Source organism: Peromyscus leucopus, chromosome 15 (genome assembly GCF_004664715.2).
Source record: "Peromyscus leucopus breed LL Stock chromosome 15, UCI_PerLeu_2.1, whole genome shotgun sequence".
NCBI classification, from domain to species: domain Eukaryota; kingdom Metazoa; phylum Chordata; class Mammalia; order Rodentia; family Cricetidae; genus Peromyscus; species Peromyscus leucopus.
In genome coordinates, this window is record NC_051076.1 from 1,876,282 (window position 1) to 2,017,600 (window position 141,319).

General features: G+C 44.1%; 2 protein-coding genes and 1 non-coding gene across 4 annotated transcripts; 1 reads left to right on the forward strand and 2 right to left on the reverse strand.

Annotated features, from left to right (window-relative positions):
• Positions 1–350: 350 nt before the first annotated feature.
• On the forward strand, positions 351–53,179 carry Rhobtb3 (Rho related BTB domain containing 3). Its single transcript, XM_028894023.2, is given in 13 exon segments — positions 351–907; positions 1,006–1,231; positions 5,794–5,980; positions 16,308–16,462; positions 20,762–20,873; positions 23,635–24,000; positions 31,443–31,555; positions 34,801–34,921; positions 38,483–38,599; positions 38,602–38,655; positions 42,075–42,241; positions 46,976–47,072; positions 50,246–53,179. Coding segments are annotated over 13 exon segments (1,833 nt in total). The 5' UTR covers positions 351–905; the 3' UTR covers positions 50,362–53,179.
• On the reverse strand, positions 28,995–29,130 carry LOC114709995. The gene has a single exon (XR_003737004.1). It is a non-coding gene; the product is annotated as a small nucleolar RNA SNORA71 (small nucleolar RNA).
• A 12,272-nt stretch (positions 53,180–65,451) lies between the features above and the next one.
• Positions 65,452–75,504, reverse strand: Glrx (glutaredoxin). 2 transcript variants are annotated; one of them, XM_028894001.2, is made up of 3 exons: positions 75,218–75,504; positions 68,406–68,532; positions 65,452–66,255 (listed from the first exon to the last, which is right to left on the reverse strand). In XM_028894001.2, the coding sequence occupies exons 1-2, from the start codon at positions 75,422–75,424 to the stop codon at positions 68,419–68,421; spliced, it is 321 nt and encodes a 106-aa protein (XP_028749834.1). In that variant the 5' UTR covers positions 75,425–75,504; the 3' UTR covers positions 65,452–66,255; positions 68,406–68,418. The 2 variants fall into 2 exon arrangements, with proteins under 2 accessions (XP_028749834.1, XP_028749833.1); XM_028894000.2 differs by having other exon boundaries at positions 65,452–66,258.
• Between the last annotated feature and the right edge of the window lie 65,815 nt (positions 75,505–141,319).

Below are 141,319 nucleotides of genomic sequence, written 5' to 3' on the forward strand. Positions count from 1 at the left end.
CAGTGAGCTATTATTAAATAATGCAACTGGAATGTGTGCTGAAAAGACGAATCCAAGTAAACTGCTAAACTTTCTTTAAAACACACACACACACACACACACACACACACACACACACACACTAAAAATCCCGACACTTCAAATTTCGAAATTTTTGTTAAAGTGTGCCAAATATAGCTTGCAATAGTAAATGACCTTTCTAAAGCGACATCCGCAAATTAATTGGTGCATGAACAAAGAACCTTTTCTGCAGCTTCATGAATGTTGCCTTTATTTATTTTTTCTTCACAAGTAGGATTTTACAAAACAGCTGTAGCGTATGTTGACCACTGACAAAATGATAACACACTTTCGGTGAAGGCCAGCGTGGGCACAGGACCGCGGGATCGGCAAGGGGCTGCCCCCTGGCCCGGCTCTCCCCTGGTCCCCGGCGGGGGCCAGGCTGCCCCTCCCCCGCTCCCGGCTCGGGTTTCAACCTTCCGAGTTCAGCAAACTTGCTGCAGGCGGATTGGCGGCGAGCAGCTCCCGGGCTCCGGCGTCGTCCCCGCGCCCACCGCTCCTTTGTGTCCCGCAGCCGCCGCCCGGGCTCTGGGGGGCCTCGGCGGGCAGCTCGCTCCCCTGCGCGGCGGACTCCCCGGGGGACACGTGCGGGGCCCGGTCACCGCGGGGCGGAGGCGGAGCCGGGGCGGAGGCGCGGCGACCAGGGGCGGCGACCGGGGATCCGCAGCGCTGCCCGCGCCCCCGCCGGCCGATCGCTCCGGGCCCGCTCCGCTCTGCGTCGGCAGCGCCGCGGTGCTGGCGCGCGAGGGCCGCGGCCGGGGGATGAGCCGACTGCGGTGAGAGCGTCGCCCGGGCCCCCGCGAGGCCGCCGCCGCCGTCTCCCCGCCGCGCTGCCAGCCGCGATCATGTACGTACGCGTCGCCGTCCTGCCACGGTCCGGGTCCGGGACGTGCCACGCGCCCTGGCTGCGCCCACCCGCTCACCGCGCCCCTCTCGGCCCCGCAGGTCCATCCACATCGTGGCGCTGGGGAACGAGGGCGACACGTTCCACCAGGACAACCGGCCGTCGGGGCTCATCCGCACCTACCTAGGGAGAAGCCCGCTGGTTTCGGGGGACGAGAGCAGCTTGTTGCTGAACGCGGCCAGCACAGTCGCGCGCCCGGTGTTCACCGAGTACCAGGCCAGTGCGTTCGGGAACGTCAAGCTGGTGGTGCACGACTGTCCCGTCTGGGTAAGGGGCAGCGGCGGCGCGGTGCCCAGGCCAAGGGTGCCTCTTGTTTGGACCCCTCCTCCCCTCGTTTCCCATTTTCCTAACTGCCTGGCGAGAGGTTATTATTATCACTATTTTTAAAAATTTTTGGCAAATCTCGTCCTTTGTTTCAATTTGGAGGTGGTGGGGCAGCCCAGTCACAAAGCACGTCTGTAAGGCAGAAAGCCCCAGGGGAATGTAAAACAGTTACTGTGCTTGACGACTGTGGCTTGTCCATAGTAGACAGCTGAGAGTTGGCTGTGCCATCCCCAAGGGACGAGGTCACAAAGTTCCACTGGCCAAGACTCATGTTTTCATGTCCACCCTGTGGAGCATAGGGAGATGTGTTATATAAATACCGCCCTTTACCGCTCACATAGGCAAAAATACTCTTCTCTGGGACAGAAATAGTATGGGAAAAGGGAGAGGACAGGGTTTGAGAACTAATTTTAAATGGCACATTTGTAGACTGTTAACCTCTGGAAAAAATAGTTTTTAAGTGATGCAAATACTCATGTATTAGCCTTCGTTTTTAGTGATTAATAAATCAGTAATACCACTAACATTACTTAGCACTTTAAAAAAATCTTCATGTTTATGATAGTTGAATGAAAAATATCTATTCTGACTCTTGAGTGTTTGATAACAGGACAAAGGAGTCAGCTCCTTGACTTGCAGATGCCTGTGATTCCTTTGCTAATATTGTAGCTGTATGTGTTTCAGCTACACACACACACACACACACACACACACACACACACACACACACACTGAAACTTTTGAATCTTAAAAAAGGCACAAATTAGGTGAGATTCTTACATTAAAAGATAGTTTTTTTTTTTTTAAAAAAAGTATGCTCCTGAGGGGAAGTAGCATACTTTTGAACAGAAATATGTAGAACGTACTGAGAAATCTTCTTGAGCGTATTACCCTATTATGGAAAGAAGACACTCTTGGACTGGAAATGTATATTAATGTGCTAAAATAAATTTTACGTAGACTTTTCAGTGAAAAGGATGGACTTAACCTTCAGGTATGACAGTGATGTTGGTGTCAAAGGAAGCCACGAGGAGGACTGCGGCTGCCATCTGCAAGCATGGTTACTTTGGGCCCTTTTGTTATGAAAGATCTTATAGCCTGAAAGTATTACTTGCTCAACATACTGTTGAACAAATGTTTAGTGGATTGATGAAATAAATACAGAGAAAATAAAATAAGATGACTTGGGATGGTGGAATTGTTTCTCCTGGTTTTAAGTTGAGCTGTTAACCCTTTCCTACCTGTGTTCATTTAGCAAAGAGCCACACATTTTATAACAATAAAACAGAATCTTCAGAGTGGGCGAAATAAGCTTTGTAGTCTTGCTGGCTGTTACAGCTTGTCAGGGGAAGTCTCGTTTTGTGTGCTCACAGTCTGTGACACCAAATTTGTCACCAGGAACAGTGTCCCAGATTAGGACGAGTCTTCAGACATAGTGAGTTACATATGGAGTTACTCACTCTGAGCTGCTGTTCTTACCCCTTGAACCTAAGTAAATCCTGCCAGAAATAGGAAGGTTGCTTATACCAGTCAGCTGGCATTGGCCTATGTACTGAACCGGAATATTAAACGCAGCGCTTTTGACAACAAAAGGATGTGATTTCAGACCCCCACATTGCCACTATATGTTTTTGGTAACCTTTCACCTTCTCAGGCTTGTTTTTCCTGTCGTCCTGGAGCTGTGCTGAAGGGTAAAGTCCCCAGTGTGGAGGCTGTAGGTGCCCGAAGTGACGGCTGCGGTATAAAGTGCTGTTATCACTGTAGTGTGGTCATATATCACCTACATTAAACATGGGAGAGTTTCTCACGGCAGTCAAGGTTGATGCCAATGCAGGGCCTTCAGTGCACACACTAATCAGACAGGATGAAGTCCTTGTTTCCTTGTAGGAACTCAGATTTTTTTTTAAGATGCATTTGATTCTCCAGTGTGGCTCCAAGTTTGCTGCTGTGTAACACCCCAGTGAGATCCTGGGACTGACTTACACGGGTGGGACTCATGGATTTCCTCTGTATTTCCAGAAACCAGTGAAGCATTTTCTCTGTGACCGCTTAAAAAGAAATGTGTCCCCGCTGCCTTGGGGTTGGAAGGAGCTGGGAGTGCTTCCCTTCCAGAGTTGCTTTCTGTAGATTGCTAACCCTACTCTGGCTCCTTGCTGCCTCTTGTACTTGATGCTTTTTGTGTAAATCTGCTTCTAATTCATTAGATGAAGTTCATAGCTTAGTTCTGCTACCTCTCTTTTTTGCAGAAATATTATTACTTAATTTCATATTTCTAGATTTCTATTTTTCTGTCTGTGAAAAGTATGTTCCAAAACAGGGTTAGCTGAGCCTCCTGGCTCATGTCTATAATTCCAGCACTTGGGTAGAGGATTGTGAGTTTGGGCCAGCCTGGGCTACATGAGAAGAACCTATCTCAAAAAACCTGGAAATGAATGAATGAATAAAAAATTAAACTGAGGTGGTATATTCATATTTTCTTGTACAGGGTTTGAATTTCTGGATTGTATTACAAATAAAAATGTCTATAGTTGTTTTACCACAGAGTAAATCAGTAAGACCCAAATCCTCCTTTCCCCATGTTTTATCTCTCCAGTCACTCTGGAATTCTGAACTATTTGGAAAGTGAAAAAAGTGATTTCTAACTTGTTCTCTGGGCACTAAATGGCTGCTCGGTACTGGTCCAATTTATAATTGGTTTTGAATCCCGCATGCCGGACTCGTCTGTTGTTGCTGCCACCCTTCTGTCCACACTGCGCTGCATTTGCATACTCTGAATCTGAGTATTTACAGATACAGTTGGGACTGATGGGTTTTTGTGATTTGGGACTCCATGTCCTCACTTTCCCCTCCCTTCCCCGCTCCCCTAATACTAGATCACAAACCACTTTCAGCCCTTTGCCTTTGGCACTGACGGGTCAGTTTGCCTCCCTATTTCTATTATTTTGAACTCCTTTCAAATATGCTGTATCCATTCTGTTTTTGACAATGCATCCCTATTTAAAAATTCTGCAATGCGGCGCTCATTCTGAATAAGTTTGCTGAGAGATGGGCAGGGGAGGGTATGGAGATGGGACAGGAGCTTCTCTCCACAAACGGGCATTTCTGTCATGGGCTAGAAGCTGTGTCACATAGATCTTGCTTGATTGGCCAATTTGAACACTTTTAACCTTGTTTTGGACTCATATACCAGAGTGTAAACTTCCATAGCCCAGCAGTTTTCTAGCCATTGTGTGCCCTTTCTAGCTTGATCATATCTTAGAAAAAAGCCACATGAAAGAAATGATTAATCATTAACTAGAATTTAAGAAGAAAACTATTTGTGCATAGTTGGCAGTGAAATTAAGATGGCATTTTCTTTATATACTATTTTCACAAAAACCTTGCAGATATTATCAGAGAACTAAGTTTCATAATAAATTACATATGATTCTAGTTCTAAATATGAATATTAACTACAGTCTTATAGTAAAAATTTCTGAACAGTTTTATCCTGAATTTTTAGTGTATGAGCTAAATACATAAATTGCAAACAGTCCTTTGCAGTTAACAGCTTGTAATGTACGATGTTATAGAGGCATATTTTTCCATGCTCAAATATGCACTATACAAATACAGTATAAAGTTAGAGATTATATGTGAATTTCTTCAAATGTGTATAAAATGAAAGGAATACTACAAACTTCACAGTGTATTGCAGTTCAGAACACGCAAAAATCCTGCAGTGTCTAACTGGGTCACAGAAAAGCTTCTGACATCTAATGCATAATGTTACACCTTTGAAATTGCCAGTGACTAAAATCAGCATCATTTCAAAATAGAATAATTATTTAGGTATAGATGGTGGAAAGAGGTTGTTCATTTCATCAAACTCCAGAATGCTTTAGGTAATGGGACTTACTAGTACATAGTTGTTTAGGGTAAATGAAGAAAAGGTGTTTTGAGTAAATTGTCAAGCATCAGACATATTCATTCATGTAGCTACCCATTTGTCTTAGTTATTTTCCTATTGCTGTGAAGTTTCTTTCCATTGCTTAGTTATTTTCCTATTACCATGACCAAAGCAATTTGTAAAGAAAATATTTCTTGGGGCTCATGGTTCCAGAGGGTGATCATCAGGTGGAGAATGTGGCAGAGTGTGGTGCTGGATCAGTAGCTAAGTGCTTACCTCTCATTCACAAGTATGGGGCAGAGAGAAGGATGCCTGGGAATGGTGTGGGCTTTTGAGACCTCAAAGCCTGTCCCTCCTCCAAAAACTCACCTTCTCCAACAAGGCCACGCCTCTCAATCCTTCCCAAATAGTTCCACCAACTGGGGACGAAGCATTCAATCTCTATGGGGCCATTCTCATTCAAACCACCAGACAATTCAAAAATACATTTTCATAACTTCTCAAAACCAACATACACTAAACATTTAGACTGATATGTTATAACTATCTAGAAATTAGTTTGGGGATTGATTTGAAGATAAACAAACTAAAAGTTGATGTTTGCACTTTTGTTTAGGACATTTTTGACAGTGATTGGTACACCTCCCGAAACCTAATTGGGAGTGCCGACATCATTGTGATCAAATACAATGTAAATGACAAGTTTTCATTCCACGAAGTAAAGGATAATTATATTCCAGTGATTAAAAGAGCATCAAACTCAGTTCCAGTAATCATTGCTGCTGTTGGGACCAGACAAAATGGCAAGTACATGATTTTCTTTCTTATAATGAGCATACAGGTACCATGTTTACAAAGCTAAGTTTATTAATGGTTAATTATTAACACAGTTTTATTTTGAAAGCCAAAAGGCTGTGAGTTCAAATGCCAGCTGTCATCTCATTGTTCTGTGCAGTAATCGGACTTCAGAGGAGAGGCTCACAAACTCCTGCTGTGATTTGGGTATAAATTTTCCTTTAAGTTGCTCTTCTACTGTACATCAGTAATTGTGTTCTTTTGACACAGGCTGACTTTGAGCCATATTAATCTCTTTGAAGGTCCATTTGATGGGCAAGTATAGATTATCTATGAAAAGATGTGGCCATGTGAGCAGGATTGTTAGGCACATAACAAGGAGTGAGCCAGAAACATTTGACCACACTGCCTGAGGAAAGGGCTGTTCATTCCCACGTGCTTGGTGGGTGCCTTTGCTTTTGAGCATATGACCATCCCATATCTCAGGGCCAGCTCAGGACTCCCTTTGACTTGGTAGTATTTATAAATTTACTCAATGGGTGTTATTTCCTTGGTAAGGCGGTCTTTAAATTTTAATTTTAATTCTTTGTTTTTTTTAACAACTTTTTTTTTTAATTAAGGTATAGCAAATTGTCTTAGTTAGGTGTGCATTGCTGTGATGAAACACCATGACCAAAAGCAACTTGGGGACTGTTACACTTCCAGGTAATAGGCCACCGCTGAGGGAAGTCCCCACAGGAACTCAGGCAGGGCAGGAACCTGGAGGTGGGAACTGTGGCAGAGGCTGTGGAGGAGTGCTGTTTACTTGCTTGCTCAGCCTGCATTCTTACAGAACCAGAACCACCCAGAGGTGGCACCACCCACAAGGAACTGTGCCCTCCAACGTCAATTATCAACCAAGAAGATGTACCATAGGCTTGCTCACAGGCCAATCCGGTGGGGTATTTTTTCAATTGAGGTTCCCTCTTCCAAAATGTCTCTAGCTGGTATGAAGTTGACATAAAACTAACCAGCACAGTAGGGAGCATATGATTTGCTAACCTGAGATACAGCTTAATGTGTCTTACTTAGTCATTCAGCCATATCATGGACGAGGGTTAGAATGTTTACAGTGCAGAATACTTCCTTAGGCTGCTCCAACAGGTAGTTACAGCCTCCGTCCAGGGATCTGTTGTTCTGGATTCTGACTTTAGTTGCACCTGTTTTTGAACATCATACAAACAGAGTTGCTTCCTCATTTAATTGCTGTATATTATGCCATTGTATGAATGTGCCATAAACTATGTCTCCACCGTGGTTTTGGTACTTGGATTGTTCCTTGGAGTGGATTGCTGGACCAGAGGGCAAGTTTATGTTTCACACTAGTACTTACAGAGAAAACAAGCCTGACCCACCCTTGACCTCACATTCTCAGGATTTCCCCAACTTTTTTCCCTGTTTATGATTCTTAAAGAGGTAGCCTTAGTTCTTGAGACCAGCCGGCCTCCCGGTACCTCCCCTTCAGCTGTTTTACTTGCTTAAAGTTCTCCAGGAGAGCCCTAATGCTTGCTTGTCAAATTTGTTACACTTTAGTAACAGCTCTCTCTTTGAAATTATACAAACACTTTCCCCTCCACTATGACTACTGTTTCCTAGCTCTTCTAACCTCTGCCCTCTTCTCTGGTCCCCTCCCTATCCTTCAGCTTCCCTTCTTGCTCTCTGCCCAGATCATGAACCCACGAAGTGTGTCTCTGGCTTTCTTTGTACACACTTATATGTACGTGGTGACATCACTCTGCTTCTTTGGTTGTGGCCTCTTTCCGGACCTGCATCCTCGTGGATGTGATCCTCTGACTACTGGATTCCTTCTACCCCTCTGTTCACCCCAAAGAGACTCTGTTAGACTCATCTTTCTCTCACACCAACCACATCCAGTCAGCTATGGACCTTGTTTGATTTTATACTAAGTGAATCTCAAACTCTTTGCATTGTTGCCATCCCTATTGGGTTTAAGTTCTTTGTTGTTTAACCTTTTTTAAAGTTTTGGTGCTTTTTTTTTTTTTTTTAAAATTTATGTGTGTCTGTGTATGCCTACCTGGGTTTATGTCTACCCTGTTCATGCAGTCCTCTCAGAGGCCAGAAGAGATGTTAGATCCCCTCACACTGGAGTTACTGGTGGTTGTGAGCTGCCAGTATGGGTTCTGGGAACCGAACCTGGACCCTCTACAGGAGCAGTAAGTACTCTTAGCTGCCAAGCTGTTTCTCCAGGCCCTCATTTCATCTTTCATGGTGGCGTTTTCTAAAAGGGTAAGCTGCAGATATTTGGAAGTACTCAAATTTGTACAATTTTACAGCCACAAATGCAGGCACATACAAGTAGAAAAGCAAATACTATTTATAATACACAAAGAAAACAACAAATTTCAAGTATGACAAAACTGCCACGTGCTACAAATGTCTGAAAGACGCTTCTGTGTAGCGCTTTAACTCCTTTCTTTATTTCTTTTTTATTCTTTTGTCTTTTGGGTTGTAAAGTCTTTGATCTCTTCATGTGGATTACTTTGTGCTATTTCCTGTAGAGAGAGGAGAGTGATGATTAGTTTTGTTTTTTTCTAATTTCTTCACTCTCTACATCTTTCCGGCCCCAGATACCTGAGTTCATGTTGTGTTCATATTTCAGCTCAGCGTCGTGAGTTCTTATGTCATGTCTGCACTGTGTGGCCAGAGTTTCTGAAAGTCATTCTGGTGCCAGGACCGTCACTACACACTCTCCTGTTCCAGGAGGTGCCGCAGACCACGAGTGATGGCTTTCTGAACCCCAAGTTAAGTCACTTGGTAGCATTCAGAAAACACAGACAGCTCCGGGCTTCTTCCGAGTGGCCTCATTCAGTACAAACTTGAGAGTGGAGAGAGACAGTTTTGGGTTTTTTTTTGGGGGGGGGGTGGAGTTCAAGACAGGGTTCCTCTGTGTAGCCCTGGCTGTCCTGGAACTCTCTCTGTAGACCAGGCCAGCCTCTGCCTTCTGAGTGCTGGGACTAAGGGCGTGCACTGCCCTAGCCACCGCCACCTCCACGGCCTGGCAGAGACAGTGATCTTAATCAAATACGTATTTTACTTTGCTAATTTTACAGCAGCCTGTAGCTGTGTGGGAGAATACATTGTTGCGTTTTCTCCTAGGGATTTGCAAAGAAACTACAGAAAACCTTGAAGCTTAAGCTTCAGAGTGGACTGGCCTCTGGCCTCCTATTTTTGGTTTTCCTCAATAAACTCAGAGTAGTCATGCCAGAACACAAGTCAGATCAGCACAGCTGGGGCTTTGAGTTCTTCAGGAACCTCATTCTTCACTTTTATTTTTCCAAATTTCTAACCTAAGAAAATTGGCAAGAATAAAACATTGAATTGCAGAATTTATAACACACACACACACACACACACACACACACACACACACACTTTCTCTTCTAAATCATTTGAGACTACATTGTAACATGGGATTTTTTTTCACTTCTGATTGCTCAATATTCATCATAAGAACAATGCTATTTATTCACTTCTTGCCCACAGTATGGCCATCCCTCAAAAAAATGACATATTATTATCTACTATACTATTATTTAAAATATCCACATTTACATTCTGTTGGTTATTCCAATAATGTGATTTACAGTTTTTTTTTTCCAATTCAAGACGTAAATACTGCACTATGTTTAGTTTTCCTGTCTCTCTAGTCTTTAATCCACAGTTGATCCCCAGTGTCTTTTTGTCTTGGTGCCATGGACATCTGACAAGAATCTGGCCCGGTATTGTGTGTAATCCCTCCTGGTGCCGTGCACATGCTGGCAGGAGTGTGGGCTGTACGCCCTCCCCTCTGTTGGTTTTCCTCTGTAAGCAGCTTCCACTTTTCTCGGCCTCTCCAGCTCTTGTGATATATAAGGACTTATTTTTAAAGTTCAGCATTTTCTGATCTATTCCTCGGTGTAATATATGATCCATATCTAAGAAGGTGTCTTTTCAGGCCAGCTCCAGTCAGCTCCAGCGCTTTCCCTTGCTTGCTGGAAGACACACAAAGCTTACACATTGCTCTAGCAGTTCAGGTCCCTTTTGGTGGGGATGATGTTCAGAAATGACCACTTGGGTTCTGGGTCCACACCACTGCAGGTGGAGCCAGCGATGACATCTGTCTTAAACCAGCGGTTCCCATTAGTGCTTTCCTTCTCATCCAGCATTTGTTGTCACGTTAGTAACTGTGTGTTGTGAACTCCTGATCTGAAAAACTTCATGATCTGACTTTGACTATTTCTTGAACACGGAGGGCACAAGTCCCATTTTCTGTTAACAGTCACTCTGGAGTCCTTGAAGAACCTCGTGCTTCCTTGGTCTCTGAAGGTCACTTACTTCTGGCTTCCGCGGCCAGCACCCCACCATTTCTGTCCTCTTTACAGGCCTTCTGTGGGCTAATGTTGGTAATTCTGGATCTCTCCTGATGATCTTACTTTCTTATTTTCTGCTGCTGAATCTTTTCTCCTCTCTCTCTCACCACCTCTTCTTTTTGGTAGCATCTCACACTGTAGTCCAGGCTGACTTGAACTTGTGGTCTTCCTGCCTCAGCCTCCCAAGAATTTCGAGTACAGCATCCCCTTATGTTGCTTTGGTCTTGGCCTCTTTTTTCTGGCTTGTATAAAAGTTTCTCTGCCACTTTACTTTCTTGACTAATATTTTAATTTCAACACCTTTTTGATCTAAAATTTCTAAATGGTTCATTCACAATTTCTTGTTCCTGTCTTAGAGATGTACATTTACTTAAAAATACTTAATTAATTATAGTTAGTTATTCTCATTGGTTAAATGTTATTGGTTTTTGTTTAGGCATTGTGAGTCTGTAGGTGAGGTTTAGCTTCAGGATACAGCTGTTTCTCAGATGGTAGGAAATGCTTTGTTTACTTTTGCACTTCATTTTCCAGGCTGCGGATTGAGGCCTTCCTCTTGCTCTGCCCAGCTGCTGTCTGCGGCTGGGGTGGAAGTGGGAGGCTCACAGGGTCAGTGGGTCTAGCTGCTTCCTTCCATCAGCATGCTTTGGCCGGCTGCCAGACGTTCGCCTTTGGTCCTGCTGTTTCCTGCTTCCTACATCGGAGCTGTGAACGCTCAGGATGTTACACAGCGTGTGAAAACCACCTGTGCTCGGGCTGGACATTCAGCTGTGGTCCAGCGCTGCCTCCTTCGTTCTGCCAGGCACTCCTAACGTCGGCCTGATGTCATCCCACTTGAATGTAACGCAGCACTGTCCTCAGTCCTTTCCCTCACCTTCCCCTCCCTTTCTCCTTCATTCCTTCTCTTCTTTGACAGCCTCTCTTTTATGTAGTCACTTGTATGGTTGGCAGGTAGAGGAGATGGCAACGTGGGCTTAGCTTGCCATCTTAAGAGTTTAAAGGGGAGAACATGGGGCTGGAGAGATGGCTCAGTGGTGAGGAACACCCACTGCTCCTTCAGAAGTCCCGAGTTGTTTCTCAAAACAACTGCTTGGAACTCTAGGGGGTCCAGCCTCCTCTCCCAGGTTCCATGGGTACTCACATGCATCACACACACACACACACACACACACACACACACACACACACTTGTGCACATAAATAAAAGTTAGAAAAAGAAATCTCTTTTTAGAAGTGGAAATGTGTTTTCTGTTCCGGCCCACACCCCTGCAGTTGCTGTCTCCTCTGATCACAGCGCCCTTTGCACAGTCCCTGCTCTAAATACTTAGACAATCCTCCTTCCCCTTCAACCACTGCTCCCCCACACACCGGGTTCATGTCCCTCCTCTGTCCCTGTGGTAACTCTGTGTACCTTCATTTTAGTATTCACTGTGTTGCAGATGTTTGCAGTCACATCCACCTTGGTCAGTTGGTCACGGAGTCCTTCAGCTTTCTATCTTTCTATCCCTGTTGGTAGTGGGTACTAATAAACATTTTTCAATGAATAAATTGTTACATAAATAATCCAAATGAAAATCATTTCATTAAAATCACGAAATGAATTGACTAAACATGTGATTACATATTAATTATAGAACTAAATCTGGCTGTTAACTCAAGGGCCTTATTGCTCTCTCCACTTCATCCCCCACAACACTTTTCACTGAGCTGGGTAATTTTGCTAATTCTCTTGGAGATCTTGTTAGAACTTACTCAACAAAGCAGTTTTGTCTCTTGGTGTGTACGTGTGTACATGCATTCATTTGTTTGAGATGGTCTTGTGTGTGTGTGTTTGTATACATGCATTAGTTTGTTTGAGATAGAACTTGCTATGTAGCTTAGGCTTATCTTGAATTTGCTATCCTCATATTTCCGCTTCTGAAAGGCTGGGATTACAACCTTGTTTGACCCTATTACGCATTTTTTTTTTTTTTAAACAAACTTGGCAATGTTGATATCATCATATTTGGCTCTGAATACATTTTTGGCTTTTTTTTTTTTTTTTTTTGAGACAGTGCCTCTTGTAACCCACACTGATCTTGAACTCATTATATAAACAAGATTGACATTGAATTTATAATCTTCCTGCCTCCATCTCATCAGTACTGGGGTTACAGGTGTGTGCTACATACCCTGTTTTATGCAGTACCTTGTGATAAGCATGCACTCTTAACCACCAAGCCACACCCCAGCATAAATCTTTGGGATTTAGTACACAGTGAAAATACCTTTGAAGGAGAAATCTGCACAATAGCCCTAGGGTACATTCATAATTCTAAATTACAGGAGATGGGCATCTGCCTTTCAAGTTATCTTTTTTCTTTCTTCCCTTTCCCCTAACCCAAGTTATCTTTAAGGCTCTGAAATTCATATGTTGCTGGGTTAGGATTTTTCAAAAGAATTTCTAGAACTTTCGAACAATGGCAACATTTTAAAGAGTGCCCTACCCTCAATACCACTACTTTAAAAGAAATGCCGTTTATTTGAATGCAAGATTACATTGTTTGTTTACAAGAATAAATAGACACTTCCTGACAATATCTTAATAGTAGTGTGTGTGTGTGTGTGTGTGTGTGTGTGTGTGTGTGTGTGTGTGTGTGGTGGGGTAGTAAAGACAGTACCAACTCTGATTCCCAGAGCCATTGTAGCCATGAGGCAAGCAGATCTCTGTGAGTTCAGGGCTAGCCTGGTCTACATAGTGTGTTGTAGGACAGCCAGAGCTACTTGCCCCCATCTCAAAATAAACAACAAATAAATGTTCTTTTGGATCCTCTGGTTGTTATATGCTTAATCTGAATATATTTAATTCAGAAATATTTTATTGAATCTCCTATAAGCAATTCCAGACAGACCTTTGCATAGAATCTTATGTTAACTACAGCTGATTGGTATGGGGGAAGTGCCAGATGGTTTAGAAGAGAATCTCAGAGTATCCCAGTTAGGAAAATTTTTCTCTAAAGCAGGTTTGAAGAAATCCTTTGGAATCCACAAAGCATGTAACTAACCAACTGGCAGCTGTACAGGTGACAGTTTTCCTCTCTGCCGAGTACGTAGAAGGAAGCGTCTCCAGTGACGCGGAGAACAGGCACACGATGAAGATTGCACTCCACTGGCTTCACATAAAAATTACTTTTTTCTCAAAGTTGGATTGTTAGCCATTCTTGAACATCAGGTTCATTTTCCTCTTGAAACACTGATGACTTCATTTAACTTTTATCCAGAAGTAAAGTCACATAATGTACTCTGCCTATCCACCCCCTCTAGCCACATAGGGAGACTTTTGTAGACATAAGAAGGCTTCTGTCTTCAGAAAAAATTAAGGTGCTGTTTACAAAGGCCTTGTACAGAATGAGAAATGCCCATTGTTCTCTTTCAAGACAGTCTAAATGCTACATAAACAGCTTGCTACAAACTGAAAAAGTCTCAGAAAAAGCATGCTAAGATTAGAATGTATAGTGTAATTAAGGAAGCTGGTATTAATAATGTTTCTAATTGCTGTATTTTGGAAACTGGTAATCTCTATTCAGACTTTGTTATTCTGTTTTGGATATGCCACTTTTATGTGTCTGGTCGAGCCAGGGACAGGTTTGTCTGTTTTCCATCTCTGCTTCCCAAGGCTAAGACACCTGACAGATTTAAAGTTGTAATTTCCTTTTCTGTAAAATGAAGATAAAAGTACATGGTTTATGAACTTTATTTTTATTTATTAATTTTTAATTTTTTTGAGACAGGGTCTCCATATGTAGCTGTCCTGGAACCCACTATGTAGACTAGCTTTGCCTCAAACTCACAGAGATCCCTTTGCCTCAGCCTCCTGAGTGCAGGGACTAAAGGCGCTTTGCTTTCTGAACTTTAAAATGATACAGCTCAGTTGGTAAAGGTGTTTGCTGCCAAGACTGAGGAGCTGGTTCGATCCCTGTAACCCACGTGGTGGGAGGAGAGAACTGATTCCAGAAAATTATCTTTTGATTTTCACTCATGCACTGTGGCATACATCCATACATACATCCCATCTGTGTACAGTCACTGGGTAACATGTTTGTGCTGCCCAAGGGAATTGCTCAAATGCTTTTCCTTGGCTCTTCCACTCACTTCTTCGGTTGTGAGCTTGTTGGCTGAGGCTTCTACACACAGTGTCTCCCAGATGTGCTGCTCTGCAGGTAATGTCCTCTCCATGAATGCAAACCTCATCTGATTACTGGGTGGGGGTAGGACACAGAGGCTCCGCTATGTTTCTTCAAGTGGGAAAAAACTGAAAGGCTAACCTCTAGAGAGCCTGTGGGATTAGGTAAGATCTCAGGTACCACTGCATTGTTGTCAAAGTCAAATACTCAAACCCATTTCCCTCACGCCTGAGAAGAGCTGTTCCTAGGGTCTCAGAGCTGGCTAGTTTTGTCAGCTTGACACATGATACAGTCATACAAGAGGAGGGAACCACTATAAGAAAATTCCTCTCTAAGATCAGGCTGTAGGCAAGCCTGTAGGGCATTTTCTTAATTAATGGTTGTTGGGTGAGGGCCCAGCCCATTGTGGATGGTGCCATCCCTGGGCTGGTGGTCCTGGGTTCTATAAGAAAGCAGGCTGAACAGGCCATGGCGAGCAAGCCAGTAAACAGCTTCTCTCCGTGGCCTCTGTGTCAGCTCCTGTCTCCAGGTTCCTACCCTGTTTGAGTTCCTACTCTGACTTCTTTACAGAAGTGTGAACAAATTAAACACTTTCTCTCCAGGTTGTTTTTGGTCCTGGTGTTTCATAACTAGCTAGGACTGTCACCAAGCAGTGAACCACCTGAACCATTCTCCAGCTGAGACTGTGCTTCCCAGGGACACCAACTGACAACAACATGCCTTGCTTGGAGACTGCCTCATTCTTTTGACTTAGCTGCTGTTTGCATATGGCATATATGATGTTTATGTCCCTGAGACAAAGCAAAGCTGGCTGGTGAATATGGAGCTGAATATATATTTTTGGCCTTAGGAAGAGTGTAAAGATGCCATAAGCCATACTTTTCCTGTTGTAAACATGTCTATTGAACACACTTGAATCCTAAGAAGTTTGCTTTTTTATTAAATACTTTTTAGTCTTTACATTTTAATTTGATTCAATTTTATTGCTAAAGTAGAATGTTTTAGGGGCTAGGGAGATGGGTCATCAGGTAGAGTACTGGCTGCTCTTCCGGAGGAGCTGGATTCTTTTCCCAGCACCCACATGGTAGCTCCTAATTGTCTGTAACTCCAGTTCCAGGTGGTCCAGTGTTGTCTTCTGGCCTGTGCTGGTACCTGACACCACGTGGTACTCAGACATACATGCAGGCAAAACACCCAACCATAGAATAAAATAAATCTTCCTAGTGGAATGTTTTAGAATTAAATGGTTGCATCAAGAATGTACTTGATGTGAAATTTATGAGGTGCTGGCAGTCTGGCAGTCTGCAACTTTAAAATCCATGTCAATTGAGGGTTCCATTAAAATAAAAGTATAGGATTTATTCAAACTTGGTGATCTACTTAACAGAAAATTTATGACAAAAGAAGACCCAGTCCTCAGTTTTCGTGGTTTGTGTATATGATCAGATGGCTACATTTGATCTACTGTCTAGTGATACGATGTAGGGGTTGTGTAACCGCATCGGGTCAGCTGTCGCTGGCCGATGAGTGTCATTGCTATGCTTGCCTTGGTAACAGCTTCTCGCCAACTTCTAAATTCTTCTCTTTTCTAAAACACTCTGTCCTTGTGGTCAATGCTTGTTCACTTAAGGACTTTTTTTTTTTTCAATACAGACACTATTTATTGAGAGTCTAGTGTATAGCGATTCTATCCATTAATGATCACACTGCCTATGTTTTTTTATGTTTAATTTTAAAACTCTCTGTTTTTATATTCCTTTCCTCAGAAGAATTACCTTGTACATGCCCCCTGTGTACCTCAGACCGAGGAAGCTGTGTTAGTACCACAGAAGGGATCCAACTTGCCAAAGAGCTGGGAGCGACCTATCTGGAGCTCCACAGCCTGGATGACTTCTACATCGGGAAGTATTTTGGAGGCGTGGTAAGTGGGAGCCCTGCAGCATGTGGGGCATTTGTCAGGATGGCACCTCAGCTACTTTCTATGGCATCAGTTAGAGTGTTGGCTTTATTTATTTATTTATTTACTTATTTATTTATTTATTTTTGGTTTTTCGAGCATGGTTTGTTTTAACCTTGAGAAACACATTAAGAGTTAAGTGGCACAGGCTTAATCAGTGTAAAATTATAAAATTCTCTATCTAAATGAAACATTCTTAATCATCTGTTATGATTTTTAGAATCTTTCAGAATTGGTACTGTATTGCCCCTTGTGTATGTCAAAATCACATTTTCTTATACAAACCTTCATGAGTTTATAGTAATCTTGTTCGTGTCTGTCTGTCTGTGTATGTATGCATGCACATATATGCACACCTATGCCTGCATGTGGGCATGGGTGCATATGTTCATACTTGGATGTGAAGACCAAAGGACAACCTCATGTCCTCAGACACTGTTCACCTTTTTTAAGGACACGGCCTCTCACTGACCTAGAACATGCCAAGTAAGCTATGCAGGCTGGGTAGTGTGCTGAGAGGTCCACCTGTCTTTCCTGCTCCAGTGCTGGCCTGTGAAACATGCTTCACCATGCTCAGCATTACTGGGGAGGGAGGAATACATGTGCTTTGTGTGGAAGCCAGAGGTCACTCTTGAGTGTTGCCCACCTTGTTTGGTGAGATAAGGTCTCATTGGCCCAGAGCTCACCAGTGGTGAAGTTGGCTGGCCAGTGAGCCCCGGGGATCTGCATGTCTCTGCCTTCCTGGTGCTGAAATTACAACTACATCCCACCATACCCAGCGTTTTCTCCCCACATGGATCAGGTCCTTGTACTCACAAAGCAAGTACTTTACTGACTGAACCAGTGGGTCCTAAAAGTTCTCTTTATTTCTGTTAGTTGAAAACAGTGATTTTCTTGTATGCAGGTTCAGCAAGACATCACAACTGGTCTTGCTCTAATTCGAATATGCACTGGGTTCTAAATGTCATCAAGCCCTTCCCTTCAGGGCTCAGGGAACTTTGTGCAAAAGAAGGTAAAAGAGTGTTTCAGCCAGAGAGGATGGACAGCACCAAGGAGACAGTGCTTTCTGAGCACAACAGGACGTTACACATATGAATTCAGAGGGCTATGGCGGCATGCTCAGGGCCTGCACAGGTCTAAGCCAGATGGCGTCCCGGTGCTGAGAGGGGGAAGAGGATAAGAGGTCCCGTCCCTACAAGAAGCCGTTTCCAATTGACAACCACTTTTCTCCAAGGAGTCTCACAGATACACAAACCATGCTTAAGGCCCATGCCTGGTGGTAGACGACCAGCACAAAGCAAAGTCCTGGAATGTGTGCAAAGCAAAGTCCGTGGAGTGCGTGCAAAGCAAAGTCCTGGAGTGCATGCAAATTTTTGTCGTATACTATTTTGTTTTTATCTCCTCTTATTGGTCTTTTCTTGTATATTATGGTTTCCAATTTTGTGTTTTTATGTGGGGTTGTGTGTGTGTGTGTGTGTGTGTGTGTGTGTGTGTTGTGCTTTTTGTTTGTTTGCTTGCTTATTTGTTTTCTAAAGCAAGAAAGAAGAAGTGGATTTGGATGGGAGGTGGACAGGATCAGGAGGGCTTGGGGAGAAAGGAACTGTGATTAGAATATATTGTATGAAATAATTATTTTCATTGGGAAAAATCACACTCGTAGTCAAAGGATGGTGTGTGTAGATTGCTTCTTGTTGGATGTGCAGATTGCTTCTTGTTGGATGTGCAGATTGCTTCCTGTTGGATGTGCAGATTGCTTCTTGTTGGATATGCAGGAGCCAGGCTTTGCTAATTCAGTTCCAGTGGTGGTGTGTTTTGTGTTATTTTAGGTCCCAACATATGACATCTACCCCATAGTAACAGAACTATAAGGTCTTTGGAGAGTACTTTTGCATCATTTAACAGTTTACTGTTCTTAAACTATCCAGCTCTCCAAGAAGTAACCCTTCTCAATAGGCAAATCTGATAACTGTCAAGGAAAATCAATACCAAAGACAACTCTACCTTAAACATGAGATCTTTGGACTTAATGTACATTTGTGCTGAAACATTAAAATCGCCACAGACGACTATAGAAATTTTATTCTCTGGAGTTCATTGACTTGACTATAATAAACAAATATAAGTGATACTGATTTCTATTAAACATAAATAGCTACAATTAAGTCCAGTATTTCTATTGTAGTGGGTTTGAAATATTTTAATTTGATCAAGAACTATACATTTCCATGAGATACTTAAGTAATTTATGTGGGGAGGTGGGAATCATCTTTCTTTAGTGATTTCATTTGATGACTGTTTCATGGATTGGATTTAGTTTCATTTCTGTTGGAATAAGAGCCTCCTGGCTCTCTATTCCAGTTTGTGGAGCCTGAAATACTTGGGATCATTCTTCTCATCTCTCTTTCTCTTCTTTCTCATCCATGTTTCACTTTCTTCCTAGTGTCTAATGCTGTAGTTACAGTGAGGGACATGAGAAGGACTGAAGATGTGGTCAAGGTTGGGAGAGAGACATGGATGTTTCCTTTATGTTAACAGTAAGAATATGAAATAGGATCAAGATGGTCTTGGTGTGTGTGTGCGTGTGCGTGTGTGGTCACGGTGTGTGTGTGTGTGTGCACATGCATGTGTGTCCATATCCTTGTATGTGCTCTTATGTGCACATGCAGAGGTCAGAAGACAATCTTTCATGGTGATCCTTACTTGGTGCCTTGTCTGAGATAGACTCTTGTTCTCACCACTGCATACACCACACCAGCTGGCCCAGGACCTTTTGGGGACATCCAGCTCTCTGTAGGAGTGCTAAGATTACACACTCATGTTACCACCCCTGGCTACACATGGGCTCTGTGTTTCCAAACTGAGGTTCTCACACTTGATCAGCAAGTACTTTATGTCTGCCTGTCGAGCTGTCTCCTCAGGTCTCTCTCTAGACTCTTGAGTAGTAATTTGTAACTGGAATCTTGGTGATAAGAGATTATAGCATTATCAAGAATACAGCTGGAGATGATAATATTGAAGTGAAAGGGCATTTAAAATCTTGAGATTCAGAGTCAGGGATGAAGAGCCCTGAATGGGAGGCTACCTGCCTGTGAAGTTGAGAGAGCCCCACCATCTACTTGTATGCCTTCCCATAGGGCATAAGTTAATGGAGCCAAAAGGACATGACTACCTAGAACAGATACCACACTTTCTAGACTACCTGTGCTTTTACTTGTGGCTGTTGCTATTTATATTTAAATTAATCAAAATAAAACAAAATGAAATTCAGTTCCTTGAGTATTAGATGTAGGTCACATTTCAGAGTTCTCTGTAGCTTTCCATTGGCACACAAAGTTTTGTTAGACAGAGCAATGACCAGGCTCCCAGACACAGGATTCAGTTATCCAGCCACTGATCTAAAGTCTATTCTGGGCGTGCTCTCCCAATGGGGGCCGCATTGCTGGGACCCTTAGACCTGAGAGGCTGGCTAAGGGTAAATATTTAAAGGGAATTGGTAAGGGAACAGCTGCAGCTTGGGGATCCTCTTGGGTGCCAAAAATTCCTTGAGCATGGGGATGAGAATTGGAAAGGAAGAGTCAGAGATGGAAGGAGGATGTAGTCCAGGAGTTAGGGGTGACCCATCCTACACGCTGCATGTATCTCTGAGGAGTTTGAGAATTTTAAGCTAAATCTGGCTGAACATGCCCGTGTGGAGATAGGTTTCTCAGAATGAGAATACAGAGTATCTTTTTTCCTCATAATTTTTTTAAATTAACATTTTAATATTTTGCTGTGTGAGTGACATCCGTCTGTGCTTTTACCCCAGGTCTTGTGAGGCACATCACAGGCTGGGAGCTAGGTTAGTGCATGTTGAGGAGAGTTTTTGTTAGTAAAGGACAATGTATTAAGAGAAACAAGTACAGCTGCCTTGCTGAAGAGGACATCTGGGGACAGATGTGGCTGTACCTGTTACTTCCTTGAATGTCACAGTATTAACTACAGTGGTTCCCCACTGAGGAAGCTGCTGGAGCCATGGAGTTGCAATATGTTTGTTGCTTGTTTGATTATTCGAAAAAATATTTTTTTCTTAAGTGAGGGCACCTGTGTTCAGACAAAACAAATCAATCCTTCCAAATATATTTATTTTAATGTTAAAAATTATTTGCAAATCTTTGCAAGTATTGGCACTGACATTGAAACCATTTGCAAATATGATTTGTAATACAAATAATCATGTCAGATATAATTGTGTTGGACTTAATCTTAATTTGATTCACGTTTCAGTTGGAATATTTTATGATTCAAGCCTTAAATCAGAAGACAAGTGAGAAAATGAGGAAGAGGAAAATGACCAACTCCTTTCATGGAATTCGACCTCCTCAACTGGAACAACCAGGTGTGGAGACGTTAAGAAGACATTTCTTACAAATCATTCCACACAGATCTTAGAGAAATCCCTTTCAGTCCAAGCATGCTCGGGGTTCATCTGACATTCCGATTCACCAAACCTGGCACAAGGGCTGACGATGAAGCGGGTAGTTGTTAAACCATGCTTGTGAGAAATACTGATGTAAGGTTGATCCTGTGGATTCTTAGCATGCGGGAGAGAGGAACCATTGAGATTAAAGACTGATGAGATAACCACGAAAGGCCATGTGTCTATGGGATGCTGCTCAATAGACATCTAAAAGGCAACCTTGAGACACTTGGAATTTTAATATGAACCGAAAGCAAGATGAGATTGTAGGGTTATTGCTAATTTTCTTACCTATTATAATTAATAAGTCACTGCTCTCATTTGGGGGAGATAATGTGAAAATATTTCAAAGTCACAGTGATCTAATGCCTGCAGCTTACTTTTAAAGGGTTCAGCTGGTGTATGTGTGTGTATCTCTGTCTGTGTCTGTTTGTCTTCGTGTCTAGAGATAAAGCAGCACGACAGAGTTACTTACTGAAGGGTGTATGTGTGCATTATCATTTGTGCAACTGAGTGTAACTATAAAAATAAAATTGCGCTGGGTGGTGGTGGCACAAGCCTTTAATCCCAGCACTCAGGAAGGCAGAGGCAGGTGGATCTCTGTGAGTCTGAGGCCAACCTGGTCTACAGAGTGAGTTCCAGGACAGCCAGAGCTACATAGAGAAACTCTATCTCAAAAAACCAATAAAACAAAACAAACAAACAAACAAAACCAAAAATTAAATGAATAAGTAAGTTAAATAAAATTACATATTATCAGAACATTTTACATGGTTTTATAATATAATAGTAGAATACTTATCTATTGGATCAGTTTGTCTTTAATATTTTTTCTAAAAATAATACTTGATATCATAGAATAATGATTACAGTTTTCTATCACCTTTTTTCCTTCTTTTTTCTTTGGTTTGTTTGTTTTTTTGAGATAGGATTTCCCTGTGTAACAGTCCTGGCTGTCCTGGAACTCATTTTGTAGCCCAGGCTGGCCTCGAACTTACTGAGATCTGCCTGCCTCTGTCTCCCAAGTGCTGGGATTAAAGGTGTGCACTACCACTGCCCGGCTGACTATAGTTTATTATGATAATGTTATTGTATTTTATGAAGAAATGGAAAAGATGGATTTGAAAGCCCCAAATACAAAGAAATAATGAGATACACATTGTATGTATGTATTGAATAATCTGTGTATATTCCATAAATGTGAGATATTCCTATTTGTCAAAAAGAAAAAAAAAACTTCGAAGTAGGCACTGGAGAACTCTTTGTTGAATGAATATAAATATAAACCAAGGAAATACAAATTAGAATTGGGAAATCATTTCCAGTTTTTGAAAGTTCAGATAGGTCTTAAATACTTCCAGGGCTGAAGAAGAACAAATAGTGTAGCAACTAATTGTTCTCACTGATCCAAAGGAAAGAACATTCTCATTCCTCAGAGGAACGAAACATCCACAGTATTTGATATCGATAGAAACTTCCCCAGTGGCTCTTCATTTGGGGGTCTGGGTAAATGATATACAGGGTCCCCGCAGTGCCTGGGCAGCAGATTCAGCCTGTGTGTTCACAAGGCATTTCACGTGTCTTTCAGTTTAGAGGACTATGGGCCGAGCACTAAGTAAAACCCAGGAGCCAGTGTGACTCCCAGGTGTCTCTGGGGCTGACTGATTCTAAGAATTAGTACTGGGCTCTGAGAGCACATGGCTTTCAGACTGTTAGCATTGGAGGTTCTGTGAAGGTACCCCAACCATAGGAGGAAGGATGGCCTTGGTGCAGTGCAGGGAGCTGGCCCTGGAAGATGCTTCTCAGTGTCACAGACCCAGCTTCCGAACTCTGTTTAGAATAAGGGTTTCTGTTGCTGAAGGAACTAACTTCACTTGCTTGGATCATGGCGTGCCATTCTTTGGCTACCTTTCCCTCATGTTCCTCTGCTCAGGTTTGCCAGCAGGTGAGAGGCCAGACATCTTACAGTTAGGTTCTGTGGCGAGGACATGACTTGAGGATATTCTGGGCTGATGGAAAGCTCTCTCTTCAAACTAGTCATGGTGAATCTAAGAGTATGTTCTCTGTAGGAACCCATGGATTGTACTCAGCACCCCAGCTGAGATATGTGGAGAGGAAAGAACTACTTGCTGTTTGGTGAAGTAGATTATTTTACTAGAAGGAAAAAAAAAAGACTAGGATCAAAATAAAATTGTTAGGATTTCGGACAGTAGAATAGTTGGAGTCATTGCAATTTATGAAGACATGGAAATTCACTGACATGAAGGGGTTGACCTCCACTCCCCATCCAGGACTGCAGACAGGAGAGGAGATTTTTTTAATCAAGTAGAAGAATGGTGACTCTCAACCCCATACTTAGTCCTGTGTTTTGTTTTGAGATGCACAAATAATGAGAAATGTTATTTTATTGCTCATATCATTAGGTTTTCACTTTCACTACAAAATAGAAATATCGTATTCATGTGTATTCTGTAAAATGTGCTTCGCTAATTCCCGATGAACTAGTTCATATACTTTTAGGTTATGCTGTACAAAATCAGTGATTTATAGATTTAAAAATGGGCACGTATTGGTACTTTGTAGGATTCCATCTTATTTTTTAAAAATACTTTTTTTTTTAGTTATTGGGCCTATAGACATAAAAAAAATGGTTATTATTTTAATTTTCCCTTGGAAACAGAAAAGATGCCTGTCTTGAAAGCTGAAGCATCACACTACCACTCCGACTTGAACAACCTGCTGCTCTGCTGCCAGTGTGTAGATGTGGTGTTTTACCACCCAGAAGTGACCGGCGTCGTGGAGGCCCACAAGATTGTCCTCTGCGCTGTCAGCCATGTGTTCATGCTGCTTTTCAATGTGAAGAGCCCTACCGACATTCAGGACTCCAGTATTGTCCGAACCACCCAGGATCTCTTTGCCATAAACAGAGATGCTGTGTTTCCAGGTGCTAGCCAGGAATCTGCCAGCAACCCGCCGCTGCGCGTCATTGTTAAGGACGCCCAGTTCTGCTCCTGTTTATCGGACATTCTGCGCTTCATTTATTCAGGTACCTTGTCAGGCACTCCTGGGCCCTTCTACTCTGTTAAGCCCCCTAGAAGTGTGAGAGTCCTGGTTAATTTTACATTTATTTTACCCCTGCCATCTAAGGTGACGCTTACATATGAAATGTAGTGTTTACTTTATATGTAGAAATTAGTTGAAGTTTTTTGTCTTCCTGACAAACTTATTTGCCTTAAGGAAAAAAAAATGGCAAAATCACATAGCATACAATTTGGTATTTTAGCCATTTTTAAGTGTATAATCCAATGATACTAGATGCATTTATAGAGTGCAATTATCATTTCCATTTATCTCTGTAATTCTTTACTTTGAAAATTGAAAGTCTATTCCCATTAAATAGTAACTTCTCCACTTTCCACCACTGTGATTTTCACTGCTCTGTGTGCCTCAGATGACGCACATAGCAGAGTTGAGATTCCATAGAGCGTGATGTCTGTGGGTTCATCCAGGTTGTCATTTATGTCATTGTTTAGTGCTTTGGGAAGAGTAAAGCAGTTGTTAGAAAATTAAAAACAGAATTACCACATAGTGTAGCAGTTCATTTCCGGGTGTACACTTGAGGTCATAAAAGCAAGGTGTCAAAGAGGAGTAGTCCAACCATGCTCATCAAAGCATCATACACCGTGGTTAAAATGGTGAATGTGATCCAAATATCATCAGTGGATTAATGAACTAAAACTGGTATAGTATACACTGGAAAATAACTCAGCCCTAACAAACAAGGTTTTTTTATTTGAGTTATGGTTATATCACATAATAGTTAAATTTTAATTATGTTTTTTAAAAGAACAGCTGTAGTTGATTTTTGTTGGAAATGTGAGAATAATGTGGTTGGTGGCTTGGTGAATAGTGACTTGGAAAATTCATGAGTAAGTACCCATAGGGCACACTGCTTTAGCTTTCGAGGCTTACCATACATTTCAGTGGCCCTGTAGATCAGGCTTCAAGTAGCCAGAGTCATCAAGTAGCATCAAATTAATGACTTCTTTTAGTTCTATTAGTTCTAATGACTTCTTTTAGTTCTACAAATTTTAATGTTTAAACTTAGGATCTTACAGCTCAGAATTTAATACTAACTCTAAAAAACTAAAATGTTTGCATGGTAAGAAAAATGGTTGTAATAACATGTCTAAGGAAAAGGGACAGAGGAGTTTAACTTTCCAATGAGTTTACTGTTGAAATTCTATGAATTATTCAGTAGCCTTCCGATTAAATCCATTTACTCCTGGAAGGCATTTATGCCTTCTTTAATATGGTAGCTGTAAAGCAGGTTCAATACCAGAGACTGAACTGGCTTTCTCCTAGGGAGGGTTGTTTTTTACATTGTAAAGTCAATTCAGTAGAGATGGGAAGAAATGCAGGCCATGGATGAAAAGGGAAGAGAAGACAAAAGCCTCCCCATGTACCTTCACCCATTCCCTGACAGTCACCTGTGACAGCACTCTGAGTCCTCCCAGATACCATTAGGAAGAGGTTTTATTCACCTGCACAGATGCTCTGGTGAACATGTAATCCTTATGTGTTGTTTTCTGGGGACCATGGGTACTTTCCTTGGACTTGGAACACACAGGAGGTGATGAGGCCAGCAGGGCCTGTGGGAACCATTTCTGCCGTTCAGGCTTGCGTGTGGTAGGGTGGGGTGGAGCTTGAAGTAGACTGAGCAAGACAAGAATTCAGTGAGGAAGCTCCATCAGGGAGCTGACATTGTGACCTTTCATCATCTGGAGTGTGCAGATTCTGATGGTGTGACTGGGGTGGGGTACAATGTGAGCTATATTTCCAGCAGACTCTGAGTCTGTTTGGTGCTCCTGAGGCAGCTGGGTTTCAGCCACAACCAGTGAAAGAGGACTTGGATTTCAGTTGAGAGACTGGGCTGGGGAACCCATCGTCACCTTAGGGCACAAAGTAAAACGGAGCTAAGCTTCAAGGCTGTCTCATCCAGAGCTATCAGATCGGAGCTCAGTTCTTTGTGTCCTGTCATATACCTACCCAAAAAGGGAGAGTGGATCTTAGCAGATGAGTAGAAATTTAGGGAGCAAGGAAATGGGGTGCCAGGCATAACGGAGGCTATGGAATATGTAGGGAAAGAGAGCTCCTCAGCCAGCTCAGAGCTTCTGTACTTCTGCACATCTGTACTTCTGCACATCTGCACTTCTGCACATCTGCACTTCTGCATTTCTGCTATCTGCACTTCTGCACATCTGCCCTTCTGCACATCTGCACTTCTGCACATCTGCATCTGTACTCTGCACTCTGTCTGCATCTGTACTTCTGCACATCTGCACTTCTGCATTTCTGTATCGCACTTCTGCACATCTGCACTTCTGTACTTCTGCACATCTGCACTTCTGCATTTCTGCAATCTGTACTTCTGCACATCTGCACTTCTGCACATCTGCACTTCTGCACTTCTGCACCTCTGCTCTGGTCTCCTGTGTCTCAGGCAGGCAGGAGATGGGGTAGGGTTGACCTTGGCCTAGGGTAGAAGGTACCTGATGTGGTTGAGACAGAAGAATAACTGGCCTTGCAGGTTCTTATTAATCATTCTTTAGTTATGTACAAATGATAGATCTGAATTGAGCAAAAGAAAGCGTAAGTTCTGTCTTAAAAGATATTAAAGCCATCACTGCACAGTTTTTATAATGCATATTTGCTATAAGAAAACAAACAAACAAACACACACAGACCCCATTGTCCAAACAAAATAACCTGAATATCAGTGGTGTTTGTTTTCTCCACTAGAATCTCATTTGCTGATAGATTAGGGCCTTAAAAATATTATTTTTTTACCATATAAAACAAGAACTCTTGTCTACGTTTTTCATAGAGTCTTCAATAAGGAGTTAAAATGTTTCCTTGGAACATTTTCAAACCTCTGAGTAGAACACGGTTTCCAGGCCCATTGTGCAGTGATTTTGTCACAGTCCACGGGTCACAGGGTGTATCAGGGAACCGTGGAGGACAGCAGCCGTAGCTTGTCTATGTCCATGGAGCTGCTCAGGCAAAGATAGAACTGCATGGCACAGCTTGCTCAGGAATATTTGTCCTGAGCAAACAGGGGCTGAAAAGCTACAATAAACCTATCTTCTGCCCCTTAAAAAAACAGTCAACCAGACTACAAAAGGTACTTTTTAGATAATGCCAGGCTTGTCTTTTGCCTCTGGGACTTGGGTTATGTGAATGTTTTGGTTTGGTGTTTAGAAGACACCTATTGCATAGTCCGGTTAGCGTTTTATACTCATATATAAGCCTTCAGTTTGTTTTCCTCTTAAAAAGTTTTGAATAATTAGAGACAGCCCAGGTGTGTGTTAACCTTCCTTTGCATAAGAGGAGCATCATATGAAGTGTTAGCATTTAACAAGCGATGCCTTAGGATGAGGGCTAACAGCAGATGAGATCTGCAGTTTCTGTGTTCAGGGAGTTATCCTGAAACATCATACACTTGTAACATTCTTAAAATACTTGGTAGTTTAAGGCTTGTAAATCCTGAGTCACGTCATCTCGGATGGTTAGAAGTTGAAATATTTGTGAGGGACTCAAGAATGTAACTTTGAGCTGGACCTGTCATGACCCAAAATTCCACATCACTTACTAAAATGCAGAGTCGATCATCATGTGGACGAGCCTTCGGGTTCAGTTTGCATGGTATTCTCTCCAATGCTTGGAATTATTCTGCAACGTGCTCTTTTCTGTAAAACAGAAAACAGCATAGGATACCTGAATGCACTGTGATCTTCAACAGACTAAGTAAATGACTGAGGGGCCTGAGACATTATCCCAGCAACCCCAGGGAACGGAGCAAGATGAGTAGCTGCTAAGTTCTTGCCACAGGACACTGTGCCTATTGTTGACAGTGCCATGTAATGGAAACATTGCTCAGGGGTGGATCTCATGTCAAACATTTCACCACAGAAAAGAAGCCATAGCCTAAGGATTACTATTTTATTGGCAGTTAGGGTGTCAAAGATAATGCGATTAGTATTTCTAGGTCTGGGAACAGCCTGCTCGTTAGTGTGCCATTAGGAATCTGTCCTGCTCTCCCTCTGGTTACCGGCTCTTGGTGAGTCTGTTTGCCAACAGCCAGGTGGCCCCTCAGTTTGCCTGTTTATTTAGATTATTTGATGCCTGCTCCCTTGCATATAGTCCTATGAATGGATTATGTTGCTGTTCTTTGGTTAATATAACTTTACTTGTATTAACTGGATGTAAGTTTTACTCAACAATATTAAAGGTTAGTACCGATAATGTAACTGTGTTCTCCTTCAGTGTGGATGAGTGTAGACAAACAAAAATATTCCTACTCTAGGCTGTGTGCTGCTAACTGGGTGTTGATAATGTCTGGGATTTTTAAAGTGAGAACATGGTCAACAGCAGCACTCAGAGTATATTAGAGGCCCTGGGAGGTTTTAAAATGTATCAGTGTCTGGAACCCTAGCTCCAGAAAATCTAATTTAATTAGGATGAGGTTTCCTCTGATGTATTTTACAAACTATCTTTCTTCAGATCAGTATAATGCACAGCTAGGATAGAGAATCAACCTGAGCTCCCTTGGTTCCCACTCCTGGCATTTTTTTTTTAAATGTATGAGGCTTATTGCTTAGAGATTAGAAAGGTGGCAGAAAAGTTAGCTACAAATTCAATGGAAAATTTCTTGTCACTGTAATCATTCCAGACCATTAGCAGGTGGACATGCAGCTAGCCTATAGTCCTCTGAGGTGTTGGTGTCAAGAACTGGTACACCAGATCACCCATGCCTGAGCCAATTACTAAGCAGAGGAAAAGCTGTTCCATGATGCTCTGAGTAGGCAGCGTCTGCAGCTGTACTTTGTGTGGGGTCTTGCTGTCCAGTCTCTGGCCCTGTAGTGTCCACAAACATCCCTGTCTAAGAGCCCCAGAGGACATTGCCCAGTACCAGCAGAGGATACTCAGTGAGCCTGGTGTCAGCAGCCAGGAGACTAAGAGGCTGTGAGAAGGAAGATGTGTTCAAAAGCACCAGGATTTAGCAAGGACAGGAAGGAATGGACCTTCCAAACACAGGGAAAGGCTTTTGGCATCCTCTCCCTATAGTAACAATGACCATGGCATAGGCATTACAAAATCACTTTTTAATGCAGGAATCCTGACATTTTTATACAGACCTTTTGTCTATGTGTGAACGCGAGGTTTTCTGGAAAGATGATCCAAAGAATTTGTCTGATTGTGAAAAGAATATGTGTGCCCAGTTAAAAATCACTAATATGAAAAGGGAGAGAAGGGAGACAGTTCTCAGAGACTCGTTCTTCTAGAGTGTGAAAAGGAAAGTCACCTAACAGGGATGTCGGAAGAGAAGAGTGTCACGGATACAAGGAGGCAGTGGTGAGCTGGACTCAGGCCAGCACCTGTGTGAGCAAGGCTACTGTGTTTAGAATTCCCAATCCCACGGTCTGTGATACCATGTCATTAGCTCAGACTTGGCCATGCTGTGAGTGTTAATAGGATGGAAATGGCAAATGCTGCTGAAGCTGGAGTGGAAGGTAAGAGGAAGAAGTGAGAATGCTCAGGAATGCTGAGTGTTATAGCAAAAAGGAAGTGCCTGGCTCGGTGGTTAAAACATTTGCAGAGAACCTAGGTTCCATTCCAGGATCCACATGGGGGCTAACGTCTGACTAAGTATAGTTCCAGGGGATCTGACACCCTCTTCAAACACTGCATACATGTGGTACACTTACATACATGCACTCAAATATTCATACACATAAAAACAAACCACTCTTTTAGAAAAAAATTAAAAGGCAAGTGCCAAGAGCCCTGAGCTTCTGGGTTTCAGGCCCTTCTGGTCAGGTTTGGTTCCCATTGGCCTCATCTCATTGGCTTAAAGTGTGAACTGTATGCCCTGCTCAGTCCTCAGTCTCAATCACGAGGGCATCTGCAGAGAGATGGACACAGGCAGGGATCCACCAGGACAGGGAGCTTAGGAGCAGACAGCAAAAGGTCCTGTTCACCCCTCCAGAGAGCTGGAATGACTTCCTTGAATGACTTCCACAGCAGTCGTTAACAGCGGAGATAGAGCTGGAATGTGGGCCTCCGTCCTGTGCCTCTCCATGGCATACTGCTTTAATTGTGTTTTTAGGAGTTTGACCTCCTGTAAGTCACAAATGGATGAAGGTAATCCCTTGTGTGATGGTGTGAATTAGAATGGCCCCCATAGGCTCATACATTTGAATGCTTAGTCACCAGGGAGTGGAACCATTTGAAAGGATTAGAAGGATTAAGAGGTGTGGCCTTGTTGAGGAAATGTCACTGGGGGTGGGATTTGAGGGTTCAGAAGTCCACACCAGCCCCAGGCTCTCTTTCTTTGCCTGCCTGACTGCAGATCAGGATGCAGCTGTCAGCTACTTCTCCAGCACCGTGTTCCCAACGCTCTGACGCTACAGGCAACGCCCTAAGGTCACGCCTCCTTTTGTAAGTCTTGCCTGATCGTCACAGCAATAGAACCGTGACGAAGACTGCTTGGGACATCATGAGCAGAAATCATACTTCTGAAAATTTAGTTTGAATAATAGGATGGATCCCAAGAAAGAAAGGTCATCAGGGAGCAGGGAGGTTAGGTAGGAGAGTACTTAGACCATGTGAGAAGAGCATTTTGGGTAAAGATCATCTTTTGCTCAGCATAAAATAGAATTAGAGGAACGTGGTAGGAGTCCACGAAGAGTAGCTTTGAAGTTGGCCAGGATGGAGACACAGCTCAGGAAAAGGCCTGTTCCTGCAGTGGCTGGATGCGTACTGTATCAGAAAACAACCTCACTGCCTTTCTCGGGTTGGTTTTGGAGAGTCACAGGGCAGGCATCCCACCCGAACCTGAGAGTGCACACGGCCTTCTGAACACACATCTGCAGGGTGGTCTCCAGACCAGTGGAGGCCGGGAAAGGCCATACTGACCTTCCTGGGAGCAGATCACTTTTCACAGAAACTCATCCTGGCCAGTGCTGCTAGCTGAACACCTGCTGTAGAAATGGCAGCTGTCAGGGAGGAAGCCTGGTCAGAGCAGTGGTTCTTAACCTTCCCAATTCCTTTAGTACAGCTCGTCATGTCGTGGTGACCCCCAACCATGAAATTTTATTTTCATTGCTACTTTGTAACTGTAATTTTACTACTGTTATAAATCATAAATATGATAATTACATAAATATGTAAATATTTGTGTTTCTAGTGGTCTTAGGCAACCCCTGTAAAAGGGGTCCATTGATCCCAAAGGGGTCATGACCCACAAGTTGAGAACCACTGGGTTAGAGGAAGCCAAACTGACTTGTGTGTCAAACACACACTTCAATCATAAAGAGATATGTTTGCTCCACAAAAATTAAAATACTAAAGAAGCATTCATAATCTAGAAGGAGACTCAGCTTTTCATAGCTCCTACTCACACAGGACATTTGTGATTCCTCATAGGTGCTTTTCAGTGGGAAGAGCTGGAAGAAGACGTCAGGAGGAAGCTGGATGATTCAGGGGATGTTTCCAGTGTAATCGAGAAAGTGAAATGCATTTTAAAAACACCAGGAAAGGTAAATTACTTTGACTCTGAATTATAACGGGTATACTTTGATGACTATATCATTGAGTAATTAGCAAAGTTAAATAATTCATAAATATAAATGTTTTCTCTGTGTATATGTTTCTATTTAAATATTTTAAACAGAAACATATGTATTTCTTACTAAGATTTTAATTTATGTAAGGATTAAAGTATGTGTGAGTCACGTCTTTGAAATGTTCCTTTGTGAATTCTGCCTTCAGAACAGCCCACTGGAGCCCTGGGAACACACATCCCGTACTGGGAAGGAGAGGCTGCCACAGCTGCAGCGGGGCCTCCAGGGGGAGCCTGTTCTCACACTGCAGAGTTTTAACTCAAGTAACCTTGCGGAGTAGGCTGTTCCTGTGTGGACTTTTTAAAGAGTTCTGAGCAATACATTTAACCAAATGGACAGTTGAGGAGTCTCTTGAGTACATATTCGAAATTACAAGCTGGGTTCAAGGTTATAAAAATACTGATGTCGTATGACCATAAAACCCAGTGATTTAGATTACACAGAGTCTGTAAAGGTCTGAAAAGTAGATTTGTAACACTTTAAGACAACAGTGTTGCACAATTTAGCCAGTTCGTTCTTATTTCAGATTCTCTGATAAGCAAACTGGATATAGTAGATAAAAAGGTAAGCTGAGTGCAATGCTTAGCAAAATATAGATTTTCTTTGAATATAAGGAAAAATTCCTCTAGTATTTTTAACAGATGACTTAATTCTATGGCTTACATTAATAACATTTTCAAGTTAATAGTTGAAAGATGTAAACTGAATTAGTTTTTCATTTCTTCTCATTCTTACATTCATTTAGTGTGTGTTTACACACATGTACACGGTTGTATGTGCCAAAGAGAACATGTGGAGTGGAGAGGACAGTTTGTAGGAGTAGATTCTTCCTCCACTAGGTGGGTTCTCAGACAGCAAGGGTCTTGACCCAGTGAGCCACTTCTCAGCCCCCACTTTCTGTTTTTTGGGGTTTTGTTTTGAGACAATGACTCAGTATAGAGTCCAGACTAACTTCAAACTCTTTTTAGCCCTGACTGACTTCAAACTCTCTGTGTAGCACAGACTAGCTTCAGACTTGTGGCTTTCTACCTTAGTTTCCTGGCGCTAGGATTGCATATATACAACCACACCTGCTTGTACTAGCTTTTCATGAAGATTCTTAGTTTTCTTTAGTTGAGGAAAAAATTTAACAGAGAAACACAGAATTAAGGGCTGAGATATTTTGTTGTTTTTTGTATTTTTTATATATATTTTTAATATTTTGTTATTTTTTGTTATATTTTGTAACTCAATGTGGCAGGTATCCCCAGGATGTCCAGCCTTACAGGAACTGGACAGTTAATAGCTCTCTTTCAACCTAACTCAACTGAGTAATCCTTTTCAGGATGCACAAATGCCTGCATTCTGTTTATTAAGATTGTCTCATGAGTTAATTTATGAACCAGGGGAAAATGTCTCTCTCTCCATCTCTCTTCACACACACATACTTCATACATGGTTTACATCTCTATAAGATTCACAATGTGCAGGTTTATAACCTTTATCTATGTGGGATATGCAGAGTCTTGCTGATATTCTGAACCCATCTTTTCCTTGGGTCTGATTTGGCACTCATTCCTTTGCGGTACCAAGGGTAACATCGATTCAGATGATGGGAAGACTGGACTGTGTGATTCCATGACACTGACCTAATCCCCTGCACAGGTGGGCGGGCTCTTCCACCATTCCATGATTTCTGTTTCTCTAGTGTGTCATGGGAATATAATACTGCGTTGGCACTTGGGAGTGTGGATTTCAGTTCTGAGTCTGCTGTTAATTATTGCTGCCGCTTTGAGCAATTCAGGCTTTTCTTTTAAACTGGGCCTAAAACAAGATACTTGAAGTGCCTGCTAGCTCTCTAACTCTGGGATGGGTTTTGGCTGTCACTCTTTACGAGTGCCAGTAACTTGCATACTAAATACCTGTTCCTGCAGTGGGCGCTATGGCGCAGCACTGAGATCTCCCAATGGAGGACCAGGATCTTCGTCTCTTATACTTCTGGATTTCATGGAGTGGGTTTTCTTTTTCCTTGTGAAGAAAATTTGTATCATATTTCTCCATCACAAAGGATTGGAAACTTTCCTTCAAGGTAGATTAGCACAGGTAGACAATTAGATATCACTTAATTCTTATTGCCAGAGCTGCATGTGGGACTTCTTAAGGATAAAGGTTCCTGACTTCTCTAGCTGGCCAAGCATGGGAGTTCTCATGAGGATGAGATTGGAAATATGGCCAAGGAACTGATGGAGCCATCAAGAATGAGCAAAAAGCTGAGTGATAATGGCACATGCCTTTAATCCCAGCACTATGGGATGCAGAGGCAGGTAGAGCTCTGTGAGTTTGAGACCAGCCTGGTCTGCAAAGCTAGTTCTAGTTCCAGGACCGCCAGAACTACATCAAGAAACCTGTCTAGACCATTCCAAATGAGGGATTGTGGCCATAAAATTTATGATTGCAGCTTACTTTGGGCAACTCTACTTGAAAATGCTGTTAAGACTTCTTTTATTTCATTGTAAAGAAAAATTAGAGAAATACAAAAGAAAAGGATGGAGGCAAGGAAAGGGAGTGGCGTTGGGCTTCTAGAAGTGGGACCAGGGGATGTCTGGATCAGCTTCAGCAAATGAACAAGGTGCCGAAGCTGAGATGGACAAAGGCACTGTGAGAAGAGCCTGGCAGCTGGGCTAGGCAGATGTGCTGTGACAGGCCAGGTTGATGTGGGCAGAGCATCTGGAGCTGTAGATCCAGGACCCGAGGGCTTTCTGCAGCTTCTGTAGTCTCTGCTGTTCACACACACACAGCAACAACAGATAACTAGCATTAGAAAACTGTATTCAAATGGAAATTCACCGCTGTGATATTTTTTTGAATGTTCATTCTTTAGGAGGAAAGATGACCTGCTAGGCTGTAAAAAGCCTCAGGTTATAAGGAAACATGGATAAACTTCCTGTTGCATCAGTGGCTGCCAGGGATTCAGGATCCCGAGTCTCCCTGGCCACCACTGAGCCAGTTCCTGTACTGTGTGCCCAGCCACCCGCTGCTGCTCACTGACAGCCAGCAGATGGAGAGCTCGAGGAAAAGTTTCCTTCAGAGGTATCGTCATAGGTGCCAGCATGAGGCGGTAGTGGCTGTGCTGTCAAAGTAGACTGAACATCTTCCCCTGCGCTTGCGTTTTCTCCTCACAGATCAATTGCCTGAGGAATTGCAAGACCTACCAAGCCAGAAAGCCTCTGTGGTTCTATAATACGTCACTCAAGTTTTTCCTTAATAAACCGATGCTTGCCGATGTTGTCTTCGAAATACAAGGTATGGCTCCGCTCATTCAGATTCCTTGTATGGCTTCATTTCTTACTTGCTTCCCTCACATTCTAGTTCAGCTGTAAATGCCTGGGATGAAGAATTAGTGATCCCTGTTGCAGGACATAAAGTAATACCAGCTGGATTTTAAGAAAATCATTTTATAAACTAAAAAGGAATTTATATTTCCTTAAAGATATACTTCATCTACTTTCCAGGATCCGTAGGGGATGGGATGATTTTTTATGTGTCATTTTGCATTTTCATTTGTATATTTTTTAAAGATTCTGTTTTTAATTCACCTGAAGCCAGCTGTCTTAAAAACACATTATCTCTTGCTTGGTTAATTCAGTTTTTAAAACAATTGACCTACACCAGGCACCCACAGTTATGGCTGGATGTGTCTCTAGAAGCACTGTGAGAATTCCAGAGCAACTGAAGGCCACTTCTCATCTCTGTGGAAAGTAATGCTGCCTATTTTTAATAAAGATGAGCAGTCTTAGAAGCCTATTACTGATTACTTGCCTGCTTAATTCTGTCACATTAATAGGTTAAATGCATAATCTTAAAGATGAATCATCAGGTACTTTAAATTATGCAAGGATAAAAGGAGTTGTTTGCAAATAAATTAAGTAGAACTTTAGATGGGCCATTGTAAAGAAGGAGATACAATTCTAATTTGGGGTAGAAATATGTGGCAGGTAGCATAGCATTTTGCTTTACCCAGAAAGATTCTCCTTATTTTTAATTTTAGTCATGTGTCAAGAAAACTGGTGAATTTTTTCCCAAGACTCTATTGGCAGCACCATATGCATTTTGAGCCTGGGGCCTGAAAGTGTGGGACAGTAAGAGTGGCCTTGAGATACATTTAAAACATCATGGTAAGGGGAGCCACCAAACAGCCATAGACTACCTATAGCCCTCTCATTGGGTTAGAAGACCTCCTCCAGCTGACTAATCAGACCCTGGTAATGGCACACTCATATTAATTGTCAAATTGAAAAATCCAAAGTGTCTGTCCAAAGCCAACTTCCTGATACTCATTGTAGGTGGGAAAAGTTTCCTTAAAGGGCCAACCAGTAGTGATCACAGGATTAACTCTAGGGGACTACTGTTGATAATGCATTTGTGGGAGGTGCATGGGTGTTTGTTCACCAGAGAAACACCAGGGTAGGTAGCTAAGGAGCTTCACAGTCCAACTGAAGGCATATGTCCTCACATGTTAAATCTCTCTTGAGGTGTCTGTTTTCTTTCTCTGAATGAAACCAAGCATCATTCCTAAACGTCATTGTTGAAATCTGAAATAATAAAAAGGTGCAACAAACACATTTTATTTTAACACTGGTCAAAAAGACCATTGATGACCTGTATAAAGTGAGGAGAAATTGGCTCTGTAATTGTTTCAGTCTCATTCTTTCTCTTAGAAAAGTGTTCTGAAATCATAACATGAAATATACAGGACAAGATAGGCCTGGCATTTCCAAAGAACACATTTATCTTCTGACAAAAAATTCCTCTGTACCCTTAGACAATTCTTTACCAGCAGTCAATTGCCAGTTATTATGTAAATGCTGTGTTAGATTCATTTAGTGTTTGTGTAAATATACTGCTCAAAACAGGTAACTAGGAGCTGGAGAGATGGCCAGCAACAATAGCACTACTGTTCTTCAAGAGGACCCTGGTTTGGTCCCCAGTACCTATGATGACTGCTTGTAACTCTGCTTTCAGAGAATCTGAAGCTGTCTTCTGTCCTCTTCAGGCACCCCCACACATATCACACACTGAATAAAACGAAACAATTACAACAGAAAACAGGTAGCTTAGTTGGATATTGTGTTACATTTTCAAGGCATAATTTTCATGACACCAAAACAGTTATTTAAAAGGTTGTGAGATCATGTTCCCTTAACTGAAAGTATGCTGGCTTCCTGCACTAAATTCTAACCTTCAGATGGATCTAAACATCAGCTGGACATACCTTTCTGTGCCACAGCTGTCCCGTGCCTGTAATCACAGCTCACCAGAGCAAAGACAGGCGGATTCTGGGGTCTTGCCTCTCAGGTATTCTAGCCAAACAGAGTTCCAGGTCAGTGAGAGAGCCTGCTTCAAAAAAAAAAAAAAAAAAAAAAAGGTGGAAAAGAGATTGAAGAAGACATCCCGATGTCCACCTCTGGCTTCCATATGAGGCATGTTTACCTGTGCGCGCACACAACACAAAACACACAACAAAACAACACAAAAAATATCACATGCCTTTATGAGCTGACCCTCTGGGTAGATGCACTGTTACACTGGCTGGGAGGGGGTGGCAAAGAGACACGGTGGACAGATGGTGCTTGCTGGTCAAAGTAGGATGCTCTCAAGCTGATTCCTTGCTCTTGGTTGGGGTGTGCCTCGGTAAATCGCAGCGCCAACCCATGGGCTTCACTGGGGGTATCAGTGGTTGATCCATGAGCTTGAGGAAATATTGGCTTCAGGAAACATCTCTGAGTTTAAATGGACCTGTTTTCTTCCTAGGACAGGAAGTATTTTGCTTGGATTTTAGAGAGGTTGAAGAACCTAACAAATCATGAATATTTTAGAGAAGAATAAATAATTGCGATAAATGTTATGAAATTGGGCAACATATAAGTAAATTATTGGGCAGAAAATAGAGGTTTGGCTCATGGCATTTCTTTCTGGAAGGGGGCAGCTTTGTGGTTCCCGATAGTCCTGGGATCTTCCATAACTAGAACTCCCACTCTGCCCTCCTCATCTCGGCATCTTCCATTTCAGTCACCATGGTGGTGGGTGGTCAGTGGCAATCTGTGGAAATGAAGGCTGTTGTGTGGGTTCATGGTCTCCTTACGTGGTAGAAATTATAGCAACTGTTTCAGCACCCTACGAGTTCCATGCCACCTGCGACCCCATCTGGTGCTGTCTTTGTGCGGTACAACTTTGTGCAGTTTGAAGAACTCAGCAGTCTCCCTAGAGAGTCATTTTGGTGCGTTTCAGTGTCTGGTGTGAGCTCAAGGGCATCACAGTTCAAAGCCTGTCTCAGAGAAGGCGTCGCTTGTGTGCAACAAAGATGGTGTGACCTTGTCATCACCTTGCAAATGTTCCTAAGGTCTAGACTGAGCTCCTCCCCGTGAGGTTTAGACCACTTGTTGTTTGCTTCTGCTGTTTCCATTTCTGGGGTGGGGAAGCCTGACCAAGACAGTTTTGAGTTTGGCCACAAAGGGCAATGGGATTGTTTCCTGGGAGGCACAGGTTGCTGTATTTCAAGCTAACCAGGAGGGACGATTGCTTTGTTATAAAAACACATAGCAAAATTTCTATTTCAGTCCTTTGGTCTTTAGGAAAGCTAAACTAACAGATGTTTGTCTGGTTTGTAAATTTTTGGGTTCCAAGGCAAGTCTTGAACTCTTCTGTTTCTCAGCTGCTGCAAGAAGCCTCCGGAGCAGTGCCCATTGTCTCCCGGTGTGGCTCTGCACCACAGCCTGGCTTGTCCCGGTCGGTGGCACTCCAGGTAGAACACACTGGCAACTCTACAGCATTATCTTGATTTTGTTTACCTTTCTCACCTTTCAGGAACGACTGTGCCAGCCCACAGGGCCATCTTGGTGGCACGCTGTGAAGTGATGGCAGCCATGTTTAACGGCAATTACATGGAAGCCAAGAGTGTCCTGATTCCGGTTTATGGTGTTTCCAAGAGACGTTCTTGTCATTTTTAGAATACTTATACACAGACTCTTGTTGCCCAGGTACGCAGTGTGCATGTCGCATGATTCTCTCCTGACACTCATTTCAATAGTTTGCTTTCTAACTAATCTGTTCTGTTTAAGGTCTGTCAGCTGATATCATGGCGTTTGCTAAGCAGTTTGGAGGTGATGTAGGGAGAGCATCGCATGTCCGATTAGTTCAAATGGAAGAGCAGGGATTAGGGGCTCACAGTAACACAGGTTGTTGATTGCCCTAGACATTCGAGAATCGAGGTACTTGGGGTACCTAGTGGCTGCTCTAATTGCAGAGTTTGGGAGCACTACCTCTTCAACGAGGAAAGGGTTGGACAGTAGCTTTCATGGTCCTCACATCTGGTTGAAAGTGTTTTTGAGGACATTTGATATTGTGAGACTGCTGTGGTCATCCAGATCTGAGGATGTGGGGTTTTAAAGGCAGCTACTGACTTTCAAAGTCAGGCTCCCCTAAAATTGGCGTCTCTGAAAACTTTCCCTGGAATGTTTAGGATCCTGGTGGACTATAGGATCTAATTCTAAATTCACTAACCAAAGGCTATCTTTGACCAGCACACGTGAATAATGTTAATAATAATTAATGATGTGTAGCAGATACATGTTAGAACAGATCTTGCAAGATTTTTGTAGACAACAGTCCTTTCAACAAGGCACGGAAGCACTCGGAGTGTTTTATCCCATTCTGCCACCAGATGGCGCCCTCCTCAAACACAGCTCGTGACCTGGCAGATGAGGCCTTGGTCACGAAAGGCAGCCAGCAACCCACAGAAGAAAAATAAGACATACCTTTCAGACCATGCCTCCCTTTAGACTCACTGCTTTAATTTTTAGAATAGACAGTTTTCCTATGTTTGTTGTTTAAATAAATTTTGAATAAGTCATGAGTCCTCCATGAAAAGATAGAGTTTCCAAAAGAGAAAATTACTTCTACAGTCAAATTGTCTGTCTCCCAGTTAGCTGTGTTTTGCAGCTGTTACTGCCAGTATTAATAAAGACTGGCTTGTTATTTTTGCTTGGTGAAAATGAAAGCATTGACTGTTAATGGAAATAAATATTATTTTCTCAATACTGGGAAATGTGGATAATTAATAACAAATTTGACCACTAATTTTTTTAAAAGTGCACCAGGCATGGTGGAACACACCTTTAATCCCAGAACTCCGGAGGCAGAGACAGATGAATTTCTGAGTTTGAGGCCAGCCTGATCTACATAGTGAGTTCAGGACAGCTGGGGCTACATAGAAAGACCCCATCTTGAAAAACCTAAACAAACAAACAAATAAATAAACAAATTAATATGTAAGTTATATGTTTATATATTAGCATTATTGTTTTAGTGATTGCATTAGATAGCAGTACACTCAATTTTTTTAAATCTAGTTTCATTTTTCAATGTTTCAGTAAAAGATTTATTCATAATAAAAGTTATAAATTTGCTGTTCTTGCTCCATTTCTGTTGCTGTGATAAAATACACTGACAGAAGTAATCTATGGGGGAAAGCATTTATTTTTGTTAAGAGTTCCAGGTTGACAGTTCCAGGCTGAAGTCCATTTTTCAGGAAAGTTAGGGCGGCAGGAGATTGGGCAGCTGATTGTATCATATCCATGGTCAAGAGCAGAGAGAAATAAGTGTATTCATCCCTTCTACTCAGCTCACTTTCCTACTCCAGTACAGTCCGGGACCCAAGTCTAGGGAGTGGTGTTGCCCACAGTGGGCAAGTCTTCCCACCTCAATGAAGGCCATCAAGCCTCTCACAGACTTGCTCCCAGGCCGACCTGATCTAGACAACCCTGACTGGACTCTTCCCACATGATTCTAGATTTTGTCCAGTTGACAGTTACAGCAGGGCAAGCGCCCTGCAGCTAAGCCATATGCACAACCCTGAACCTACCAAACTTAACTGTGCAATTTCCAGATGGAGGAGAGGCAACGTGGGCAGTCACTTGCTGCACAAGTGTGAGAACTGTGTGTAACACCTCCAGAACAAAAGCCGGGTAGGCATAGCAGCCCCCAATCTCAGCATCGAGGAAGGGAGAGAGGGGGAATCCCCATAGCAAACCCTAGAGCAAGCTGCTAGCCAGACTAAACTGTTAGAGACCCTGTCTCAATATGTAAAGTGACAAGCAATGGAGGAAGACATCCAGCATCAACTCTGGGCCTCCACACATGCGTACAAATAGATATCATGTGCGTGCACACACACAGATGCCATATGCATGCACACACACAGATGCCATATGCATGCACACACGCAGATGCCATATGCATGCCCACTCAGATAACATATACATACATGCACAGATACCTATATATGCATTCACACACAGATACCTATATATTCATATACACACACAGATACCATATACATGCACATACCATATGCATACACATAGATACCATATGCATGCACACACACAGATGCCATATGCATATACACACAGATACCATATGCATGCACACACAGATGCCATATGCATGCACACACACACACACACACACACACACTTAAAGTTCTAGGTTTTATGTTTATTTTGCCATAGTGAAAACAACACAATCAGCCTGGGGACTAAAGCAAAGAAAGAAGAGTTAGAAGTGTAGATGTGGCTCAGATGGTAGTGTGCTTGCCTCGCATGCTCAAAGTCCTGGATTTGATCCACAGCACAGTGTATTGGACATGATTGTACACACCTGTGATTTCAGCACTCAAGGGTAGAGGCAGGAAGATCAGAAGTTGAAGGTCAGTCTTAACTACATAAGGAGCTGAAGGCTAGCCTGTGATTCGTGAGACCCTGGAGTGGGGATAGGGATGGAGAAAGAGGAAACAATAAGATTTAATGTAGCTAATAAAAAATTAGCCTTTAATACGCGCACTTGGGAGGCAGAGGCAGGCAGATTTCTTGGAGCTCAAGGCAAGCCTGGTCTACACAGTGAGTTCCAGCCCAGCCAGAGTTACACAATAAGATCCTGTCTCAAAAAAAAGAAAGAAAAATGTAATAGTTAAGGGCAGTTTTTGGAATCCTTCTCTAGAGAGCTGGAGAGGGATTCTCTTTGGAGTATGAAGGCTTAAATGGATTATTTACAAAATGTAGTACAAGCTAGGAATGTGCTGATGGGACTCTTCCTGGGAATTCTAGTCCACACTGAAGGATAACTGTCCGCATGTTTTAGAGATGTGTGTGTGTGTGTGTGTGTGTGTGTGTGTGTGTGTGTGTGTTGATTGGGGGGTTTTGTTGTTGCTGCTGCTGCTGTTGCTAGACTGGAACTCGCTGGCTGTGTAGGCCAGACTTACTTCAGCACCTGCCTCAGCCTCCCAAGTGCTGGAAGTGAAGTATGCCAGCTACACCCAGCCCATGCTGTGTGTGTTTTCTCTTCGTTCCTGAAAGCAGTGGTCTAATCAACCATCTTCTCTCACTTCCCTCCTCACCAGCTGGCATTTTCCAGGCCATGTGTCTCCTGATCTGTGCTGAGATGTACCAAGTCTCCAGACTGCAGCATATCTGTGAACTCTTCATCATCACACAGTTGCAGAGCATGCCCAGCAGGGAGCTGGCCTCCATGAACCTTGACATTGTGGACCTGCTCAAAAAGGCCAAGGTGGTTGGTCCTGTGTGTGGGATTTGGGGTAGGGGTAGGGGTGAGGGTGAGGGTAGGTGGAGGGGCCTCTTTTGATTGAAAATATACATAGAGTACTTTGTTTCCTGTGTTTTAGCATCTATGTCAAGACTAGTATCCATTTTAAAGTTTGGCTAAAGGAGGCTATAGTTTCTTTGCACCAGTTTTTATGGTAAAGTAATTTTGAAGCATTCATTGGGTTAGAAATTATGCCTATGTAAGTTTTCAATAATGGTCCTAATCCCAGTTACTTGCGTGTGGCTGTACTGTGAACATTAGCATTACAGGAAATAGAATTTTCTTCCCCAAAGAATTATTTCTTACATTACTGAAAGGAAAATGGAAGGACTGTGCTGTATATACCAAAAGACATAGTTACTGGAACTATTTACTTCCTTTGTTCATTCATTTCCGGAGCATATTTTCGAGTCTCAGTGGTAACATTGGTGAAGTTGGCTGGCATGTCTGGGAATCTGGTAAAATTGAAAGTGTAAAAGTGGGAGTCGCTGCATTGGCTCCTGGCTCCTTCTGTGCCCAGGACCTCTCTGTTAAGAATTGCACTGCTACAAATTCTAGAAAACACGTGTAGTTTGCACAAGTCAGTTGTGAGAAGCTGTGGTTAGAAAGACCAGAGAATATGGGGGCTGGAGAGATGCCTCAGTAGTGAAGAGAGCTCGCTGTTCTTCAGAGGATCCAGATCGGTACCCAGCACCCAGGATGACTCACACTCATCCATAGGCACAAATAAGTTATACATGCAGATAAAACACTCATGTATATGTACATATGTGTGTGTACACATATATAAAAATTAATTTTTAAAGTCCCTAGAATATGGAAGAGGACAGGACCAAGTCTATAAATAAACTAGTATTGTGTGTTGAAATCTGTCCCTCAGACTTCAAGATAAGATTCTAGTCAAGGGGGAACCCACAGAGACAGCTGACCTGAGCTGTTAGGGAGCCTGCATGGGACTGACCTAGGCCCTCTGCATGTGTGTGACAGTTGTGAGGTTTGGTCTGTTTGTAAGGCTCCTAGCAGTGAGATCAGGACCTGTCCCTGGCACTTAGCTGGCTTCTGGGAACCTGTTCCCCATGCTGGATTACCTTGCCCAGCCTGAATGCAGGGGGAGGAGCTTGGTCCTGCCTCAACTTGATGTGCCATGCTATGTTCAAGCCCATGGGAGGCCTGTCCCTTTCTGAGTGGAGATGGAGGAGGAATGGGTGGAGAGGGGGGTAGATGGGAGTTGGGTGGGGGGACAGGAGGAGAAGAGGGAGGAAACTGTGGTCAGTATGTAAAATGAATGAAAAAGAAAAACAATTCTAGTCAAAAGCCCAGCATACAGTCCTTCCCAGCCTCTCACTCACGGGAGAAGATGGCTCTCATCGATCCTCCTCCTGTGTTATCGTCCATTTCCCCCACTGCCGAAACTCCAAGTGGCCTTAGCACATCACAGATCTTACTGAATGTGCCCTAAACTGAGCCTTCTGAGTCACCCCCTCAGGACCCTGGTCTATCACTCTAGAATGGGAAATCTGAAAATCACGTCTGGCTCCCAGCACGGACCTTTCCCTGTCACGTTTGACATGCAGAGCTGACAAAAGCTTGGTGGCTTCGTCTTCATCCAAGCCGACCTGGAGCCACGTGCTGGAGCAAGAGACAGAACTCCTGACAGCTGAAAGCTTGCTCCAGGCTGAAGCAAATTCATTAATCGTTGTAAATATTTCTGGGTAGAGAAGGAAATTTATCCAAAGCATGTGAGCATTTTTAACTTTCCATTTTGTACTTCATATCTGTCATAATCAAGTCTTACAGTCAGATGTATTTAACACTATAGATTAAAAACAAATTTTAAAAATCAAGTAACCCTTATCTTTCTCTGATATACTTATATTGACCTTGAACAAGTTTCCCTCTTGTTAGCATGTTTACATCCTGAATTCCTTTATTTTTATTTTACTTCATTTATTTGGAAACAAGGTCTCACTTATCCCAGACCAGCCCCAAACTTACTTTGTAGCAAAGGATGATCTTGAACGCCTAATCCTCCTGCCTCTCCCTCTGGAGTAGTGGGATTCTGAGCATGTCCACTGCTGGTTGTTCAGTGCTGCAGATGGAGCCCAGGGCTTCCTGCTGCTAGGCAAGCTCTGCTTGGTGTTGGTGGACTCTTTTCATACTCTGCCAGCAAGGCTTTATGCTATGGTCCGGGTGTGAGCAGCTGGGAGTGCATCCCATGGGTCACTTCTTACCGGTTTAAGGCACCTCCCACAGCTGCGCACCGGCTTGCGTCTCTATCAGCAAATTCTTTGGATTTGTGTCCCCCAGTACTAACTTCTGACTCCTTAGTTCCCTTCTCAATTTAAATAGTCTAACTTATCTACTCTAAGCTTTTTTGCTTCTTTTCAAATTAAAAAAACATTGATTTTATGTGTATTGCTGTTTTATCTGTCTGTGTATCTGTATGCCACATGTATGCATGGTGCTCAAAGATGGTTGCAGGTGCCCTAGTACCAGAGGTACAGAGGCTTCTAAGTGGCCATGTGGGTGCTGGGAATCACACACATGCCTCTGCTCTTCATGTCATTAAGACTGCCCTTGAAGGGGATTGTGGGAAACCCCTTCCTTCTCTCTTCATTTTCTTCCCAGGCATGAAGCAGACAATTTGCCCTGCCTGGAATGCTTGCCTTGTTCTGCCACTGCAGGGCCGAAGGAAAGCGGCTCACCAGTCGTGGATGGAAACTTCTAGGGCTTCGAGCCAAACAAACCTTCTCTGTTTATAATTTGGTTGTCAAAGGTGTTTAGTACAGCAACAGAAAACAGAAGGTTTGAGGTTGCCTGTTTGGTCAGAATTAGGGGTGTCCTGCCCCGTTCTCTGTCTCCCGCTGAGTTAAGCTCCCCAGTAGCTCTCCGAATCTGAATTTCCCGTCGTCGCTCTCCTCTGTGCCACACCCCTGTGTCTTCTCTCCAGGTGAGCAGTTGCAGGGTCCCTCGCTGCTGCTCTCTCCTCCCTCCCCTTGCTCTGTTCTCTACCATGGATCCTGTTTCTTCGTTAAAGTGTTCCTCATCCCTCTGTCACTACTGTACCAGAAATGTTGCTTTTCTCAGCCTGGCTTCTTCGGGCTCAGGGGAGGGTTCTTCATCTCAGCTCTCTCAGAAGCCCTGTCTAACCCACGGAAGTGTACGTACTCTCACATTCAATTAAATGTATATCCTTATGTATAATGTATATGGTAATACTTAGCTACATTAGAGTAGGAACTTTGTTCCTGAGCTTTTTTGCGAGCTCCTGAGTACTTTCCCCATATTTAATAGCTCTAGTTCAGCATTTGGTTTATATTTTTTTATGCCTTTATCCTTTTTAAAGCCTTTGTCTTATATCCTTGACCTTTTTTCGTTGAAACCCTTTACCAGAGGATAGCACATCTATTTCCCAAGCTCTTTACTTTTTTTTGTTGTTGATTTGTTTTTTGAGACAGAGTCTCACTATATTCTTGCTTGGACTGGAAATTCCTTTGTAGACCAGGCTGTCCTTGAACTCAGAGACACCTTCCTGCCTTTGCTTCCTGAGTTCCGGGGTTCATGGCGTAGGTCACCATGCCAGCCAAAACCCTAATTTTACAATGAGGTACCTTCCATTTCTTGCCAAGATATTTTAATATGTGTTATATAATATATACAATAACTAAGGTCCTACTTTTGAAACATGTTTTCATAGCCAGCTTTTCCCCTCCTTTTCCAAGCCATGTCCCTGAGGCTACGCCCTGGCCTTCCTGTTCCGGGTAGTCCACTCTGGTCAGTTGTCTGGTGGCTTCCATTAGCATAGCTACAGATGCTTACTCATCCCCTGACTTTTTATATAGCTGACAACATGGATGACCTTTGGAAGAAACTATGTGAAATGAAGTATAATAAAGAAGGACGTATTGTGTGATTTCCTCTTACATCGAGTACCTACTGTAGTCAGATTTCTAGTGACAGAAAGTAAAACAGTACAGCCAAGGCCCTCAGGAGTTAAAGGGAGTTATTTGTATTAAACAAATGTAAGTTTTATTTTGGATGATGGAGTTGTCTGGAATGGATAATGGTACTGTCTGCACAGCCATACAAGTGTACTTAGTGCCACTAAACTGTCCACGTAATATAGTAAGTCTAAGCATCTACTGCAAGGACAATAACAGAGAACTCTACCAAAGTCACCCATCATCAAATCACTATAACGCAGATTGATGGTTGCCTAGAGCAGTGCATGTGTGGGTTGATTATCTTACCAGCCAGATTGCTCTTAGTCTCCCTCACTTAGCAGCTCTCAGAACGCAGAAGGAGAAGAATGATACAGAAAATCCAGCTCCGTGTAGCAATGATCCTAAGAGCAAATGCTCAGTTCTGACTGAGATGTGAATGTGGTTCCTGATGACTAGACCTTGTATGAAAAGTTTACACTGGAGCATTAAGAACCTCAGTGTTCATTGGTTACAGGCACAGCCCGGCTGCTCTGGCACACTGTCTGGTTTCTGGTGACTTGGCTGTTTTGCTGGGCGAGCTAACCTTATCAGTATTTGTTAATAGTGCTCCAGTCTCCTCTTGTGGCCACAGTTACCAAACATGGCAGCACTTTGCAGGCGTGTACCCCTGGGTGTGGACTCCGATCTCTCCCGGACCGTGGCCGCAGTCTGGTCAGGACAGGTGTATAACTTGTCTCCTTCCATTTCCTTGCAGTTCCACCACTCTGACTGCCTTTCAACGTGGCTGCTTCATTTCATCGCCGCTAACTACCTCATATTCAGCCAAAAGCCCGAATTTCAGGACCTTTCAGGTAGACTGCTGATTTCTGTTTTGGAAAGAAGCCTTTGTTTGAGGTTTGAGATGTAATTACTAAGAAACAGCTGCTGCTCTAACATAAAAACACAAATGTGATGTTAGACACGTCCTTTCAATTCTGCTGTGTAATCGAGGACTCTCTCACATACAGTCACCTGTGTCGCATGACCAGTTTGACCTGTTACACAAGAAGCTTCTAATGATTATTTTATAGTGCCCATTCATTTTTAATTGGTTTTTTATGGTAGGAGAGTTAGGGTGAGTGTCCTCAGGTGCCACTTGGCTATAATAAATGAGACTTTAGTTTTAGCTACTTAAATCAATCGGGAAGAAAATTTAAACAACGTGTTTAATTTTTTTCTTTTCATAGAAATATAAATAGTTTATTATTTACAATATGTCACCTTTAATACTTAGAGAATCTGTATGTACATATCTACATAGGAACTTTTGAATAACAGTTTTTTATTGACCAAATATTTATGTATCTTGCCAGTTGGAAGTAATTAGACTATAATTTTTAAGGTAAAAGATAAGGATTAAAATGAGTCAGCCAGGCATGGTAATGCAAGCTTTTAATCCCTGCTCTTGGAAGTAGAGGCAATAGGATCCTGGTTCAAGACCAGTCTTAACTCCATAGTGAACAGGTAGAGATTCCTATAACTGCCTAGTAGGAAAGGAAGCAAAGGTAGAGTGTTTGTCAGAGGGAGCGGTCAGACAAGCAGCGTTGGTGCGGAGGGAAATGAGTAATGGACAAGGACCTGGAGGAATGCCTAGCCAAGGACAGGGAGATCTCCTCCGAGATGTCTGAGGGGCTTTTGGGTGGCACAGAGAGAGTAGGGGGGAAGGGGTAAGTGCAGGGTGGTTGAACCTGAGAACAGAAAATCAAAAGGCTGAATCTACAGCTCTTGGGCTCCTCTCTGTCTTATCTGTGCCGTGTCTTAGTGCTAATGTACAAGACATAAAGACGCTCTTGGCCTCTTGGCCTCATTCTGCTCCACATATTGACATGGAAACATGGAATCCAGGATTCTTACAGTTGGCTTTTGACAGATTCAGCCAGGAACAATGTGCCTATTGTCAGCCTGTCCCCTAGCATGGCACTCAGCTGTTAAGACAGTAGTATAATATAATCAAACCAAAGCCAACTGCAGGTATCATTCACCCTGCATTTTGCAAGAAAAAACAAACAAACAACTGAGCTTATTTCATAAAGAGAAGATGTGCTCTGCTTGCTCCAGGTACAAAGAGCATTAGGCTGTCCCTTAAGACATTAATTGAGCTGCATTTTGACTCTAGAGTTACTGTGACTGTCACCTTAGGTCACCACAATTGTAAAAGAATAAGATTATTTTCTTTCCACTCATGTGGATGTATGAGCTACCTGGAGTATAAATAATTACAGCCTTGGGAGAAAGACTGTGTAATTTCTGTTATTAGTATTATTAGCCCTTACTTATACAATTGCCTATAAAATGTGCAATGCCCAGTGGCAAATCAGAGGAGCAGGGTGCCCTCTGAGAAGCCGTATAAGACACAAGTGCTGTCTGTGGCAGGGATCAGTCTTGCCCTTGGGTGGGAACTGAGAGTTCATATCTTTGGCACCTGTGGTATGGTTCTCCTTAGCAGAGGAAGAAGTCCTCTGGGTAACAGAGCATTATGAAATACACTAAATCAGTGGTTATGAACTGGCAACCTCTGACTCCAGTCAGGTCTACCAGGGTTGATTTTTTTTTCAACCACCATTTAAAATTGTGTTTTTGTATAGTACTTCCATTTAAAATCTCCAGGAGAAAATCTGAAAGATTTGGATACCCTGAGTCTATTTTTCTCCTGGGAAAGCCTGGAGCTAGGCAGTGGCTACCAGTACAGGGGACATGTGCTGCCCACCAAAGGGGACATGTCCTCTCCAAAGGGCTGGAGTCTTCTCTCCTTTCAGTGGTGATTTTATACCCAGCCCCTTCCCATCTGCTTGGGGTTGGGAAATTCCTGTCATGTCCTTTACAGCTTCCTTGTGGAACTGGTCTTTGTCAGCTTTAGACACCCGATTGTCACTAGAATCCTACCAATTGGCTCTCTTGACAGCACTCTTTTTCTTAGTGTTCGTTTTTATTTTTCTCTTCTTAAAAATGGGGTATGTGCGTCTTGGGTTGGCTTATATTTTGCTTTCTAGCCAAGGTTTGAACTCCTAACCTCCCGGCCTCTGCCCCCCAAGTGCTGGGATTAAAGTCGTATCCACCACATGCAGTTTGGAGTTGTCTTTAAAAAGTCATCTTAGCTTCCTTATGAAGCAGAGAGAACCGGCTTCCCTGAGCAGGTGGCTTTTCTGCTGTCATTTAGATCCTGTAACTAGGACCTTGTTAACCCTCATGCCCGTGAAGTTAAACAGCAGGTGATGAAATCAAACTAAGTAGAATGAAATGCAAAAGCATACGGAATGGGAGGATCCCCAAACCCTTCAATGTTTAAAGTACTAGGTGTGTCAGAGGCAGGATGGAGCCTGGGGCCTCAACAGTGGAATTAGTAAATGTTGACTAAAGAGCTTTGGTAGGCCTCCCTCCAATCAGTGGAGACAACCTGTACAGAAAATGGGAAGCAGAAAATCCAAACCCAAAGAGTCACCGATTTGTAGACTCTGGGTGTAGCTAGCTTGGGGTGAGAGCCTGGACTGGAACACAGGTTTCTATGAAAGTGGATCCAGAGTGCACAGTGTACAGGGAGGCTAGAAGAGCAAGCCTGAAGACCAAGAACTTACAGTATGGCAGACTTTGGAGCATAGGTAATAACATCGGGATGAGTAGATTAGCTAGTTGACTGTGAATGGATAGGAAGTATAGTTAGGAATACTTTATAGAGTTTGAAAGATCAGGTTATCCATAAGGAAAAAATGAATTTCTTATCTCCAGTAAAAACAAAAGTTTTATTGAAGTAGAAAAGGAAAGCAGTCAAATACTACTTGGTGGGACAGTGCATGTCATCACAAATTGTATTCTGGTAAAAATCCTGATGGCTTCTTTTGCCCAGATTCTAAGTGATTCTTGAAGGCTGTGGGAAGGATGCGGGATATAACAGACTGAGCTCCTCTGTAACAGCAACCGATCATTTGTATTTCATCTTGACAAAAAAATAAAGTATATGCAGTTAACTTGTTTCCCCTTAACATTTTAGTGGAAGAACGAAGTTTCGTTGAAAAGCACAGATGGCCATCAAACATGTACTTGAAGCAGCTGGCGGAGTACAGGAAGTATATCCACTCCCGGAAATGTCGCTGTTTAGTCATGTGACCTGAGCTTTTGTATACATACACTTTTTTATTATTATGAAGAATGGGTAACTCTGGGTTCCAGTAAAATTCTTATAACTAAATCAGTATGGTATTTAAAAAAAAAAATCACCATGTAGCTTATTAGCTGTCTTTGAAGAACTGTGGTGGTCTTAAAAGGGAGCATAGTCTGCAGACTTGAGTGCTTCACCTAGAATATAGAACTGTTGGACAGGGGCTTCTCCTGTAGGCTGTCCCATCACTTTAACAACACTAAGACCTGTCCTAGCTAAGAGATGTTTAATTTGTAAAAAATCATCTAGGATAAATACAAAAATTTCATCATGTCTGACTGATTGCTCTGCTAAAAGAAGGGCCATTTACAAGCCACGAGTGACTGTGGAATTCTGGGGAGTGCCAACCAGTGTGGCATGAAGTTGTAGGAATAGAAATTTGCCACATAACAGTTGGCTCCAGTTCTGAGAGTGTTTAAATGAATACAATGAAAAACAGCTGCCCCATCTGGACCATCTAACCACATCTGCCTGTCAGTCAGCCACAAACCTAATCAGGGCTGGTTATTACTTCAGTGTAACCCTCTGGATTCTCCATGCTCCCACCTTAGAAAGGTGGCTTAGTGCTCTGCAAGTGCAGTTGTTAAATTCCTAAAAATGTTTGAAGAAGGGCCCCATGTTTTCACTTTGCACTGGCTCCCTGAAATTATGTGTATTTCCTATGAGGAAAATGCTATTTTTTTTTTCCAGACAGGGTTTCTCTGTGTAACAGCCTTGGCTGTCCTGGAACTCGCTTTGCAGACTAGGCTGGCCTCAAACCTACAGAAATCTGCCTGCCTCTGCCTCCAGAGTGCTGGGATTAAAGGTGTGCGCCACCATACCTGGCTGAAAATGCTTTTCTCTTATTCAAACCTCACTCCAAAGAGTGAAAAGCAGAAGAGTCTCTGATACCAGGAGAGCAGAGTGGAGGTTCCCACCTTTGGGGAAACTTGTACTGCCTAGAGCCTCCACAGTGACCACTCCTGGCAGAAAGAAATGTTTTTGGTTGGCTTTGGGGCACTAGCTCACTTCTGACTCTATCCCAGAAGAGCAGATACTTTCTTGATCAATATGTGAAGCCAGGAAATTGATAAGAGTGAGTGAGTAGCCTGACTATAATACACAGTTATAAAGATAATCACAGGAAAAGATGCCTAATAGAAACTTCGTTACAAAAGCTTAAGAATTCTTTCTTTTAACTGTATCTGTTAAGATTAGGATGGCAGTGGCTTGAATTGAGTACTTTGCAAGGACTGAAATTAATTATGAAAAAATGAATGAAAATGAATTGGCAAAGCCACCTAGGAAGGTAAAAGAAAGGATGCAAATCAAAGACCTAGATGTAGAGACAGTGTCACTCAGATGGCCAAGTTAGTTCTCTCATATTACATGTTTGCAGAAATGATTCTGTAAGATGCACAAAAGCTTGGGCATGGAAAAATGGATTACTATTAGTGCTAACACCATGGCATCTGTAATTTAGTACTGGGATATATTTTTCTAATTTCCAGTGATTTAATATGCATATTCCCCAGCTTTTCAAAAGTCTGATTCAACTGTCTTACCCTGTCGTGTTAGGGTTGCATACAGAAAGCCCTTTATGCACACCACTACTGTCAGAGTAAAGGGAATAATTCCTGTGGCCAGAATCCGAAGAAAGCTCATTTAATTGTGCTGTGCCAATGAAGATGACTGGAATGCATTTTGGTTTTTGTGTTTTAATGACTTGAGTTGCACAGCTATTGGCATATCTCATTTGGTGGCTTAGCACTGTAAAGAACAGACTAGTGTAGATACCTACCAGTTCCTTTGCGATTTTAGATCCAGTGGTAGCCTTTTGATACTTGAAAGCATATGCTCATCGTCTGTGCTAATCACAGCATTTAAAATTCTAAAATTTTAGGATATTGAAAAATAGGAGTTGAAAAACAAAGCATTTTCTTGGAAATACTATTTTAACTTTTAAATAGATCACAACTAGTTCCTCTGGGGTGTTTCTCATGAGTGGGAGTTGACTTTGGAAATGGGTGGTCTCGAGTGTTTATTCTGGAAGTTTTTCACTAACCTGTGAGAGTGACTGGGGCAGCCATGTTTCAGAATATAAATGAGTTCTTAAGCACATTTGAATACAGATCCCTCAGGACTATTGAATTCACTCAATTGGAAGTGATGAGAAATTTCAAATACTTAAAATGATCGTGGCTAAATTAGTGCTGGTTTTGAGTGTTGTTTTCCAATCAAAGGATTATTTCTAGATGGGTATATGCTTTGTTGCACAATTTCTGCTTCCACATATTTACCAAGCATTTTAGTGAGAGAGGACAATGTGTAGTGGTAGAACTAAGAGCCTCGTTCAGGGCCAGGTTTGCATCCTATGTGCATTCTTTGTGTGCTGCTGGCTACTTCCTCCCTGTCCTACTGCAGGGGTCTAGATTTCTAATAGACAGCACTGGCATTGTGACTGAAGCCCACCCCTGTACAAGCCGTGCTGGGGCTTCATACTGCATACTAGAAGACTGAGGAATCAGATGAATTTGAATTCCAAGATGGCCAAACATTTCAACTGTAATTTTACAGATGACACTACACTGATCTAGCCAATTAGGTTTAAAATGTCTTCAAAAATTACTTTATTTTATTTAAAGCATCTGTTTAATTCAACTTTTAATCAGATTTTTCAAAGGGTATGTATGTATTTTAATATAGCCTGACCTGAATTTATATGTTTTTAGCTTTAGTATTTAATGTTTTATAACAAATAAACCATTTTTAAAAAAACAAATTTAATGAAGTTTTCTGTAGTTATTTCCACTCTGAGTATTAAATTGCTAAAGTGATTTTGGGAATATTTAATTTCTCAAGCACAATTATGCTTTTGTTTTTTAATTAATTTATGTATATTTTTTTAATTAAATTATGTATACAGTGTTCTGCTTTCGTATATCCCTTCAGGCCAGAAGAGGGAGCCAGATCTCATTACAGATGGTTGTGAGCCACCATGTGGTTGCTGGGAATTGAACTCAGGACCTCTGGAAGAACAGCCAGTGCTCTTAACCTCTGAGCAATCTCTCCAGCCCCGCACAATTACGTTTTATAAACAATTCCCATTGTGTATAAAATCCTGAGCATGGCTAGTGTTATAGATGACTCGTAGATGTGAAATGATATAAGAAGATCGCACCAACTTTCACTTCTGCTTAAAGGATAAAATAAACTCATAGCAAGGTAACTACCTCTATCCAGAAAAGCCTTTTCATAATGATTTAACACAAAACCTGCAGATTGGAGTGTTGGCTGGGCCAAGAGTTTATGATATGGAGACCTGTGTAGTAAAGGAATAAGAATTTGCAGCTTCCTAGGTCTGAGGAACCCAGATAGAGGAAAGAACAGCAGCCAAGCACGGGGGCTTGTTGTGTGCCGTGTGCTGAAGCCCCTCTGCAGAAGAACTGCCTGTAAAGCCTGCTCAGTCACCAAGGGCTCCCTGGCACCTGTGAAGTTATACTCCTAACAGAAACCTGATCTAGGAACACTGCTTCCTGCAAGGTCTCCTATGGCCCATAGAAGAACTAGGTACACACATTCCCAGCAAGGGCTTTGGTAAGCCAGGCCTGCCTTCTCTGCCTGAATACTCCTCTCAAGCAAAATGTGTCCCATCTTGATATCTTGTCCTGTTCATTCCGATTATCTGTATTCTTCATACTATATACTCTTTCTGTCCCTTGGGTTAGGTTCCCTAATGCAAAATCTTGTCATATCCAAGACAACTCAATTTAAACAGCATTTACTTTTGCCTTCTGTGACTCTCCCATATCACCTCCTGGAGGACTAGCCTCCAGGTAGCTCAGGGCTCAAAGGGAAATCCACAACAGTGGTACAAACTTTTTTATCTGAGGGGGTTGGAAAAAAGACACTCACACACTCTCTTGATGGTTTCCTTCTTTATTATCCTTTGTTCTTCCATATTCTTTCTGTGCTCTTTCTACTGTATACTTTTCCTCTACAGCTTACATACCACAACAAATTCTTTCAGGCAATGCAGGAATTGCAATGTGGTTACATTCCATTTTTCAAGTGAATGATTGCAATGAATACTGATAAAAACATGTTTTTCGTCTTCCTTGCATGACTAAACATTTTACATATTACAGGTGAAAAATAAATTATCTTAAGAACCCACATCCATTCACACCCAAGCAACCTGTTATAGGTTGACCAAGTGGGCAAGCAGGATATTCTTCTCAGTCAGGTCTTCTCCTGGCTGGCTGCAGCTGTGCAGTTACAAAGAAGGGCCAATCACTTTATTACTTACCCTGAATGGTAATCTTATAAGGAATCACAAACCTAAATTTTGAATATATGAAAAAGAATTAGTTAGCTCTACTTTAAATCTTTGGGGTGTGTACCTACTCATCAATACTTTTTTATATCAGGAGATTGAGGGCAAAAATGGGTACAAGAAATTAATCATCATCTTTGGTCATCAACCAATCCTAGCTAGAAAAGTGTGTCAGCTAGTAATAATTGGGCTGCTTCGTTCTTGTTACCTGACCTTAAAGAGTTCCACATTCAACTATGTACCTTTCTAAGACTTTAGATTATCTTCTTGGGTATTTCACTTCAAGCTCTTTGACAAAAACATCTTAGTCTATTATTTTCAAAGCTTTGTTTCAGCTGTAATGCACTCTGAAACCTGTGAAACACATCTCCCAACATTACAGTTAAATGAATGTAAGCTAGCTGGGCTAACTGGGACTCAATTGTTTTTCTTCATCATTAACCTAAGCCACAGTCTATGTGGCTCCTCAATAGGAACTCATGTGTTGTAGCAGAGGGACAGTTCCTTGTTTGTATTTTTAATCAAAACTCTATTTAAACTAACATTATTATTATCATTTAGACAGTACAGCTTAGGAAGAGATCTTCATAATAATCCACACAGGTAAAAATGCCCAGTAGAACTGGACGGGATAAACACAGTACACTGCAGAAAGTGGGGAGCTCCCCACACCCATTCTCACCATGCCAGATACCAGAGGAAGATGGCAGGGGCAACCATGTAAGGGCACAGCAGAAGCAAAAGGCATTCTGGGGTCCGTCACCTTGAATTTCAGTTGCCGCCTGCTGCTGCTCTGACACGGCCACCCACTGGCACTCCCAGGAAGAACCACTTACTTCCACGGTGCCTTTCCTTGTTATATATACCTCTGTTGTAGAACTTACAACATTGCTAGATAGCTGTTTGTCAGTGGTCTCTACTTGGGTGTTTCTTGAGGGCCAGGCCCATGTTTGGATTTATCTCCCTAACCCTCCCTCAGACAAAGGCCAGGCATAATTATGTATTATGTACTTAGTGATTATGCTGCCAGTGTGAGCCCAACTGCCTCTGAAAAGGCCAGATTGTCTGGAATGAACAATAATCACAGAATGAGAAATGGCAAGCATGCCCACACGTGGCCTTCTATTGGCTCTGTCAGGAATAGCTGGTCAGCCTGTGGGCCTGGTATTCAGGGTGAAGTTTCCCATGAATGCAAGATACAGAATGGAAACATGATACATGAAGAGCTATTGAGGGGCTACAGAGCACGCATAAATGAACTTCAAGATACCTCGGGTGGTAGACTGCCCTGTAAGTTGGGCAGGAGGATGAGGAGATGGAAAACATCTTATGGGATGTAACAAGTGGAGAAACACCCCCTTGTTATGTATGTAACACAACTGCTGCTTCAGCTGCATGCAAGGCTTTGGTGTCGCAAGGCAGCTTAGTGTCTCAGAACTTAGTTTTCTACACCTTAGTTACGGTTTAATGTTCAACAACAATCAACATTGGCTATCTTAAGCAGATAGCCTTCCTAGTTATTCCCATTTAAGAAAATCCCATGTAATTTAGTGCACACAGTCTGTTACGAGCTTACTTTAATACGCTTGCAGAGGCTGGATTTGCCCCTCCTCTGTTGACTTGCTCATTCTTATCCAGCCGAGTCCTGTTTCTTCTTGCCTTACTACCTGAGCCACACTAAAATGCTTTTGCTCTTAGTATTTATAGCTTCTAGGACTCCAGAGGGCAGGAGACCCCTCGCTGACCTGGCGTGATGATGACATCAGTGCCACAGTCTCACTCTATTTTCCGTTGTGTGTGTTCGATCACATTGTGTAAGAGGTCATTGATTTGCCTGGGGGCAAAGCTCAAAACAATATAAAAAGTAAATTTTGGAAAGTGGTGGAAACGAAGGGGGGGGGCAGCATGGGAAGCAGTAAGTCACAGAGAACAAGTAAGTCACGGAGGACATACCCCTGAGGAGTCTGTTGGGCCAAGGCACCTTTTCTCTCCTGCTAGCCCTCAGTGAGGTAAGCAGCTTTCAACACAGGCCCAAAGCAACAAAGCCAGGTGCGCCTGGACTGAAGCCCTGAGCCAGAGTGCTGATCTTGGGCGTCTCACAGCAATGCAAAGGTAACTGACATGGGGTTTATTTACATGAACACAAGTGAGTGAAAAGTGAACATTCTCGTCACTTCCAGAGTAGACCAGAATAGCAGCCTCACAAAGATGGCCACACCCTGCCACGGAGTTAATAATTTACTCTCCGAGGTCTCAGTGTATCACTCAGCCTTGCTTTCCCAGTGGTTCACAGCAGTGACCCCAAGGTGACCCTCTGAGGGATTATTAAAACATGGGCTGCTGGGCTTCGGTCTGAGCTGATAGTTTTGTTATCCAGGGTACGTCTAAGAGTGTGCATTGATGATACATTTCCAGGCAATGCTGACATAAGTGATTCCAGAATTTGAGAACCTAGGGAACAGACCATTGCAGTTCTCAGGTTGGCAGCACTGGGAGCAGCCTGCTCCGATAGGTCTCTCCTCACCCCCTATCCTGCCCCAGTTACAAGGGCCCGCCCCACCTCCACCATCAGTTAGCCTTGACTCCCAGATACGTGTCTCTCCTGTCTTTTGTTTTTCTGATTCTGCCTCACAAGCAATTGACCAAGGGCCTAGACTTCCCTACAGCATTGCCACTGGAGCAACTGCAGATTCCCCATTGTTGTGTAGGTGGAGGCTAGAGTCAAGGATTGGGTCGTGGTGGCCACACACACAGTCTCCTGCAGACCTTCCTTAAAATTGTTTCTTGACCTTCTCATGGTATCTCTGGACTTACTCTGAGTGCTGGGTTTTTTTACTTTTCTGCCCCATATTCTCTACTAATGTAAAATTAAACCCAGCAAGTTGTCTTTGTTAGATGTATTTGGTGTGTGTGTGTGTGTGTGTGGGTGTGGGTGTGTGTGTATCTATACTTGTGTGAGTTTATGGGCACCACATACATATAGGAGTCTGCCAGAAGATGATGGCAGATTCCCTGCAATCTGAGTTACAAGTGATTGTAAGCCACTGTGTGGTGGTGGCAATCAAACTTGGATCCTCTGAAAGTGCAGTGAACACTCTCAACTACTGAGCCATCTCTCCAGCCCCAAGAAAGGCCTTAAAACCAGTCTCATAAGCTGGTGTTCTGTATTTGAGGCAGTCTTGATGTGCAGCCCTGAGTGGCATGAAACTTGATATGTAGACCAGGCTGGCCTTGAACTTAATGATCCTCCTCACTCTGTTTCTGAGGTGCTGGGATTACAGATACATACCATTACACCTGGATTCTAGATGCTTGGTTTTCTAATTTACAGTACCTTCCTTTGAGGGTGAACTGCTAGAGAAGTGGACATTTTGGTCTCAATTACCAACTGTGGTGGTTTGAATGAGAATGGCCCCCATAGGCTCATATATTTTACTGTCTGGTCCCTAGTTGTTAGAACTGTTTTGAGAAGGATTAAGAGATGTGTCACCAGCAGTGAGCTTTGAGTTTTCAAAATCCCATGCCTGGCCCTGACTGGCTCTCTATGCCTCCAACTTGCAGACAAAATGTAAGATCTTAGCTATTGCTCCAGCACCATGCCTTCCTGCCTCCTACCATACCCCCTTTACAGTGGTCGTGGACTAACTGTCTGAAACTGTAAGCAAGCCTCCAGTTAGATGTTTTAAGTTGCCTTGTCTTCACAGCAATAGAAAGTAGCTAGGACACTCACTACAGTCCCCCAAGAGACCACCACCCAGATTTCAGTAACAGTGATGAAGGCTGATAGCAATGCTGCAGGACCAGAAAGCAAGAATCCAGACAGTTTCCTTGGCAATAATTAAATTGTGAAGATGACTGTTTAAATGTCAATAGATGCTACTAACTATTGCCTGGATGCTTTTCTAAGCTGCATGTCACCACCAGCAAGAACCAAATTTCTCATAAGCCTCACAGTTTCTAATAAATATGGAAAGAAAGATGGTCTTATGTGGAGCCTTTTAGGCACCAGAGGTTCCTAAGCAGCTCTGGGACACCAGTCTGGACTTACTTATTGCTGTGTATGTCTCTTAGTACCAAAACAGAAGTTGCTTAATAAATGTCTACTGACTATAATGGAACACAGTTGGTTAACTGTACCAAGCTTTCTCTTTTAGGCCACCAACCAGCTCCTAAATCATGACACAGAGACTTAATATTAGTTATGAATGCTTGACCTAGCTTAGGCTCATTTCTTGCTAGCTCTTATAACTTAACCTGTTTCTCTTCATCTACATTTTGCCTTGGGGCTTTTTTTTTCTTTTTTCTTTTCTTTTCTTTCTTTCTTTCTTTTTTTTTTAATTTTTCGAGACAGGGTTTCTCTGTGTAGCTTTGAGCCTTTCGTGGATCTCGCTCTGTAGACCAGGCTGGCCTCAAACTCACAAAGATCCACCTGCCTCTGCCTCCCGAGTGCTGGGATTAAAGGTGTGTGCCGCCACCTGACGCCTTGGGGCTTTTTACCTATCTCTCTTCCCTTCCTTCCTTCCTTCCTTCCTTCCTTCCTTCCTTCCTTCCTTCCTTCCTTCCTTCCTTCTTTCTTTCTTTCTTTCTTTCTTTCTTTCTTTCTTTTTTTCTTTCTGTATATCTTACTTTGCTGCTGTTTCTATGTCTGGCTGGAGGCTGCCTGGCTGGCCCTGGCTGTATCCCTCTCTTGCTTCCTCATTCTCTTCCCTCCCCTCCCCTCCCCTCCCTCCCCTCCCCTCCCCTCTCCTCTTCTCTTCTCATTCCCTCTTCTTCCCTTGAGCCTAGATTCTTCCTCCTATTTATTCTCTCTGCCCACCAGCCCTGCCTATCCTTCTCCTGCCTAGCTATTGGCTGTTCAGCTTTTTAATGAGACCAATCAGATGCCTTAGGTGGGCAAGGTGAAACAGCAACACATCTTCTCATAATTAAACAAGTGCAGCATAAATAAATGTAACATATCCTTACATCTTTAAACAAATGCAACAGAAACAAATGTAACATACTGAAAGACCCTAACCCTTCAGGCTTACACCAACCCCAAGCCCCAGGAAATAAGAAACTAAAAATCTAGTTCCAAGGGCAAGCTGACTCAGCCACACTACTCAACCACCCCTGCCACAATGTAACAATGTAAAGATTTCTGTTAAGAGATGTGGTCAACTGTGACTGGGATAGTTCCAGGTGTTCCAGGAAGGACCACTGTGACCTTTGTGTAAACTCCACTCGCCCTGATACCCCCCTTGAGGTTTCAGGAAGAATGTACATGCGGACTTGACTGTACCCACTCTGTGATCAGGCCATGAAATTGTATGGGAATTGTAATCTTGTAGGTTTTGTGGGTTTTTCCTTTATAAGCCCTTATGGGGCTGCAGTAAGATGCGACTCTTGCTCTCAGGACAAGAGTTTGCCCATCTGTACAGATGCTTAAATAAAATCCTTGTGCTGTTGCATCAACTGGACTGGAGTCTGGGTTCTTGGGGTGCCTACTTGAGACCCTAAACTTTGGGGTCCAACAATACCTTTACACAGTCAAGTAATATTCCATAGCATAAACAAATGTAACATATCTTTACATAGTTAAATATTCCACAACAGTTAATGGGTAAACTAGCCAGGCTACTTGTCTCCAAGTTAAGGACTCTTACGTCCAAATGCCTCATTTTGCTTAGCACTCAGCAAACTTGACCAGGGAATTTAGGCTTAGACAAGGCACTAGGAATACTTGATATCAATGACACTATGAGGTCATGTCCTCATGGACTCAGAGGCAGGGCTTTCAATGGCAGCCAAGTGTGGAAAGCAGAGCATCGAAAGACATGCCAGGCACAGTATAGGGGGCCTTAGGGACCTCCGGCTTCCAAGAAGAGATATTTGCATGGACTCTATAGGTTAGTTAGGCCTGAGGAACTCAGAGAATTATTTTTTACTTCAACTTTATCATTTAGTGTGCTCTTACTGGGCCAGACATTTTGCATCTATCATTTTCCTTAAAAGAAATTACAATTATCCTGGAAGGGTGATTGAGCATGGGAATGATGAAGCCAGAGTAGGTTGGTGGAACCTACTCACCTTGATGTGCACCAGAGAGGGGAAGTGGCACTTCTCCTGAATTTGCTTCTTCATAAAATGAAACTAATAAAAATATTGACCTCATAGTATCATTGGAAGAATTAAACAAGATTATTAAGTCCTAACTTAATGCTTTGGACACTGCATAGACAGCATTCTGTATTTCTGCCATCAATACCATTATTACCATTATGTATTTCTGGCAATCCTGTGAGTCAGGGACAGACATTCTGTAACAAGAACAGTACATGATGGCCTAAAGCTATATTGTTAATAAATAACTGTAGAGGTCCCCGTGCTCAAAGATAAGCAGTAGGAAAACCGGAAAAGTTAAATATGCAGGGTGTCTCTTTAGTGAAAGAGATGGATAGCCTGTTTCCACCCAGAGGGCTAGGAATGAATGTGGTTTATAGCCTGGTGACCTCTGCATTATCTCTATGGCCAGGCTACATCTGGATCCCTTAGACTCTTAGAAACAGGAGTGGGGGTTGTTTTACAGCCTGGTGACCTTTGCGGTATTCTGTATGACCAAGACCACACCAGATCCTTCTCCAGACCCTTAAGATGTAACATATAGTCAATTTGAAAAACCCATATTGATGGAAGAGGTCACATAAACTTTAAAAAGAGTTTTAATGTAGTTATGCCTTAAGCTTTATTATATGCATGGGTTTGGGTTAAGTGACACCAGAAAACTTTATTCCAAATTGTGCTGTACTTAAATATGCCTAAAATAAACTGCTCGGTGCCAGATTCTAAAAGTTTAAGCCAACACTGGCTACTTGTGTTGAACCTGACTTCCTTCTTATCTCAGGCAAATCATTACTGCACTGGCCTTAGTGGTCACATATCCCCCTCGCCCATGATAGGACTGGGAAAAAAAATTCAAATTTGACTGTTGTAGAATATTATTTTAAGATGTGTTACATTTGTTTATGCTGTGGAACATTTGTTTAATGATGCAAAGATGTGTTGCATTCTTTTATGTTGCATTTGTTTAACTTTTTGAAGCTGTGTTACTTTGCCTGTCTAAAACACCTGATGATCTAATAGAGATTTGAGCATCCAATAGTGAGGCAGGAGAGAGGATAGGTGGGGCTGGCAGACAGAGAGAGCAGATAGAAGGAGAAAGATCAAGGAATGAAAAAAGTAGCGAGAGAACAAGGAGAGGAGGACACTAGGGGCCAGGAGTGAGAGTGAAGGGTAAGATACACAGAAGTAAGGAAGGAAAAAGCCCAGAGGCAAAAGGTAGATGGATAATTTAAGTTAAGAAAAGCTGGCTAAAAATAAGCTAAGCTAAGGCCGGTCATTCATAAGAAATAATAAGCCTCCGTGTGTTTTATTTGGGAGCTGGGTAGCAAGTCCCCCCACAAAGCAAAAGAGTAAAAAACAACCAATAACATTTTGGTGCCCCACATTGGGCACCAGATGAAACATTAATCTAGTTAATGTTTCTAATTAGCCTAATTAATGTTTATCAATTAAAAATCAGGAGTCAGATATCAGGGTAGGAACCTGAAAGATCAGAGAAGCAGGGAGCAGCCACCAGTTGTTCTGCCTCCACTGTTTCTCCATCCAAAAAGATCCTCTCTCAGCTCCATCTTACTCCTCTCTGTCTCTAGCCCTCCAAACCTCTATGGTTAATTTTGGCCGGCTAGTAGCTGGCTTTGCTCTCTGACTCCAAGAAAGCTTTATTTGTAAGAACACAATCAAAATACCACACAACATTTGACAAAAAAGGCCTATGTATCCCTACCAATCCAGAAACTGCCTCCATAGCATCCTAAGAGCAGTGTACAGTCATCCCACTAACCCTGAAATGGGTGACAACCATCTGTAATGAGATTTGGCACCCTCTTCTGTATACATAATAAATAAATGTTAAAAAAAACAAAAACAAAAACAAAAGCCATCTAAAACAAAAACCAAAACAAACCAAAAACCCAATGACAAAAAAAAAGTCAAAACAAAGTGGAACAAAAAGCCCACAAACAAACAAAACAAAACAAAAAACATGGAGGTTTATTTTGTGTTAGCCAACCCCTCGGGTGTGGGGCCCATTCTGCAGCTGTTATACCCAGTGGCACTCCATTGGAAAAAGCCATTTTCCCTTTGCTAGCAGCTACGCATTACAAATGGCTTCTTTGTAGGGGTCGAACCCTGTACCCACTCCCCCCACCCGGTGCTGGGCCCGTCGGTCCTGAACCTGTGCAGGCCCTGTGCATGCTGCCACAGTCTCTGTGAGTTCACATGTGTGTCAGTCCTGCGGTGTCTGCAAGACACTCTTTGGAGTCATCCACCACCTCTGCCTTCTATAATTTTTCTGCTTCCTTTTCTGCATAGATCCCTGAGCCTTGCTGGGAGAAGTTTGATGAAGACATCCCATTTAGGAGTGAGAGGGACAAAGTACTTTGTGTACATTGTCCAGTTGTGGGTCTCTCTGTTCATTCCCATCTACTACAGGCTCAGGAAGGCCTGCCAATTGACTTTTTGGGCCAGAAAGCACAGATCCCTTCTATGGGAAAACCTGAATAGAAAGCAGAGCAGTTACGTTTGTCTACACCTAGAAGCCTCAGGAGTTGGCTCTGTTGATGCACCTCGAACATTTAAGCTCTCTGTGCCTCTCTGTGACCCATCTTCAGATGGGAATACGTACTGACAATTAGCCTACAGGACTGCTATGAGGTCATGAGTGAAAACCTACGTAAAACTTGGAATGAAAGACAGGTGTGGTGGCTCACGTCTTAATCACTTGGGCTGAGGCAAGAAGATCGCAGACTTTGCTGGTCAGCTAGACTACAGGGTGAGACCTGAGGTGGTGGGGGACCTTGGCATGTGCTCGGCGTTTAGTGAGTAGCTGAGATGGGAAAGCTGGATCTGTGTGTTCAGTGCCATCATATGCAGGCTCTTATAGTCATCCCATTTCAGCTACTGAGGAGATTCCACATCCACTTCAAAAGTCTGAGAAACACTGCCCAAGATTCACCAGTCTGATGTCAGTTAAGAGTTTACTCTGCAGCCACTTGCTGGGTGCTGGTCTATGTGAGCAGGAAGCTGAAACCACCATCAGCCACTTCCTCCAGCTCCGAAGAAGGAGGGGTCACCCCTCTATGCGGTCCTGGATGTGTTGCTGTGCTCAGCTGAGGTAAGGGTGATGCTCAGAAGCCACAAGGCACACTGGGATTTCACAGACTAAAGATTATGAACTGATAATTGTGTGCATAAGGTCATGATACTTTAAAGGGGGAAAATGTGATTGGGGGGAAAAAGTGTGATTGGGTAAATGGATTACTCATTTTTAATAAAGTACTGAAGAAATGTGGTAAAAGACCATATAGATCCTCTTGATGTATAAAACCATGGAATGAAAATTTAGTGTGTATCTTATAACCCTTTCAATATCTCTGAGGACTCCCCTTCCCAAAGGTTCTGCATTTCACAGACTAATTTCCCTGACAAAGAAAACCATAGGAAAAGATTCCCCGTACTAAAATCATGCTCAATAGTGGGTACCCTTACCACTACCCCTCACAGACTCCTGATTCTCACCATTGAAGAGGGCTTAAGGAAGCCTTCTGTGTCTTTTCCTCCCCTTTTTTGTGGGCAGGAGAGGATTCCTCTGGCTAGGGTCGCTGTTAAGTACGGGGTCATATCTTCACACAGAGATGGGGACATGGACATGACCTCCAAAGCACTGTGAAGCCTGTCCGATGCCTTATTTCCGACATGAGGAGGAGGGCCAAAGGTCCTCTTGGTTTGGGGAGGACTTCTGGAAGCAGCTGGACACACACACACTCTTCTTTCTCCCTCTGTGACTTGCTCCTGTTCCATGACCACCATTGTGAGGATGATCAAGATGATCTCTCTCCTGAAGGGGCAGAGTTGAAGTGCCTGGCGTGGGCTTTACACACGGCTGCTGCCACAGAGACAGCCGTTGTGGCTACACAGGCCAGCAGAGTCCTTTGCCTCTGCCTCCCCAGGAATTGCTGGTGTCCAGAGTGGATCCTGACGACTAGCAGTCTTGGGTAAAGGGAGGAGCTGGGGCCCACAAGGGGGAAGGGCCGAACACAGCGGGGTACCAGGTGTAACATATGAATGGAAGTAATGACTGGATCCTAAACGATTTCCAGTTGGCTACAGGTGGCATTGCACTTACATTCTTTTCATTTCAATTAAAAACATTAAAAGACCATGGGCTAGGGAAATGGCTCCGCGGTTAAGAGTGCCTGCTGCTTTCGCAGAGGACTTGGTTTCAGTTCCTAGCACCCTGTCTGGCAGCTCCCAGCTCCCTGTAACTCCAGCTCTGGGGGATCTGACACCTCTGGCCTCCAGGAGTACCTGCACTCACATGCACATAACCACATGCAGACATACATAACTACACACAATTTAAAAAAAATAAATCTTTTTAAAAAAAGAACAGTTGTTTATGTGTGTATGTTTACATGTGTGCCACACTGAGTGTGGAAGTTAAAGGGACACTTTCAGAATAAGTTCTCTCCTTCCACTGCATGGACCCTGGGGCTAGAACTTAGGTCACGAAGCCTAGGGACATGCGCCTTGCCCCACTGGGCTGTCCCACCAGCCCTAACGCTGCAAAAATACTATCCTTTCAGTCTTGAGAACACAGAACATAACCCAGGAAAAATCATTAGTCATTTCCAGGTGCACCTTTATTAGGAATGAGCCCTTCTCACTGAGACAGAGAAGGGACTGCAGTTTCACAGCAATTAAACATCATTGTAAGACATCAAAACAGACCATCAAAGTGTGGGTGGGAGGAATTTCCAAAACTTGACTTCCTTCACAGACATTCTTGTTTTTTGTTTGTTTGTTTTTTCTTTTTCATAGACATTCTTGGAATGCAGAGTTTTCTAATTTTGCATTTCATATTTAATTTTGCTTTTAGTCTAACTCATGTCAACACACAGCTGCTTGGGATTTTCTTGGTATTCTCATGTAAGTGTGGATTATCTTCTGTGAGTTCTGGGACAGGGCAAGATCAAGCACGCTGACTCAGAGCAGTCATTGCTGAAGTGAGGTGGGTGTGGGAGGGAGATGCACGTGTGTGACTGAAAACAAGTTTACACTATCCAATGATTTAATAACACTTTATAAAGCTGAGTTCTGGAAAATTATTTCAGCTGACCAGTACTAGCAGAGAACCAGCAACAGATTCACTGGAGATTTAGACAAACTTGGTTGAGAATTGTGGGCTTAGAGGTAGAGATATGGTGGTACATGAAGAATGCATATTCTAACTAGTGTGGTCTGCTAAGCTTCTTGGCTGCAAGGTTAAAGCAAATTGCAACAGTTTTTAGCACTGAGAAAAAAAAGAAACAAAAGCTGTTTTTGTTCAAAATCCCAGTCACCAGGAAATACTGGCATCCTTTGTGATTCAGGTTAGCTCTCCGGCATTGGCATCAGCATGGCTGGACAGCTGCTGTCCGCATGGGGTCTGCTGGGTGGAAAAGAGATGAAGAATTAGATTTCACATCATAAGTAACTCGGTTTCCCCTCCCACACCAGAACACACTAGTCATCGACTACAGCTGGCCTTGGGTGGAAACAGGCCCAGCACAGGGACAGCACAGGACGGAAGGATGATGCTGACAGGCTCTGCTGTGAAGAGTCTAGCACCACACTTAGCACAGGGAGTGGGGAATGGCATTTCTTCATTCTTAACCTCAGCCTAAACTGCTTAACACGGTCTAGAACAGAAGCAAATGGGTACCACTAACTGGGTTTTTAGTGACTTAGAACTCAGTGTGAGTGCAGAAAGTTACCCTGAACAGACAGTGCTCACCAGCTGTGACGTTGCAAAAAGCTGTGAATTGCCAAAAGGATAAATTGTTGATCTGTGACTCATGCAGCCTCTCAAAGAATGTTGATGTTAAAGAATAATTATTTTCACCGGGAGGCAGATGGATTTCTAAGAGTTCAAGGCCAGCCTGGTCTACTGAGTTCCAGGACAGCCAGGGCTACACACAAAAAACCCTGAGAAAAAAAAATCATTACTTTCAGCAGGTGATGGTGGCCCACATCTTTTATCCCACTACTGGGGAGGCAGAGGCAAGAGGATCTCTGTGGGTTTGAGGCCAGCCTGGTCTACAGAGTGAGTTCCAGGACAGTCAGGGCTACACAGAGAAACCCTTTCTCAAAAAAAGAAAAGAAAAATCATTACTTTCTTCTTCCATAAAATAAACACTTGAGTCTTTCCGTCTGTGAGTCCCTGGAAGCTTGCTAGCCTTGGTGCTGGAGGACACAGAGAGGTCACTCATCAGACCCAAGGTATCCTGGTGTTACTATAGCATTGAAGATCCATCAAGGGAAAGCTGTTGCCCCCTCCAAAAGAGTGGAGTCTGCCTCTCAGTGGAGACATGCCATTGTCTCCTCCCTTAAGTGTTGATCCAGTTGGGCTGGCCCATCACCTGTCCAAGGGACCACCTTCAAGAAGGCAGGCCCACCACAAACCATGCTAAGGAAATAGGAATAATAACTATCCCTTCAATGAGATGGTCTTTTCCTTTCTTACTGATGCAGTCTCTTACAGACATGCAGCTCTAGAAGCTGCCGGTTTTTCTGAATCACCCAGGAGAGCTCGGCTTCTCCTTCTGTCTCTGTTCTGAGCATGCTTTTCCTCACACTTAGGCTCTACTCACTTCTCCTTCCTGACACTTCCATGCTGACTTAGCTCAAAGGAAGTCGCTTTTTCGTTTCTATCTCCATGTTCCTCTTCTGGCAATGGCCAACATTTACAACTTGCCCACCCTGAAGTTTTTCTTTCGAATTCTAATAAAATTGTTCGAGTCCATTCTTAAATTCTTTTGTCAGTAAGGCTAAGAACCCCAAGAGGGGACTCAATTTCCTCAGCATCACTGGGTCCTTTCTAAACAATTGCTCTCCCTGTAGTTTTCCACTGGGCCAAAGATCTCCTTTAGGTTTCCGATTTGGCATTTGAGAAGTCAGTTAGATCTAGCTCACATATAAACACAAGAAAAACAAACAAACGAGAACCCTTCATTTCGCCTTGCACTGAAATCACAATCCCTCCTCATGGCCTCTGTGCTGTGGCCCTCCCTGTCTACAGTTCTTACTTCCTCCCCAATGTCCCTTTTGAAATCTTGCTTTCTACTATCCCTTGGAAGTGCCTCCCTTGCTTCCCAAACCTCCCTCCTTCATCTTTAGCCAGCTGAATCCTTGCCAGGCAGCCCCTGTTGGGAAAGACCATCCTTAGGTGCAAGTGCCCCACCCCTGGCACATCCCACCACATTATTCTATTTGCCTCAGGAATGATTTAGTTGTTTGTGATCTGTATATTTCTAGGGACTGGAAGTTCCATTTTTTTGTGTGCATTTATGTTTAGTACTTGTCTAACACAATACATTTGTTAAATAAAGGTACACTGAAAGGATTTCTCTCATTAGTTCAATTCATCCCTCTGTAAAATATAAAGTTCATCCATTAGTGTTGTCTCAGTTCCTCAGATCGCCCCAACCCAGAATGTCCTCCTACCGCATTACAGAAAACGGCAGCAGAATGCCTCAGTACATGTGCTGCCGGAGCGAGCACAAGCCACAGCCTCTCAATAACCGGGTCCAGACTTACCTGCCCCCCTTCATTACTGCAGAGCTCCGATCTGCCTCAGGCGGGTCATCAGCTCCCCATTCTTCTGCATTTTAATCAGATCACTGCAGCCCCCTATACAGTCTTTGCCAATGAAGACTCGAGGGACCTGCAGCAGCAAAGAGTGGGACAGTTAAGGAGCCTCGTCACCTCTCCAGTGTCGCCCACCAAGCTAAGCTTCACAGACAGCTTTACGACCTTCTGAAGAAACTTTTAAAAATGCTCTAAGAGTGGAAGCAGTCGTTAGAAAAACGGTACTAGGGCTGGGCTGTAGCTCAGAGGCAGAACTACTGAGCAGGAGTTGAACCCTCAGCCCCAGGTAGGAAAAAGGTTTTCAGATCCAGTGAGCTGGGCACTGGCAGTTTTCTTCACTTTACAGACATATGTCAGGAACAAATTCTGATTGACACAGTGAGATCACCAGGCTTCCTTCTGGCTCTCCTGCAGCTGGGGCCAGACCTGAGACCATCAACTAAACCCCAGCAATCAGGAGCTGGGTAGGTCCAGGCTTATTAAATATTGCATCTCCTTATTATTAAAACACTGTCCTCAACTAGAAGACAGTATGGTGCTGTTTTGAGTCTCCTGTAGTCCCTTGCTGTTGGTAAAATATCTAAATGCTGCAGCTCTGGGTCAAGGAAACTGATCTGTTCTGGCTCGCTGGCCAGACTGACTGGTGAGTGTCCTAGTGGAATTGGTCACTTCCCTCCACAGGCCACTGCTCAGACACTCTTCAGAGGCGAAGAGGCCTTCAGACTCCTTAGGAAGGAGGACATGCCCTCGCTGTGGCCAGGTAATGTCCAAACCAGGGCCGTCACTTGAAGGCTGACTGGCAGTGAGGACAGGGATTCTAGGGCACCGAGGGGTCAGGAGGCAGCAGGCCTTCTGAACATAAGCGTCATACTTGACAGATGGGCGGGGGTCAGGGGAACAGAATGAGAATGGTTTTCAGAGCATCCTATCCTCCTCAGAAGACACAGAACTTCAAAGTGAATTATTTAAAACGTGAGGAAGAGAAAAAAGGTTGAATTACTGTGGGTAAATTTTAGTAGCGTGTTTTTTGTTTGTTTTATAGAGAGGGAGAACTAGGATTTAAAAATTAGAAAGCTGATAACGAAACCAAAACACCATGCCGCAATCCAAAATCTGCAAGCTACTCCTTTGCCTGACAATTAGAAAAAACCCACAGAACCCTTTCTGGCAGGTCTGCCTGGCGAGTATCCTTCAACCCCAGGAGAGGCTGGCTGCCAGGGGAAGGCCGGGTGGCTGTAGCGGATTTTGTAAAGGAGAGTGACACAACCTTGCTTCCGTTTGCTACAAGGAGAAGCCTGCAGAAGATGGGGAAAGAACCCTAAAATCGCCACGGAATACTGGCTCCGTTTGACAGGAAAGGAGGCCCCCAAGTTTGAGGGCTTATCTGTCCCCATCTCCTCACACTTGGGGGTGCTCTGTTGTACCCATAACAGCAGACCCCAGTGGTTCTGTTGAAGAGAATGACTTGTTATTAAATTTGTTCAAGCTTTAAACACGGAGAGAGACCATGTTTGACCAGTTTTGAGTGTCTGTGTTTTCAAAAATGATTCAAGCAGTCATCACTGTCCCTACAGCTTTCTACATCCCTGTTTTTCTTCCTGTGTGTGGAAGCCAAAGCTTGACACTGAGTAGCTTCCTGGATCACTCTGTTTCTAAAAACTGAGGCAGATTTTTTTTTCCTATGTGGGTTCTGGGGTTTAATCTAAACTGCTGCCCTCAGGCTTGTGAGGTAAAAACATTTGATCCACTGAGGGTTTGAGCTAATTCCAGTGGCAAGAATGCCACAAAAAGCAAAAGGTCGGCTCCTGGGAGCTGGTTCTCCCCTTGACTGGGAATCAGAATCCTACAAGTTCTGGTTAAATAAGATGCAGGTTTCTTCTTTCAAGCCCCAATTTTTTTTTTTTGGTTTTTCGAGACAGGGTTTCTCTGCGTAGTTTTGCGCCTTTCCTGGAGCTCACTTGGTAGCCCAGGCTGGCCTTGAACTCACAGCGATCCGCCTGCCTCTGCCTCCCGAGTGCTGGGATTAAAGGCGTGCCACCACCGCCCGGCTCAAGCCCCAATTTTGAGATTCAGACATAATGAGCTAAGGTCCAGGAGTTCGAATTTCTAAACATTTCTAAGGTGCTGGTCACCTTTCAATCACTGGTCTACACAGAACAGCCCCTGATTTCTCCTGGGGTGACTGAGGGCCCTCCCACAACCCCCACCACACACACACACACACACACACACACGCACGCACGCACGCACGCACGCACGCACGCACGCACGCACGCACGCACGCGCACACACGCACACTCCCCTGTCCCCTTCCAAGGCCTATAGTGCTGCCTGAGACAGTCCCTGAAATCAGGCTGCACCCTAGTTTTTTGTACAGTCTGGCAAGAAGCTAGTTTGCCTTACAGCCTGAAGAAACGTTGCCCTCCCACCCCACCCCACCCCTCCCCTCCACCCCTCCCCCCCCACCCCTCACCCCCTCACCCCTCCCACCCCTCCCACCAGGGTCATCAGCAAAGTTGTTTTCAACCATTCAGGCTGAGGGAGAGGAAGAAACGTCTGTCACTCAAACCTCTGGCCCACGCTCTCCTGGGGAGGAAGTTGAGTCAGGCTGCTCAGAGGAGGAAGAACTTTCAGCCTGAAATCAAGCTGGGAAACACTGCTCTGGGTTTCCTGGAATGGGTTTTCCCAGCGTCCTCTGTAACCCTAGGGTTTACTTCCTGTGTGTGTTCAGGCCAGAGGCTGACAGTGTCTTCCTGATTTTTTTTTTAAACTGAGGCAGGGTCCTTGTTCCCCTGTGCTGGGATTACAAGCAGGCTGCCCTGTATGCACAGCTTTTGTTTATGCTTGAAAGGTAAAGGTTTTATCCACTGGGCCATCTGCCCAGCACCCGCATCTCCACTTCTGACCATCGTTGGCTAGGTTTCCTCGGACGCAGCTGCTCAACGCTCCTTCAGCCCCCTTCTTCTACCAGTTCTCACCTGGATTCTGTGCGGCCTCAGACCCTGTCCCTCCTACAGTCTCTTGTTCCTGTGAGAGATTCCTGGAAAGTACCCGAGGAGGCAGGGGCGAAGACTGATTAGGGGCTTCCGTGACTGTGAAGCCTGTGGACTGTGGGTGTTTCCGGACCAGCTTTACAACCTTGAATGATTTCTAGCCTACTTTTCTGTCTCAGCTGGGCTTTTTTATTGCTGTGAAGAGATACTAGGATCATGCCAACTCTTATAAGGAAAACATTTAATTGGAATGACTGGCTTACAGTTCAGAGGTTCAGTCCGTTATCATCATGGTGGGGAGCATGGCCTGCAGGCAGACATGGTGCTGGAGCTGAGAGTGCTACACCTTGCGGGCAACGGGAAGTTGAGCCGACGGCCACACTGAGTAAAGCTTGAGAAGAGACCTACCTCAAAGCCTGCCTCACATTGACACACTTTCTCCAACAAGACCACACCTACTCCAGCAAAGCCGTACCTAAAAATACCCTTTGCGGGCCATTTTCTTCCAAACTACCACATTTGCCCACCTCAGTGTCAGACTTGATGACCACATAAGCATCTTTGGAATGTAGTAACTTAACAAAACCCTTCCGCTATCAGCCAGAGGGGTAAGAATGCTATCACACAACATCTATCTGCACGGCTATAACTTGCTGCTTTTGATGTTCCTTCCAAGCTCTTTTAAAAAGTGCTTCATCTGGCTCTCTTTATTCTGCTACTATAAAACTACTGCCGTGGACCATAGATGCTGAGGTAACAACCCAGCTCCGTCGTCTCAGACCATGCCCTTTCACTTGACTCTAGAATGACTGATCTCCTTTGAGGTGAGAGCAGTTTTTGCATTGATGATGTACAGTGACCGGCATGACCCTTCCAAGAGTCAAATCGAGTCCCTCTGAAAATCCAGCAGCGGCCTTGCTCACATGCAGCACAAGCTGGTTAACCGGAGGTTAGAGGTCTTCTTAAGGCCTCAGATCTAACTCTTCTTACTCTAACCCCTAATGTCCATCATGCCAGCCTCCTGACTCGATGGGACACCAGCCACACTCTGGCACACATGCTAGCCCTTACTGTTTGTCTGCTTTTTCCTTCACCTTAGTGAGGCCCTGATGGTTCCATTTAAACCAGTGACCTGCTGCCCACACCCTGCCTCCCCTTTCCTAGTTAACTTTCTTTGTAAGCACATCACTGCCACCTGCCAAATATACAATTCATTGTATTGTCTCCTACACAAAAGTGCGCATTTTAAAAGTTAGGAGGTTTTTCATGCGTTTGAATTTTGACTCAAAAACCTATTAGAGGGGGTTGGGGGTGAGGGGTGGGAGTATGTCTACAGGATCAGGGATATGGCTCAAAAACAGCATGAGGGCCCTGAGTTCAGATCCTCAGCAGCCTGGTAAAAGCCAGGCATGGCGGTGCACAATCCTGGGAGTGGGGTGCAGAGACAGGTAGATCCCACGGACGCACAGGCTAGACAGTCTAACCAAAACAGCAAGGGTGCAGGTTCAGCAAGACCTTGCCTCAAAAACACTAATGTGGAGAAGTGATTGAAAAACACATCCTGAGGTCAACCTCTGGTCGCCACACATTCATATATACACACATGAATGCACACGCGCGCGCGCGCACACACGTGTACACACACACACACACACACACACACACACACACACACCCCTCTTGAAATTTTAGACTTAAAAGGCCACCACTAAAGAGTGTTGCTTTACAAATCAGTGCAAACATCTGATAAATGAAGGTTTTTTTTTTCCCTCCAGGAGAGGCTAAGACAGCATCATCATTAATCCTGTTGTGGCTGAAACCACCTACAGATCTTTCACACTATTATTGATGGCTGGCTCCCCCCCTCCGTATGATCTGAGCATGGGACTGTCTGAAAAGTTCCCAGGTGATTCCATTGGCAGCGAAGTTTGGGAACCACTGTCCAGAAGGCCCTGTGCGGGAGCCAGCCAGGGGCCTGTAGAGTGGCCACACCTCTCTGTTCTTCCCATTCTCGCCTGCTCTGAGACCTCATCCTATAGCTGTAAAATAAGCCCACCCTTGATCGGCACTAGCACACAGATTTTTGAATGAGACAGTTCCAGGCTTTATACCCAGATCATGAAATTTGCACTAAACCCCAAGTAGGAAATGTGTTTCTGCCAACTGTCCCACAAGGTGCCCCGAAAGGGACCTAAGTGAGCTGGTGTGACTGCCACCAGGGAAGACCCTGTGCCTCTCGCTTTGGCCGTCAGACTGTCTAAATGACGGGCCTTAAAACTAATTTCCCCAGAACCCCTGTGCTGGGAAGGGCTGAAGTCCTGATCCCAGCTAGTGTAGGAACTTGCCTGACTGGAGGAGATTTCACAGTTCTGGGGCCCTTCCAGGACCAGCTGGACCTGAGATAACAAGCATGAGTCAATAGTGGGTGAGGACCTCACCTTGATCTGGCCTATAAACCTCCAGCCTTCTATCTGAACCTAAACCTTAGGCTGGGCACATGGCTAGTTGGTAAAGTGCTCGCCCATGAGAGCGAGGACCTTAGTTTTATCCCCCAGAATCTACAGAAAAGGCTGGGTGCAAGTCACAATATTAGGGAGGCAGAGATAGAAGAACCCTAGGGATTCTCTGGCCGCCAGCCAATGCAGCCCAACCTCTGAACTCCCTATTCAGTGAAGGACCCACTCTCAAAAATTTGATGATTGTTAGTGATAGAAGAAGTCATCCCCCAAAGATAGCCTCTGGGCTGTCTCACAAACGTGTACACACACACACACACACACACACACACACACACACACCCTAAACTTTATAGACTTGGGAGCCACTGGCCCTCTCTCTTCATCTTCCCAGGGCAGCCTCACTGAATGTCTCTTCTCCCTGCTTTTCACTGTCTCGTGTCTCTTTAATTGGTAGTGGAGGCAGGTGGCCAAGGTTCTTGGCTTGTTGGGGCTGCCAGATCCTAGGCTTTGTCCCCCACTCCAGTAACAGTGAGACAAGCTCGCCCTTCCAGCGCCAGAGTCCGTCAGGCTGGGCATCCCACCAGCAGCTCAGGCACAAAGGAAGCCTTCTCGGGAAGAGGAGGTTCTGAGGGAGCCGCACAGTGTATTTGCAGAGCGGGATTCTGAAGTTGCCGCTCTCATCATGCAGCCCGGGGCACTGAGGCCAGAAACTGTCAGATCCTTCAGAAAGTTAGTGTGATAGCCAGGCCTGAACAGCAGCGGGCCTGAAATATCCTACAATTAAGGCAGCAAAAGGGGCAAATGGGGGAGCAGAGGCTTCTTTTTCTAGTGGGTGGAGCTAGATACGAATGAACAAACCAGGTGATAAAGAAAGAAAGCCCAGAGAAAGGGAAACGCAGGCTCACAAAGCCCACCAAGACACATGCAATCATGGGCAGACGTGTGTTCCTTGACAGAGAAGCTGAAGGTCACACCAGCCTCGCAGCTGCCCCTGCCTTGTCATTCAAAACAGTGCTTCAAACAAAGCCTTCAGATGCACAGGGAACCCTCCAGCTCGGCTGCCAGGCCCGCTGACCCGGCCGGCCGGCCGGCCCCATACCATACATCGCTGTGCTGCCTCCTGGTCCGCTGCCTGCTCAGCTGACCAGTGTCTTCCCTCAGGTCCCTCCCCCACGCCCTGGAAAGCCCTCTGGATGCTTTGAAGGACAGAGTCCCGGTAGTGGCAACCTAGAAAAGGCACAGATGTCTGCACAGCTCTCAAAGGAAACAGCAACCCTCGAGCCTTTCCTTAGTGTTTGAACACACTCACTGTTCTTGCTCCGGTGAGCTGCTGTAAATAATCTTGAATCTCACTGGTGTTGTTGGTAGCTGTGATATCCACAAATTCCAGAAACCCTGGTTTGAAAGGCAATTGTCTGAGGATCTCTTGTGTCTCCTGGCAGTAGGGGCAGGTGGGCTTGATGAACACGACCACCTTCCCAGGCTGGATCTTGCGGTTCACAAACTCCTGAGCCATACTGACAGGGTGCAGCTTCCCCAGGAGGACCGCTCAGTTGAAGGTGTTGGTCGGGTGTAAAACGTGGCTTAGCCACAGCTCTCATTTAATAAGGAACCTCCTTGGAGGAGGAGTTAGCCAGCAGGATGATTCAGTTTTAAAGGGCCAGTCCCAAAGTCAATTCATTCCGGTATGATTCACCAGTTACTAGGCCTAGGAATGCACACTTGCTGTTCAATCCCTGATACATAGGGCAGGCTGTCTTTGTGTTCTCCGCCTTTGGCGATGCCTGTCCAGTAGCAGGGATCAGCGCTCAGTCACCCTCGAAGGTGGCAGGACGGCACTGACAGCTTCTGGAGGAGGCTGGGACCTCTCAGAGCAAATTCTTTTCTCTTTTGGAGACATGGTTGTGTTAAACATGTAAGCACAATCATTCAGGAAAGCTTTGGCACTCATAGGAAGTGGGGTGGAAATGGTGACTGGACCGCCGGGTTACCCCGGGCTTTGTTTGGCTTATGTGGTGGGTGTTGTGTGGTCAGTGGAACTGGCTCTTGGCATGTATGGTAGCAAAGCCATCTGGACTTCCGTGTGTGAAAAGTGAGTCTAAGTACTGATGCCACACTGAACAATGTGCCCCTTTCCACACCATAGATTGTAACTGTACTTTGCCACAGGACCTACCTGGCAAGCTATGCCTTTGATACACCTGTCTCATCCCCAAAGCCTTAGCTTTGGTAACCTTTGGACAGCAGTTCAGCGAGGAGACACATTCTCACATAACCCCTGACCTCAAGCTCCAGACAGAATGAGGATGTTTTCCTGCCTGATTTGTTTTCACAGTGAGCCAAGGTGCTCCAGGAGGCATGGGCTGAGTTAGGAAAGCCATTCAAAGAGAAAATTATCAGACTAAATCAGGTTTCCAAGCCAGCAGCAAGTTTCACACTGAATCAGAGTATCTTTAGGAGGCAAGGCAGGTGTTCAGAGGAAGCTCGTCACAGCCGACAGGTGTGGCCGGGCTGCATGGCAGAGGTGACTGGTCCATGGCAGGGCCGGAGACCTCCCAGCCCTCCAGGACAAGCCTGGGGTAAAGTCATATCCTGCTCGTTTTCCTCACCTTAGCCTCCTGATGCCCGCCTCTCCCAGAGGCCTCCTGAGGCCTGGACCTCTGCAAGGCTCTTGCTGTTCCCATGACCTTGGGCATCAGCACATGGTGCAGGTGGGTTTTTAGAGTCTGTCTCCTTCAACATCTTTCTGGTCTTCCCCTTCCTGCAGCCCCCATTTCCTAAGAATTTGACTGGTCTGGTCTCTCCCAGATCATGGCTGAGGACATGATGGCCTTCCATCTCTTGTGTGTCCACCCTGTGTCCTTCCCCGATATTGGCCACCTGTGTTTTCCTTGCCTCCTCTCTCCTAATCACCTTGCAATCTGACCCTCCTTATCATCTTCTGCCAAACTGTCTCAGCTTGCTTACTCAATTCCAGAACCAGGTGTTCAGACCAGCCTAACCTGGAAGTCTGAGTGTGAATTTAGCATCTGCAAAAGCATGAAACCTCCCAAGAGACCTGTCTGTACAGTCACATGGGGCTTAGAGTCCTACACTCCCCTTAACTCCAAACTCCAGGCAGATGAGGGATTTTCCGTCAGTGCTGTAGCTCTAATTTCACAGTGCCTGGGTTGGAGTTCATCATATTTACCTCAAGTCTTATAAATGATAACACCTGCATACGGGGGACCTCTGTGGTCTGTCCGGAAGCTCAACCCGGGTCTAACATCTGAAGCCATGGGACAAATGGGGCTAAAGCACAAGCTGAAGAGTGTGTTTTGGTGAGACACAGGAGGAGACGTGTAGACAACAGGTAACGTGGAGAGGATGTACTCTATTTCTCAGAGAACTTGTGACTGCAGCTCAGAATGCGCCTACAGGATCCTCACTGCATTGGTGTTGGCATTGTGGATCAGTGCAGACCTGTAGAGACCACGGGCGTTTCAGTGAGGAGTTGGTAGGGCCCCAAAGTGAGGCCTTTCCTCAAGAGCTGGGGGCCCTGAGAGGGTATGTATGTGCAGAGGAGCAGATATGGACTCTCTTTGGCCCTTATGAGACACCAGGGCTCTTCCGGAGAGAGGTCATGTTCCTGTGTAGATGATGACAAGAAGCTAGTCCTCTATGAAAACATGTGCTGTTGTAGTGGTTGTGGCCACAGGCTCACGAGGGATGGAAAAATGGGTCACTAATGAACATTTTTCAGGCTTTTTCCCATCCATGCTTGATTGGCAGGATTTTGTTTTGATCAGTAGCCCCTCTGGAAGCTCTCTCCTTCCTAATGCTAATCGCAGCATGGTCTGTTTCTTCTTCTGGTACATCTGAATGTTCTGGCCTACCTCCTTGTTTGAGAACTTTACCTGTACATTGGATATCCCCAGGTAGGATCTTTCCCACATTTGGTTCCAGCTACCACTGTTTGATGACGAATATTGTGTTTGTTTTCCTTGTCTGGACCTCTCTTCCAAGCCTCAAGAATGCAGCTGCTGAGGAGACCCACCTGAAGCTCCCTTCAGCCTCCCAGCCTCACTGGGTTAGTGCCCAAGCAATCAGCTGTTGTGGGATATTTGTACACTGTGTGAAGATGTATTGCTGTGACTGTGTAATTAAAAAGCTGAATGGCCGATAGCTAGGCAGGAGAGTATAGGAGGGACTTCTGGGCAGAGAGAGCCAGGCGAGGAGGAAGCAGGATGGACAGTGTGGAGATGAGGTAATGAGCCTCATGGAAGAACATAATAGTAGATTAAAATAATAATAATAATAATAGACTTAAAAATACAAGTTAAGTTATAAGAGCTAGTTAGAAACAAGCCTAAGCTAAGGCCGAGCTTTCATATTTAATAATAAGTCTGTATTATCACTTGTGAGCTGCAGCCCAAAGGAAAATCCGACTATACCCAGCTTTCTCTGGTACCTGCTTGCCCCCTCTAACTGTTGCCATCCTTCTTGTGGCGAGGGCAGGGAGTTGGAGGCATTTTTACCGCTTTCTGCTTTTACTTACACAAAATATCCAAGCTGTCCTAGGTCTGCCTCCCAGGTCTCATCTGGGTCTGAACACCTCTGACGAATGCCACACCATTCTTGGGGGCCCAGCCCTCCTGTTACCTCACTTGATCTCCTTACCATGGCCTCCCAGACTGCTGTGGCGCTGCTGGACAGTCTTTAGAATGCTAGCACTACCGTGTGGGTTTCTTCGGATTCCCTACGGAGATACGCTGGCCCTCCCTGTGTCCGGTGATCCCTCCTGCCTTTCCCCTGTTTCTGCTTTCTCCCAGCTCCCTGGGCTCCGAGTCATCCCTGTGCTCTGTCCCTGTTATTTTCACCGTGTGCTCTGCCTCTCCCACCCTCAGAGTGCCCCGCATTCCCGTTTTCTTTGCAGTTGACTTCCACTAGTCCAATGAGTCCCAAATTCAGATTATGTATTAGCTCTTCTGGGAACTACCCCAGAGCAGACACCTCCTTCCTACTAGAAGGCCTCCCAGCTAAGCTCACATGATAGGCTCTGCCTTGATCATATGTCAGTGCTTTTTTTTTATTTAAATTTAATTTTTTATGTGTACAGATATTTTGCCTACATGTATGTTTATACACCACATGCATACCTGGTGCCAATAGAAGCCAGAAGTGGGTGTGGGATCCTATAAAACTGGACTTATAGACTGTTGTGAGTCACCATGTGGATGCAGGGGATCAAACCTGGGTCCTCTGGAAAAACAGCCAGTGCTCTTTTCCTGTGAGCCACCTGTCCAGCCTCATCACTGTTCTTTTAAAATAATTTCCCATCATCTCTGAAGTCCCTGAAGAACAGAAAGAAAAATGCATTCATTCTCACATTATTAGATTCCCACAAGTGAGCAGGTGCACACGGGTCCTTATTGAATTCATGCAGCCAATGTTTATTAATTACCCTACCCTGGGCCAGACACATACATCCTCATATATAATTCTGTCCTTAGGTATTCATAGGAAAGTGGGACATACAGATGTGGAAAATGGACACAGATACCATCAAGTATGTGGGATGGCACAATAGAGGTATATAAGGGTACCAAACAAGAGCAGCTGGTCCACCAGGAGAGTGGTTAGGGAAAGGGCCTTAACATAAAAGAGCCATTTATAAATATTTACATGTGTAACTGCAAGGCTGCATCTCAGGAAACACAGTAAATTAGTGAGTACTGATAAGCTCTAAGGAGTGACAGGAATGCTTTGGGGCAAGAAAACCTTACAGTCTATCGAAGCTCACTCTGGAACCACTCTGGACTCTCCCTGGCTGAACTGGCACTAAAGGGCACTTCAGAGGCTGGAGGGATCCATGGCCTACTTTCTAACCGCAGCTGACCTTTAGGAATGCTGCTGGAGGCTTCAGGTAAGCAAACATGGTACCAGAGACAGGAAGGTTTGGGTTTGTGGCTGTGCCCTCTGTGGAATGCTCACTGGCTCTCCACAGGTCTGACTATAGATGATTGTTAACTTTGCCCCAAACGTCTCTCAGAGCATTTCCTCACCTTCTACCTGTTCGCTGAAATCAGTAACATTGACAGCCACCCTCTTACTATGTGCTGACCGTGTGCCAAACTTACTGATAAGAACTGAATAGAGGCAATTTTCATCCTCACAGCGACTTTGAAAGGTAGGTCCAAAGCTGACTGGATAGTGAAAGGGCCCTTGACTTGGAGGACGTGAAATTCAACTAAGGTCAGGGGCACCAGCTGCTTTCCATCAGGCTCTGCCTCACATTTAGACAGTTTCTCTTGCCACAGTTTCTAAGATCCAGGTTCAGTTTGGACGTGGAATCTTAAGTTACCATCTATGACCCTGGGCTCTAGTGTGGGTTTTTTGCTTCCTTGTAGGTTAGAGGCCCTGTATCTGCAGTCTTTGTGGGTGTTTCCAAATACTTTGTGTCTTACCGTGGCTGTTGAGTTCAGGGAAGGGAGAAGTCCCAAACACAGTCATACCAGGCGAAACAATCTAAAGCCTTCTAGACAGAGAATACATTCTTGGTCTAATAAATAGCTGAATGGCCAATAGTCAGGAGAAAGGATAGGCAGGGCTGGCAGGCAGAGAGAATAAATGGGAGGAGAAATCTGGGAAGAAAGATTGAAGAGTGAGAGAAGGAGGAGGGAGGATATCAGGGACCAGCCACCCAGTCACCCAGCCACCCAGCCAGACACAGAATAAGAAAGAAAGAAAAGTTATATAGAAACAGAGAAAGGTAAAAGCCCAGAGGCAAAAGGTGGATGGGATAATTTAAGAAAAGCTGGCTAGAAACAAGCCAAGCTAAGGCAAGACATTTATAAGTAAGAAAAAAGTCTCTCTGTGTATTTATTTGGGAGCTGGGTGGCAGGCCCCCCCAAAGAGCAAAAGAGAGGGGGGAAAAAAAGAAAGAAAAAACAACTAAAGGTTACCATGGACTCAGTCTGCTCATCTTGAAACTAAAACCAGGCGGTTGGCACGTAAGATTATGAAACAGAAAGAACTTCCCTGCAATGAGCTAGCTGCTCAGAAGGTGGGAGAGGTCCTTATCCTAAGTTATCTTGCCTGAAAGGCTATTATTGGGGTGGCCTATGAAAGGACCAAGCAGATCCCGTAACAGGCTGCTCAGTTGTCTCTCAGAGATCAGGCCTCAATTTCAGTTTGGACACGAAATCTGAAGTTACCAGTTTCCTGAGACTTGAGCAAGCAGTTTCGGGGAGTGCCATGAACAAAAGACATCGTTCTTGCAGTAGCTCCCTTTCTGCACATACTCTGACTGCTCAAGGCTCAGCCAGTTGTTTACTGTCTGGGACACCAATGTAGAACTACGTGCATGCTACAATGTGAAAGTGTGGGTCTCTGAGTCAGCCCCCATAGTACATGCTAGGCCAGCCAGCCTCCACGGCAGCTTAAGGACAGAGCCTGGGACTTGTCCAGGCCTTCCCAACTGTAACCCCCAACCAGTGAATTCAAAGGTTACATACCGTCAACAATCCTATGACACAAAGGCTTGTACCAACCTGCTTGCGGTTTTTCCCTTTAAAAACCCCCATTCTGAGAGCTCAGGGTTCTCCTCCTCCACCCGCTGTGTGTGGGTGCTGGAACACGGATCAAGCTGGGCTTGTAATCAATAAACCCGTGTGTTTTACATCGGGTATAGGCTCTGTGGTGGTCTTGCTCAGGGGTCTCATGACATGTACACAACAGCCTGTGTACAAGATAGGGGTAACAGACTGGTGGGCACTGTCACACAGGTCAGGGTTATGATTAAGTCATGGAACTTTGATCCTGATTACTGGTGATCTGCATAACTCAAGGATGAGCATTATTATTTCCGGATATTCATATCACTGATTGGTTTGCCCACACATAGCTTGTGACATTCCCCAAGGCCATCTGTCTTGTTGGTTGCCAAACTCCCAATCATGAGAATAAACAGACTTCACCCAACTTTTATGACAGACAACAGTCAAGGGAACGCAAATAGGGAGCCAGGAGTTTGAGCCGTGGTTCAACCTGTCTCCTCTGAGATGGCATGCTGGGGTTGCAGTGTGATTTGGATTCCTTCTAAGAAGTTTTGGGGGCAAAGCAGATAGATTCAGATCTTACAATGTTATCTGAACAAGAATTTAATGCCTCAGCTCTTGGAACTACAGTCACTAATGGGGTTAATTGGGTTATTTCTGGTATGAAATAAACGGGCCCAATTAAAATCAGTTTTAATTAGAGGGTTCATTTTTCTCATCTGCAGGAGTTGGTGAACAAAAAGTTGGCTCACATTAACAGAGATCCCAGAGCTCAGGGTTGCTGTCTCTGAGGTTCTCTTGGTCTACCCCACCTGATTACAACAGAGCTACACATCTAGCCTTCTTCCACACGTCTGTGTTGGGTGGTAGACAGTAGAAGGGACATAGACAGACGTATAGAGTAGAGTAGAGAAAGCCTTGAGTGTGTATTGTTGACAAAGACCAAGATCTCGGACCCGTGGGAAATTGGCAAAGCTTTTTCCCATCTGGGTCAGTCTCAGAAAAGCAAAGCCTTTTCCTGTCCAAGTATGATTAGTTGATCAGTGTGCATGTTAACTAGCAACTGAGACTCCTTCCCTACAGAGACCTCCTATGGAGGCCATTCAACTCCTTGCCTGTGTTATACATAATAGACAAACCTTGAGGTTCTGGGTTGGGGTGGTAGTAGGTGCCACTCCATCAGAGAACACACCCCACTTTTCTGTACATGTATCTATGTATCTGTCCTTTTCTTCCTTCCCTGAGTGCTCCCAGTCAGGGTTCCAGGACCCCAGACCACATTTGACATGATAGACAGGCATTTCCTACTACTTGATTTCCATTATTGACTTCTTTACATCTCGAGTGAAAACTGGTTCGCATACCCACCTCAAAAACAGTTTCTGTTCCCTAAACATCGTGCTGAACTTCCTACTAATATTGGAAATTTGAGGGGGGATCCCACAAGAGTAGTCACATTTACCAGGAAAATTGGGGTCCCTCTTGGAGTTCTGAGTTTTGCTAATAAAAGAATTTAAGAAGGAACTCGAAAGGAAACTGAAGGACAGTGCTAGTGAAGGTGAAAAGGAAACCGCAGGGCAGCCAGCTGGAAATCTAGGCAGCTGCACAAGAGAGCAGGGAGAGAGGGGAAGCCCATGAGCTAAGCCAGCGGGGGCTGAGAGCAGCCACATTGCAGGGAGGGGCCACACCCTAAAGAAACTGATTCCCCCTTCCCCAGAAGCCATCAGCCGGGGATGGAAGCTCTGAGTCCATCCCCACTCCATACTGGAATGCTGACTGGCTTGACTTTGTGCAGTCGGAGCTCACGAATACCGTGGTCCTGTCCTGTTCACTCTGGTCGCTGCCCCTCCTCAATGTTAGCTGAGCCTGGGCAGAGGAAGTGTGCTGTGGATGTCCCCTTTGTGGCTGGACACTCTGACACTCGTTCTCTGCGTTTTGACTTATGGTGGGTGGGTTTCTGCATTGACAGCTGTCCACGGCACAACAGAAGCACCCCTAATAAGATCTGAGAGTGGGACTAGCGATTCCATTATTTACTGAAACAGTACTGAATTTTCTGGCTCATTAAGAAAAACAAAATGGCTCACTGATAATAAGCCACACAAACTCAGGTTGTATCACCTTCTCACCTCACCCTCAGGGCTGAGGCGGGGGTGGGGTGGGGGTGGGGGTGGGGCTGCTTTTCAGTGGTGCATGCTGCCCCAGGTAGCTTTATCGGAAACAAAGAAGTTCTGGGAATAGCAAATCGTTCCTTAACTCTTAGGGTGCCTTTGGCTATAAGGGCAAGAAACACTAAGTTAACTACATTAAATAATAATACTTTAAAATGCTCATAAAGAACAAAAATATAAAGTAGCTGGTTTGAAGGTCTCTACTGTTGGTAGCTGCAGCCCTTTTTCTGAGGTCCCACACCTGGTGGTGGGGTGCCGCGTCTCCGAGAACAGCCACAGCAGAGGAATCAATGGGCTGTTCTGAAATTATTCCACAGCAAACCTCACCTTTAGTAGTTGGTTTGAATTGCTTCACAGGCTCATTCTTGACCCAATTACTAGGTGTTGGGGTGGGGTGGGGTGGGAAGGAATGCTTGCTCCTTTCAGAGTGGAAATAACTTCAGTTTCTCCTTAAGGAAGGGGGAGTGGTGGGGAGAAGTGGATTCTCCAGGAAGGAAGAAAGGGGAGGTGAGTGTGGGGAAGCAACCAACAGTACTCACACCTCTCCCTAGGATAACCTCTTAGTGCATTACCAACAGGCTCTTGCTGAGCAAGGAAAGTAAAGGCCCTGAAATCAGGGGGAGGCAACTGCTGGTGAGCATCTTAACCATTTGCAGCTAAGAAAGCTGACTGGGAGGTTAGGAGACTAAGACTGCCCAGCAGAGACGTGAGCGACATGGATTTGATCTCAGTGTGAGTTCAAAGCAGTTGCCCCCTGCACTGTTCTTTAGAGCATAGCAAGGTCTCGAAGGAGAATGACTGGAGGTTGCCAGAGATCCTACTCTGAGCCCCAAATGCAGAGCTTGTCATTTTTCTGCCGGCTGCTTGCCCAGCCTGTCCTTCAGGCCCTACAGCAGGAGGATTAAGTCAGTGAATGGCGGTCTCTCAGGGTGGCTGAGGCTGCTCCTGGGGAACTGAATGCTCAGACTGAACACAAGCACAACCTTTAAGTAAAAAGGGACATTTTATCCATTCTTTCAAGATTGTAGATCTAGAGTCAGGAAGAAACAGCTCATGTGTGCAAAGATACCACAGGAGATAAAATTACTATCTTGCTTATGCATGTTTTTTTTTTTTTTTTTGTTTGTTTGTTTTAAGTGATTTCAAGCAGGTGTGAAGATAAAGTCACATTGCTAGACTTTTCTGAAACTATCCCTGGGCACATTTCTGTTCAAAGTCTATTTGTAATGTTCCCATCAGCTGTTCTGGTGGAAGTTCCTCCTCCCCTCCCCTCCCCCATCTCTCTCCAAACCCTGCCCTGTCTCAAGCCCGCCAAACACCACTCCTCCCCCAGAGATGCTAAAGACCACTGACACAGAGTATTTAAACTGCACCCAAGAAAACAGACGCATGGCTTTTTAGTCTCTCTTCCCTGTCTCCTCTTTGTGGGGCTGGAAAATCATCTGGGAGCACTTTATCCATTAAACCCAGGCTTTTCCTAATTCAGTTTGATTTGGTCTGACTTGGGTTGCTGCGTCGACAGAGAGGCTTATTGGAGTGTGGAAACTTTTCAAAACAGAGGACAAGGAAGGACAAAGTCTGCATCTTGTATTGAAAACCAGGGTCAGCTGGTTAGAGTTCCCTCTGGCTAACAAATATAACAGAACTGACCCTCTGCCCATTAGCTCACTTCCCCACCTTCCTGCCCCACTGGGCCTGGGAAAAAGCATTGAAATTTGTGCTTTTTGCCTCTTGCCCAGTAAGAAGGGTTCAAAGAGTAAGATTCTTGAAGAGTACCTACAAGAAGGGGAGCATATCTCATTTTCCAGTGGCTCAGTGCATCGGGTAGCTGACCCTCCCATCTGCCCTATGCCTGCTGACCAGGGGTGGAGAGCCCTGGAGGAAATGGGTTAGAGAGACAGTGAAGTTCCCACGGGGTGAGTGGTTGCCATGAAGGATGGCAGCCTTGAGCTGTCTTTTGCCCTCTGCATGCTAGTCTTGCTGCTGAATGGTATCTCTTACCTACATCTTGAATCATGGCAATGTCCAGAAGACTGGGATCCTGTAGACCTTGTGTTGGTTCACTGGCGGAGCTCTTACCCTGCTAGGGAACGTCACAAAATACAACAGAATCCACTAACAAGAGTTTTATTAAGATAAGGGAGAGAGAGACAAATGTGCACAGGCCTGTGGAAAAGACACGTGAGTAAAGATGGATCTGGGAATATGGCGCCGGCTTAAAGGCTGGGCCGCACCTGCGCACACAGGCCCATGTGGTTATTCCACACATGCGCATAGATCACATGGCTGCACTGAGTGCTTTACGCAACCACGCAAAGCCATGGGGTCCTGGTCACGCGAGATGTTTTCACCTGGAAATGGCTAGGCAGAAGTGACTAGGACCGCTGGGCATGAGGTCATGTTGTGAATCCTTATCACCTTGGCCTTCTTCTCAGACCTGCAAAGTTTTGTTCAGGGAAACTCATCCCTATAAGGCTGAGTAATCAAATAGGTGCCACCATGAGACCTATGAGCAGAATTTCTTTGGGCCACCAGCTCACAAAAAATGATAAGGAGACTTATTATTAATTATGAAAGCTCAGCCTATAGCTTAGGCTTGTCCCACTAGCTCTTGAATCATTATTCTTTTTTTTTTTTTTTTTTTTTTGGTTTTTCGAGACAGGGTTTCTCTGTGTAGCTTTGCGCCTTTCCTGGAACTCACTTGGTCGCCCAGGCTGGCCTCAAACTCACAAAGATCCGCCTGCCTCTGCCTCCCGAGTACTGGGATTAAAGGCGTGCGCCACCACCGCCTGGCTGCCCACTAGCTCTTATAACTTAAATTAACCCATTCCTATTACTCTACATTTTGCCTTGTAGCTTTTTACCTCTCTTCCATCTTGCACCTCCTGTCTCCTCTCCATGTTCTCTGGTGTCTCTCCTGCTTCTAGATTCATATCTTCTTTTCTCTCTGCCTAGAATACCCACCTATCTCTCCTGCCAAGCTATTAGCCATTCAGCTTTTTATTATACCAGTCATAACAACACATCTTCACACAGTGTACAAATATTCTGCATCAGTTGCCTCTTTTTGTCTAAATAAAAAGAAAAGGTTTTAACTTTGACTTAGTAAAACTGTATACAATAAAAACAATTATCAAGTAAAGATTACATTTTCAATATCCAGTTCATTTGTATTTGGCAAATTCAGAGAAAGCACTGTATTATCTATCCTATGTTAGTACAAAGTTTTATACCTAAACCACTTTCTGTCATAACTTGTATTACCATCCTAAAAATTATCTTTTTAGACCTTAAAACATCTTCTTATATAAACAACTTAAGCTTTTATGTTTCTCAACCTTATAAACTTTATGTCTTTTATGTAAGTTTTTTTCTGAATTTGGTAACAAGTAAAACTGTAAAACTATAACTATATAGTCTTCAATCCCCATCAGAGACCCAAGAAGGATAAAATACTACCTGAGTAAACAGGAAGTGCAGAGAAAGCAACTTCCAAAACTATAGAAATGACAGAGACATCTGGCTACCTGGACAGTCACCCAGGGTTCCTCTGCAATGTTGGGACATCCATGTTCAGCCTATAAGCCTAGAATATCTGATAGTCCTTTTCGTAAAGCAGGAATTTTGAAGGACTCAGCTTGAGGTTGATCCAAACATCTGTGAGTATGGAATTGATTACACAGGTCAAGGCAAATCAATGTGACTGGCTACTTTGAAGACATTAGAAAAAATGAATTGTGTTGCTGGAGGGCTTCTCTCCAGGCTCCACCAAGCCCTGTAGTCCCATAATCCACGTATAAAATAATCACTCAGACACTTATATTACTGATAAACTGTATGACCGTGGCAGGCTTCTTGCTAACTGTTCTTTTATCTTAAATTAACCCATTTTTATAAATCTATACCTTGCCACGTGGCTGGTGGCTTACCAGCGTCTTTACATGTTGCTTGTCCTGGCGGTGGCTGCAGTGTCTCTCCCTCCTTCTTCCTGTTTCCCCAATTCTCCTCTCTCTTTGTCCCGCCTATACTTCCTGCCTGGTCACTGACCATCAGTGTTTTATTTATATAGAGTGATATCCACAGTAGAATTGTGTCTAAGTATGCTTACTATGAAAGCTATTTAAGATATAAAATTTTAGCAATCTATTTATAACATAAACTTGAGTTCATGGAGCTCTGCCTGCCTCTGCCTTACTTTTTCTGGAATTAAAGATGTGCCCCACCACACCTGACAAGATTAGTCTTTAGGAAACTTGACAGAGTAGGGGACAAAATAGAACAATAGCTTAAAGAGATCCAAGGATACAAAAGGATGGTGGAAAAGGATATTTCCCCTGAGGGAGCCTTGCCTATGTGTTTTGTTGTTGTTGTTTGGTTGGTTTTTGGCAGAGGGCAGTCAGTTGTGGGGAAGGTGGCTGATGGAGCAGGGATGACTTGGAGAACTGGAGGATGGGGTATGAGACCTAGTGTTAATCTGCCTAGTTAAACCTAGTCACCAAAGGAGCAACACATAGCTTGAGGGGGGGCCTAGGTAGGAAAGAGGTTAACAGGGCTAAAAATAGGCAGGACAAGAGGCCACAATGTAAGCCCCAGGGGACAAAGAAATCTAGCCTTCTGTGTTTGTCCAAATTACCAGTTGTGGTGTCCAGCATAGGAAGGAGGTCAAAGGAGCCAGGGGGAATGGTGAATGCAGAACACACGGACATTATAGAAAAAGTGAAGCTAGGAATACTGGTTCCCTGCAAACACTGAAAAAGCAAGAAAAGAAAATTCTGCTCCATGACAGGAAAGCCAGGACCGCACGAAGCCTGACAGCAGCTTGACACGTAACTAAATATATGTAGCAATATCAGAGAGGGTGAAACTGAAATTTTTACAAAGCAGTGTCAAAGCTACACCTGGTGGCGCTGGCCTCTCATCGCAGATACCTGGAGGAGTGGAGGAGCACAAACTCAAGGCCCACATAGATTACAGAATGAATTCAAGGCCATCATGGGCAGCTTAGTGAGAGGCTGTAAAAGAGGCTTTGTCATTAGCTTACCCAGCATGTGGGAAATCCTGAGTTTCAAGTCTCAGAAGTCAAAGACAAGACAGGCAGAGTCAAAAGCTTTTCTTTGGAAACACCTGGCGAAAAGTGCACCAGAACTAAACGAGGCCTCTGGCACCAGGAGGCCAGCAGTTTTAGAAGAAAGGGAACAGTCTAGGATACTGAGTTGCCAATGCATCAAACATTCTTTTTGTGTTTGTTAAGAGCAGATGCGCAATCACAGAAGTCATAGCTACATCTGGTTGCAAAACTAAATTCCTTAAGCATGAGCTGAGATGCTGAAAGGAAGTGAATCACTTAGGGACAAAGCATCTTTAATTAGAGGGGGCGACTTGTCTTACCCAGAAACAATCACAGGGCTCATGTGCACATGTGGACCTGTTACCCGAAATGACTTGACCAAAGGGCCTAGGTTAAAAAACAAGAAAATCAGACACCAGTAAAACAGAAACCCAAGCTCCTAATAGCCACCAAGCAGTGGCCTGGGATGATTTAGGATGTGGATGCCGATCCAGAGGAAGAACAGCTGCTGCAAGCCCTTCCGTGTCCAGATCCCCTCCCATTTCTCTCACTGCAGCCTCTTTTCCCCATGTGGTAACTTGGATGTTTCATTGCTTTTCCACAGAACACAGGTGTGTGTGTGTGTGTGTGTGTGTGTGTGTGTGTGTGTGTGTGTGGCGGGGTGGGGGGTGGTGTTAGCTCAGCAGCAGAGTATTTGCCTGGCAAGTGCAAAACCCTTGGTTTGGTCCCCAGCACCACCATCACTAAGAAACCTCCTCTACCCCAAAAGCAAAACAAAACACCCCCCAAATGCAAAACAAAACACCCCCCAAAAGCAAAGCAAAACACCCCCCCAAATGCAGCAACAACAACAATAACAACAAAAACCCAAACCAAACTGACAAACCAAAAGAACAAGGAAATTAATATAATTCTCATACAGTCAGATGAGAAGTTTATGTGTGACAGACAGAATGGTCTCTGATGGCTTCTAGTTTATACATATTTTGCTTGTGGAAGTGTAAGCCACTGTCCTTCTCCAGTGAATAGTGGGTCATGGGAGGGAGCTCTGCTTTTAGCATTTGGGATGTTAAAGTGGGACCCAGCAGGAGGAGGAAGGACTCTGCAGGTGGGGGAAAGAGAGCCTGAGACGCTGAGAATCCACAGTGCAGACAGGGATGGGGCGGGGAAACACCCACACAGGAAAAAGCACAGAGAAAATGTAAAGCTATCAGTCCTGGCCACACAGGAGGTCCTCCTGGACAGTTTGAAACACAGGTACCCTCTCCCTGCCAATTAAACTAGAAACACCGGGGTCCCAACTGTCCTCTCCCCTGCTTCAACACCCGCCTTGCCATGGTTATATAATCTTGTTCCCGAGAAAGCCTTCCCCACTGTGTTTTAACTACCACCATTGAATATGTCTTTTTTCTTTAGCATTTTCTTTGGGATAATAACCCATTTATGAGAACTTTCTATTGTAGAAAGCGCAAAGCTTTAGGGGTAGCAGAGTGGTGTGTTAGTGATCCATAGGCTAGGAGTTTTTCACTGTGTGGGAGGGTTTCTCTGCCCCGTTCAGATAGACTGTAGCTTCTTAGCTCCCGCTTCTTGGGGAATTGGAAGAATGTGGAACTCCTTGGTGCTTTTGAATGGGCCAGTAGCCGGGTGTGTATGGACAGGAACTGGGTTCTCCACCCCCCCTCCTTCCACCCTTGCCTCTCTTCTTCCTTTTTTCCGGAACTCCTCCAGGACACAGCTTCAGGGTAGCTAAAGCTGGTTTTCTGATGCTCTTAGACAGGTGACACTCCCTCCCAACTCCTTCCTCTAAGAAATATTGTTAAAGTATGACTGTATGTTTGGAAATAGACACAGAAAAGGACCACTTCCCAACCCCCATCCTACAGTTGATCCTTCTTTTCAGTGAAACTGTTAGTAGTTTCTTGTGTGTCCTTGGGAAGAAAGACGTCTTTGTATTTTTCTTTAGCAGCCTCATGTCAGCTCCCTGTTTTTTCCTTGTTTTGCTCACTATCATTTATCTGGACTAGATGTAGCCCTGATGCATCTCAGGCAACTTAGTGTTTCATTTAACAAATATACTATAGCACACAGATCCCATTTCCAGTCATGGGAGATTCGCTTTTCACTCTAGCAGCATTCTGACAATGAACCTGTGTGAGTGTGTGTGTGTGTGTTGGTTGATTCAGAGAACATGGAAGGATGGTGAGCCTTGCTTTGCAGAGATAGCTAGCTGGAGAAACCAGCCTGTGCTAGTTGAAGTCAGAGGACCAGGAGAGGTCACATCCTGGGGTTGTGGGGGGAGGGGAAGCCTCTATTACTACTGGGGAACTCTGAAGAAACCCATTGAAGGTTTGAGAAGACCCTAAAGAGACTTCAAAAGCTAATGTTTTAGAATGCCACAAATTCCACAGATCCTAGACATACTTCGGTGAACTTCCCTAATGTTTGTATGAGTGTCAGGTAGTGATGCTGGGAGTGTGAAGTTGAGTTTCTACCTCCTGACAAATCCCATTGAATAGACAATGGTACCTTGGTCTCTGTGGGGATATAAAAAATCCTGAGATATTTGAGTCCCTTATTTAAAATGGTGCAGCCTTTCCATATAAGATTTGTCCTACCATGGCCTCTAAATCTAGAATTACTTATGATATCCAGTACAATGAAAATGCTATGTGAGTTAAATGTCATACTGTGTTATCTATAGGATATTGAAAAGGAAAAACTTCAGTACATTTTAGTATATAGATGATTTTTTCTCTGAAAAAAATTAAAGCAGAGTTGAACAATAGATTATTCTTTTGACATTCATCTTTCATTTTTACTTATGGCTGTGTGGGCATATGTATGGAGGCAAGAAGACAGCTTGAGGGAGCCAGTTCCCTTGTTCCACCCTGTGGGTTTCAGGAATCAAGCGTGGATCATCAAACTTGTCTGCAAGTCCTTCTCAGCAGCCCAAGAAGAGGTGCTGACAGAGACTTAAGCACAGGATTCTCTTCAAAAGTGGTATATGGAGTGTTACTTAAATTGGCGCTTGTGGCTGGCCGCCGGAGGAGAGTGCTGATTGGAAGAATCACAGGCCATGGTTACCTTTTTAGAACTTTATTGGGAGCTGGGGGAGAGAGAGAGAGAGGGAGAGAGAGAGAGGACAGACGGAAGGAGAGAGCGGAAAGAGAAGGGGGGCACACAGAGGGCCCACCCGCTTTTTAGGCTGGGACGCTGTCGCAGGGCGGTGACGTAGTTAAGGACAGAATCCTTACATGGAGAAAGAGTCCACACCCAAGAGTGGGGTAATTTTCTCACCTGGAGGGTCTGCATTTGATCTTGTACTCATGAGATACCCACAGGTAAGAACCCAAGGACACAGGCTTGTCTGAGCCCTTATGTTTGTGTTCAAGAATGGAATCATCTTCTCATGACCTGAGAAGTAAATGGAATTCCTTTGGTAGGAATAAGTGGGGAGCCACCATGTTGGCATCTGTTGAGTTTCCTCATAACTGAAGTTTGAAGTGAGCAGCTGGGCAGAACCATCCAGAAACACATTGGACTGTAGGGCCTCATTCTGACACAGTAACACCTACCTGTTGTTACTCAGCTTTGGTAATTGCTCCTGTTGTACTCAGAGAAGGGTCAGCTCCATAACAATGGAGGACTGGTTGGAAGAGGTTTTCTCAAAGAGGAAGAGAGTTACACAATCCTCCTCTGTGTTTCTAGGGAGCTGTACTGCACCACTGATGGAGATAGGAGGCTCCACTCTTCTTAATTGAGGATATGGGGAGACGCCCTCAGGAAGAGTTGCAGTGTGTGGTAGACATGAGCAGTCCTTCTGATTGTTTTGGGTTTCAGGATATTGGAAGCATTCCATGTTTTAAATATGTCTGGATATATTCTGAAAATCACATCCAAAAATATTTCATGATAATCTCATATACAGAAAATAAGAGGTATTTCTGTTGTTGTTTTAATTCAAACTACCAGGTCTGGACCTCGGGAGAAACTCCTTGGCCGGTGACACACAGGGAACTGCCCACTATAGAGTGTGAAGGAAGAAGGCTGCCTTGTCTGAGGGGATACCGATGAAATACATTTGAGAAGTGCTCAGCTGTATAAAACAGACATGGTTCTTGCTTGGTACCAGCTGGGGAGGAACATAAGGAAAACCCTCAGCACAACCTCTCCTGTGTGCAGTGTGTGCCTGCCTGTAAGTACATCAGATACTGAGCGTTGGCATTCTGGTCCACCCCTTAGGAACCTGCCCTGCTGTTCGTCCTGAAAGTTTCCTTTAAAGAGAAAACTCCTCCCCCCCCCTCTTTCTCTCTATTCCCACGAGGTGTGCACCCTCTCTCCCTCCCTCTTCCTCTCTTCCTCCTCTTCCTCCATCTCTCCCTCTCTTCCTCTTTCTCTCCCTCTCCTCCACTCTCCCCCTCCCCCTCTCTCCCTCCCTCTCTCTCTCTCCTCCTCTCCCTCTCTCTCCCTTTTTCTCCCTCTCTCCCCCTCCCCCTCTCTCCCTTTCTTTCTCCCTCTCTCTCCCCTCCCCCTCTCTCCCTCCCTCTCTCTCCTTCTCTTTCTCCCTCTCTCCCTCCCTCTTCCTCCCCTCCCCTCTCTCCTCCCTCTTTCTCCCTCTCTCTCCCCTCCCCCTCTCTCCCTCCCTCTCTCCCTCCCCCTCTCTCCCCCTCTCCCTCTCTCTCCCCCTCTCTCTCCCTCTTTCTCCCTCTCTCTCTCCCCCTCTCCCTCTCTCTCCCCCTCCCCCTCTCTCCCTCCCTCTCTCTCCTTCTCTTTCTCCCTCTCTCCCTCCCTCTTCCTCCCCTCCCCCTCTCTCCCTCCCCCTCCTGAGCGCTGGCTGCACAGCCTTGCAGACAGCATCTCTATCTCTCTCTTGGCTGCACTGGCCAGGGCCTCCCTCACACTGTATCATAACACTGAGACTATAGTCGCTTAGCTGTGTGGACTTTAAAAGCTTCTGGCTGAGTGTGTTCCAGTACACACTTGTGTATCAGAGTGGTGTGTTTGTAATCCACAAGCTCAGTGTTGCTCACTGTTTGGGAGGCTTTCTCTGTCCCATTCAGATAGACTGTAGCTCCTGCTTCTTGTCTTGGTGGGGAACTGGAAGAATGTGGAACTTCTTTGTAGCTTCAGGGTCCAGTGCTGAAGAAAGACTTCCTGCAACAGAAACCCCAGGGGACAGTGTGTGACAGTCAAAAGCACGGCCAGGCTGACTTAGTTCTGAGACGGTGGCTGCTACTCTATGTGAATACAGGTGAGTGACACTAATCTCTCTGGGCCTCAGTGTCCTGCTCCAGGGTGGTGAGGACTGTGTAAGTTGAGAACTCTAATTCACTTTCCACAGAGCATGGCTCAAGTGCTCTGGCCTCCCCTCAGCTTCCCAATCCTTGTGATCAGCTTTGAAAGCATTCAGTAAGACAGCACAGTGTTATAACAGCACTTATTGCAGGGGGTAGGAATGGGCAATGGTCAACATTCCGACACTTTAGGCAGGCTTTTTACTGTCCTACTCTCTGAGCAGGTGTGGCTTCCTATTTAGGGAACTGGCAGGCCCTCTTGGATCAACTCTTAGGAGAGGGGCGTGGTAGCTTTTGTCCTTTACTAGAAAGCTTCTGATACAGAATGCACTGAGCTCCGGTTAAGCTTTTAATCCTGCTGGCAGCTAACTCCTGTCTCCACCCAGGGCCAAAGACACCACTCAGAACCCATTCTTTCCACCAGAAATCACATTATAGAGCACAGTTAAAATAACTTAAAAAACATCTATAAAAATAGCCATGCTTACCATGAGAAACTAGCCTCCCCTTGCTGGCTCAACAAATCCCTCTTAGCTCCAACTTCTCCCCCTTGGTCTAATCTGTAGCTATCCTTTTATATGATACTGAGTTAGGTCTTAAAGGGGAGCAATTTCCATACTTCCATCTTCCTTTATCTACCACTGTTTCATTGTAAAATTAATGTGTTTTCCAGGGCACAGGAGATGAGACCCAAAGCTGTCCATGAGGAAGGGATCCATTCCCAAGGACCTTCTCATCTTCTGATTTCTCGCTAGCTGCCAGATAGTTACGGGAGCTTCCCTGCCAGTTCACAAAGTGAGGTTCTGTGGACTTTCCTTCCACTTCAGCCACAACAGACGAGAGAGCAGGCACCAAAGCCAGGCAGCCTCCGAACTTGGGGGATATAAGTTGATCAGGAATGACTGAGAAGACAAATCAGACTCCGACTTGAGAGCATTATAGTCCCCAGTGATATTGGAGTCGGGTGGGCACATAGGACCTCCTGGTCTGTGTCCTAAAACAAGGAATTGGAGAGAGAGACATGTGGACAGTAGCAGAAACAAAGGCAATTAATTGAGAAACAGCACATTTCCAGGAAGTGTTTAGTGAGCACGGCACTGCCTTCTACTGTTTAGCTGCTCCAGTCCCCTCCAGGCTGTCCGGTGCCTCACTCCACCTGCACTTACAGGAACAGGCTGAGCAGGGCTCAGGGAAGACACAGGAGCTCATGGTTTTCCTGCTCAGTGTCACTTCTTCCTGCAACACCTCTTCAGTTGGGGCCACCTCCTACTGACCTCATGGCTTTAGTTCCATCTTTTAAGACTTAGATCTACCTGGACATAACCTGTGATACATCCATGGTTCCCAGTCCCAGCAGAAAGCACGTAATGCAGGTTGACCAAATAGCTTCAAAACAGTATGTTCTAGGAGGGACAGCTGAGGTGGTTAAAGCCAGAGAGAGGAAATGTCTAATACTGGGATTGACTCTGTGGGTATGGATGTGGGGTTTAGTCTTGTTTGCCTATACTTGGTAAGAGAATGCATGTCCGTTAATAACACCTGGATAGCAAATGTAAACTTCCTTTAGGTTCATGTGTTTGACAAACATGTTTTATTACCCTCTGGGTTGGAGGGAAGTGTGTCTCTTCTTTGTATGTGTGTAAACATAGTTCTAATCTCAAAGAGGATTAGAATTTATTCTTGAGCCAAATGTGAATGACTATGGCCTGGAAATACATTCAGGTTATCCCACATAAATGTTCTAATGTGGAATGGCTTCATAAGGCTATTATGGTTGCATAAATCAATGCATATTCCTTATTTGTGTATATGTGTGTTTAAGTGTATGTGTATGCATGCATATGAAGTGAGGTCAGTCCCTCAGAACACCACCAACCTTGGATTGTGAGACAGGAGTTTTCAATTTTATGTGGAACTTGCTGATTCAACTAGGGTGGCCCTGAGATTACAGGTGTGTGCTGCCTCACCTGATATTTTATGTAGGTCCTGGGGATTCTTAACTCAGGTTCTCAGGCTAGAACAACAAGTACTTTATGGCTGAACTATCTCCCCAGCCTATCAAGATGTCTTATTTAGGGTTTCTATTGCTGTGTTGAAACACCATGACTAAAGAAACTTAGAAAGGGTTTATTTGGCTTACACTTCTATGTCATCAAAGGAAGTCAGGATGGAAACTCAAACAGGGCAGCAATATGGAGGCAGGAGCTGATGCAGAGGCATAGAGATGTGCTACTTACTGGCTTGCTCCCCATGGCTTGCTCAGCCTGCTGTTTTACAGAACCCAGGACCACCAGCCCAGGGATGGCACCACCTACCATGAGCTGGAACCTCCCCGCATCTAATTAAAAAAAACAAAACCACTTTACAGCTGAATCTTATGGAAGCATTTCCTCATTTGGGTCCCCCCTTTCAGATGACTCTAGCTTGTGTCAATATGACATAAAACCAGCCAGGACAATTGACCCCTTGTCAACTTGACACACAAACACATCATTGTTAAGCTACAACCATTCCTTTCTTGTTCATCCCCAAGATCTCATGTTAACATCAACATCACAACATAGAATAATTTACAAACTTTAATAGTCCCACAGTTCTCACAAATTCGAACACTTCAAAATTCAGTGTCTTTAAAAATACAAAATGCCTGGGCTGGAGAGCGAGCTTAGTGGTTAAGAGAACTGGCTACTCTTCTAAAAAAAACCCAGGTTCAATTTCTAGCACCCACATGGCAGGTCAGAACTGTCTAGTAACTCCAGTTCTAGGGGATCCTACACCCTCACACAGACATACATGCAGGCAAAGCACCAATGTAAATAATAAAAAAAGTCTCTTTCAAAACCTCAAACTCTCTTTAAACATTCAGTCTCTTCACTGTGGGCTCCTGTAAAATAAAAAAAATACATTGAATACTTTACTAAGAGGGAAGAACCAGGGCACAGTCACAATCGAACTAGAGCAAATCCAAACTCCAGAAATGTAACTAACTCAGTGTCCAGTATCTAGTGTTCACTTACGATCTTCTGGGTTCCTCTGAGAGCCTTGGGTCAGGTCTGCAGCCTGTCCTCTGCAGCGCACACAGCTTGTCTTCTAGGCTCTGGCAGGCTCCTCCACGACTGCTGCTGTCCACGGTGGTCCTCCCATGGTGCTGGGGTCTCCAAAATGCTGGGGTCTTCTGCTGCAGCTGGTCTGCATGTTCACCAACAGCCTCTCCTCGGCTCTCTTCATGGCGCCAAGCCTCAGCTCCTTTGCATGACCCCTCCAGGCCTGGGCCTTCAACTGCCACTGAGGCTGTGCCTTCACCAATGGCCTCTCCTGGCCTCTCACAGTGCCAAGCCTCAGCTGCTCTCCATGACCCCTTCATGTCTTAAAACCAGCACTAGCTGGGTGACTCTTACACTACAAAGTTTAGCTGTCAGCACAAAGTATATCCTCAGTTGCTTCTGGAACACAGCTTGTGTGTGATGACCCCGAGGAAGAACTTCTCAGAAGATTTTGCCTCTGTTTCTGGTCTCAATCACTGCTAATTTCTTAGCTCCAGCAAATCAGCATCAATTGTCCCAGTAACACAAAGGTTTTATGGTGCTGGTCTCTTGTTAATCAAAACTGATTCTTCAGCCCCAGCTGATCAGAACATCATAATTCAAAATAACGAATGACCCAGATAGAGCCTTTAAACATCCCTCTGAAACTTCATAAGCTGGGCCTCCATTGTCTGTACTGCTCTCAAGGTTCTTATATTCCAAGCTCCTAAAGAACATACCACTGAACTCTTAACACTCCATGGCTCTTTTAGTTCAAAGTTCCAAAGTCTTTCCACAATCCTCCCACAATCCACAAGAGCATGGTCAGCATCTGTCACAGTGATACTCCACTATCCTGGTATTAACTTGTCTTAGGGTTTCTATGGCTGTGACAAAACACCATAGCCAAAGAAACCTGGGGCTTACTTACACTTCCAAAGCACCATTCATCATTGAAAAAAGTCAGGACAGGAATTCAAACAGGGCAGAAACCTGGAGGAAGGAGCTGAGGCAGAGGCCATGGAGGAGTGGTACTTACTAGCTTGCTCCCCATGGCTTGCTCAGCCTGCTTTCTTACAGAACCCAGGACCACCAGCCCAGGGATAGCACCACCTACCATGAGCTGCCCCCCCCCATTAAGCACGAATTAAGAAAATGCCTTATAGCTGGATCTTATGGAGGCATTTTCTTAATTGAGGTTCCCTACTCCCCTTAGATAACTCTAGCTTGTATCAAGTTGAGGCAAAATCAGCCAGGACACAAGGGGGACAAAGGTCAAAACTAAACAGCCTAACCTAAAACATTGGTAGAAACATTAGCATTAGGCAGGCAGGTTATAGAAAAGTGGGGGATCTCTGCTGTAGGTTTAAGATGCTGACAATATTTTTAGCTTTTGGGTTGCTAGAAGGTAGTGATCTATTTAGTTAACACATTCCAAAAGGTTTTAAGTGACAGTCAATGGATGCTAGGTCAGACGCAGGGGTGGGCAGTGAATTGCTATTCAGGGACTAATGATTGCTCAAGATAATTGGGCTGGATCTACAGCATTCCAATTCTCTATATTCACTGCATTTAAACGTGCCAGCCTGTGGACTCACTAACACAGACATGGCTTTTTTTCCTGGAGATTTCAGCTCACTTACTCCCTGTGAGCACACTGATCTCCCTTCTTCAGCACTTAATATGTTCTCTATCCTTAAGATTCAGTTTGAGGATGCATCCTGGGCTCCAAGGAGAGAGCATGGCCCTGCCCAGCACCATCAGGGACTGAGTGAGACAAGGAGACCCACACACATGCCCGGGACAGTACACCGGGCAGTCAGGCACTATTACAGTGAGAAGATGTATGGTGTGGTAAGGAAGGGAGAGAGAGGGAGAGATCTGAAGAGATAAAAGTAGTGAGGAGCAGGCTGAAGTAGGTGGCTTGATTGCCATCCAGGGCCATGGTGATATATAGGCCTGGGCTGCTGCCAGGGCCCACGTCTGGGTTCATGGCCCTATTGCAGCTGCAGTCTGTGTTGATGTCCACGACTCCTGATACCAGCTCTTGCACAGAGTTGGCCCTGCCCCTCACTGGCTGCAATACTTGGGAGAGCAGGTCCTGCACCTCACCTGGGCAGCACAGTAGAGCTGATGGTGATTTGAGGTGGCATGGGTGAGCTGGCCCTGAGGGCATGAGAGTGGGAGAGTGGGTCCTGCCTCCCTACTCTGCCATGTGATGGCGTGGGTGAAGGAAAGAGGCCCTTCCCCTTGCCCCTCCTCACCTGTTGCACCCTGCCCCAACCCCTTACTACCAGCAGCCCTGGGGGAATGGGCCCTTCGCCTCACCTGGGCAGCATAGTAGAGGGATGTGTGGGTGTGGGTGAGCTGGCCCCAAGAATGTGAGTGTGGGAGATCTGGCCCTGCCCCTCATCTGATATGTGGTGGTGGCTGTGGGATGTCTGAGGTGTCTCCAAGCCATGCAACATGTGGTGGATTTAGTTTTTCGATAGTCCAAAAAAAAAAAAAATAAATAAATAAAAAAAAAAAATAAGGTTTTGGGCTACATGCTGCCTAATGGAGGCACAGACCCACCACTGCCTGGAGTCGGAAGTGAGCATGGCTCCCAAAGATGGCAGTACACGTATCTCTGCCATGTTGGGAAGCAAAGGGGGCGGAGTCAGCAGTGTTGGTGTTAGGTGCAGTTTAGCAGTTTAAAATCTCTCCTGGCCAAAAAAGGATTAGAGATTCACAATAAAGCAGATTCACATGAAATAAAACTTTAAATGGTTTACAGTGTGTGTAAAAATATATGTAGGCTTGGAAGAGAGAGGAAAATAAATATAGACAGTTATATAAAGAAATAAATAGTTTTTAAAAATAAAGTCTTTAAAGAGACAATAAGACAATAACTGGAGAGAGACATTTGATTGTAAAGGCTGCTGAGTTAAACCAATATATATATTTTAAAGGTATCTTGACTTCAAAATTTGGTTCTAAGGATATATTGCTTTGGAAAGGAGGCTCTGCTTTTGTTTCCACAGGAAGCAAGAGGCTGTGGATTTGTTCCAGGTTAAGATGGATTAGATTTGATCAAGTGAGACCTCCTGAACCTTGACAGATGGTATCTATCAACAAAGGTTATAGCCAGTCTTCCCAGGACTTGACCATTATCTTGAATTTTCTCAGGATCCCCATAAGACTACCAGTACCCACAATCAGCAGAAAGCAGCCTAGAGGACTACACCCACATCCCCCTCCCCACTAAAAAATAGATTATGAATGTTTGTCTTTGTTTAGGGGTTTGGTTACACATTGTTATTGGTTATAGTCAATCTCTTTTTAAAGGAGGAAGGGGGATATGATATAGAAATGTAGAATATAGATATGATAGGATAAAAGGGTAAATTATATGAATCTACTTTTAAAGAGCAACAACTTGTTTAAAATGTTTTACATTGCTATGGATTTTAGTTTATTGATACAAATTTAAAGTTAATTTTGTTACACTGTATGTATATATTTATTCTTGTTTAAGGCACTATGTTTATGCAATTCATTTAAAATTGTAATGCTTAATTAAGAAATACAGATTAATAATTAGTCATCTATGATAATCAAACTTATAGTCATGTTAGTTAAGTTTTCTAGGTATACATAGACATTTCAATTAGGTAGGTAATCTTCAAACACTTCAAAGATCTACAGAATATGGCATTTAAAATGTTTTAAGAACTTAGACTTTCCTGAACAGTGAGAAATGTCTGCTCCTGGCAGCACCAATTACTTTAAAGAGGATGATGGGCATCGAAGAAACTCATTATGGAGTTTACTTTCTTTGTGGCAAAAGTTAGCCACTGGGCAAAAAAGTGCCCTTGCCTTGACTGCTTGATAGGATGCTGTATAAACTGGACGTGAAGAACCCATAGGAAGGTGATCATTGAACTTTGCAAGGCTGTGATGGTCCTTCAGGTTCCTGCTTCACAGAGGAGACTGCCAGACATTCTACAGGACACAGGGAAAAGTGACTGAGAGATTCTAGACCTATAGGCTGAAGATGGATGCCCCAATGTTGCAGAGGAAGTTTGGGTGACTGTCCAGGCAGCCAGATATCTCTGTCATTTGTAGAATTTTGGAAGTTGTTTACCATTGTAAGCACTTCCTGTTTACTCAGGTAATATTAAATCCTTCTGGGGTCTTTAATGGAGTTGAAGGCTAGATAGTTATAATTATAGCTTTCCTTACTCATGATAGAAGATAAATTAGATATAAAACTTTAGACTCACAAAATGGTATAGATGATAGAATATTTTCTTTAATTTTGCCAAATACAAATAGACTAGATATTGTAACTGTAATTCTTGCTTGATAACTGTTTTGTTATATATAATTTTACTATGTTAAAGTTAAAACCTTCCTTTTTGATTAGACAGCAAAGGGGAAGTGCTGTGGGATGTCTTTCTGTACACTGTGAATATGTGTGGGTCCCATTGGATACTGAGTAAAGTTGTTTTGGCCTATCACAAGAAAGCTTACAGCTAGGTGGGAAATCCAAGCAGAGATAGAGAGAGAAGAAAGGCAGAGTTGGGAGAGACACGAACCTGCAGCCAAAGGAGCAACAAGATGTCAGCAGACCAGTAATGCCACGGCCACGTGGCAACATATAGATTTGTAGAAAGCTGGTGGCTTTCAGGATGAAATCTGAGTACCTTGATGGACTTGTAGAACCTGGAGGAATTGCTTGAGAGCCCCAGATCAGACACTTGAAAGTCAACCATTATGTTTTTTGGAGTACCTCCAGTAAGCCTTTCTTTTTCCCCTAAGATGTATTTCTTTTATTTTATGTTCTCGAATGTTTTACTTTCATATGCATGCCTGGTGTCCAAGAAGATTAGAGAAGGACATTACATTCTCTGGAATGGAGTTAAGGGTGGTTATGAACTACCATGTGGGTGCTGGGAATCGAACCTGTGTCGTCTGCAAGAGCAACACATGCTCTTGACCAATGATCCATCTTTCCCGGTCCCAGTGAAGCCATTTAATCATTCTGGCTCTTTCTTTTTCTGCACCGCTTAGCATGCATGAATATATTACACTCTCTGGCCTATATCTACACTGATTTAGGGGTGTGTGTGTGTGTGTGTGTGTGTGTGTGTGTGTGTGTGTGTGTGTACACATGTGTGTACACATACACAAGTGTGCATGATTGATTGAAGCTTAAAACAGTCTGCAGTAGCCGGGCAGTGGTGGCACAGGCCTTTCAACTCAGCATTTGAGAGGCAGAGGCAGGTGGATTTCTGGGTTTGAGACCAGCCTGGTCTACAAAGTTAGTTCCAGGACAGCCAGGGCTACACAGAGAAATTCTGTCTTGAAAAACCAAAACCAAAACCAACCAACCAACCAACCAACCAACCAACCAACCAACCAACCAACCAACCAACCAGTCTTGTATTTCTTTGGGAATGTAACTCAGACTTGAAAACAGTCTTCCAGGGAATGGGAAACCAGCTTTGCCATGGGCCAGGGGCATCTACCTCTGCCTTCTGGGCAAGTCACCTGGGCTGGCAAATGCTGACTGCTAGTGTGAGGTAAATAAAATCTGGTGGCTGCTCAGCAAGGCACAGCAGAACTAGTGCAGAGCTAAGACCTCAGACCCCACACCCCTTCCTCACATTCTTTAAGTGTATACGTATGTCAGGTTCCAGTAGATAGAAGGTTGTGGAAGATGTCTGCATGAGCTCGCCATGGCCTCAATATTTGGTGTTTCAGGCCAGCTCCTGAAATGCAGGATTAATATTGTTGAAAATACCCCCGGTGAAACCCTGGGCTTACTGCCAACTCCCCCACCTGTCTTAGAAATTTTCTTACCTCTTTGGGCAGAGCTTTACTTCCCTGATTGAAGTAACTTTTTACTATCATCTTCGCTTGGGGAGCTCTGTGAAAACTTTAGGGGTAGAGAGAAAAACCTACCTTATGCAGTACATGATTTGTCCAAGACTGGTCTTGTTCAGGGGTGCCTGCCCTAGCATTTGCAGCCAAAATGTTTCTAAGGCTCATGTGGTTGGCGCGCCATCTAGTGGTGGAAAAGAAGAGTGCATGCGCCTGAAGAACGTTCTCTTGGCACTGGAAGAACTCAGGTCAACAGCACTCAGGGACCGTCTATCAACAAGAGTGCCATGCAAAGAGTGCCAAACCTGCACTTAATTCTGCTAATTTTTTAAACTAATGATTTCAAAGGCATGTTAACATTAAAAAGACTTCTCTGTGTTGATTCTTTTTCTTCATTTTCATTTTTCGAGACAGGATTTCTCTGTGTAACAGCCCTGGCTGACCTGGAACTCGCTCTGTAGATCAGGCTGGCCTTGAACTCACTGAGGTCCACCTGCCTCTGCCTCCCAAGTGCTGTGATTAAAGGCGTGCACCACCACTACCCAGTTCTCTATGTTGATTATTCTTCTTCTTCTTCTTCTTCTTCTTCTTCTTCTTCTTTCTATTTATTTATTTATTTATTTATCTATCTATCTATCTATCTATCTATCTATCTATCTATCTATCTATTTATTTATTTATTTATTTATTTATCGAGACAGGGTTTCTCTGTGTAGTTTTGCGCCTTTCCTGGAACTCACTTGGTAGCCCAGGCTGGCCTCGAACTCACAGAGATTCGCCTGGCTCTGCCTCCCAAGTGCGCCTTTAATCTATGTTGATTCTTAAAAATATGCTCTTCCCACTCATTTAATGTGTGTTTTTGGGAAGGGTGGTGAGGAACTCATAGGACTTGAATCTTGCCTTCCTCTACATGGGTTTTTGGCGTCAAACTCAGGTCCTCAGCTTGAAACAGATGCCTCTACCAGCTGAGCCTTCTCCTTGGCCTACTGATGTGGGTGGGATCTATGGCAAGGTTTGGAGGGAAAAAGAGTTAGTGAGAAATGATACAATTATATTAAATCTCAAAAATAAAAGAAAAATATTAAAATAATATAAATTTAATTCAATAACAAAATATATTCTATTTAGTCTTATAGATTTTCACTCCTTTTTCTTCCTTTGGTGTTATTGTATATGAACTGTACAAAATAATGAACACTACATGACATTTCATACATGGATGTTGCTTTGAGTAATAGGATTCCCAGCACTAGTCATTAAATGATTACTCTGATTCAGGGAAACCTAGGAGAAATAATGTGGCAAATTCAGTGACGATTTACTACTGAGAAGTAATTCAGACTGCCAGGATGTCTTTTGACATGTTGAATTTTAATGTTGTAGAAGGTCTTAAAGACATTCCAGTCCTATGCTTAGCATTTTCTTCTCTAACTAATAACTCTTCTATGTATAAGATTTTATTTTTTGGGGGAGGCAGATGGGTGAGACTGGGAAATATAATATGGAAACATGACATAAAAGACACAGTAATTAAAAGAAAGTTTAAAAAGAGATTTTACTTTGCCACTTATATTAGGGTTGTATTTATTTCAGTGCCTCTTTAGACTTGGGCAACATAGGAAACCATGAAGCCATTTACATGTTTGAATTTAACTTAAACATGAGACACAATATACTATGGATATGCTGACCTTTTGAACAAGCATATGAATACAAACAGATATATGTACACACACACACATGCACACATGCACACATGTGTGCACACACACTGCTACATTGGAACTAAGCTGCATTGCACAATGCAGCCAACATTCTTAGTCACAGATTATCACATATTATGTGTTTCCCTAATACATGGGAGGGTGATGATTATAGACCCTTCTGGTTGCTGCTGTTTTTCTAGGACCATAGGAAATGTGTGGGTGTTTGCCCGTACATGTCTGTGCATGCGGTGTCTTCAAAGGCCAGAAGAGGCGTCAGATCCCCTAGACATGGAGTTACATACAGTTGTGAGCTGCTATGTAGGTCCCGTGGAAGAGCAGCCACCGCTCCTAACTGCTGAGCCATCTCTCTGGCTCCAACTTCAGATATTTTGCAAATTATAAGTCTGAACTCTTTAAGGAAACAGTTAAAAGGTAGATTGTTTACAGATGTTTATCTGCAAACCTTGTTTCAAAAGTTCAACACACACACACACACACACACACACACACACACACACACACAGAGGTATGCCCAGGTACTAAGCCTTATACTTGCACTCTGAACTCCTAACACAACACAGTGCAGGGTTTTGTTGATGAGGAACTGGCCATTTCGCAGAGGAGGCATTGGGGACATTTCTTAATGGTACAGAACAAAACTTGTAGTTTCCTAGACCTGTTGTTCTGTGTAACCTGAAGCTCTAGGTCCTGTTCCTGACTACATGACTAAACAATTACTCCTAAAGTGGCAGCAGCCAATCCAAGCTTTCCTTTTGGAGTTGAGCTTTTGCTAACACTCATTTCTGTCCATTGCTTAACCATGTAGCACTTGTTGAAACTGACTATTTAAGAGACTCTCAATGTATTTTGAGCGAAGCTCCTAGTTCTGCAGAAACTTTAAGCATCTCAATAGTGGGGTTACTGAGGTTAGTGAAAGACTCTAGATGTCCTTGCCTTGTGGTTCTGGAAGTAAAGTGGAGGATTCCTGGGATTCATGGTAGGGTCATCTCGAGCCCACAGTCCAGGCTATCATAAATAAGTCCCAACTCCGCTTTACCTGTTAGTCATTCCTCTTATAATTGTCACTTTGTTGGAAGTCAATGACTCACTTATTTAGAAGCTCCTCTTTCTACTAGTTGTCTGACATGGCTTCAGCACATTCTCTCAAAGCCATGCTGAAGGATCTATAGAAGAAAGGAAGAAACATGGATTCTCACAGTTGATGGCATAGCACAGGCCTGTTGCTCTTCTCCTTAAGGCTGGAGGTAAATCCTGATGGGAGGAGGATTGAGTGGTGGCATTATGGGAAGAGACATCAGCCAAGATGTCTGGTCATCATACCCATCTTAAATTTTATTCCTGGCTCAGAATACTGATGAGTACCAAAATCTCCCTTAGCTTACAAAGCAAATCCCTCCATCCTGGAGGAGTAAAATTATATTAAAAGAAAAACCACATGTTACATATAATCCAAAGCCAGAGCAGAGAAGATAAGTGCTATAGAACAATCCTTTTTTACACTATGAATATGTACTACTCTCATTAGTTAATAAAAACCTGACAGGCTATTAGTTGGGCTGGAAGTCATGTGGAAAAGCCAAACTAAGTATGACAGGAAGAGGAAGGGCAGAGTCGCCAGCCAGATACAGAGGAAGCAAGATGAGAATGTTGTACCAAGGCATGTGGTTAAATATAGATAAGAATTATGGGTTAATTAAGTGTAAGAGCTAGTTAGTAATAAGCCTGAGCTACTGGCCAAGCATTTATAAGTAATATTAAGCCTCTGAGTCAATTATTTGGGAGGCAGCTGTTGGGTATTTGGGACTTGCTGATGGGACAGAAACTTCTACCTACAGATAAGAGAGAAGAACATGTTAGCAATTTAAGGCATAGAAGACTATGAAAAGAAGTATGTGGAAATATTGATGTCATTAAAACAAAGAATACAATATAGGAGAAAAATGTGATAGAGAACTTAATGAATGAATTCATGAATTGGAAGACAAGATTAAGGGACTTTTTTCCCTGGGAGAGAGATGTTCTAGAATATTATTTTAAGGTGTGTTACTTTTGTTTATGTTACATTTCTTTAATTCTGTGAAGCTGTGCTACTGTGCCTGTCTAAAACACCTGATAGTTTAATAAAGAACTGAACGGCCAATAGCAAGGCAGGAGAAAGGATAGGTGGGGTTGGAAGGCAGAGAGAAGATATAGAAGGAGAAATCTGGGAGGAGGAAGAAGAAGGAACAAGAGAGAAGGAGGAGGACCCAGGGGCCAGCCACCCAACTACACAGCCAACCATGGAGTAAGAGTAAGATACAGAAGTAAGAGAATGGGAAAAGCACAGAGGCAAAAGGTAGACAGGATAATTTAAGGAAAACTGGCAAGAAGCCAAGCTAAGGCTGGACATTTATAATTAAGAGTAAGCCTCTTTGTATGATTTATTTGGGAGCTGGGTGGTGCGCCCCCCCCCAAAAAAGAGCAAAAACAAACAGCAATAGAGAGAAGGAAAGGAAAAGAGATACAATACAAGAGAAAACCAGCATATGAGGAGGCCAGAAGTGTCGATTTCCTGGTAATAAGAGTCAGAAAAAAGGATGGCAAAGCTGAGACTTGGAAATTTTTGAAGGGAGGGAGATAATGTTCCTACAATTCAGGGACATAGCACATCCTCAGTTAAAGGATCTGTAGCACAGTGTTCACTGACACACCATTGTAGGACCTCCTATCAGCTACACTTTACACAAGAGTTTGTGGATCTGTCTACATTTCATATCCAGAAAATCCATGCTGTGTGTGTGTACCTCACTGAGGGCTACACACCTCACACCCCATTCCCAGGTGGGAGCCTCTAACTCAAAGTGGCCTGGCCAGGAGCTATTTCGGTCCCTGAGTCCACAGGTTGAGTCCCAGGCCTGGACTAGGCTGTCTCCACAGCTGTTCCCTGGTCACGCTGCCTGTCTGCTGGCCTGTCCGAGGCTCTTCACTGCCCGGCTCAATGTTTCAACAACCTTGTCTTCCAGAGGACTGGGGTCAGGGACTGCACTGTACCTTCTCTGTTCTGTTTCCTCTGTCGCCACAGCTCAGCTGCCTTGTTTTACTCTTCGGTTAGAGCAGTGTTCTCAACCTCTCCCACCCCACTGGGACCTTTAACACGGTTCCTCGTGTTGTGACCCCCAAACATAAGACTATTTTTGTTGCTACTTCATGATTGTAATTTTTCTACTCTTATCAACCATAATGTAAATAACTGTGTTTTCTGATGGTTTTCGGTAACCCCCGTGAAAAGGGTATTTGACCTTCAAGGGATCATGACCCACAGATTGAGAATTGCTATATTAGAGGGATGTGGAGAAATACCTGGAGTTAGCATATCTGTTTGAAGGGCTTAGCATGACATCTATGTGAACATCTCATTTTTTAAACCCCACAATCCATAGTATAGATTAGTGTTTTACATGTGTAAGTGATAATTTCAAAATGGGATTGATGGTCAGAGTATTAAAGACATGAAAGTAGGACTGTTTTGGCTAAAGTGGAGATAAGGGCCGAGCTCTACTATCCTGCCTCCTAATTCTCCTGTGAAGACCCCTGCGAAGGCATCATGTAGAGCCTGTATTCCAGCATATAAAACCCAAGATGTGACCACCTGACTGAGTTCCTAGCTTAAGCAAAGAAGAATAGGCTGTACCTAAAAGCATCACATAGCTCCCCACAGCTCTGCAGGTATGGAGGATCAAAATGGCTTCACCAGGGGAAAACTGCAAGTCTCGGCTGGGTTGGGCTCCTTTCTCTCTCACTTGGCGGCAGGCTCTTCTGCAAGACTCTCTGGCAGGTTAGCTGGACTTGTTCAGGGTTTTAAGAGACCAAGTTCTTTTTTTTTGTCATTGTATTTTTATTCACATTGTGTGTTTTGGCATTTCTCCAGAGGATCAGGAAGAGGCAGATTGGAAGACTGAGGCACAAGGACAAGGGGGATGGGTCCCTAATTCCCCTATAACCCCTGCTGGCCCAACCACAGGGGAGCAAACATATGGTGTTGGAGGGTCAGGGGAGGCACAATCATCCCTCTCCTGGAAGGATGCGTAAAGCTGCACTCATGCACACAGATAAAATCCCTCCCCATTTCAGGGGTCATTACAGAGAAGCAAAGCATGTGGATTCAAGGGGCAGGAGAAGGAAGCAACAATGCCCTGTTGTGGATAGGCAGTTGTCCCCATCCTGTCCCATCCCTACTCTGTGCCCAAAGTCCATTGAGCACCCCTCCTCTTTGTGTGGCCATTCTCCCACGGCCTCCAGCTCTTTCCTGCTGCCAGGGACAAAAAGACAAAGGGCACAAAGCAGAGGGCTGAAGTCCACCCCTTAGCCCTTGTCCCTCATGTTGGGTCATCTGTCCCCTGCGTGACATGGTAAAGGGTAAGAGATGTGGCCCAGGTCCTTGGTGGCTTTTTGGAGGCACACACTTCTGGTTATTGTAGATCACCCATCTGCCTTCCTTTCTGATGTGACAGACATAGTGAGTACACACGGTAGAGGCACCCATGTGACTAATGAAGGCTAAGAGCTGATACTTTCCAGGACCATCCTGGAGTTTGGGTCTCATAGCACAGACTCAGCTGAGAACCCTCTGAGATGTCCATGGTGGCTTCTGCATCTAGGTCATCAATGTGACTGAAGATCCAGTCTACAGCCCATTCTAAACTATTGTTCCTTTCCCACAGAGCTTTCAGGTCCTGATCTATTGAGAAGCCCATAGAGACAATGGTGGTCACACAGTCCTCTGGTGGGGGATTGGTGGCTGCACTTGTATAGACATCCATAGGCAAGTCTATTTCCACCGACTGTGTGATGACTGAGTCATCCAGCATGGGTGCTATCGGTTCAACTGAAGTGACCAGGGCTGCGGTAATGTCAGGCATTCCCCCTCTCCAGGCTTTTGCCGTGTGTCCCTCAACTGGTAGATATCTAGTCCTCTGGGATGTCAACAGACACATGCAGTTTTTTGGACACCCAGTCTAAGCCAACAGGTGGACTTCTGGATGACTAAGGGAGTCAGAGAAGGTGGCAAACCACGTGAGACACATTCTTTTTAAGACTAAGCTTGGAGCTAAAAGAATTCCACTTCTACCATACTTTGGTGGTTAAATTGACAGGATCTAGGATCATCTATTAGAGAAACCTCTGGGCATGTCTATGACAGTGTTTGTAGATTGGGGAAATTGGGATGGGATGATTCACTCTAAATGTGGGCAGTACCAGCCTAGGTGTGGGATTCTGCAATAAATAAAAAGAAGAAAGTATGTGGATTGCTGGCATGCATCTCTCTCTGCTTCCCAAGTACAAATGACCAGTTCCTGTTGCCACTCCTTCTCACCATGGTGGACTGCACTTTGAACGGTGTGCCCAAGGAAACCCTTCCTTAAGCTGCTTTTTTTTTTTTCAGGTATTTTGCCATCATAACAAAGAAAGTAGTGAATAGAATCTCAACTGGCCAAAGCTGTCATATACCAGCCCAGGTTCAGAGGAAGAGAAACAGATTCCACTTCCTGGTGGAGGTATCAAAAGTTTGAGGCTGCAGTCAATCCTTGGTAACGACCACCTGTGTGTCAGGAACAGTGTTTGGATCCCTCAGTGCAAAACCAAACACATCTGTAATTCCAGCACTTCAGAGGCTGATGCAGGAGGAGGCAGAGTTCCAGGCCACCCTGGCTATACAATACAGCCATAGCTTATATGAACAAAAGAAGAAGAAAAACCTGAATAGGACACAACCCTGCCCTGAGGAGTTTACAGTTACACAGTTTACAAAATGAGCGAAGGGGTCAGAGCAGAAGGAGGGTCAGTGTGAAGCAGATCACAAGCTCAACAATCTCAACAGGCAGTTCTGAAAACGGGGTGGGGGTTAGGGTGGAGGGGGGTCGCAAATCCAGGGTCCCACTCCACCCCAACAGTGTCCACAGCTCTGAAACCAGGGAGATGTAAAACTAGGGTCTCACCCCATCCCACCCCAACAGTGCCTGCAGCTCTGAAAGCAGGGAGATGTAAATCCAAGATCTCACCCCACCCCACTCTACCCCAACAGTATCCACAGCTCTGAAACTGGGGAGCTGTAAATCCAGGGTCTCATCCCACCCCATCCCACCCCACCCCACTCCACCCCACCCCACCCCACCAGTGTCCTGTATCTGTTACTGAGCATTGCCAGGTTTGCGAAGAATCAGGCCGAGTTCTGTTAGCCTCATTGCTGATTCTCACACCAACTTCACTGCAGCAGCCTCCACACACTAGAATCTTCTCCATGCTTCTTATTTGATCACATAATTCCTTGGGGTCAGTCATGTCTCAACACCTGCCCCTATTTACCAATATATGCCATTTCATAGATGCTTCAAGAGAGGCCTTTAGTGATGGACAGAGAGCATGTCAACCCAACGTTAGATGCTCTGAACTGTTCCTCTTGACTCATTTCTTTAGTTAAATTTCTGGTGCCTTTTCTTGGGCTATGAGGCAACTATAGGTTTGTAGGTTACAGGAGGATTGAAGTGACGTGTTTAAAGCTGCCTTTGTTTTGTTTTTATCAGAAGAGGGAAAGATCTCCCATGTTTATGGATCAGTAGGATTAATACAGTAACAATGGCCATCTTACCAAAAGCTCTGTATCAGGGCTTGCCTGAAAGACACAACTAGGAAGCTGTTTTTAGCTCCATTTTAGAATATTTTTTTTTTAAAGCTTTCTTAGGTTTTGGGTGGAAATTCTTGCTACCACATTGGGCTCCAAAATGTAGTCAGAAGTTCTCCTGTGTCCCGCCCAGCCCTGAGGTACTGCGGCTACTTATAAAATAACCACTTAGAGGCTTATATTAAATACCAGCTGTATGGCCTAGGGCAGGCTTCTTGCTAGCTAGCTCTTTCATCTTAAATTAACCCATTTCTATTAATCTATGTTTTGCCATGTGGCCGTGGCATTACCTGTCTGCTGGCTGCATCTTGCTGTTCCTTGGACAGCCAGCTCCCCTTACTCTGCTTTCTCCTTTCACTGTCTCTCTTGGATTCCCCCCCCCCCCCCATCCTGCGCTGCCATAGGCCAATGCAGGTTTTTTTTATCAACCAATCAGAGCAACACATATTCACAGCACACAGAAAGACATCCCACAGCAATTGTAGGAGCCAGAGGGGCCAAGGACATCACAAGAAAACCCACAGAAACAGCTAACTTGAGCTCACAGGGGCTCACAGAGTCTGAACTGACAACCAGGGAGCCTGCCTGGGACCAAACTAGGCCCTCTTCATAGATGAGACAGTTGTGTAGCTTGGTCTACTTGTGAGACTCCTAACACTGGGAGCAAGGTCTATCTCTAATGCTTTGGCTGGCTCTTGGGAAAGTGCTAAGTACTGCTGCAACTTGATAAGCCATGTTTTGTTGATATCCATGGGAGGCAATGATAGGGGAGGAGGGAGGGGAAACTTCAGTGGGGATATAGAATAAATAAATAAATTTAATTAGTATTAATAAAAAAAGACTGACCAAGTACGTTCTTGTTGTGTTTAAGAAAGCAGATGATGAAACTTGAGTCTGTTCCTGCCTCAGAGATTTGTCACCTAGATAGGATTTTAAAACTATTTTTTTAAACCTGATTGATAAAGTGATACACAAATAAAAGCATATAGAAAAATAGAATAACAATGAAATGAATAAGAAAATCTCTACAATCAAAAAATTTGGTTACTTTTAGGTAAAAAAGTTTTAAAGACATCTTTGTAGAAAATCTTAGATTTATAGTAAAATTGAATGGCTAAGAGTGGGGTATACTAGTTACCTTACAACCCAACATGAAGACATCATTATTTGGGTGGGAATATAGCTCTGTCTGGTGGGTGCTTGTCTAGTGTGCTGGAGGCCAGGGATGGAGCCCCAACACTGAATAAACCAGGTGTGGTGGCACACAAAGCCCACTTGAGAGTGTATGTCAAGGTATGATAATTTCAGCACTTCGATACTGTGTACAGTAGCACTCACCTGAATGCAATGGTTTTGTTGTTTTGTTTTTCATGAGCCTAAAAAAAGCCTGCTTTTGTTTCATTGCCCTGTTTCCTATCTGTTTATAAACACCCACAAACTGGGATAGACCATTGCCCTAATGTTGGACATTCAGATTTTCACTTATCATGCAGGAATTTTTAAAATTAGTTCCTGGAAATAGCTTTCCAGGTTCTTGGTAGCACCGGGGGTTAGTCTGGATGGAAGTGATGTGGGGTGGCATCCTGGAAGCTATCTCCTGGACAAAAGGCTTTTTTCTGAAGGCTGAAGGCCTGTGCTGCCCAGAGAGAGAGCCAGTTTCTGGTTTCTGCATGGCCTTGGCACCTGGAGGTGGCTAGGGCCAACTCTTCCTCTCTCTCAGCCACCCAGGGACCATCCCTCCATCCCTCAGTGCCCTACCCCCCACCAAACTCCCACCCCACAGAGCTTTTACAGCAGTGGTTCTCAACCTGTGGTTTGTGACCACCTTGGGGTCACATATTAGATATCCTGCCTATCAGATATTTACATTGTGAGTCATAATAGCAAAATTATAGTTATGAAGTAGCAATGAAATAATTTTATGGTTGGGGGGGGTCACCACAACATGAGGAACTGTATTAAAGGGCCAAAGCATTAGGAAGTTTGAGAACCACTGCTCTAGAGTCTAAAGTTTAGCCCACACCTGGTGCCTGGCACCTGTTTGTTTTCCTGCTGTTAGGGGCTGTTGGCTTCATGGGGAAACCAGACATAGTGTTGGCAGAAGTGAGCTGGAGCTGTGAAGAAAGATTTTGACAAAATACATCACTGTGATTACCGAGCAAGTTCAAACTGCATCCTGGAATTTGCAAATGATGCCAGTCTGTCCAGAAGGTTCTACCAGAGGGCAAATGATTACAAGCATAACACTCCTTTGCCACTTCTCATGAACATGGTCCACAGACTGTGTGATGATAACAACACCTGTGTGTTGTGGGACTGATGGGGTAAAGCTGAGTGGCTGCAGAGCCCCAGGGCGCCCGTCTTTCCACAGCAGCGCCTGTTCTACATCAAGAGTCATTCCTGTGCTGTGGGATCATTGCTGCTACTTTAAAGTCACAAGCCTGGAACTCAAGCTCTCAAGGCTGATGCAGCCTCACGTGGCTCATACAGGACATGCTTTCCTGGCTTCCTCTGGCTACCTAAGGATGAGCCAGGCAGCATTCCAAGTCTGTTCACTGAGGGCAGGTTTGTGAGCGCAGGTCTGCAAGCTACTGTGAGAGGCCTTGTTTGTTTTGCCCTAGAGTCCAGTCTGTCCCCTGACCTCTAACCCAGAACTATTTGTTCCAGCCGTTTCTCAGTCTGACACTCTAGTTGAAAACAAAGTGAAGGAAAGCTCTCTCTCTTCGATCACGCGGGGATCAGTGGGAGCCTGTTACCATTATGGTTACTACAGTTCCTACACGGTGGAGAGGGCATGAGTCAGTTAGCCTTGAAGCAAGTAGCAAAATATACTGAAGTTCAGAGGCTGGCAGGTCACCAGTAGCAGGAAACTGCAAGGAGCAAGAGACCAGAGAGCCGGCCAGAGCACTTCCTTCCTCCTCGTAGGCTGTGTGTGCTCAGGCAGCTGACTCTCCCTCCCAGTTCCTTCTCTGAACTGGTCACAGTGCACGTCTCAGAACAGTTTCAAGGATTCCAGGGGAGAATCAGAGGAAAGCTCCAAACACCCCAGCTTCCAGCTCAGTTAGCCAGGAGATTAGAGCATAGCCCATTTGTGGGCTTGCCTGTAGCAGGAATCTTAGGAGGTCTTATTAATAAAATCAAACCTGAGGCCAGTTATTGGGGTGAATGCTGGAAGATCAGAGAAGCAGAACAAGCTACAGCTACCTCACCTTGTCAATTCCTCAGTCGATCCTGTTTCCTCAGACTGGAAGCCTCTGAGTCCTCATCCAGAATGAATCTCAGCTGAACCGCTGCTCGAAAGCCTGAAGCTTCTAGTTCCTGGTCTTCACGCCTTATATATCTTTTTGCCATCACTCCTTGGGATTAAAGGCTCATTTCTTGGGATTAAAGGCGTGTGTCACCATGCCTGGCTGTTTCCAATGTGGCCTTGAGCTCACAGAGATCCAGAAAGATTTCTGCCTCTGGAATGCTAGGATTAAAGGTGTGAGTGCCACCATTTTCTAGCCTCTGTAGCTAGTGGCTGTTCTGTCTCTGACCCCAGATAAGTTTATTAGGGTGCACAATATTTTGGGGAACACAATATCACCACACTTGCCCGTGTTACAGAACAGCCCCAGATCTCCCCATGGCCAGACCAGCAGAGCCCCTCTCCAATAAACGTCCGGTCTCACCTTAGAAACCTCCTCAGTAGCGTGGTTGTGCCTTGTGATCGTGACCTAAGTGCATCTCCGATCTGCTAGAGGACCTGGCAAAAACCCAAACCTGTTGCTGGCCAGAGTTTTCTGAGACTCACTTCCAGACCCAGAAATAATTGAGGTTTGAGCTCAGACTCCTCAGAGCTGACTGGGTTTTACTTCATTTCCTCCTCATCCTTGGTCAGCATGCTTTTTTTTTTTTTCCAGGTGAGAGAAGAGTTTGGTAAAGAAAGAAGGAGCACAGTTAGCTGCCATCTCAGACGTGGCTAAGCCATGAGTAATTCTGCTAGCAGAGCCAGTATCTGGTACCTCCACCTATTGCCCCCCAACTCTTTCTGCTTATGCAGAGCAGTGAGAAATTACATGGGATTACTTAAGCATGAGTTTCCGTCAGCTGTAAAATTTCATAGAAATCCATTAATGAGAGTGGCGATGGTCAGTTTTCCTACACACACACACACACACACACACACACACACACACACACACACACACACACACACACACACACACCACAAATGCACCCCCCACATCACATCCTAGTGTTCCTTGCAGGCCTTGCAGCCGGGCCTGACTGCTAGCAATCTCAAAGCTCACAGAATTCAGAAACTGTTGGTCTATGCATCCAGGCTGCTGCTTATCCCAGAGTGTCCAGGAGATGGCGCTGCACTCGCACGGACGCACTGGACCGCACTGGCTGTCAGGAAGCCAAAGCGTCACTGTGGGTCGGGAAGTGGGTCCGCGCGTGCACCGGAGCAGCCCTGGCATACGCAAACGATGACACACAGGCTTGACGAGGCCTTTGTCAGAAGCAATGGGATCTGGCGTCACCACCCAATGGAAAACAAAGTGCTTCTGCCTGGCTGGCCAGAGACCATGGTTGCTCACCGCTGATGTCTGGCTTTTACAGGCAGCATGAGTTCATGTGGAATTTCAGAACCTTGCTGTGACTCAGGTTTACTTTCTGTAAACTAAGGTCAACATTCCACTTCCCTTCACTTGGGCCATTATTTGAACTTTTATCTCACCAATTGATCTGGTCCTTACTGAAGGCTTTTGAGTATTTTGTAAGTAACATTTCTTTCCTTCTCTTTTTAAAAAATTTATTTTGAGATAAGGTCTCAGTCTGCATGACTTGGAACTGGCTATGTAGACTAGCCTGACCTCCAGATCCACCTGCCTCTATCTCCCAGAGTGCTGAGATTAAAGGCGTGCCTCACCACCCCCACGTCTTATCCCTCCCCCCACACCCCCAGCAACACTTGGCACAGATCTGTAGTATGAAATTTTTAGCACTCAGCCCTTCAAAAATGGGTTAGTCTCAAATATCACATTGCTCTGCCTTTGCCTTGAGGGCAGGGGAGTGACCTCCATAGAGTGCCTGAAACTTTTGATGGTATTAATCCCTATATACACTATTTTAATATACATATATACCTTACCATGTATGTGGCTGTGTCTTTTGTAGTTTGAGAAGCCATAGAAAAACTAGTGCAGGCTTTTCCTTTCTTCACAATTTGATGGCTAGAAGATCCGCCGTCCTTATAGACATAGATCTTTAGCAGCCCCAGCATACATTTATTTCTTTCCTTATTAGTGAAGATCTTTATCCTGTCCTAGACATTTTACAGCTCTTCTTTGGTGTATCTGAATTGTAGGCGTCATCCTCTTACACTTTGTGGACTGTGATTGAGTAAAGCTGAGTTGGACACAGTCAAGCACCTCAATACAGTAGTCATTCTGACTAATGGGTGGGTAGCATATACAGTGTCTATACAGGGGCTAGATGATTCAGACCATAGGCTGGACTGTGTGAGACAGGATGAGATTTCATCACAATACTCAATGGTGTGGGTATGTATTTTAAACCTGAAATGTATGTGTTTAGAGCTTTCTATTTAAAACTTTTGGAATATTGTTGACTGTGAGACTAACTGAAACAATAAAAATGAAACAGTGAATAAGAGGGAAATGAACATCTACTGTCTACGTGCATATGTGCTTGTAGAGAAATTCACGTGAATTTCTTGCAGCAGGAAGCCCCAGAGGGGACTGCTCACGAGGTCGGTGATGACTGCGCCAGGTGTGCTGCTGACTGGTGTCAGTCTGCTCCAGAGTCTGGCGGGACTGGATAAATGTGGGAAAGACCCCGGACATGGCTAGACACAGAGGAGCAGCAAAGCCTGCAGAGCTGGGAATGTTCATGACCCAGAGGAAGCTGGGTGACAGCAGCACCCCGGGAGACTAGCTTTGGGGCTCTGCGGTAGGGGTTGGGCTCAGGAAGGAGTTGACAGCTTCCCAGGATCCTGTGGTCAGTGCTTCCCTCAGGTGCTTCCCTCTAGAGTTCTCTCTGTTCCTGAAGTGTCTCTACTCATATTTAAGGGGAAATACACCCCCAGCAAGTTCCCCAAACTCCAAGTCTAATTCCGTTTAACTTGTCCCTCAGTTTTCTCCTCATCTTAGAGACATTTTTTTTGGCTTGTGAAACCCCATCTCATTTACCTTCGAACATTCTCTTCACAGAAATCTTTATGTACATTGTCTATGTGGATAACATGCGCTTGTTATACAGGTTTTGGTTCTTTCTTGGGTTTTCACTTAGGAAAAGGATAATCTCTGGGACAGAATAAAGTGGGAACCTTCTTGTGGTCTCTCTTGGGCCTTCTCTTTTCTCTTTCTTCTTGGTCTCACTGGTGTGGGCTCTGCAGGTAACCTGTTTAACTTTGGCTTTAATGGAGGAGTTGGATGAGGGCCAAGGCAGGGGTGAGTGCACAAGCTGGGCACCTTGCAGACACAAGAATATGATATCTCATGTGAGCAACTAAACAAGCAAACACATAAGCAAAACAGAGAAAGCAAACACTTTGGAAAAACAAGTCCAATAGATTTCACTTTGTCCAACTGAACTCCTCTTTGCCCCACAGCACACAGGAAAAATAATGCCCACGTGTCCACTCGTTGCTGTGCATGAATGCAGGGCTGTGAAGAGGTAGGCTTCTCCACTCTTTTCTTCCTCACAAGAGAAACATTGGGGCTGAAGGAAATGAAAGAACTCTGGTTCTCTCTGAGTTTGTGTTGGTATGTCCTCTGTGTGAGTGGGGACAAATACAGACTAAAACTAAGTTATGACTGACCCAGACATGGGGCAGTGGAGAAAACAACCATGATCAGTACACACATACTTCCACAGGTATGTCCATGGTTCCTCTGTCACTTTTTAAAGTAGTGGTTGCGTCCCCAAAAGACCATCAGAAAACACAGACATTTATGATTCATAACAGTAGCAAAATTATAGTTATAGTTATGAAGTAGCAACAAAAATAATTTTATGGTTGGGAGGTCACCATGACATGAGGAACTGTAAAGGGTTGCAGCATCAGGAAGGTTGTGAACCACTTTTAAAGAGTTTTTGTTTGAAAAAAATTTTTATTTTATTTATGTGTATGTGTCTGTGTGTGTGTTGGGCACACATGACTGCAGTTGCTCTCAGAGGCCAGAAGAGGGCTTTGGATCCCTTAAAGTTGGAACCATGGGCAGTTGTGAAATGCCTGATGTGGGTGCTCAGAACTGAATTTGGCCTCGCTGGAAGAGTAGCAAGTGCTCTTTGCCACTGAGCCATCTCTCCAGCCCCATGTGTTGCTTTTTAATCTGACTTTGGTATGGAGGGCAAGGTGGATTTGAGTGACATCAGCAAGCTTGAGGGAATTTCCTGAGCACTTGTGTGTGTATCAGCTGCATAACTACGGTCACTTTGAAAAATGACTTCAAATCTCTGCCTCCCAAACCTTTGTGAACTAACAGAGAAAACTAGTTTCGAGGCTGAAAAGTGATTCATTGCCTTTTCTAGAGTCAACAAGGTCAGGTACCACTCATGATCAAGAAGGTCTTGCCTGTAGGACTGTGAGCACATTCCCCAGCTCTTAGGTGAATTTATACCCCTGAATGAGTCTGCCCAAAGAATCCCACTCTCCTGCAATACAGCCAAGAGAATGATTAGAAATTGCTCCATGTTCTCAGGCTGATTGGGTTTATGTAATTAGAGGATTGTAGAATGTCAGCCAGACTTTTTATTACGCATGCCCCTTCCCTTCCTGAGGACTGTTTGCATAATGGAGATTTCCTGTCTGCATCTTCAATGTCTAATTCTCTTGGTTGCTCAAGTATTTGCGGCCATGCTTTACTGACTCATGCCCAGATGCCAGTGGTAAAACTGATGACTGCAGAATGAAAAGAAGTCAGCAAGGAAACCCCAGGACTTGTCCCTCAGCCTGCCCCATGGGCTCCTGCTGAATCTTCAGAATAAGTTGCTAACAGTAAACTTTAGAACTGATAGTCCCACTGGCCATCCTTCCTCATGTGGAACAGAAAAAAGATGTCACAGGGTACAGCCAATGGGAGTGGCTGTGTCAACCCTTCCTAGAGCAGAGCTTTCAGCTCTGGGCCAGCTGGCTCCCCAAAGCCCTGTCATGCCGAGGCTTCACAGGAAACAGCTGAGTCACAGCTTTGCAGCTTCTCTACAATTATACGTGTTATCACCTCATCTGACACCGAAAGGGGGTGGGCGGGACATGAGACACACAGTAGAAATAAGCTCTTTGGTTCCAGGACAACTGCTTTCATGAGATGAGGGCTCCTTTGAAGAAGTGTGGGGCTGATTTTAAAGACAGGAGAGCCCCTTCCTGTGAGGAAAGGCAAAGAGAGGAGGGTCTCACACCCTGGCAGTCTCTCATTCCTTCTAGGTGCCGTGCTTTATGTTGTGCTGGGCAGCCTGGCACACTACTGCTCTCTTCTTTTCTCACAGCTTCTTTGCTGGTCATCTCTGTGCCTTTTATTTTTAATTTTTAGAGACAGACACTCATGTTGCCCAGGCTTGCCTTGAACTCTTTATGTAAACAAGGATGACCTTGAATTTCTGGTCCTCCTGCCTCTACCTCCCAAGTGCTGGGGTTATGAGCTTGCATCACCAGTTTCTTTCTGCTTCAATTCTTGTCCTTCAGAGTATCTTACTTCCCTTCTGAATTGTACACACAGTGTCCTCAGGTCATTCTCTTGGTACATCATGTCTCTGACTGGAGGTTCTTTCAAGTAGAAGCAATGCCTTCAAATGTCTTATGTCCCTCACATCACATTTTCCTGCCCATGGGTGACCTGCAGTACAGGGAGTCTCTGATCTGAGATCGCACTCACTTCTTGCTTGTGGCAACCAAATGCCCTTTGAATGAGCTCAGAACAAAACCCCTTCCTCCGAAGCCTATGCCAATGGCCCCTAGAATAGCCAGGACGTGCAAACTAATTAAATTTCACATTTGACCTCTACCGAAACATGACTTGCTGGTTCATCTCCTATTAGATGACAAATCCGGATGCTTCTATTGCATGGTTGCTGTTTGCCACCTGCTTCCTGGTCAGGTTTCCAGGTAACCTTAATGGTTATGTGCTTCTGGGGAAGGAGGGGTGGAAGATAACTCCCTCTTTGGTAAGTGGCTTTAAAAGTATAACAGCAGCCACAAGCTATTAAAGCGCAGTCTCTCTCTGGCTGCTAAGGCCCTGTTTGTTGTGAGACAGGAGCCCTCTATGGCTTCCACAGAAGGCAGCTGAAAGGGTAGAAGACTGATTTCTTCTTTGTAGGGCCTTCCATCTGGGTTGTGGGAGGGAGACTGCTTGGGGAAATGGTGACCAAGGTTTATCTCTCCATATGCTCATCAGGCATGTGTGAAGCTAGACAAACTCCCTTTCCACAACTAATTCCCAAGCTGTGGGGTGGACAGTTTATCTTCTTGGGCCCTACAAAGTGTCAAAGACCTTGAGGACAAGGGGTTGAAATGCCTCCGGCCTTTCTGCCCACTCTCATTTCCATTTAAACATTGCCAGGGCAATGGGCCCAGATCACATGCCTGTTTTAATTTGATGGAGGCACCAGGTGACTAATCATCCAGGCCTGCTTTGGTGCAGGCGAGGCCGCCCGAGACCTGCCTGTCCAATGGGAGGGAATCCTTTCTATGAAGGCATGGGGCTTTCCTTCCTGAAAGCAGTGAGTATGGACCTCATGTTTATAAAATCCAAGGTTTACAGCATCTTCCTGTGAGTGTAGAGAAAGATGGGTACATACAAGGTGCCCAGTAGATCTCATTTTTGTGATATATTTCTTTGGCATTAAGTGTTCACATAGTCATTAGCTGCTAATAGCTGATAAATTAATCTCCAATTTTCTCTAGCATTTTCTAACCATTCGCTAGCATTTTCTAACTGCGCTGCTTAGGGTGACAATGGTCCCGCCATTTATATACAGCCACCATGTTGCCACCCTGTCAACCCCGCTGCAGGTCTTGCCCATAAGCTCCTCCATCTTTTAGTGTATACTGCTTCTTACAGCTGATGGAGAATTCTGTTACATAGTAACTACTAGGTCTTAAACAAAAATGTCAGTGTTCATCTTATATAGTACTTCTATGTAGGACCCAAACAGAATATGTACGTATGGCTTTTAGAAGACACAGGAGTGGGGTCATACAAGGCTTTACATATGTGAACCATAACTACATATGTATTTGGTGTCCACTGATTCTATGAAAATCAGGATCCCAGGTTGTCCTCAAACTGAAGAAAGAACTTCATTAATTCGATTTCAGGACTCTCAAAGTACTGGGCTCATAATTTTATTTTATTTTCTTCTTCTTTTCCTTCTTTTTGCTTTGTTTTGTTTTGTTTTGTTTTTCAAGACAGGGTTTCTCTGTGCAGTTTTGGTGCCTGTCCTGGATCTCACTCTGTAGACCAGGCTGGCCTTGAACTCACAGATATCCTCCTGGCTCTGCTTCCCAAGTGTGGGGATTAAAGGTGTGGGCCACCGCCGCCTGGCCATAGTTGTCTTAATTATTTGGAGTCCTGCAAGGGTGGAATGATAGGAACCTAATGGTTTATGTTGAGGCAGACTGAGGCTTGACAAGGCCCAGGTCTCCAGCAGGATTTAACTCAGTCCTATCAGTGTTAGTTTCCTCAGGGAGCTCAGAGAGCAAAAGCCCACCAGTCTCTAGAAAGATCTCAGAGTCCTCACAAATCAAAACTACCAAGGTTCATTTTCTACTTCATTCCCAATCTCAACTCAGAAACAAAGGCTATTCAAAGCCACAGATAAATATTAAGTTCTTCAGTGGTGGTTACTTGGTTGATAAAATACTTCCAACTTTGCTCCCATGTGTGGCCATCTTAAGCCTGTACTTGGCTTGCTAGCTTAGCGTTGTAGGCAAGGTGGCTGCAGAGGTGACCACTGGAGAGAATGTGTGCCCGCAGCTGGGAACAGCTCTAGCTGGCCTGCTTAGCCCAGGGCCAAAGAGAAAAAGGGACTGTTACAGCAAAGCGCCCATGTGGGTGGATTTCAAAGCACAGAGAAGAGTTCCTGTTAGTCTCTGAGTGCTGGTGCACAGTTTATGATTTTACACATTCGTCTTCTGGCTGGATGGCTGCAGGCAAACAGACAGCTCATTAGGAAAATAACCAAAGAGCTAAATATAATAGAGGAAGTAGGCTAGGCAGAACCTGGGCAGACAAGAATGGCTCACAGGAGATCAGAGCCCAAGCCAAACCAGTGTGTGTGTCTCTGAGACCAGCTATCCAGGGCTTTGTCAAACCAGGAAGGGAGGAAGTTTCAAAGGACCTTTTGTGGAACACACAGAGCTCTGGCCCCTGAGATTCAAATCAGGATCTGGAAACTTGTGTAGCAACCACCTGCATAATGCTTAGAGACAAGCCAGAGTTTGCCCGCTCTACCCCGCCCACCTCCGCCCCACTGATACTACCTTTCTCTTTACGAGTTCTATGGTTTCCCTATTGCTAGGAAAGATTGTTTAAAATAAAATGAAACCTTCCAATTGCAATATAAAGTATAAAAGTTATTGGCTTATATACAGAAAATGAAACATGGTAGATAATATTTTTTGTTAGGTGTTTTCAACAACCTATATAGGAAATATATTTTTAAACTAAGGCACTTTGTTTCTATTATAGATTATACTATGTGGAAGCAGTAAAAGGAGTGCATTAGAGTACAGAATAATATATATAATAAATATTTATTCACAGGCTTCCAACAAAATTTCAAACTCTGTCTGTCTGTCTGTCTGTCTGCCTGCCTGCCTGCCTGCTTATCATCTCTAACCAAAACAGAAATATGAATAGATCAGCATTAAACTTGGTAAAATTTGAAGTAAAACTTAACTTACAGAATCTTATTTATTTTGACCTCCAGTTTCTCTTGGTAGCTCATACCTTCAATGCATAGTATTGTTTTTTTTCTTTTCTAGAAAACGGACAGCGATGCTTTTGTGTTCTTTCCTATCTTCTGTATTATAAACAGTCTCAGAAAACGCAGGCCCTGTGTCGATGCTTACTTACAGTTTTGCTCCTGGGTCTCACTGAGTTGTCAATCAGTACACAGTTCTTGTTTTGCTCAAACAACTTAGTTTTATTAGAGCACATCACCAAGGGCTCTGGGATCTAGACTGGATGCTGTAAGGAGACCATACCAAAGAGTGGACGATCTCATGCCATCCTTGCTCCTGTCCCACTTTCTCTTCTGTGGATGGTCCTTTGGGTTCTCTGAGACTCAGCTTTTGCAGCTGCTTACCTTACAGAGTTGCTATGGACATCAAACAAAGGAATGGCCATCAAAACACTACTCAAACCTAAATTAAGTGCTATTATTGGTAAAGTTTCTATTTTCTACCAGGACAAAGGACATTGGTAGTCACTCATTTGGTATGTTTTCTTCCTATTCTTGACATTTATTTAACATGCTTCCCCTTTCTATTTTTGTACATGGTTCTCTTAGAATTTTTATAAGTTTAAATGATTCTGTCATTATTGAGTCAGAGCTGAGTCAGCCATTGAGAACAAGGATCAGCTGAAACTTGGGCCAGAATTGCCTCAAATCCCCTAGGACCAGACTATAGAGTCAGTGCTTGGTGGAGGACAAGAGTCTTGCTTCATTGTGAAGTGCTAAATGAAACCCTGAGCTGAAGTTATAAGCACAAGATACTAGGGTAGATAACTAGGGAACTACAGGAAAGCCCCTTCAAAGTCAGAAACATCTAGAACAGATGCAGAGGGCAACTTTGAACCTTCAGGCCTGGTAACCTATAATCATCCTTGAAGACAAGAGGATCATCATCTCAGCTGAACAAAAGAAGCCAACCAGTGAATCAGACCTATGGTTTTGCAATGGCTTGCCTTGCAGTTTGGAAAGCTTGCTGACAATAGGTGCGCTCTCTCTCTCCACCCTTTCATTGAAGTTTCTTGGCCCAGGAGGGTTGAATCTCTGTTCAAGGCCCATTTCTAAACTGAATTCCTTAAGCATTGGTCATTATTACCTGTCTTGTTTCTATTGTGACTGATGTATTTACAAACCAGCTGTTCAAATTTATCTGTGAAGTCTAACTGGTACTGAGACTCTCAATCTTTGGTTTGGAACCATGGCCTCATTTTAAATATGATGTAGCCTTTGGCTCCCTTGCAGAATGATGATGTTGTATGCTTAAAAGCACAAGGCAAAACACACAAGACATCAAGAAAACCAAGTACGTATATGTACTGTTCTACTGGTATGTTTAATAAGTATTTCATATTCAAAATGTCGGAGGAATTGTTTTACATAGTTACTTTAAGGTGTTGGTAGCAGCTGTTAGCACCAGTAACTATGGTGGTTTGAGACTGAAAGTGGTTCTAAACTTCATCTACAGCTAGTAAAGACATCTAGGTCCTTTCCATCTCCAGAGCTATGGACTTTCAGACTTCTTCCTCATAGTTCTCTTTCATAGCTATAGGTACTAGGGTAAGCACCCAACCACAGTGGGTTCCTTGCTGCCCATCCAAAGCACAATCACATGGACAGCACTGCCTATGTCTTCTTGATATATCTACTTTTAAAACCGAGGTTTCAAGGTTGGGGGTGAGGGTCACTCAGTAATATGCTTGCTATGTAAGTTTGAGGACCCAGGTTTAACCCCTCAAAGCCATGTAAGTCAGGCCTGGTGGTACACCCTGGTAATCCTATTTTAAGGGATATGGAGATAGGCGGGTTCCTGGAACACACACACACACACACACACACACACACACACACACACACACACCAGCTTTCACAGCTTATCCTCAACGGACCGGCTTTTGTAATACAGTTTAATGGCAAGAACTGGCAAAGCTGGATTGGAATCTACAGTGAATGCACACGGCACTTGGACCAGGGTTTTGCTAAGATGACCAGATATTCAACACCGATGAGCAAAGTTTGACATTATTTTCACAGCCTCTTGACTATGAGGGCATCCAGGCTTTTTAAAGGAAGTCGAGAAGGTTGGCACAAAGGTGGGCCAATGGCTGACCATCAGCTGAGGCTCACATCCATGGGTGCAGTGAGAGCGGGGAAGGGAGAGGTGCGAAATGTCTGGGCTCAGGCACGAACCCAGCCTGGATAGACTTTTGCATAACTTCAGCCCCAGATCCTTGACCTGGGCAGAGTGTGGGCTTGATGAAAAAACTACCTTACCAGCAAGGAGATATCATGTGGTAGAAAAAAATGCAAGAGTGGTAGCTCATACCTGTGACCCCAGCACCTCTGAGGCTGAGGCAGCATGGCTGACATGGGTGTCAGGGTGCTGTGACCACAAGATCAAGACATCCTTAAAGTAAATAAACAAGTCTATAAGGGATGGCTTTATTCTAAGGACTCAAATGAGGCAAAGGAGAAACTGATTTTTACATTAGGCAACTCAACTCAAATAAAAGCAAAAGGACTTAATGGCTTCCAGAAATCACACACTTTAACCTGTTTAGTGGCAGAGTTTTAATTTTGGCATAGTTCTTAGGAGAGATTGTTATCAATGTCTTTTTAAAATATGTCTAACTTTGTCAGTAAATTATATTGTCATTAGTTAACTTTAATGCACAAAGATAGGCATGTATGTAAAAAATGTATCATACACATACTTTATGGTTCTTTCTGTGAGCATGTTAATAGGTCCATATAAAAAGAAGCTAGATAAACATCACTTTAGAAAATGGATGAAAGGGTACTAAGTGGAAGGCCTGATATCAGAGTGCTCATGCTTCCTTGTTTGTCTCTGAGTCATAAGCACGTTCTTTCTAGATAAATATCCGAGGGAGCTACAAGGCTCTGATGGAGGCCGAGTCAAAGCTATACAAGGAACCAGAAAGTTTAGGAAATGTGGAAAGGAAAGCATGTCCAGAGAACAACAAATCTACTTTGGAAAGAAGCCCTTCTCTGAACTGGAGAAAAAACATGTAGTTGACAATGAAAACCCCAAACATTGTGAAGGGTTGGCCACTGGCTCTGGATAGTGGGTCTCATGGACTACTGCAACCGTTAGCATGTTTTCTGGATGCCATGTGCTTCAAAGGCGTGTGAGTGTATCCTGTCACTTTCTTGTGATGTCTATCCTTCTGAGGAGCAGTATGTTCTCGTTCGTTCTGAGCTTGATGGTCACAGCATCTTGTGGAAACTCCCTAGCTCTGCTTAGTGCCCTCCTGTCTATTCACATGTGCTGAGCCTGAACCTGGAGTTGCTGCTACCCCTTTCACAGAATTCATGATTAAAACCCCAGCCATGGCTCTATACAGAGATACACTTTCCCGTTTTGATCATGAGAATTACAGCATCATCAAATTTCACTAGATCTTGTCTTTGTAATGTTGTCAATGGAACTGTAAAACATTTAGGATTTTTTGCTCTCATGAAGAACGTGTTCCCTGCTTTGCTTTATAGAAGTCATTTCCTTCCTGGAACATAAAAAACAAAACACTGCACACAGCGTTCTGGGAACTGTGGGAGGATTAAGAATGACCTTTAGCTGGTGAGTGAGGCAGCACAACTCCAGAAGATTCTGACCTATTTTCTTTTCATGTGTATCATGTTGCACCTCTATGGAAACACAGGCAAAATCCCATGCCAGCCTCGGGCAGGTCCTTAGAATTCTCAGCAGACTGGTCTAGTTATGTAAAGTCCAGGGGAGAACCCAGCTAAAATCTGCGGACGGTGTCACCTATTCAGAGTGGGGCTTGATGTCCTTTAGAAAAAGGGACATAAACTAATGTGCTGACATGATAATAATACCTTTTTCTTACACTGGGGAGCACTTGATAGCTGGAAGAACACTTTCACAGTAGCGTCATTTGAGCCTTCAGACAGAAACTTACAGAGCAATATGACACTTAGGTGCTACACAATTACATAACATAATTAACACAGAAGAACACTCCTTTTTCAAAAAACCATGTATGTATCAAATAGTTAATAAAATAGCCTGACAATTAAGGGATGGATCACGGTACACAAATCAAAAGGAGATGAACATTTAAAAATATCCGCTGTGCTGTGAACTGGTATGAAACAGACACATAGACCAATGGAGTAGAGTATAGGACCCACAGAAGAGCACACCAAGTCACAGCCACCTAATCTTTGCCAAAGGTGCCAAGAACACAGATAGGAAGAAACAAAGCCTCTTCTACAGATCATGAGGGGAAAGTGGGTGTCCACAGACAAAATGGCAAAACCAGATCCACCTAAAATGGATCAAAAACCTTAATGGAATACTTATCTTCTAAACTAAATTCTAAAATTTATTGAGGAAAACAAGCAACATACTTCAAGATATAGGCAGAGGCGAGAATGCTGCAACAGCCCAGGAAGGAATCACATGGATGGACAGTGAAATCAAAAAGCTCTCATCAGCAGAAATCCACAGAATGGGAGAAAATCCTTTGCAGCTACTTCTGAGCTGGGATTAATATTCAGAGTTTAAAAATTAGAACTCTTAAAAATTAGACTCAAAAAGACAAACATCAGATACATTCTCTTATTTAGAGAATGCAGATTTAAATTATACACATGTACATGTCTGTATATAGAACATGGAAGTACAAAGTAGACTACCAGAGGAGGGCGAAGGAAAGGTCATAGAGTCCGTGTGACATGAAAGCCGAAGGGGCACTGTTTGGGGGAGCAAGTGGCTAAGCAAGCAAGGAGAAAGGGGGCTCTCAAGGGGGGAGGGGAGCAGTGAATAAGAAGAAAGTCTAATGACACACACGTGTGTGTGTGTGTGTGTGTGTGTGTGTGTGTGTGCAAATGCCACAACGAAACTGATTTTTTGTATGACAATCCAAAATCAATAATAGTTAAAAAATACCTGACTACTATGAGCCTGGCACTGCACAGGGATTTTGACATGCATTGTTTCCTTGATATGTAAATCAGGTTGGCAGTGGTTTTACCTAGGGCCCATGGTTAATGGTATGACCTGAGAGGCAAGTCCAGGGTTTATATAGCCTCCAAACCTGCCCTCTTGCCATTATATGACCTTATATCGGACTACAGGATGAATAAATACTACTCATGATTTCTTCTGTCTTTTAAAATCCCTCAGCTTAATGGGGTCACCCTGTGTCTAACTTTCTGTAGATCCTTTTACCATGCTGTCATTATCTTCACAATCACTGTCCCAACAGTGGGGATTGATCCTTCACTGACCCACTTACTGTATCTTATTACGGTGACTCGTAAATTTTTCTCCTTACTGATGTTACCATATGTTCTTTGAAAGTAGGGCTTAAGTCTTTACTCATTTTTTATCTTTAGCATTCCCCCCCCACCCCGCCCTGTAGTACTCTGCATCTATTTCTCTCTTCAATAAGTGTTTTGAAGAGAAGATAATTTCTCTTAATTCAGGGATTTTATGGGCTGGAAAGCCTAGAAAAACGATTATTCTCCCTAAGAGGGGGAGGAGGCATAGAGTATGTCTACTTTACTCATACAAAACCCATCACAGGATCCTCTTTCTCCGTCCGTCTGTCCGTTCCTCCCTCCCTCCCTCCCTCCCTCCCTCCCTCCCTCCCTCCCTCCCTCCCTCCCTCCCTCCCTCCCTCCCTATGTGTGTCTGTCTGTCTCTTTCTCTTTTTGAGACAGGGTCTCATGTAGCTCAGGCTGGCCTCAAACTTGCTATGTAGTCAGGGATGTCCTTAAACTGCTAGTCCTCTTGCCTGTACTTTCTGAGTGCTGGGATTACAGGTGTGTTTCATTCTACTTATATGTCGTGCTCTGGATGAACCCAGGGCTTGACTAATGCTTGGCAGGGTCTCTTCCAACTGAGCTACATTCCCAGCACCCACAATGACTTCTAAAATATGAAATTTTGATTTAAAAAGTCCATCTACAAGAAAACTAGGAAACATCTAAATGTCTAATCACATAATCTGTCCAATATGGTGAACATGCATAAAGATGAGGGAGGTGTGAGAACTAAGACCTACCTACAGGCTCATCTGAAGGGTGACAAGAGCCCCAGGATGCCCTTCTTTAATACAGGGACCAGGAGGAATGCAGAGCCTCCCCTGGGACCTGGTTCTGTTTTTCACAGAAGGAAAGGATGGCCAGACAGATGGCAGGAAGTTATTGGGCAAGATATGTTTATTTTCTCTGAAAATAGACAGCCTATTTAGAAGGTTAACGGGAGTATAAAAAGCGGAACAGCAGACAGCTTTGCCTCGGCTGAGCAGATTCAAACCACAAGCAAACTAAATAAAAACAACAAAGATGTACAGCTGGTGTGTCTGTCCATCACGATCCTTACTGACTGACAGTCTGCCTGGGTAGGCACTCCTCTGCAGGGTCAGAGAGTGTAGCACATACTGCTAACCATTTTGTGAGCAGTAAGAGCCCATCTGCAGACTGCAGCCCAGTTTGCCCTGCTGACTCATCTCCACAAGGTTTCAACCTAGCAAGCCAGGAGGACCTCTCTCCTCTAGAACTCAGCAATGTTTCACATGTACTCACAGATGTCAGGAACGCCAACCTCAAATGAATGCAGAGTCCCGAACACTGATGCAGACACTGTACTTCAAAGGATGAAGGATAAACTCTTAAACTTTTTTATTACATTTATTTATTGGGGAGGTGATACATGTGCCCCAGTGCTTGTGTGGCTATCAGAGGGCCTTGAACTTGGGTCATTAGGCTTAGCAGTAAATAGCCATGACTGAGCTATCTTGCAAGCCCAAATAAAATCTTAGGAAAGACTGTTCCAGAAAACCAGAGTTTCTTTTGCATATTTGTCTATGTTCTCAAAAGAAAAAAGAAAAAAAAAAAGCCCTCTATCACTGACCCATATCCCCCACCTTCAGGTAATTACTTAGGTAAATGTTTTCTACCAGCCTGAGGGCTGTTCACCTCTGGAGTCATTTTCATCTTATCTTACTCTGAATACACTATGGATTTAAAAACAGTTTTTAATGAAAATACATTATGAATAATGAAAAACTGGGTTTGTACATTGTATTTTCCCTTAGTTTTTGAGTGCTTTTCTCTTGTATTAAGTTGGGCTTTAAATTGCTAATGGGTTAAATGAAATTAAATGAAACATAGAAGTAAAGAAATATATGAAAAATGCAGTGAAAGAAAAATAGAGAAAAGATAGTAAGATAAAAGAATGATGAAAGAAATTGAAGATAATGAAACCATCAATGTAATGAAATCACATTAGAACAGATATGGAAAATGCACTCAATGGCTGGAGGTCAGACTGCAGAGAATAAAATAGCTTTTAAGCAGGGGGCAAAAAATGGAATTAAATAAAAAGATGACAGCTGCTATATACAATCACCTGCCAACCAGGAATAATGGTTGTCTTTGAAATAGAGAACAGGATAAGGAAGCAGGGAAGAATGCCTAAAGTAAAGTCAAAACTCCACTGAAGTCAAGTATGATGCAATTGTGCACATAAGAGGTCTCAGGCGTTAAAGCCCCGACTGAGATAATCAACAGGGAGGCACATACTAACACCAGTAAGCTCTGATGCACAGAAACAATATAAGGATGTTGTGAATAACTCGGAAAAAGCAAGCTTCATATAAGGGAAAGAAGAACAGGTTGATCTTGGGTTTTTCAACAGAAACAGTCAATTAGCAAAGTGAGGGGGAGGGATATAACAAAACTTTGGTAAATAATGAGTTAAAATACAGTCTCAGGGAAGGGGACTGCAAAGGCAGAGCCTTGGGTCATTTGAAACACAGGGCAAAACAAACACACCCAGAGTCTTGGTTAAAGAACCAAACATATTACTGGAAACCCTAGACCTACAAACACCATGTACTATGGACATGTTATGTAGTACAGCATAGAGACCACAGCCTGTGCAGGGAGATGAAGCAGCTGCCGTTTCTTCCTCCCCATTCACTGTGGGGAGCCATAGCTGCCTCTAAAGTTGCCAAATTCAAGAAACAATCTTAATTTCTCACATCCAGAAATTAACAATGCTGTATTAAAAGTTTTTTTTAAAAAAACTTGGGTCGGGCGGTGGTGGCGCACGCCTTTAATCCCAGCACTCGGGAGGCAGAGCCAGGCGGATCTCTGTGAGTTCGAGGCCAGCCTGGGCTACCAAGTGAGCTCCAGGAAAGGCGCAAAGCTACGCAGAGAAACTCTGTCTCGAAAAACCAATAAAAAAACAAAAACAAAAAACAAAAAACAAAAAAACAAAAAAAAAAACTTGGAAGATTTCTGAGTATTCATTAAATAATCTTCATAATTTTAGGTTTTTAAGAGATTTTTATGAGGCAAAGTAGGGCAGAGACTGTACAAGGGGTCAGCTATTAAATGTAATACACTTAGATACATGAGAATTCCTCTGGATATTGTGCTGAGAATTCCAGATTTTCATAATTAGGGCTAAATAGTCTAAATCTCAGGAATGATTATAATATTAAAATAGGCTATAAATCATGAAAAAAAACATGCAGCTGTTAAAATAATAAACCAGATCATGAGGGAATATCACAGAATAATGTTCAGGCATTGTTAAGTAAAAGCTTACATTTGATATCCTATGTGGACAATAGAAAGAAAACTTCACGGATATGTGTTCTTGTAGTTGCTTCTAACATCTGACTCCGGTGCATTGGAGTGGGGAGTTTCTACTTTTACTATGCCCAGTGTTACTATTCGGGATTTTGCACAGTGCCTTTCCTTTCCTTTTCTGTTTATTCTAATTCTTTCCTTTTGTTTGTTTGAGACAGGGTCTCTCGATGTCTGGACGGCCTGGAACTCACTATGCAGACTAGGCTGGCCTTGAATTATAGAAATCCACCTGCTTTTGCCTCCCCAGTGCTGGGATTAAAGGAATGCACCACCACATCCCATCCAACCCCTCAATTCTTAAAGATTATGTTGGCTACTCTTTTTCCTTATCCAGATTTCTTTTTCTTGCAATTTTTAAAAACTTTGAAGTATAATCACATAATTTTCCTCCCCCCTCTCCTCTCCCCAATCATATTCTTTGATCTTTTTCATGTTCATGGCCTTTTTTATTGTTATATATATGTGCACAAACCTAAAAATACCACCTGCTGGGTCTGTTTACTATTGTATGTATGCATCTGATTTCAGGGTTAACCATTTAGTATTAGGGGCTCATCCTGGATGACTTGTTCTCCCTCCCATTAGTTACTTGTAGTTCTCTGTTTAGGGGTGGGGCCCACCATGAGAGTTCCACCTTTCATGTTAGCATGTGTTATTGTTCAGGTCTATTTAGGCATCCATATTGTTGAGGTATCTTGGGTATACCTTCCATGTCATTTTTAGGAGACACAATTTTGAAGTAGACTTCTTAGTCCTAAAATCTTTCCATTCAGTCTTTTGTGATGTTCCCTGAGCCTTAGGCATGGGGCTGTGTTATAACTGTAGCAACTGGGGCTGGGCACCCTAGGACCAGTTGCTCTCGCATTTAAGCAGTTGTTTTTATCTGCGGCAAAGAGAAGCTTTTTTGATGAGGATTCTTTTGATAAGCTAGACTTACCTGTGGGTGTAAGGATACATATTTAGGATACAGTTAGGAATTATACTAGTTTAGTGAAGTAGTGCTAGGCTCTTCTCTAAGATTCATGATCTCATTAGCCCTGGACAGTTGGCTAGGTTTCCAGTACCATGATTTCCCTCCTGTTGAGCATGGCTTACATCCAGCTAGCGGCTTGGTCCCCTCCAAGATAGAAGTGCCACTAGTGCGCCCTCAGGGATATCCCCACGCTGGCTATTGCTGTGCTTCACGGGCATCAACAGCTGGGAGAACTGATCCCCCACCTCTAAGCAGATGCACAGCACTTTCCCATACTGTGAAAGCTAGTCCTAGGGAGGAAGTTCTGGGTCAGATCCAGTCCAGACCACACTTCTATCAACAGACTAAAGAAGGCAAAGGCTATGTTTTCATTTTATTCTAGATCACCACTGAGTCATGGGCTGGGAGTTAGAAAGACAATCAGGTCAAACCACTTCGCTTAAGAGCTGTTAGCTCATTTCCTGTCCCCATCCTGACCAAGTTGCTGGGAGACACTCAGGACCTGTTGTCCAACCCTGACCCTTTTGCCCTGGCCTGATTTGTTGTCACGGGGTGCTCTGACCTAATAGGCCTCTAGCCTCATTATTTGGTTTCTAGCATACGCTTTATTTACCTCGGCATTCGGTTTTGATACCTGGTAGTTGTTTTTGCTTGGCACTGACTTTCGGATTGCAGGCCTTTTGAAGGCAGTGAGTATGCTTAGTGTGTCAGTGCTGCCATAGGGCAAATGTGTCCTGTCTCAATGGACGGATGATTCTCTTCACTAAGGCAAGAGTCCTAGAGGCGAGCCATCATACTTCTCAAAGCTGATTACTTGTCATGTTTCCTTCCTTTTGGCCTTGGGCAGGCAATCAGAGGCAGGACCCTGACTAGGCATATTATAGATTGCTGTATGGTATTCAGTCTTCAGCTTCATACTTTCTTCAGAAATAAGAGCTCTGAAGAAATAAGGAAAACTCTTCAGAAATAAGGGTTCAAGTCTACTATTTATTTTTTAATTAAAAACAAAAATGTGGGCATAGGCCTGCCATCCTAGTCCTAAAGAGGGTGTGGCTGAAGGGCTACAGTGGATCCAGCAGAGAAATGTTTGGCATGTTATTTAACCTGAGTCTGTACCCCATGTATTAGGTTATAAATCACTGGCTTTCATCTTGGGTCCTCTCTTTCTCTTCTTTCACTCTATCACCCTTTCAAGACAATTTCTCAGCCTAGAAACAGTTACACATGGCTACAGCTGTGGAGTCAGTCGGGAAGCAGATTCTCTGGACAGGTTACGGTCGGACACAACTGCAGCTCAGCCAACAGCCTGACTCTCACCTTTCTAGGGACATTAAGCTGGAGCCACCCAGCTAAGCTGTTTCTCGAGTCCGCACGCTCAGAAACCGAACGGGACAATAGATGCGAACTATTTAACCACAGCCATGTGTTTGTAAGTAACTAGGCATTTGTGGAGAACACTCAATGATAACAAAGAGGCAATTTCAGAAATACCCTTGTAATCACCATCATACACAGCCTTTGCAAATTTTAGGTCACCACTATGCCAGACCTCACAGGACACAGGAAATGGTGCAATGGATCATTCTGGAGTTTCTCTGTGATTCAACTTTTCCTTTTTTCTTTTTAGAGAAAGGAAACCCAAAAAAGTACAAAAACTATTTCTTTTTAAAAAAATTACATGAAAGCTATATATCTTTAATCTCTTACCTAGGGTTTAGAATAGCTAACAATGAATACTGCCAAGTAAAAAAGTTCACAAAATGAAGACCTCATGGACTACAGTTGTGGGCTGAGAAGAGTATGGCACTTATTTGAGTATGACGGTCAGCTACGCTGTAACTGAACGCACAGAGCAACCATCAAGGCAAAGAAGCAGCTGTGTAGAGTTCTGCTTAGGGCTGAAGGGGGTTCCAATATATAATGCTACAAATGCCAGCAGCAGTGACCACACTTGGCACCAATAGGTAAAAAACTAGCCTGGCCATGGTGGGTGGCATCTCACTTCCAGGCAGGGCACAACCAGGTGGGGTGAGGGAGGTGGATGTGGTTACTCACTAGCTGGAGTCCTAGAGGGCTGCTAGTGACCTGTGGAATGGCCTCAAGGGAAGGGCTGGGAAGCAGAAGAGGGGTGCAGTTCCAGAAGAGGCAGGTGTTCATCCTCTGAGAGGGGACAAAGCAGTGGGGAGGACGTGCCCCAGAAATTTTACCTCCTGCCAGAACGGTTTACTTCAGTTTTCCTCGGGAAAATCTAAACTTCATAGAGGAAGAATGTTGATGGCCTGTGAGGTGTTAGCGGGTCCCATCTTGGGGACCGGCACCAAGTCAGAGGACAAACCCTGAAAGCAGGTTTACAGGAATTGGGGTCTATTAGAGACACTTGGCCTGTATTCTTGCCTGTCTCATCCAATATGACCCTTTTGGGCCCATTTCTTCTTCGTAGGTCATTACACCTCACACTAAAGATGGTTTAAAGCAAGAATCAAATGATGCCCGAGGAGTACTGTCAAAGTGGCAAATAAATACTGCCATTCCCCTCCTCCAAGCCTTTGGCATTTTCTTCTTGTTTGGTTACTGGTATCCTATATTCCCACCAATAACATAATCACACAGATGGCCCGGCTACTGACAGCAGAGAGAACCAGTGACAGTTTTAATAATACAGGTGTTCTCTTTTTCTGTGTGGCCTAGATTTCTTGCTCTAACTCCAGAAGCATCTACCTAGAGAAGGCAGCAGCAGAGCTGGCTGTTGTGTGCTCATTATGCACCAGGTTCTCACCTCGTGGAAGACAGGCATCATGACCATCCCTGGGAAAGGAAGTCACCAGCCTTCCCCTGCCCACATCTCTTTATGTGAAGCCTCTTGGGCCAGCTGAAGTTCACTGGCCCATTAAAATGATATCAGTCCATTTTGGAAGCTTTCCTCTGCAGGGATTAGCAACACAAGAAGGCTACCTGATAAGAAGCTCAAGTACCCAAACGCCTCTGATCAGGCCAGAAAATGAAGTGTCTGGCTCTCAGGAGAGCAGCATTCATGTCTCTGGCTTTACCTCTCCAGAAATGGTGAACAGAGGCGGAGCAGCACCAGAGGAACAAACACAATGCAAGAGGGAAAGCCTGCCCTGGCTCATGAACAGACACAGGGAGCTAACAGTTCCTCTAAGTGGTCTCTTTCTTCCTGCTCTCCCTTCTCAAGCTCCTGCCATTAGCTTCAGCTGCTTCCTTTGCAAGGTGCGCATGTTCCTTCATTGCTAAGCCTCCTTATTTCTCATTCCCAAAGCCAAACCCTATTGTGTCACATTTACTACAGTCGGAATCATTTTGCATAATTCACACTTGTCTTGTTCAGTGATGTTTTCCTGTTCCCAAACACAAAACTGAGGACCACATAAATATTTGAAACACAGACTAAACTAAGAAATTATGCAACAAGGCTTATCAGAGGACTTCCTGACAGTTTTTGTTGATGTCCCAAGATAGTTGACAGCATCTACCTCTGTCTAACTCCCTAATTGAAGCTAGACCCTGAACATTGAGAGGACTTTGCAGAGGGTGTATCCTTCCCTTTTGCTTCTGGATCCTCTCTTTGGTCTAAGGAACAGAGGTGAAAGTCAGTGAATACTAAACACTTCCTAAAGGTTTCCACAGACAGTGGAAGGCATGCTCTTCCTTACGAATGGAAAAGCTTCATGATGGTCTCTAAGAATGACTGGTGACTCCTCAAGTTGGTGAGGGACTCTGAAGTTTGATGTAAGTCTATAGCACAGTAGTGATGCATCTGGGAAGTTACTGCATCCTTAGTGAGGGCCAAAGTGCTTATCTAAGGGTGAGAACCTAGATATCATTTCTCTAGTTTACATGATGGCCTAGTTATTTAAAAAGAAGTCTTAGATGTCTAGTTTTCTGCCCTCCAAAGCCAAAGATAGCCTATGAGAGGAAGATGCAGGGGGTTGGGGGAGGAGGGAATGGGGACTGCCAAGGATGGCCAAAGGAGGGGCGTGGCCAGCAGCCAGAGGCAACAGAAAGGTCTGAGATGCCCAAGAACTTGACAGTATTTGGATGAAAACAAGAGCAATTTCATAGGTGCCATCCAAGACCTCTCTTGCCCCATGGCCTTCACCTGCCCCTTCCTTTCACCCTGCTGCAAGCTGAATGGTAAGAGGAGGGGATGGCAGTGCTTGGCTGTTAGCCTAAAGCAAGCTGGAGCTGGAAGAGAGGGGAGGCTCTAATTTTAAACACACTGTAAAAGTTCCAGCAATTATACAAGACTGGACTTATAAGGTACTGAAATGAGACCCATGCTACAAGAGACTAGGTAGCTGCTCTGGAGAAATTATGGGACCTGCCACAATTTCCTCTCTGAAGGCAGCTTACAGCGGGGCATGTGAGAACAAGCAATGTTGCTTTAGGATTACAGTATTTGGTCACTCTAGTTCAGTGCAACAATGTTTGCTAATCCATCCCAAATCATATCCTATGTTGCCAGAAAGGCCAGAGTTGAGGCAAATTGCCCTGGGTCACATGTTGACAATTCCACAATTAAGATTCATGGCAGAATGTAGGCCTACAAAGCATTTCAACTGCTACCTAAGCTTTTGGTGTGTTGCTTGGCAGCCCGTTTCTGAGCTGGTGAAACAGGGTAAGCCTATACCTTTAGTCAAAGACAAATAAATAATGTTAAGATATGCATATGGACAGAGTGGAGGAGCAGGGTTGTTCATTCAAGCAAGGGAAGGGAGGAGCAGGTGGGAGGTGGTAATTGGCTCCTACAGCAATAGAGGCTTGTCAACAGCACAGAAGGGAACGATGAGGGTGGATGTTGGAGTGGCATGCCAGCAGTCCCTAGTGTCCGTCACAGCTGTTCTCAGCTGCAGAGTCTATAGTCTAGGTGTCCATAGACCCCTGGAGACCCTCTCGATTCTCCTAGGCAAATCTGATGTAAATGAACTCCTTTTGTGAGAGGAGAAGACTACAGATACAAGGAGTCCTTTTCCCAGCAGCCTTGCCCCAAGGCACCTCACCTGCCATGAACCCTCTTAAGGACCCTCTACAAGGAGGTGGTAGGAAGCACTGTGCTTATAAACAAAAAGGCTTTTTAAACTCTGTTCTTTTTGTGCAAGTTGGGAATTCTTTTTGACCATTAGTACAATGAGAATCAGACGCAACAAGTCACTTAGAAAAAAATGACTTTAAAAAAAGATTTATGTGTACCTGTGAGTGCCTGTATATATGTCTATGTGCCACATATGTATTCATGGAGACCAGAAAAGGACACTGGATTCCCTGGAACCAGAGTTTCATGTATTTGTGAGCCTCCTGACCTGGGGTCCTCTGCAAGAACAGCAAGTGCTCTTAATCTGCTTGAGCCATCTTTCCAGCCCCAAAAGTGATTGAAAAATTCTGCTTAAGCTGGGCAGTGGTGGTAGACGCCTTTAATTCTAGCTCTTGGGAGGTAGAGGCTGGAGGATCTCTGAGTTCAAGGCTAGCCTGGTCTAAAAAAATCTACTTAAAAGTAAATAAAAACATTTCAGTTACAGTTATTTAATATATAAATTGGATTGCTATACATTCAAGTATGGATTTAAATTAGAAAAACACAACCCTGTCCTTTATAAAGATAACTGGAAGAGAGAATGGACAATATTCACAGTTTAGCTCAAGTTTGGAACAAATCTACATCAACACCATGTGTAGGTTACTGGTAGCCATGGTGCTAAGTTAATGTGGTACTTAAAAACTAGGACCAAAGCCTTTAAAACACTCTGCGCTGTGTGTGTCTACCACAGGGGTTCAGTTGCCATCATGTCATTCTCTGAATGAACTCAATGCAGTTGTTCATTGAAACTACATACAAATAAAAGATGGAAAGGAATAATTCTCAAATACTTAATAAAACACAGAGAGAAAATTTACTAAGTTCCAGGTACACCTCTATATTACCATAATCCCCCGAGGTATCTTATCCTACTTCCAGGCTGAGAACAGAGGCCTTTTCCACTCAGTCACAATCTGTAGTTTGTGAGTAGCAGAGCCTGGATTCTCAGCCACCCATTTAACTTAACTTCATGCTCTGCACCACTGTAGCCAAATGCCTGTGCTTGTCTGGTACACCTCCCGCGCGTGTGTGTGTCAGTTTCTAATGACAGCTGTTCCCCTACCTGGGGCCACATCTTGCTCTTCCATGTGCTGTCACTAAGCTTCATCAATTACAAGTTGAAGGCAGTTTTTGGTGAATGTGATTGACGGGCTTCACTATCATTACCCTTACAGAAATACCTGAGTCCTTCTATTATCCTCAGAGTGTCTACCATTTGGAAGGCTGAACAAGTGCTAAATGTAAAATAAATGTCAATAAAAGCATGTGTTGAATTTAAAGAAAAATTGCTAGAGATGCTGGGATTATGCTGGAACATTGGCATACCAACTTTAGACTGTTATCTTTTACCACGACCTTGAGAGATGAGAGAAAGCCATTGAGCAAAACCATTGGGCCATCTAGATAGCTCAGCAGGTTAAGGTGCTAGCTGCTAAGCCTGATGACCTAAGTTCAATGTCTGGGACCCACATAGTGAAAGGAGAGAAATGACTCTTCAAAGTTGTCCTTTGACTGCTACATGTGCACCTGTGGGTGCACACACATGTGCACACACACACACACACATAAATGTTAAACAAATAATTTAAAAATTTGGAAAATAAAATCAGAACCTATATGCAAGTTGTAAGTGTGGTCAATGAAAAAATAGCCCCAAACCATTTCATTTCAGATTCCAAAGGAAACTGAATGAATAGAAAGTATAAATGGAAAGAAATGCCCCCTTTGAAAATATCCAGTTAATCACAACAAAAAGAAGGGCCACAGGCAGCAACCTGCCACTCTGACCAATGCCTACATCCCAACATCCTGACTTTGAGAAGGCAGCAGCAGGGCTCAGCCTCCTGGACGACCCATGGACTCTTGGCAATAATCCTTACCCTTCGCACTTCACTGTTAAACATGACCTCTGTGAAAAGTCTGCCTTGCTCATTCTTCCAATACAGCATTAGTGAGCACCATTTCTATGCCATGCCCTAAGCCAGAGGCTGCGGATACTGTAATGAACAAGGCAGTGTCCTTTCTATTGGATCTTAAGGATACAACTAGTATCCAGTTATAATTGTGACAAGTGCCATGAAGGAGAAACAGAGAATCAAGAGAGCATATATCAGTGTGGAAGGTCAAGCAGAGTTAGGATAAGGATTCAGCAGAGTGAGGAAGTGGAGCGTAGAGCTAGTGGTCCAATGGTTGTTTTTAGCATGGAAGGCCTTGGGATGGGAAGAACAAGTAGTACTGGACAGCAGGAAGTGAGAGTGGTGAGGCAGAGTAGGGCGATCATGTAACAAACACAATTTGCTGTATGTCCATTGGGGAAATACCAAGTCTGAAGGCCAGGCAACAAGTCCTAAGCTGGCTAATGCAAGCAAGCCAGCTAATCATGTGGGCTCATCTTCAGGAAGCTCTCTCCTGCATCTCAGGGACCTAGACAGGGGATACTTATTGTCCACTTACAAGCCCCATGTTGTAACAATAATCTAGTCATAGTAGGAAAAAGTAGCCTGGTGGATCAGTTGAATCAGGCAGGCAGAAGTTGAAAATGACATGTCTTGGATTCCCAACTTGAGAATTAGGCAATCATAAAATGTCAGAGCCACCTGCCTTCCTCCCCGTACAACCTCTGAGAAGTGAAACCAGAAGCGCAGGTATGGATAGGCCTAGCATTCAATAAACCCCAACACTCTACCTTCCAACTTCAAGTCTATCTGCCTTGCCCCCTCTGCAGTCAGTCAAAATGGATTGACTCTTGTCTGAAAAGCAATGTTTCCATAAACATTCTCTGTATTGGACAGATAGTCAATGACCTAATTTAGGTGGCTACTTTTCACTGAATTCTCAAAAGTTTTATGTAATGAAACTTCCACCACAGCTTTACTTTAGGGCTGAGGACACAAAAATGTCTGATGGTGAAGGGCTGCTGACAAAAGGGTGACTTCAGGACCCTCTTTCTCCTTGAGAATCCTTGTAAACTCAGGGTCACTGCTGACCCAACAGATGCAGGACTTTAATGTCAGTGCTCAACTGAAGCCTTTCCTTTCTTCTGCATTATTTCCTCAGAGAACATTTAGAAACTAGAGTATAGATTAAACTGGGGTAGTCTTATACCTAATTCAAACTGGACATCTGTTAAAGCTGGAGTCTATAAACTCAAGATTTCATGATTAAGGGACTTAAAATTTAGAGCTACACACCCAAGGCAACGGAATTGTTATATATCAGCTTGCAAATGTCACTGCAGGAACCTTGTGAAAATGCAGATACCTGGGCCCTCCCAAGGGACTCTAGTGTGGGCAACGTAAGCCATCTAAGAAGCCCCCTTTTGAGAAACATTGCTCATAGTGAATAACAGCAGCAATCTCTGGTTAAAAGGCAAACACGTCACTAGAGTA

Bases quoted from the DNA above. Each gene is read 5' to 3' on its own strand.
- Glrx (XM_028894001.2), bottom strand. From the start codon at position 75,424: ATGGCTCAGGAGTTTGTGAACCGCAAGATCCAGCCTGGGAAGGTGGTC. The intron at 68,533-75,217 runs GTGAGTGTGTTC...TTGCTGCTGCAG, and splicing joins AGCTCACCGGAGCAAGAACA to GTCCCTCGAGTCTTCATTGG.